The sequence below is a fragment of the Natator depressus genome, chromosome 12, assembly GCF_965152275.1.
Source record: "Natator depressus isolate rNatDep1 chromosome 12, rNatDep2.hap1, whole genome shotgun sequence".
In the NCBI taxonomy this organism is placed as follows: domain Eukaryota; kingdom Metazoa; phylum Chordata; order Testudines; family Cheloniidae; genus Natator; species Natator depressus.
The window spans coordinates 6,677,691-6,799,586 of record NC_134245.1 but is presented as its reverse complement, the minus strand read 5'-3'; the positions used below and the strand labels follow the sequence as shown (position 1 = coordinate 6,799,586).

The 121,896-nt window shown below is 45.1% G+C and overlaps 2 protein-coding genes across 4 annotated transcripts; both read right to left on the bottom strand.

Annotated features, from left to right (window-relative positions):
• Positions 1-2,731: 2,731 nt before the first annotated feature.
• CNGB1 (cyclic nucleotide gated channel subunit beta 1) lies at positions 2,732-72,141 on the bottom strand. 3 transcript variants are annotated; one of them, XR_012641548.1, is made up of 22 exons: positions 71,907-72,141; positions 70,131-70,227; positions 68,606-68,648; positions 65,649-65,927; positions 63,587-63,743; positions 45,079-45,186; positions 39,158-39,315; positions 38,089-38,259; positions 37,225-37,433; positions 36,546-36,596; positions 35,779-35,865; positions 32,849-32,913; positions 31,850-31,972; positions 31,010-31,151; positions 30,460-30,619; positions 28,746-28,843; positions 28,575-28,658; positions 27,131-27,249; positions 24,111-24,257; positions 22,454-22,649; positions 15,431-16,002; positions 2,732-3,240 (listed from the first exon to the last, which is right to left on the bottom strand). XR_012641548.1 is itself a non-coding variant. In XM_074968488.1 (21 exons), the coding sequence occupies exons 4-21, from the start codon at positions 65,878-65,880 to the stop codon at positions 15,796-15,798; spliced, it is 2,514 nt and encodes an 837-aa protein (XP_074824589.1). In that variant the 5' UTR covers positions 65,881-65,927; positions 68,606-68,648; positions 70,131-70,227; positions 71,907-72,141; the 3' UTR covers positions 14,132-15,795. The 3 variants fall into 3 exon arrangements, 2 of the variants coding, with proteins under 2 accessions (XP_074824589.1, XP_074824590.1); XM_074968488.1 differs by lacking the exon at positions 2,732-3,240 and having other exon boundaries at positions 14,132-16,002; XM_074968489.1 differs by lacking the exons at positions 2,732-3,240; positions 31,850-31,972 and having other exon boundaries at positions 14,132-16,002.
• Positions 72,142-77,777: 5,636 nt separating this feature from the next.
• LOC141996465 (cyclic nucleotide-gated channel beta-1-like) lies at positions 77,778-111,176 on the bottom strand. Its single transcript, XM_074968490.1, has 13 exons — positions 111,010-111,176; positions 102,760-102,902; positions 101,989-102,046; positions 101,025-101,094; positions 100,131-100,260; positions 99,965-100,004; positions 96,858-96,945; positions 93,565-93,646; positions 87,184-87,226; positions 85,912-86,065; positions 85,429-85,504; positions 83,257-83,293; positions 77,778-79,518 (listed from the first exon to the last, which is right to left on the bottom strand). The coding sequence occupies exons 2-13, from the start codon at positions 102,892-102,894 to the stop codon at positions 79,502-79,504; spliced, it is 930 nt and encodes a 309-aa protein (XP_074824591.1). The 5' UTR covers positions 102,895-102,902; positions 111,010-111,176; the 3' UTR covers positions 77,778-79,501.
• Between the last annotated feature and the right edge of the window lie 10,720 nt (positions 111,177-121,896).

Here is a 121,896-nt window from a genome sequence, read left to right as displayed (position 1 = left end):
TCCTCAGGTTCCTGCCTGCACTGCTCTGTCCAACGTGTGACAGGTTTGCAGCCTACTGCAAACACAAGTTTACCTCCTTGAGCTCCAGACAGCTACTGACTGTGCTCTGCCCCGCGGCTCTTCTTATATGTGCCCACTGGGCCCTGAATGGCTGATCCTCACAGCCCCTCTCCTATTGGCTGCTTCCTGCACAGCCTCCCTAAGGCTCTATTAACCCCCTTCATGCCAGCGTGGGGCGAACGCCCCATCACAGGGAGATCCACACCTGGAAGACGCTTGTGCATGAAGATTTGCAGAGGCATGTCCTGGCCCTTTGTGTGGAAGAAGGAAAAAAACAAGATAAATGGAAGCTCCACTACAGAAAATCACACAGTCTGAAAACAAAAAGATATGGCTTTTGACTTGCAGGCAGGCCTAGCACTGCAAAGGTATTATATCTTGTAGTGGTCTGTTGATTTTTTAAGGTGTAAAAAGGAAGGCCTGGTTCTCTCCACCTGTGTAACCTCTTTGGCTTCCATGGTGTTATTCCTGATTTACATTGGTGTAAGAGAGAGGAGAATCAGGCCCCATATTTAACCATTGGATTTACCATTTTCAGCCTCCATACCAGGCTTTAAAGAGAATGTAGTGATGTGACAGTGGGCAGTGAAATTTTACCAAAGGGCACTTTTACAGAGGATGCACAATGACTATTAAGCAAACCCCTTAACTGATGGGTTGCTGCCTGATACCAGCGCTGCATTCCCCATTACGTGCAAGATCTTAATTTTTGTTTTAAAACAGGCACTGCCCCACTCATACATCCTTCACTTCTTGTTTCAGAGATTTTGTAGAAAAGAGAAGCATAAGAAAGGTGCATTATGTATGTGTTCCTTTAAGCAATCAGTCAAAATTTTACTGGCAAAACAGGGTGCTATTAATGAAAAATGTCTCATTTGGCTAATGCAATACTGAAGGCCCCTCCCTACAATCAGTTACTTTAGCAGAAGAATGTAGTGAACAGGTTTGGCTACAAATTCCCCTATAATGTAACTTGCATTTTTACCGTATGTAAACCCATTTGCAAGAGAGAAATCTAAACAGACAATGAAGCAGAATAATACAGTCAAGGTTTTAGTTTGCTTTTAAAATATCAGTCTTCCATTTGTGATGGTTAAGATTTTTATAATGCGACTATATATAAAACCTTGTTTTTTGTCTAAGAAAAATGAAAACAACGGCATTACAAAAATAAGTCTTTAAAATATGGATTGCTTGGCATACTCAGTGGTCCCCAAACTTTTCAGGTTGTGCCCCACCTTCCCCTGTCTGTGCCCCCCCGGGAGCCAGGGCTGGGAGCAGGGTCATGGCTCCCAGGGGGGTGGGAGGACGCAGACAGGGGTAGGGGGCTGAGGTTGGGGCTAGGAGTGGGGCCATGGCCACGAACGGAGCTACAGCCGGGCCACGGTTGGGGGCTGAGGCTGGGCGTGGGGCCAGATGTGGGGCTGGAAGCCGGGGTCACAGCTGTGGGTGGGGCCAGAGCAGAGCTGGGGGTGGAGTGGGGCTGGGTAGTGATCCCTCCCCACCCCCGGTGGGGACTGCCTCAGGCCCCACCATGCCCCCTGAACGTTCCTCCGAGGAGGGCGTGCCCTACAGTTTGTGGACCTTTGCTCTAGCTCCTGAAGAGGGCACTGAGGAGCCTGGATGGTACAGGTGGCAGAACCAGGAATAAGAGGCTAGGGAACTAAAATCTCCTAGTCTAATAATTTTCTGCCTACATGCCCCCTTAAATGCCTTGCTTTTGAGGCACTCCTCCCAAACGGAAAATGTTCTGCTGCCAATTGATTTAATTATCCACCTTGGACAGCGCTCTTTAGGACACCTATATATATTATATAGCCCTCCTCGTTTCCGTTGGCCCTAATAACAGAAACAACATTTCTGGTCTTAGTGAAGCCAGCGTAGACCCAACAGATACTATTGGGTTTCCACCACAGATAACTGATATGTTCTCAAACCTTGCTTAAGCTGATTCTGTCCTGCACAATGCCATTGTGCCCGTGTCCATGTGTCCGTTTTTGCCGAGTGTCGTTGCTTCTCACCTGTAAGCAAGCCAAGGCCGGCTCTGATGCTGAGCTGTTCCTCCTAATAGAATTTCCATGCCTGGTGCTAGCAGGACTGCAGAACGATCTTCCTTTGGAGCTGGGATCAGTCCCATGCTTACCACGGCCAGGAGCAATCTCTCTAGCCTGAGTCTTTTTACCTTCCTCCCTCCCTTTTATTCGTCCTTTGACCAGACTGTGCACAGAAAGCCCTACCACAGAGCATAGTGCATACATGGCAGGATAGGACTTGCCAGGTCACGCAGAAGAGCTTTGTAGAGCAGAACTTTTCAGCCAACTACAGCAGAGCAAGACTGGGAGTTAGTAATGGTCCAAGGGGTGGCATTGATCATCACACGACCCCTGTTTGGTTGCATGTAATGCCCACCGGAGTTATGTAAGAAAGGCAGGACTCAGAGAGCAAGCTGGAGTCATGGGGCTGCTGCTTTCTTAGTAACACCAGGGATACTTTAATAGAACTCACACTGGAAAGTTTCTTGGAGGGGCTCCTGAGAGTCCGGAGATGGATACTGAGAGCTTTAGCTGCATCCCTTCCACAGAAGATGTTGAGCACACTCACCAGGGCACCGTGCTGTGTAGCATGGGCAGCACGTGGGCCCCAGCGTGGTTGATCTTCAGAGGAAACTGGAAATCTTTCCCCCCCAGATCATACATTTCTTTTGTCCACACACCAGAGCTGATGAATTAAATCCCTCCGTGATGCTCATTTTCTTGCTTTCCCCGATGACTAAAGCACTCAGCAGACTCGCTCTCTGACAATTGCCCCTAGTAGGGCTCATGCCTTGGCGGCAGTGTTTGCAGGGTCTCTTCATTCAGCAGTACATGTCTGGGTCCCCCAATTGCAACAGCTTTCTCCTTTCCCTGGATTTAGAGACACCCTTCAGAGCTGAGCCAGTCTTGAAGCATTAGTTCCATAGAGTGGGAAGTGCACTCTGCAAACAGAAATAATGTCTTCACTCCTCCCTGGAGGAGATCAGGATAGTCCTCGGGAAGAACCTCTGCTCAGTAGTGAATTAACTGCCAGGAGCTGAAGATTGCCTTGTGCCAGACTTCTCAGCTAATCTGAACAAGTAATGGCTCTGATCCATCCGTGAAAAGGGGTTGACGAAGCAACCCACCGCCTCTCATCCCCATCTGTCTGTGTATTAAGAAAATGAAAGCAGATTAAAAGTCCATCCCCATGAATGCCATTGGTGCAAGTTAAATTGCTGACCTAGTCTATTTATTAACATCTACAAACAGATTCAGCTTCCTCCCACCTTAGACAAACAAATTTATATTGGTTGGATTATTTTTATTGGAGAGGTTGCTCTTTATCTTGGTAATGACTACATGATTACTGTTATTTGAAAATCTCCATTGATAATGATTATTTCAGTAATATGTTTTCTCACCAGTTCAAAGTTTAGTGCCAGGCAGTTCCTTTCCTTTGGTAATGCACACCCATACATCACATAAACAGAGAGTCACCTGGAGACAAGTTTACGTTTACACAGGTGACGGTCCTGGGAGGTGCAACTGAGTGGAAAAATACAGTAGGAAAAATTTTCAGTTCTAGTTACACCATTGTAAATCTCGAGTAACTTGATGGACTTCAAAGAACCTGACTGTTTAAGCAGCAACCCAAAGCTATCCCATCTCCTTCAAGGAAAGGAAATTGTGATGTATGCTACTCTTCCCAGTATGACTGATTACCTTTCAAATTCAAGCTGAAAGACACTTCACAGAAGCCAGTCTGTAAGTATAAAAGGTGCTTAGTTTTGAAAAATAAACACCGATCAAACAAAAAGACTTTTCTGCAAGGTACTTGCCAAAATACACAGATCATATAGGGTTAATTTACAAACGAACAAACAAACAAACAGACCACACCACCCTCACCCTCCAAAAAACCCCAGAAAACCACACAAAGATGATTACTGTCAAGGAAAACACTTTACAAATAAGTCTATGAATGCTAAACAAAAATGACATCGTGACCATGTCAAAGTTACAACTTTAAATGCCAAAAAAATCTGGAAGTGCATAAGTTTGCTAGGTGAACCCTAACACATTCCTATTCCATATTAACCTATGCATGTATCACCTAATAAGTAAAATTTCATGACTAGGTAAGGTTTTAAAATCCAGACCTTAGTATGTAGCGGTAGTGTAGTGGCAATGTGGGTGATTTAATGTTACTTGAGAACCTCTTCCCTTCTGATTGCCTAACTTTAGTGTTTAAGGCCCTGAAACTTTAAAGACTTGTGCAAGTGAATAACTTTATATGTGTGAATAGTCCTATTGGGTTTGTAGGATCAGGGCATAAATTTGAAACCTTAGTATTGCATAATGTGTATTTTTGCATTCTGTTTTCCATTTTTGTCGTTTTTTAAGGGGAGACTAACACTATGTCTGCATTACAACTTGGAATCTAGTTTGTAACCAGCTAGTGGCATGGGTAGCTCTAACTATCGTTCCATCCAGTGGCACTATGCCAGCTTATACCAGCTGAGGATTTGGCTCATAGTTTGTGTCCCACACCATGTAATTAAAACTAATTTAGTAAGCATGATAGATAGCAGTTTTTCACGCTTGCATTATCCTGGTCTGTAACATTTGTCTTCCTGTAAACACTTGGTAGTGCAGTACAGACAGGACCCCTATCTTTGCCTGTGTAACTAGCTTAGATTGTCTTCATTCCTAGATATTTGTAAGGTAGGGCATCCCAGAGTGCATTGCCCCATAAGCTATTGAAGCTGCTCTGTGTGTACATCCTCCAGGACTTCATCTCCCCAGTAGCTGTACTTATAGAAACACAGTTGGTCAATGTTGTAGATTCGGATGTGCAAACATGGTTGTGATGGTACAAATTCCATGGTGTGGAAACAAATGAACAATGTTACTTCATAAATGTGTAACCCTTCTGCCAGGCCAAGTTGATAGCCGCAAGGGCCGGGTTCATTACATAGGGGTTTCCTCTCAACAACGCAATGCAAAACCGGCTCGAGCCCCCACCCAGTGACCTGGGAAAATCTTACACACACCCCTGAGTGCCTCAAAGAGGTAATACTTTCCATCTCGCAAGCACAGAGTCTCGGTGTAGCAGAAAATCTTTAACAACATGAGGTAAACGACATCAGCATTGAAGTGGGAAAACATCACAACTAGGGTTCATAAACCAAACCATGAGCAAAGACCCACCCCAGCAAACTGGGCCGAGCCCTTTCCCTTTGGTTCTTGAGTCCAGCAACCCAAAATCACCCAAAGTCCCAAAAGTCCAACAACCCAAAAGTCTCTGTCCCTCGTCAGTGCAGCCCCAGAGTTCACAGGTTTATCTGCAGAGTCTTTCCTCCCAGCCTGGGTGAAAATGGGGGTGTTAAGGGGCACCTTACGTGGTCCAAGACCGACTGCCCCACCTCTCCGTGGAGTTCTGTTGCAGCCTTCACCACGAGCCACCCCACCAGCCGCTCCGCTCCACCAGCCATCCCATGAGCCGCTCCAGCCGTCCCGCAAACTGCTCCGCTCCACCAGCCGCTCTGCTCCGCCAGTCGTCCTGCAAACTGCTCCGCCAGCCGCTCCGCCAGTCGTCCCACAAACTGCTCTGCTCTGCCAGCTACTCAGCAATATATCTTCAGGCCTCCGCACTACTTCACACAGCACTCAGTGATTTCAGCTCTTAGTAATTTTAGCTCTTTAGTGAGTTCAGCTTGTAGTAGGGGAACCTCAGGGCTGGTGCACCGTTGGCCCCAAGTGAATTCAGCTCAGCAGCCTGTAACTAGACTCCTCATAGAACCAATATTAGCTCTGATATTCCACAGCGGAGAGAGGAGGAGATACAACTGGTGTTTCAGGCCCTCAAAAGTGACCCACACCACCAGGTACAAATTCCTGTCTCCAGCATCTCTCAATTCACTGGGCCCTGGAACCCATGTCCCCTGTCCAGCGAGTGCCACCCAGCCGACAGTGAGTCCCTCTGTCATAAAACAGTTCCACTGTCTTCGATTCACATAATCAGGGTAACAACACTTTATTCTTCCTGCCCCAATAACAGAGAAACTGGGGATCCCACAGCAGCCCAAGTGACCATTTGGGCTGCTGTGGGCTCATGCTAGGCGGGGTGGGTGTGCCTATGCAAACAAGATCAGCCCCTAAAGTTCTTTTCCACAACTCGCCACAGTTCACCACCAGATGTCAGGGTAGAGCTCATCCTGACTCTGCTTACAAATGGTTAAAGTGACCATGCCACAAACCAGTTTAAAATCCTGGTTGTCATTATAGTGTGGATGGGCTGCTAAAACGAAATTCTATAATGATTTTACGGTGCACTTCTATAGTTGTACAAGGTCTCAAGTGTATGCAAGTGTTGCACTCCTCTGAGATAGCAGCACAAAACCACATATGCAACTAACAATGATGTTCTGTGTTTTCGCTACTCCAATAGTTCACAAAACACTAACAAGTGTAATCTTAACTTATTTTTCAGTTGTTTATAATTGCATATTACAAACCCACACACACCAGTGTAACCAGGAAACTATTCCTCAGTGAGAACTAGCCAGATGGGAAGATTCAGCTTTTAGAGTTCAGCTGTTTGAGTTTTCCACGTGCAAAGAAGTTTCTTTTTAGAGCAGAAACAAATATGTTTTTTTCCTGCTTACATAATTCAAAAAAAAACTTAATGGATTTCTCTCAAACCTTCCCAAGAAATTCACCTTTGGACACAGACAAAGCTTTGAAAGTTTCAGCCCAAAATGAGAATGAGTAAATTAAGAACATGTGAGAACAAGGGGTTATGAAGTCTTTATGCATTCTTAACTATAATGGGTGCTATAGACAAATGCTGATCTGGACACATAAACAAACACTCTTTCATAACAGACCCCAACCTGCATGGTGCTCTGGGCTGGATTCAGGCAAGCACTTAAGCATGTGCTTAAATTTAATATCAGTGAGGCTGTTCATGTACTTAAAATTAAGGCAGAGCTTAAGTACTTTGCTAGATCATGGACAGAGTCCAGAATCAGACCATAGAATATCATTTTTCAGGATCAAAGGTAGGCCAGGGTTGCGAAGGAGACAACTGTAATCACAATGTTCGTCCTGCTTTCTTAAAATTATACGGCCAGATAATTGGTGCTTGGCAATTGCAGATCCTAGCTAGAACCCCAGGACACATCCCTGTTGGGCTGCATGCCCTTACAGCACAGTATTGCTGGTCTTGCAATAATTTTTCTTACAGTCCCACTTCATGTAGTCATGTGAATATGTGAGAGTTGTAGCTTTTATTGTTAGAAAGGTAAGTTTCTAGTCCGCGTGGCTGCAGAGAACCCGGAAAGAGTGAACCATGAAGGCTCAGAAACCAGAAGAAAAATGAAAAAAGACTCAAAATGTATTGTTTTTAGAAAACCTTGTGATGGTTAAACCAATCTTCTGATTTTGGAGGGTCAGACTTGATTTTTGAACACTTGGGGCTGGCAATGCTGACCACACTATTCCAATCCCCTTACGATCAGCCATAGTTAAGCTCTGCGGACACTCAGCCCCGTCATTTCATTATAAATAGATACAAATGAGAATTCAGGGCCAATTCTTCAGCTGAGGTTAAAGGAGCACAACACCAACTGTTTGCTGCTTAATTTCTCCTTCCCTTCTACCGGCAAAGTTTCTATAACATTCTTAGACACTGGAGAGATTTATTCCATAACAGGACAGTTTTGTCTACATCCTCACCTAGAAGCAAAATGTTTAGACCACAGGGGAATGGATAAAGAATGGTTAATATAATAGATTTCCACTTCTAGGCCACCCATTGAAATCCTAGCCAGGCTGGTGGTGATCAAAATTTACCATCTGAAAATTGTTTGCTATAGGTGGTGAAATATATATAAAAAGTAGAGATGTAGCCAAAGCTCAGATGTAGATGGAGTTCATGGAGTTCCAATATATACTTGGCTCTGAATCTAAATTTCCCCAAAGTACAGGGCTGGGGATGTTCAGATTCAGTGCCCTATTTCAGCACATCACAGGAATAAGTGTGAGCTGGCAAGTCTGTATCTAGATCCAAACTTTTTAAAGAAAGGAGGAGGCAGGGTGCAGATTCTGCATTCTGTACAAACACATCCCCACTACAAAATATTTTTAGCTCACCTATCAGAGGATACATTTAAAGACTAACAAAAAGAACTAGCAAAAAGAAAAGGAGGACTTGTGGCACCTTAGAGACTAACAAATTTATTAGAGCATAAGCTTTCTTTTGCGTAGAGACTGTCGGGTTTGGCCACTGTACAGAGGACAAAGAAAATAACAGAATGCCACTAGCTGTCACCTTCAGCCCCCAACTAAAACCTCTCCAGCACATCAAAGATCTACAATCTATCCTGAAAAATGATCCCTCACTCTCACAGATCTTGGGAGACAGACCAGTCCTCGCTTACAGACAGCCCCCCAACCTGAAGCAAATACTCTCCAGCAACCACACACCACACAACAAAAACACTAACCCAGGAACCTATCCTTGCAACAAAGCCCAATGCCAACTCTGTCCACATATTTATTCAAGTGACACCATCATAGGACCTAATCACATTAGCCACGCCATCAGGGGCTCGTTCACCTGCACATCTACCAATGTGATATATGCCATCATGTGCCAGCAATGCCCCTCTGCCATGTACATCGGCCAAACTGGACAGTCTCTACGCAAAAGAATAAACGGACACAAATCTGACATCAGGAATCATAACATTCAAAAACCGGTAGGAGAACACTTCGACCTCTCTGGCCACTCAGTAAAAGACTTAAGGGTGGCAATTTTGCAACAGAAAAGCTTCAAAAACGGACTCCAGTGAGAAACTGCTGAGCTTGAATTAATATGCAAACTAAATACCATTAACTTGGGTTTGAATAGAGACTGGGAATGGCTGGGTCAGTACACATATTGAATCTATTTCCCCATGTTAAGTATCCTCACACCTTCTTGTCAACTGTCTAAATGACAATCTTGATTATCGCTACAAAAGTTTTTTTTCTCCTGCTGATAACAGCTCATCTTAATTAATTAGCCTCTTACAGTTTGTATGGCAACTTCCACCTTCTCCATATGTGTATATATATCTTCTTACTATATGTTCCATTCTATGCATCCAATGAAGTGGGCTGTAGCCCACGAAAGCTTATGCTCTAACAAATTTGTTAGTCTCTAAGGTGCCACAAGTCCTCCTGTTCTTTTTGCGGATACAGACTAACATGGCTGCTACTCTGAAACCTGAAAAAAATAACTAGATATTTAGAATATGGGAGAATTCCCCCCATTGAATTATTGTGAATTGAGAAAAAAGGAATAGTGGGTTTACAATATGCTGTAATTTTCAAAACCATGAAGTTCACACTTCTTCTAAAAATTCTCAAATTAAATACACACAATACAAAGAATACATGGGGAAAGTGGTCTGTAGACTGTTCACAGAATTAGTAGCATGTCCTGAGTATTAAGAACTCCAGTCTCCAGGATTAAGGTATTTAATTTCATCCCAAGGTTTATAATTAAATGCCATTTAGGCAGGCTTTCTGCATGTCATGCACTTTCTTTCTAGACCTGAGACTCTAATCCACAAGCCTGCTATTTTGCCTTTACTTTCATTGTAGTCTTACATGCAATTAAACAGAAATAGTTTTAAATTTCAAAAAAACTGTACTTTAAATATAAACAGCAAGACAAAACCTGCCCACTTTTCTAACCACAGGCTGTACCTTAATGTATATCTAACTCATGGTTAAACTGTTCTTTTTGTAACTTGCCTTTTTTCTATCTGGGAAATGTTTTTCATCAGATTTTAAATAACAAATTAAACTAAAAACAATTTTAAATGAAAAAATGTTATTGAACAGAAAAACCTCTAACTGTTAACATTTTTAAAGACATCGGTTAAAAACTATGGATCTCATGTTGTATGCTTGTTTGAATTTTACATTTTAAATTCTACAAGAAATAAACATGGTTATTGATATTTGTGAGAGTGTATGACTTACAAGGCTTTCATGACATTGCACTGCATATTCTGATTAAAAGGTGGCATCAACCGTTAACTTATACAATAGTAAACGAATGAGTTATAATACGTATACTGTAATCATAGTACAGCTACACAAATCAGGTACTTCAGCTTCATACGCTCAATTACCTAAGCCTGCACTATATTATTCCTCTTATAAAATGTTTGTTTGACTTGAAAGAGGGTAAAGTGGTTAATGAAACCTGATTTGGGCATTTACATTATATTGTATTGGGGGGAGGGATAGCTCAGTGGTTTGAGCATTGGCCTGCTAAATACAGGATTGTGAGTTCAATCCTTGGGAGGCGCCATTTGGGATCTGGGGTAAAAATTGGGGACTGGTCCTGCTTTGAGCAGGGGATTGGACTAGATGACCTCCTGAGGTCCTTTCCAACCCTGAGATTCTATGATTCTACATACATAGCTCAGAGCCATTGTTCTCCATTCAAAATCAGATTATCTTTTTCTCTATCCCATTAAAATTAAGTTTAATTCGCAATTGTTATTGTTGCTATCCTTTTTTCTTGAAAAAAGAAAAGGAGTACTTGTGGCACCTTAGAGACTAACCAATTTATTTGAGCATAAGCTTTCGTGAGCTACAGCTCACTTCATCGGATGCATAAAGTGGAAAGTACAGTGAGGAGATTCTATATACACACAGACCATGAAAAAATATACATTGTAAGGAGAGTGATCACTTAAGATGAGCTATTACCAGCAGGAGAGTGGGGTGGGGGGAGAGAAAACCTTTTGAAGTGATAATCAAGGTGGGTCATTTCCAGTACATTTCCAGGAGTTAACAAGAACTTCTGAGGAACAGTGGCGGGGGGGGGGGGGAGAGGAATTGGACACAAATCAGAGGTCAAGAATTATAACATTCATAAACCAGTCAGAGAACACTTCAATCTCTCTGGTCACTCAATTTCTGATCTCAAAGTGACTATCCTTCAACAAAAAAACTTCGAAAACAGACTCCAATGAGAGACTGCTGAATTGGAATTAATTTGCAAATTGGATACAATTAACTTACGCTTGAATAGAGACTGGGAGTAGTTGAGTCATTATACTAAGTGAAACTATTTCCCCTTGTTTATTCCTTCCCTCCTCCCCCCCCCCCCACTGTTCCTCAGACGTTCTTGTTAACTCCTGGAAATGATTGAGTTTTTGTAGTGACCCATCCACTCCCAGTCTTTATTCAGGCCTAATTTGATGGTGTCCAGTTTGCAAATTAATTCCAGTTCTGCGGTTTCTCATTGGAGTCTGTTTCTGAAGTCTTTTTGTTGAAGAATGGCCACTTTTAAGTCTGTTATTGAGTGACCAGGGAGACACAAAGGCACTGGGTATCATAAACACACACAACATCATAAGCAGAGACAATCATCTTTACATGTTCATTTTAACCATCAGCTTTAGCAAAAATAGAAGCAGAAACATGAAACTAGTTGCTTAGTCTCATAGAGACATTCAGACTGTACACTGGAGCTCTGCCAGAAGTGGAAATACAATGGCAGGAAAGAGATGAGAGAAATTTTGGCAGCTATCAGGCAAAATAAAAAAGTTCTCATAGCTTTTAATCTTCTTGCAATTGGTATGGCTGTCCCAAACCATTCCGCCCTGGTCATTTTTGTTTATATCCTCCTGGTATGCATGAATAATATTATTAAGCTCCTCCCCTTAATGGCAGATTGAGCACAAACTTCTTGTTCTGTATTTTCACCCTGACCCTCTGTGGCAGAGAGCTAATTTTTCTTCTCAGCTCCCGTTGGTGTGATAACATCTTTTGAAAGTTCCCGTTTAAAATGCATAGAAATCAGCTCCCATGAGCTGTGAGTCAATGGGGAGCAGCCTCTCCTCCTTTCCCTTGGAAGCTTTGGGGCTGTGAGGAAACACAGGGTCAAGCCAGGGTCAGGAAAGGGGACTGAACTGTGTCTGACAGGATTTCCCCATTCCCCCCCTCAGCGCCTTTCCTTCTGTGGGGGTAAGGGTTGGACATCTAATAGCCTGAAGGAGGGTTGACCTGAAAACTCCCCAGAGGCTGTTAGTTCTGTTAGCCACGCTCACCAGTGCCCCATGCCGGGGATTACAGAACAAAGGGGGAGGGGTAGGAGAAGCCCGCTTGCCCTGTGAAGGTGGGAAGGGGCGAGGACTTTGTTTTGGTGCCTTATTGGCTGCCCACCTAATAACGGTCGAGGCGCAAGCTACTGGGGGACAAGCCTGCCAAAAACAGTCTGAGCACGAGCTCCCCTCAGCTGTGGAATACCGGACGGCTGCCCTGCCGAGCGCAGTCTAGCTTCTGTATAATGCAGAGCTGGCCAGGCTGAAGGCACTTAAAAAAAGGGAGCGACCGCACAGTTCCTAAAAGGTGACATTCCCATTGAAACACGCCTTATGTATTCCATATGATTTTATTAATAAAATCAGTCCCCCCCAAGGAAGGTGCTTGTACAATATTGCCTCAAATTTCATCCTCAGTTTGGCAGCAGGCGGCTCGCTAACTCCCTCCGTGTCAATGCTGGCTGTTTGACTTCTTTAAGTGATTTAGGACCCTTTCCCCCCAGATTAGACATTTTGGCACCATTCCAGATTATCTATCATGTTGATTTCCCCCACGTCCCTAAACAGCGTTATGGTAGGTTAGTGGCATTCTGGACTTGCATGGGTGGCTTGGCTTTGCATTCCCTGCCTTTCACCAGTTCAGCTGAGGCGATACTGCTTTCATGTCCACTTCCTTAAAGATTAAAATAATTTAGGTTTTTAAGGCATATCAGCTCCATTGGCCAATTATTGGGAGTGGACCACATCCACCCTGATTGAATTGGCCCTGTCACCACTGGTTCTCTACTTGTAAGGTAACTCCCTTCTCTTCATGTGTCAGTATATTTATGCTTGTATCTGTAATCTTCACTCTATGCATCTGAAGAAGTGGGGTTTTTTTACCCACAAAAGCATATGCCCAAATAAATTCGTTAGTCTTTAAGGTGCCACTGGACTCCTCGTTGTTTTTACTAAGAAAGCAACACATGAAAACAGCCGTGCTGTGTTTTCCAGATGGAAGATTGAAAAAAAACATAGGAGCCTGATTAATAGGCAAGGACAGTAAAGACAAAAGGGAGAATGAATCCATAATAACTGGCACAGGTGCTGAAATGGTAGAACGCATCTGCTGGAAAGCGGAGGATCGGTTAGGGGTCCTCCCCATCCACAAATGCTAGATTTCAATGCTTTTAAAGTGACATTAAAGAATAAGGAAATATAAAAAACAGGAGTGGGGATAGAATTAAACACTGGCCTGAGCCAACACGTTTACCTTGAAGTCAGTGGGACTACTGAGCATGTTGACTTTCTTTTTAAAACCTATTGTTATACAGGAAATTTGAAGCGCTAAGAGGAATAAAAGCATGCAGTTAAAAACTAGAAGCAGGGAGATGCTATGGGGAAATTGAGCCAAGATTTCACTCAGGGACTTTTTCAGGCTGTTAGCCTCTGATAACAGTGAGTTCAAAAATTAACAGTGGCTGCTATTAAAAATTTGGTGACATTTGAAAGGCACTTTGAAACTTTTACAAAAATCAACCAACAAGTAAAAATAAGAATTCTGGGTGTATTGTCTAGCTAGTTGGCTTTGTGGTAAATTTTACCACGGAATTTCTTGATTTGCACAGAGAAGGTGAGTCTGTCCAGGTGCTCACATGGAATATGGCAAAAAGACTCATAGTTCTATGACAAATTTGTAACATTAGCTTGGGGTTGTTCACGTTGTATATTTAAGTCTGAGAAAGTTGTCCTAAATGCTTGCACATAAAATTTGTCTTGTTGACATATAGCAAATTAATAGACAAAGCTAAACTAAGCAGGAATTTTTAACACATTCTCTGTTCCTGAAATGAAGCCACACATGATGAACAATAATCTAAAAGTTTAATGAAAATGCTTTGGAATATGAAAGCCACTGCAGCAGAAGGCATATTATTCATTTAAACTACCCTTACAAACCATATCAAAATATACCCAGGAATCAAAACGACATTTTCACCTACAATTTTTGCACAGATTTTTTGACTTTTTAAATGTTTATATAGTGAAAAAATACTATACACTACCCACCAAAATGTAGGAAACTAAATAATGTACAAATCTTCATGGGATAAGAAATATTCAGGGAAGTTTCAATACTCTTATCAAAACTCAAGCTTTTACCTTGCAGTGTTAAGAGCAGTGGTGACTTCAGCTTTACTTGTAACATATCTGAGTTCCTTAAACGTGCTGCAGTCTGTAAGAATTCTTAAGAGAAATCAAGATGCTGCTAATCAGCATTGACATGTATTTCTGCCCCCAGAGAAGCCCACATAGCTTCTCCGACGATCATTCTTGGGAGGGAGAAAACTTGTATGCATGATAGTAAATTGTGAAGAAGGTGTAAGGTAAAGGTCAGTAATTTCATATCCAAACTTTCCCTGTAAAGAAGATCTTACAAGTGATAAATGTACAGTGTACACATGCATGTAATTCTTACAGTGGTATCCTACTCATTTAGCAGCATGGCCTTGCCATACATAAGCTTGTGAGGTCTGCACTACTAATTAGCGCATGAGCATTTGTTGAATGAGTGAACTTATATTTTAATACATTTTGGGACTGCCCCATGTAGCAAACACCTTATTTCTTCTTTACGCAAAGAAGAAGGGAAATGTTTCGTGCAACCCAAATGAAATTTCTTGGTTCAGACACTAAACCAAAAGATCAATCACAGTACTTTCTATTGGCTGAGCACTGAACCAAAGAGATGACAAGCACAGTATTACAATAACAAGCATTGTGCAAAGCAGTAGCCTGCTTCCTTAGAGGCAGAGGGTCTGAGATCCAACAAAGGAATTGCAAAGATGATGTTAAAAATGTTGATAAGCCTATGAAACCAAGCTATGTTCATATGGTGACACACACACACACCCCCCATTGAAAGAAATTACACGCTTGTTTGCATATCTCGGAATTTGGAACTTTATCTCGGAATTTGGAACTCGGGAGAAGTTCCAAATTCCGAGATATGCAAACAAGCGTGTAATTTCAGGCTATCAGTTATGCTAATTTTCTTTGCTGTTCTTTAGAACCACATCGGTTTTTCCATCATTTCCGCGTCTTACACAGCATCGCCTATGACAACTTTGCAACAAATGGACAGGAATCTTGGCTTTTCTTCTGTTTGTTTTTAGTAAATTACGAGTCACATTTAGGGGGGAAAACAACTGCAACCTTCAGAAGGGGCTGCACTGATATCTGATAAAAACAGACACTAACCCTTCAGAACTGTAAAAAGCCAGTATTCGTTACTGCAGGGCTCCTTCACTGTAAGGCTGGATTTGGAGGCAAGAGGGTTGGCCGGGTATTTAGTGGGAATGTTTATAAAGGAGTTCAATAAATGTTGGACTTCCAAAGTGCAGAAGCTTTGTACAGTTCTAGGCCCTATGGCAAAGATCCTTATCAACAGCGGTCTTGTGGTCTAAGTACCCAAGAAAGGCAGAGCATATCAAGTTGGCTTAGTGAGCGACGCTACTAGCCATTGCACAGAAATCAGTAGCCAGTAAAAGCTTCTATAGGATGCAGTTGTCTGGCTGAAACTCATGGCAGTGGCTTTCTAAGAAGGACAGGGGGTTGTTTGCTTTTCATTTCTTTTCTTCCTTTTCTGAAACCTCCACAGAAAGAATCTGTTCGTTGCTTTGTGGGGCAGGACTCAAGCGAATAAAGACTGAATTATCTGAAGATTTTGAGAGGATATCCTCCTCATCAGTGTGGTCACTTGATCTGCAGGGTGCTTTAAATGAATGATGGCGAACTGGTAATTTCAGCAGAACTGGAGTGGATTTGGGCTCCTGGAACACAAATAAAACAAAGTAAAAGTGATGAGGCCCTAGCCCATGATTGGGATCCTTAGGCACTACCACAGTATTAGTAATATGAATTAATATGTCTGGCAGAGAGAGAAAGGAGAATTTCAAGCCATTTTACTGAGTCCGAACTCATTATCAAGATTTCATCTCACTATGATGTTTTTCCTTTTGGTATGGGAAGGTGAATTATATGCTCAAGAAACAGCTAGAGATCAAAGACTCACAGACTTTAAGGCCAGAAGGGACCATCGTGATCATCTAGTCTGACCTCCTGCACATTGCAAGCCACAGAACCTCACTCCTGTAATGGACCCATAACCTCTGGCTGAGTTACTGAAATCCTCAAATCAAGATTTAAAGACTTCAAGTTACAGAGAATCCACCATCTTCTCTAGTTCAGACCAGCAAGTGACCCAGGCCCCATGCTGCAGACAGAGGAAGGCGAAAAACCTCAAGGGTCTCTGTCAATCTGACCTGGGGGAAAATTCCTTCCCAACCCCAAATATGGTGACCAGTTAGACTCTGACTTTGTTGGCGAGACCCACCAGTCTGACACCTAGGAAAGAATTCACTGTAGTGACTCAGAGCTCTCCCCACCTAGTGTCCTACCTCCGGCCATTGCAGATATTTGCTACCAGCAGTCACAGATGGGCCACACGGTATTGTAGGCAATCGCATCCTACCATCCCCACCATAAACTTATCAAGCTCAGTCGTGAAACCATTTAGATTTTCTGTCCCCTCTTCTCACTTTGGGGGCCTTCTTCTAGAATGTCACTCCTCAGCCGGTTGGAAACCTTTGTCTAATTTCAAGCCTAAACTCGTTGATGGACAGTTTATATCCATTTGTTCATGTGCCAACATTGGCGCTTAACTTTAAGAACTCCTCTCCCTAGCAGGTGTTTCTCTCTCTGACAGAGAGTGATCATATCTCCCCTCAGCCTTTGTTTGGTTAGGCTAAACGAGCCAAGCTCCTTAAATGTCCTCTTGTAAGGTAGCTTTTCCATTCCTCTGATCATCCTAGTAGCCCTTCTCTACACCTGTTCCAGTTTGAATTCATCCTTCTTAAACATGGGAGACCAGAATTGCGCACAATACTCCAGGGAGGTCTCATCTGTGCCTTGTATAATGGTAATAACACTTCTCTATCTTCACTGGAAATGCCTTGCCTGATGCATCCTTGGATTGCATTAGCCTTTTTCATGGTCACATCACGTTGGTTGCTCCTAGTCATCCTATGATTGACCAATACACCCAGGTCTTTCTTCTCCTCTGTTGCTTACAACTGATATGTCCCCAATTTTTAGCAAAAAAAAAAAAATCTTGTTGTTAATCCCTAAATGCATGACCTTGCACTTTGCACTATTAAATTTCATCCCATTTCTGTTACAAAATAATCTGGATAACCTTGAAAATTGGAGTATGATATTCTGGTCCTCCTCCATATTGGCAATACCTCCAAACTTCGTGTTGTCTTCAAATTATGTTAGCACACTCCCACTTTTTGTACAAGGTCATAATGAAAATGTGAAATAAGATTGGTCCCAAGACTGATCCCTGAGGAACTCCACTAGTAACCTCCCTCCAGCTTGACAGTTCACCTTTCAGTTTGACCCATTGTAGTTTCCCCTTTAACCAGTTCCTTACCCACCTTTCAATTCTCATATTAACCCTCATCTTCTCCAATTTAACTAATAATTTCCCCATGTGGAACTGTATCAAATGCCTTATGGAAATCCAGATAGATGAGCTCTACTTCATTTCATTTGTCTAAAAAAATCAGTTCTCAAAGAAAAAGATCAGGGTGACCTGGCACCTTATGATAAACCTTGTTGTATTTTATCCCAATTACCATTTACCTGTATGTCCATAACGGCTTTTTTTTCTTCTTCAAAATCTTGCATAGAATTGAGGTCAAACTAACAGGCCTGTACTTTCCTGGATCACTTTTTTTCCTTTCTTAACAATAAGTACTATATTAGCAATTTTCCAGCCATAGGGTATGAATTCCGAGTTTACAGATTAATTAAAAATCCTTGATATTGGGCTTGCAATTTTGTGTGCCCATTCCTGTAATATTCTTGGATGGAGGTTATCTGGATCCCCCGATTTGGTCGCATTAAGCTGTTTGGCTTTGACCTTCACCTCAGATGTGGTCATTTCTACTTCCATATCCTTGTTCCCATGAGCCACCCTGCCACTACCCCTAAGCTCCTCATTATCCTTATTAAAAATTAAGGCAAAGTATTTGTTTAGGTGTTGGGCTATGCCTAGATTATCTTTCACCTCCACCCCGTCCTCAGTGCTTAGCTGTCCCACTTCTTTCCTTGTTTTGTTTTTATTTATATAGCTAAGAAACATTTTACTATTGGTTTTTTAAGTTCCTTTGCAAGGTCTAAATTTGCTTGGCTTTTGGCAGTTCTCACTTTTCCCCTACACTTTCTGACCTCCAAGATGTAGCTTTCCTTGCTGATCCATCCCATCTTCCATTCCTTATAGGCTTTCTACTTTCTCTTAATAACCTGTTTGAAGAGCATCTTCATCCAGTTTGGTCTGCCTTCCCTAGGAATTTTTCCCCCTTGCTTGGGATGCAGGCTTCAGAGAGCTTCTGTAACTCTGACAAAGTAATTCCAAGCCTCCACCACATTCAGATCCTTGAGTTCTTCAGTCCAGTCCACTTCCCTAACTACGCCCCTTAATTTTTTAAAAGTTTAACCTTTTGAAATCAAGGACCTTAGTTGCAGATCTATTTTTGTTTATTCTTCCATTTTTAAATGGAATTAGCTCATGATCACTCGAACCAAGACTGTCCTGTACAACCAGTTCTTCTGAGGTCTTCACTACTTACCAATACTAAACCTAAAATGGCCTCACCTCTTGTTGGTTTGGTGACTATTTGGTGAAAAAATCTGTCAGCTATCACATCCAGGAATATCTGGGCCCTATTATTACTCGTAGCCCTTGTCCTCCAATCTACATCTGGAAAATTAAAGTCTCCTATAATCACTCAACTCCCAGTAGTATTTATTTCATTAGAAATATTTTAAAAGTCTCTATCTATATCCAAATCAGACCCTGGGAGTCTCTAGCAGACCCCAAGCACTATCTCAGTCGCACCTCTGATAGCTTTCTTCCCCAAAGTGATTTTGACCCAAACAGATTCCATTTGATCTATACCATGATTTGTAATTTCTTTATATTCTGCCTTGCCATTGATATACAATGCTACTTCAACACCTTTACTTTTATTTCTGTCCTTCCTGAACATCACATACCCTCAATACCTGTACTCCAGCCATGACTACTATTCCACCAGGTTTCCATTATCCCTAGGATATCTCTCGTCACTTCCTGCACCAGTAGTTCTAGTTCCTCCATTTTGTTACCCGGGCTTCTTGCCTTGATCTACAGGCATCTTAATGGTTTCTGCTTGGCTTTGCCCAGATTCCTCGTCTGATTAGGTACAGTCATTCTACTGGCAGTATCGCCAACCTGACTGCTGATGCCAAAATCAATGACACTTTCTCCTACCCTGTTGTTCCTTTCTCCACTGCTGTATCCTCTCTTACTTGATTTTCCTCCCGCTCAATATTAGAATGAGGCTTGGAGATTACATGAGCATCTCTCAAACATTGCCCCCAAATTCCTACTTTAAAGCTCTTTTAATCTGTTGCCAACCTCCATCCCAGATGTCTATTTCCCTCCCTACTCAGGTGGAGTTCATCCCATGAGAACAGTCCTCTGTCCATGAATGCCTCCCAGTGGTCAAACATCCCAAAGCCCTCCTTATCGCACCACTGCTTGACCCATCTGTTGATCATCGTCACCTTGTCTCGCCTTCGTTCTCCTCCTCTAGGGACAGGCAGAATCCCACTGAAGATAACCTGAGCCTCCATTTCTTTAAGCGTCTTCCCCAGCCTGGAATACCCTCCCCATTCATGCATTCTAATGAGACTCTAGAGGTATCATTTGTTCCCACATGAAGGACAATCAGTGGATTCTTTCCTTCTCCCATTAAGATCGTCTTCAGCTTCAGATCCACATCCTGTATCTTAGCTCCCAGCAGACAGCACACCTTCCTGTTCTCTGGATCACCTTTGATGACAGGCCTGTCTGTTCTTCTTAGTAGGGAGTCTGCAGTCATGTAGACCTGCAACTTCCTGGTGTTGGTGCAATTCTCCAGCCTTCCTCTTTCACTTCTTTCTGGCTGCAAATCCTGTTGTCTTTTGTTCTCATTTGCGGTCTTCTATCAGACATCCTCTATTCTCTCGAGGCTTCGAACTCTGGCTATGTCCCATGGACTTTTCCCCTCTTCCTGTAGGACTAGCTGCTCTTCTCTTCTTCCTTGCCCGCCCACCAGGGTCGTCCCTAGCTATTCTGGGGCCCTACGCAGCCCCCCCCATGAGGGGGGGAGGCCTCTGCAGGGGGGAAGCAGGCCCCAGGCCTCCGGGGACGGGGGGGAAGCAGGCTTGGGGGGCAGGGGAGAACCACCCCCCAGCACTCACCGGCAGCACGGCTGGGGCCGGGTCGCTGCACTTCCCACCGCCGGTGAGTGCAGGCCCAGCCCTGCTGCAGAGTCAGGGGTGTGGGGGCGTGGCTGGGGGCAGGGGCCCTGGGGAAGAGTCAGAGCAGGGCTGGAGCAGCACGCAGCTGTGCAGGGCACCAGGAAATTTGGTGCCCCAAATTTCCTGGTGCCCTACGCAGCTGCATACTTTGCGTATGGGTAAGGACGGCCCTGCCTCCCGCCCTCTGTTATGGCCCACCGCACCCCTTTATTGTCCAACTCAGCAAACCTGTTTCTCAGCTCTATTTCTCCTTTGCTAGCCCGTCTTTTCCTCTGCCTTGTTCTTATAGTCATATGCTTACACCGGCCACTTCTTCACCCACCATCTACCCTCCCAGTTCTCCAGTCCAGCTTGCATCTGCAAGTCTCGAGATTTCCCTTCAGCCTCCCCTTGCCTTTCCCCCCCCCCCACCCAATCATCCATTCAAACCCCCTTCAAAACTCAGCCATAGTTTCCACCTGCATCTCCAAATCCTGGATCTTCTCTTTCATCAGATCTGTCCGGCAGCACTTTAAACAAAACACCTGTCAGGTACCCTATCCAGGCTAATGTACCTCTCGCAGGTTTCACCTCATTATAGTGCAAGTTAAGTGTGAAAGCTTTCTTTATACGGTTTAGTCATTGTACTTCAATTCTAATCTGAAATATCCCCAGGATTTATCCTAGTTTATCATGGTACTAGTTTTGCAACAATGTATAACAGTCTACTGGATAAATTGCCAGCTGGATCTCTCTCTCTCTAAAAGCATAGGCCTCTCCAGCTTGCATCAATTAGCTGGAAGCATCAGCAGTCTCAGAAACCTCTTTATGCGGACCAGCTACTGGAGAAGGACAAAGACCTACCTGTGTTAATGGGGGTTATGAATGGAATGCCTTAATTACGGAATTCATTCTCCATTACTATCCAGAATGTGTCGTGTATGTCAGCATCTATATTCTCTGCCGCTTTTAACTATTCTTTAATTATTGTTACAGCATTTAATTATATGAAGCCTTCTTATTCTTTTACGAAGGACACTAGAAAGACATTGCATTGTTCTATGTGTCTTTCTAGATACATATACGGCCCTCTTTACCATAGTACCTTAACACTAAGCAAAGACTTTCAGTTAGGATACTGTCTGTATAATATAGTGGTTATAATACACAGGTATATCTAATTAATAAAATCACAGTCCTTTAGTATATTCATATTAAGGCTTTTACTTTCTTAAATTCAGCAAATCATATGCAGATAGAACCACTATTGAATCCTGGAGCATGACTTCTGCTACAGTTATACATCTACAAAGTTGGACTGATAAGATTTCCCTGTGGATGCTGGATGTCTGACTGTGTACTTGTCTGTCACTTTAACATAATATGGATTGGCTCTATGAATGTTACACAGTAGAGTGATTGTGTGATGTGGATATATGTCCACTGCAGACTAGAATGAGACCTAAATTTTTCACATTATTAGGATCTCCCCAAGTGAAAAGCTAATGTGTTCTCCTACTACATTAGGCCACTGGATTACAATGCCTTCCTGCAAGGGTTTCCTCAATCCATCTAGGACCACTGTTCCATTTATTCCATATTGCTCTCAAACTTAGTCTGACTTCATGTGAAATGAGTTGATTATCTCAGCTGATTTCCTGACGGACACATTTCTGTCCATGATTGCCACCAGTTGGTACCCTTGTAGATAGTCCCAGCAGAAAAATGAAAGAAAGAATGAAGTGTAGATTGTGATTAGCCAGTGGTTCATTGTTGTTCAGCTGAAATATAGACTCTATGCTGTTTCTTGTTAAGTCTCCATCAACAGTGTTGCAAGATGATAGTTTCATTGTGAATGAAAGAACAAAAACTCCAATCCTTTGTTCTTACCTGCATAGCTTGCATTGCTTTCAGCTCTTTCAATTTCCATCTGATATGGGCAAGCTTTCCTTTGCCTCCCATCTTTCCTGCAGCTACCAGGGCAGCTTGAAAGAGTTTAGGTGTCCCAGGTCTTGGAGGAATGATAAGCACATCTTTTGGCATGCCTTTTTCTTCTTTGGGTTTATTGTTATTTTTCAGCATTTTCCTAGAATAAGAAAGAGACTAATTTTGTCCAGAGATATGCAATATTGGATTAATTTTCTAACACAGACAGTTCAAGTTTTGCAGCAGTTAAAGGCACTCTCAAAACATTAGACTTGGTTGCAGAGTAGAGCTGGGAAAATTATGAGACAAAAAATCCCTATGAATATGAAATTCAACAAAGACAAATGTGCGGTGCTACATTTAGGGAAGAAAAACCAAATGCACAAATACAGAATGGGGGGGATAAGTGGCTTGGCAGCAGCACTGCTGAGAAGGATCTGGGAGCTGTGGTGGATCACAACCTCAACATGAGTCAGCAAGGTGATGCTGTTGCAAAAAAATAATAATTAATAATAAAATTTTTTTAAAAAATGCAATTTTGGGTTGCATTAACAGAGACATAGCATGCAAGTCACGGGAGGGGATAATACTGCTCTACTCAGCGCTGGTTAGGCCTCAGCTGGAGTACTGTGTCCAATTTTGGTCACCAATGTATAGAAAGGATGTAGAGAAACTAGAAAGGATCCACAGGTGAGCAACAAAGATAATGAAAGGGATGGAATGCAAGCCATATGAGCTAAGGCGGAAGGAACTGGGTGTGTTTAGTTTGAAAAAGAGGAGATTAAGGGGGGATATGACAGCGGTCTTCAAAAACTTGAAAAGCTGCCATAAAAAAGGATGGAAAAAATTGCTCTCTCGTCATAGAAGGCAGGACAAAAAACTTCAAACTGCAGCATGGCAGATTTAGTTTATATCTCAGGAAAAACTTCCTAACTGTAAGAACAGTAGGACAATGGAACAAACTGCCTAGGGAAGTCCTGGAATCTCCTTCACTGGAGGCTTTCAAAAGGAGGCTGGATAGCCATCTGTCTTGGATGGAAAAGGAGTACTTGTGGCACCTTAGAGACTAACCAATTTATTTGAGCATAAGCTTTCGTGAGCTACAGCTCACTTCATCGGATGCATATTGTGGAAAGTATAGAAGATCTTTTTATACACACAAAGCATGAAAAAATGGGTGTTTACCACTACAAAAGGTTCTCTCTCCCCCCACCCCACTCTCCTGCTGGTAATAGCTTATCTAAAGTGATCACTCTCCTTACAATGTGTATGATAATCAAGGTGGGCCATTTCCAGCACAAATCCAGGGTTTAACAAGAACGTGGGGGGGTAGGAAAAAACAAGGGGAAATAGGTTACCTTGCATAATGACTTAGCCACTTAGCCACTCCCAGTCTCTATTCAAACCTGCTTCGTTTATGAGAACTGATGTAACTGAGGCCCAAAAAGATGTATGTATGTACAGTCTGGTGCGCTTAGCATTGAAAATTTTCCCTTAACACTTTGGGTGTAATTTCTCCAGTGTGCAGCCCCAAAGATCACCTGTTCTTTCAGAGTTTGAAAATTGTACTATATCTGCATGTTTATGAGAAATGACATTTTAGCAACATCCTGTCACTCACCTCGCCTTCTTACGCAGCAGCTTCTGAGATTCTGGATAATGCACCAAAATTTCATTCAAGTCCTTCTTCTCCAAGATGAAAAGGTTAGTAAATCCATGAGCCACAACATTTGCTGTGCGACGATTTCCACCTCCCACTGCCAACAAGCTAATTAAAATACCAAGAGATGTTAAAACTATTGTATGTTGGGCCAATACAGTTTTTAATAATTTAAAATCTGAGCTTTCACACGGTTTGATAGCAGAGTTTGTTGCAGGAGACATGTCGCCACTGTACTTGGAGCTCAACTTTTGCCAACCGTGACATTTTACGCATCTAACATTTTAAGTGTTTTGGTGATACATTGGTATGACAGGTTTCAGAGTAGCAGCCGTGTTAGTCTGTATCCGCAAAAAGAACAGGAGGACTTGTGGCACCTTAGAGACTAACAAATTTATTAGAGCATAAGCTTTCGTGGGCTACAGCCCACTTCATCAGATGCATAGAATGGAACATATAGTAAGAAGAAATATATACACATATGGAGAAGGTGGAAGTCGCCATACAAACTGTGAGAGGCTAATTAGTTAAGATGAGCTATTATCAGCAGGAGAAAAAAAAACTTTTGTAGTGATAATCAAGATGGCCCATTTAGACAGTTGACAAGAAGGTGTGAAGATACTTAACATGGGGAAATAGATTCAATATGTGTAATGACCCAGCCACTCCCAGTCTCTATTCAAACCCAAGTTAATGGGATCTAGTTTGCATATTAATTCAAGCTCAGCAGTTTCTTGTTGGAGTCTGTTTTTGAAGCTTTTCTGTTGCAAAATTGCCACCCTTAAGTCTTTTACTGAGTGGCCAGAAAGGTTGAAGTGTTCTCCTACCGGTTTTTGAATGTTATGATTCCTGATGTCAGATTTGTGTCCATTTATACTTTTGCATAGAGACTGTCCAGTTTGGCCAATGTACATGGCAGAGGGGCATTGCTGGCACATGATGGCATATCTCACATTGGTAGATGTGCAGGTGAACGAGCCCCTGATGGCATTGCTAATGTGATTAGGTCCTATGATGGTGTCACTTGAATAAATATGTGGACAGAGTTGGCATCAGGCTTTGTTAAAAGGACAGGTTCCTGGGTTAGTGTTTTTGTTGTGTGGTTGCTGGTGAGTATTTGCTTCAGGTTGGGGGGCTGTCTGTAAGCGAGGACTGGTCTGTCTCCCAAGATCTGTGAGAATGAGGGATCATTTTTCAGGATAGGTTGTAAATCTTTGATGATGCGCTGGAGAGGTTTTAGTTGAGGGCTGAAGGTGGTGGCTAGTGGTGTTCTGTTATTTTCTTTGTTGGGCCTGTCCTGTAGTAGGTAACTTCTGGGTACTCTTCCGGCTCTGTCAATCTGTTTTTTCACTTCAGCACGTGGGTAGTGTAGTTTTAAGAATGCTTGATAGAGATCTTGCAGGTGTTTGTCCCTGTCTGAGGGATTGGAGCAAATGCGGTTGTATCTTAGAGCTTGGCTGTAGACAATGGATCATGTGGTGTGTCCTGGATGGAAGCTGGAGGCATGTAGGTAAGTATAGCGGTTAGTAGGTTTCCAGTATAGGGTGCTGTTTATGTGACCATCACTTATTAGGACAGTAGTGTCCAGGAAATGGACCGCTTGTGTGGCTAAATGGGCCATCTTGATTGTCACTACAAAAGTTTTTTTCTCCTGCAGATAATCGCTCATCTTAACTAATTAGCCTCTCACAGTTTGTATGGCAACTTCCACCTTCTCTGTATGTATATATATTTCTTCTTACTAGATGTTCCTATATGCTGTAGCCCACGAAAGCTTATGCTCTAATAAATTTGTTAGTCTCCAAGGTGCCACAAGTACTCCTGTTCTTTTTATGGGTATGAAAATCACTACATAAAAATGATTTTATTGTAGTTATTTTATAATATTGTTCTTTAAAACTAGTTTTATAGACAGAAAAGTACCCACTACTAGTGTGTTACAAATCACTACGGCACTCTGGGCTGCTCTGTGCAAGCGTTGGATATTAACAATAGTAGTGACTAGTTTACATGCTACCGTAGAAGCCACCTTGATGTAGGATAACCAGGTCAGCATTTTAGTTCCACCCTTCTTTATTACCACTGCAGAGTACGTAGATCATGGCCAGTAGGGATGTATAGATTTTTTTTTAAACTATAACATTTTGTTTTCATATTTGTATCTCAAGCTCTTGTTTCTGCTTTGGGGTCGGAGGACCTGAACAGCCAGCCTAACTCATTGTTATCGAGAAGAGAACATATTTACAATGAGCTATTTTCACCATGCTTTGATTTCACCCATTCTCACTCACATGGATTCCCTACCTAAAGCCATATCAGCACAGGACAAATGGCCTAGAACAGGAAGCTTGCAATGATTTCTTCTCACTCTGCTGGTATTGGAAAGGGGTGATCCAAGGTGGAATAATCAGTTTTCTCCATTTATCTTCTACTTTTTTGGAAAATCAACAATATAGTTTGAGTGATTTGTTTTTATGCAGGGGGCCCCTCAACATCCTTGTTGCAGGCTTGTGGTATCCCCATTTTTATTTATTTCCAATCATATTGTGGTCAGCCATCTTTTCAGCCGATAAGCACTGCAGAGGATTCGTCAATGCTGTTTAATCAGCCAGGATGGTTGTTGATGACCAATATATGAGTCTCTTTTTCCCTATTTCTCTTCCCCAAGAGAGTTGCCTTTGCAACTGTCACTAGACAACCAGGTCAGTTCATACTGTGTAGACTCACATAGAATGGAGTCAGGGAGACAATGACAGTTCAAAAGTTTAAAATTAAAAAGTGGAATTTGTGTTAACAGATCTCAGTGTTAAATTGTGACCCCTTTTAATTATAGCAGCAAATAGGTCCTAGCAATGGATCCTCCTTTCCAGATCTTATTTCCAAATTTTATTTTTCTCCACCTCTGACTTATTTCCCCAACTTCCTTCTAATCTTAGTCTTGGTCTTTATTCTCCCAATTTCCCATCGATCCTCTCTCTGACCTTATTTCTCCAAACACAGATCCAGCTTTCAGAGTCACAAGCACAGTTTTGCCATCAGGTCCTCCAAGCACCTGCACCTGTCCAGCTTGTATGATGTACATCTCTCGGCCAATTTCCCCCTGAAACAAAGATTAGGGCAACTTGTGGGGTGTGCGCTGGTTATCCTGCTGGAACCCAGAAAGAGGGGAAGAAAGCGTATGGAAAAATGTACAGAGACCCTGATCCAAGCTAAACTATTCAATTACTTCATGAATGTTGTTTTATTCTGTCTCAAATCTTTTCATAGCTTTCCACTTGCTGGTCATAAATGCAGGAGGTTCCAAAACAGGAATAGGGTTTATCTTTTTAAAAACAAAATTCTCCTCAACTCTTTTCCCCCCCCTAAATATTTCCTTTTGTTGTTGTTTTATCCTGCTTATTCTCAATTGTTATTGTCCAATGAGCATGCACAGCTGCTCCCCCCCCCCCCCTGGATTTTTTCCAATTAGTGTTAATGCTGTGCACCTTGAAATCAGCAGAGGTCACTCTTTGCACAGTGTGATCAGTATCACCAACACTAAGTGACACAGAGCACATCTTTGCTTTGAATCTCCCTTGCATAACTTAATCAGTTCCTGGTGTGTTAGCCAAGCCTGGCTCTTCTCATTGTTTCAGGTAGCTCTCAGGAAGTGCAGTAGGGCAGGTAAAACACAGGAGTGGCCAAAAGGGGCTATACTGTTCTGGGAACCGTTGTGGCTCCCGACATAACCTAGAATAGTGGTTCTCAGACTTTTGTACTGGTGACCCCTTTCACATAGCAAGCCTCTGAGTGTGACACCCCTAAATATATTTTAAAAAGTGTTTTTAATTTATTAACACCATTATAAATGCTGGAGGCAAAGTGGGGTTTGGGGGGGGTAGGAGGCTGACAGCTCGCAACCCCGCATGTAATAACCTTGCAACCCCCTGAGGGGTCCCAACCCCCAGTTTGAGAACCCCTGACCTAGAGGCTCCCTTACTTTACAGCAGCCTTGGACAACTGCCTATGGGCTGCTCTACAGCTCAGAATAGCTGGAACACTTTGTACTCTATCCACTCTCACTCTTGTCCACAACATAACTCTTGCTCCAATCCACACGCTCAGTATATACCTACTCAAGAGGCTGCACAGGAGGGTAGTGTGAAGTTGCATAAGCCAGCCCTACGCTACTTCTGCACCGGGGGGAATTCCCCAGGAGGCCTTTCTGATCTCTTTCTGACTCTGTGTGGCTGTAGTGTCAACCACAATATGACACCAAGCTAACCAAGAGATGGTACATCTCCTTGCCAAATGCACTGGCCAACAAAATCCATGTCATTCCACCAATGAGCTTCCATTTCTGGCCCTGCCTCTTCCCCACTCGCATATAGCATCACTTTATTCCAAGTCTCTAAAGAGAATTTATGTAAAGAAAATGCTTGTTACCTTCTTACACACATAATCATTAGGTAAGTAAACAACAGATCGGAGCCTCTTCAACATGTCGAAAATCATCTGCCTGTCACAGCCCTGAACCCAAAAGAGGAAGTGGAATTACTTAATTTGTAGGAGCCTCTCAGGAGTCAGGTAATGTCCAATCGGAGAAGTAGACAGTACCTGAAAGAGCGCCACCTTGCTGACTATGTCATAGTTGACATCAATAGCAATATCCAGCCTCATCTTGTCTGGCAGCTGCCCCATCAGCTCAGATTCGTCTGTTAAAAGGGGAAACAAAATAAAGAACTGACTACTTACAGAAATGTACCTAGCTTTCCAATATGGAGCTCAGTAACAAGTCAGTGCAGATCGTGCTTTTCCACAACAGGATGCGTTAGCAGGAACGGCAGGTTTTTCCTCCACAGACGGCTGTGATTTGGCCAACAATCTCAATTCAGCTAACTTCATCTATAGAGGGGGGAGTTACAATCTTGGAATGTGCTGTTGTGTGATCATGCTAGTTCACTAACAGGCTAGGAATTGGAATCCTGGTACTAGTGTAGTGGACTGTGTAGAAGTATGGGTAAAACAAGGAAGAAATAGAGAAATCAGTGAAATGAGAAAGAAAAAAAAATCCCACAAAATCCTTAGGCTTAGTGCCCCAGTGCTGTGCTGTCCCTGGTGTTGCAAAATGACTGCAGTGACTTTCCAAAACTCAGCAGTGCCCCTTTGGGTTTAATTGGAAAAATCTCAGTGCAATTAACTGTGGAGGAGGGAGATTAGACAGAATGACATCTCTTGCTCTAGACCAGAGGGTCTCACAACAAATTTTTCGGTGGCCTCAGAGTGCGGCCATCAACTCTTGCTGGTGGCCGCTACGACACTTCTTCCTAAAATATTTAGCTTTAGGAAAAAAACAAATAAATATGCACATATACATGTCCAAAGCATAGTAATTTATTCATGTAGGGTTTTTCCAGATTCAGTAATAAACAGAATGGACAGTTGTGTCTATTCTTTATTGGACCTAAAAGAGAAGAGAAACACAAATAAGGTACTTCGCATGTTCTTGTCTTTTGTTGTTGTTTCTTTTGTTTTGGGGGTGTTGTGTTTTTTTTTTTTTTTTAAAAGACTTGTTAGCAAGTAAGTCTGCTTCTGTGAAGAGTGATATTTGTATGTTTGTTACTATCACGTTTCACAGGGGCAGACTTGCTACCTAGCAGGGAGGCAGTGAAAAGTGATATTAACAAACATACAAATATCACTTTTCAAAGCAGACTTATTCAGGCCTGGCAAGCCAGGGGACCAAGCAAGCCTTGGTCGGATGGGGAGGTGGGTAGGGAGGCAGCGGGGGCCTAGGGTGATAGGGTGGATGGGTGAGGGACTGGGGGATGAAGCCTGCCAGGCCCTGTGGCTGTGGGGTCGAGCCTGTGGTTGGAACCTGCCACCACACAGCCGGAGCCCATGTCCAGAGCTTGCCACTGCATGGCCGGAGCCTGCCTCCCCAGCGCTAAAGCCAGAAGTCTGAGCTCCATCACCCCCAGGAAGGTGGGGAACTCACAACAGCTGTCTGCTCCTGCAGCATTTGTTCTTCCAGAGAGGGGCATGGCCCAAACCCTCTGGGCGGCCCCAAGGGAGGAGGTGCTTAGCTCCCCTCCCAATCACTGCCCAGGAGGCAGTGGCCACAAGAGAAGCCCTTGGTGGCCACATGCTTTTGAGAAACGCTGCTCTAGACCATCTGTGCAATTGACACGGATAAGCAGTTCACAAAATGTTGTAAGCTGCCAGCTTACATTGCTGTTCATAATGTTCATAGGCCAAGGTAAAAATATCAGAAAGACATGAACTTAAAGTCTTTATTAAGACAGTAACCCTAAATACAGCTAATTCTTACCTAACATGCCTTGTGAATGCCAAGTGTATTCATACCAGGTTTTGACCCGATTCTGAACGGATTTGGGGATTTTGTAGAAATTCATGTATTTAATGGTACTGTCCATGCAACTCCGATAATAAGTTTGTCCTGCAGTAGCAGCACCAACTACATCTCTCATCTGAGTTGGAGGAGGGAAGAGAACAAAATTAAGGAAATAACTATAAGTAATGATGAATAAACTAAGTATCCAAAAGACTATTAACAACGAGCTTCTTAGACTGAACATACACCGTGTATCACGACAGTGGATTTTTAGCATCTGCGTCCTCGGACTTATAAAACTATGGGCATGCAGCAGGTCAGGAGCCTCTCTATATTAGAGAAACAAACCTTAAAATAATGTAAGAATGAACGCTGATGCTACTGGAATTTTTCAATGTATGTAGATGGAAAGCCCAGGGGGTGCTTTCTGGGAAACAAACATGATTTCAGAGAGGTGACGTTAAAAACAACAAGCACTGTGAACCTGCGTCATACCGAAGGGAAGACAGGTTGATTATTCACTTACTTGGCCGATCATGACAGAGAAAGCAAAGACCCCTGTGAAGTAGTTCAGAAGCTGGAAGAGTATCTCAAACAGAGTTTGAGGGTCAGGCAGTCCTCCAATAGTAATTAGCGTCTTGACAGCCCAATAATAGCAGCGGATATAACTATACAGGGGAAAAAAAAATGAACAACTTTTCATTTTCCGTCGCCGGAAAAGTTAGCACCTGCTTGATACCATTAGAACTGCCCGGGCACAGTCAGCAGGAGACCTCTTGGAAACTATAGCGAGAACAATTATGTGGTGAAAAGGGGAAAACTACGGGGGTGAAAGCCTCTCCTCTCCCTCAAATGAAAACGTGCCTGGAAAACCTACAGAGACAAAGAAGTTTAGGGGACAGCTGGAAAACATGGGGGCACTAGAGCTTCTTGGAGAAAAAGTCTCCAGAACTTCTTTTTCCCAATGGCAAAATATATTTTTCCCCCTAGTCTAGTTCCTCATAATGGCTGGACCATTTTGGTGGAAACATAACATGATAATAATCATCATCATCATCCAGACTGAGGCAGACACATGGCATGTAAAATGTCAACCTCAATGGTTAAAGTTTACCAAAGTTATAAGCAATGGAGTTATAATGGGAAGAGTCAGGCAACTTTAACAACAGGCAGCACAACCAGCCCTGCCTATATAAATCAAATAGCAATGATATTGTACTGGAAATGTTAGGCTTTTGACGAAAAGGTGGACTCGTATGTCAAAAGTATGGTGTTAATTCAGCCTTGGCTGCATCCTGACTGTCTCTATCGCTCCTATTCTGCTGCATTGGCCTATTCCAAAACAGAGGGCATGCATACTAAGTACCTGTTTCCCTCCCCGTTATAGACCCATATGGTAGAACCCAGTCCCTGGTACGATGATGCCCAATAATACAGGCATGAGTTCACGTGTAAGCTGAAGAGTAAATAGGCTGTGGTCCTTATCACTCTGCAAAGAAAAGCAACAATGAAAGAGGAAAGATTACAAGGTACCCGATAATGAAAAACACCTTCAAATCCCCCAAAATACCATCGTTAAAAGTGAAAAATAATTAATAGAAACACAGGGCAAGCACTGATATTTATAGTCCTATTAGAAAGAGAAAAAGGAGTGCTTCGGAACATTTGACTCTAATTATTCCAAAGGATTCCCCACCAGTCACACGGTAAAGCTCTGTACAACTCTTTAAAAATGTAGGGGAAAGTAATATTTTTACCGGCTGCTTTACACTGTTTATCCCCACTACTTCTGCTCCCAGTTGCTTTGGGAACAAAGGGATCATTTCAAATAATGTTGATAGCATTTATCACATGGAGCTGCAACTTGGAAGAGGTTAATGACTAAAGGCTATCATTAACATAGATCATTTTTCTACAGTCATCTTTCATATTGTGGATCTGCGACATATCCTGGAAGCATTGCCATGTGCTACAATGCGAAAGAGAAGAGTTAAGAATGACTGAAAATGAGTCTCTTGCTTCTTGGCTAGGGAGAGCTGAAAAAGTAACATGCTTTGGGATGCGGACGCCCTAAGGTGAGGTTTGATTCCGATGTTATCAACACTTTTAGTGTTGTCAGCCTCCCAGGAGACATTTCCAGTCTCAGGAGAAGTCACTGCGATTGTGGCAGTCAATAATGAGGAGGAAGAATTTTCTCTATGTAGAATGTTCCCCATATGTGATTAAATCATAGTCAAAGAGGAACTATGTTTGGATGGAGATTGCTGCATCTCCACCAAATTGCACCTCTTCCCCCTCCAGTAAAAGAAAAGTCCCAAAAAGATCTTCCTCCAAAAATAAAAATGTATCAGGGGTTTTTCCTCACCTGTAGACATATGCCTTGCTCAGGATAGCTTCAAGCCGGTTATTAAACTCAAAGAAGGCCATGTACTGTTAAAGAGAATGATACAATGTGCATTAGCGTCCCATCAATCACAGCTGGTAACTAGTTTTCAATAGGGCTTGAATGTGAATCCTTTAATTCAGTGGCTCTCAACCTTTCCAGACTACTGTACCCCCATCACGGTGCAGGACTCACCCCTGCGGCACCTCCTGCTGGTCTCTCAGGGAATTAGCTCTTCCAGCCTCCAGAGCGCCCTCTGCAGGCTGGTGTCCCGCTTGCCCCCATGTCCCTCCCAGACCCCCGTGCCCCTTTTACCCAGAGTGCTGCCCCCTAGCAGTACCCCCACAGTCTCTGGGTCTCCCCTCCCCAGGGAAACCCCCACCCACTATCCCCACCTCACCTCAGTCTTTGGCTACTGCCAGTCACCATTGAGCCCCCACACACTGAGGCAGACTGCAGTGTATAAGCAGTGATGAGGTGCCAAAATCTTAACAGGTTCCCTCCTCACCCCACAAGGGGGTCGTTGCCCACCCCCACCCCCCGGGACTCCTGCCCCATCCACCACCCTCCCCTGACTGCCCCCAGAACTGGGCAGGAGGGTCTCGTGGGCCACTGTAGTGGGTGCCCACCCCACCCCTAAGAGCCAGAGGCACCTGCCGGGGGGGCGAGGTGTGGAGTTCCGGAGGTGCTTACCTGGGGCAGCTCCCAGGAAGCATCCGGCAGGTCCCTCTGGCTCCTAGGGACGGGGGAGCGGCTGCTCCCCCCACTGATCACATCAAAAGTGGCGCCTTAGATGCTGACTCCCTGGGTGCTCCGGGGCTGGGGCACCCACGGGGAAAATTTGGTGGGTGCAGACCACCCACCGGCAGCTCCCTGCCCCACGCCCGGCCCCAGCTCACCTCCGCTCTGCCTCCTCCCCTGAACCCACTGCCCTGCTCTGCTTCTCCGCGCCCCCCGCCCCACTCCGGCTTCCCGCAAATCAGCTGTTCGGCAGGAAGCTGGGGAGAACTGAGAAGCAGATGGCGACTTCCCGCTCAGGCCGAGGGTGGCAGAGGTGAGCTGGGGCGGGGAGAGGTTCCCCTGCACCCCCCCCAGGTTACCTGCTGCAGCACGGGTGGCCCCCCCCACCCGAGCTCCCCTCTGTGGGCCTGAGCAGAACAACCAGCTCTAAAAGGGCTTCTGAATGCAACAACCGGTTCTAGCGAACCAGCTCCAGCTCACCACTGTGTATAAGCCACTCATCACAGGCAAGGGGGGTTTGGACCTGCTGCCTCTGCCTACCCATGGGCTGCCCCCTGCAACCCCAGTACCCTTTTTGGCCTTCCACTAGGCCTGCAGCCTGGGGCTTTTCCAATCTGGAGCCTCCCAGCTCCTCTGGCCTTCCCCAGCCCTGCTTCACCTTAGGTAGCCAGGTACTCGCCCCAGCAGCCAGGCCCTTCTCCCTCTAAAGGCAGAGAGAGAGTCTGTGCCTGGCCCACGGGCCTCTTATGTGGGCCAGCTGAGTCCTGACTGGCGCATGGCCACAGCTGAGCCTGCTTCCCCCAATCAGCCCGGGAACTGCTGGCTCCCAGCCACAGCCCTCTCCTGGGCTGTTTTAAGCCCTTTAAGGCCGGAGCAGGTGACCACCCCACTACAGCAGTCTGATCTGTCTTGCCTACCCCCAAGTTTCACCTCACTTAAAAACTACTTGCTTACAAAATATAATAATACAAAAGTGTCACAGCCCCACAAATACTGAAAAATTGCAAAGTTTCTTATTTTTACCATATAATTATAAAATAAATCAATTGGAATATAACTATTGTACTTACATTTCAGTGTGTAGTATAGAGAGCAGTCTAAACAATTCACTGTCTGAATGAAATTTTAGTTTGTACTGACTTCGCTAATGCTTTTATTGTAGCCTGTTGTAAAACTAGGCAAGTGTCTAGATGAGTTGATGTACCTCCTGGAAGACCTCTGTGTATCCCCAGGGGTACGCTTACCCCTAGTTGAGAACTACTTCTTTAACTGAGAAGAACTATGTTTCACCTCCAGGCACCCTCCAAAAAATCTCATTTCCCTTTCAATTGTACTCCTACAGTAGTTCTGTATCAAAAACTACAGAAGGTGGGAGATGAGAGATTCCGATGCTTCTTTTAATTATCACTGATCTTTTTTATTTTATTCAGTATTTTACAATTTTAAGTGTGTTTTAGGGCTGGGGTAAGGCGCTGGATTGACAGCCCTGGAGACTCAAATCTTCCATGAACCTTTCAAATCTTGGCCTTTCTCCTAATCCCAGTCCATTAGGGACCATCCTGAGACTAGTGACTCATTTCACATATGCCACAAAATAGGTGGTAATGACTTTCACTTGCTACTAACGTGGCTTAGATTTGAACTAGTGACTCCATAGCCCACTGAGCTATCTAATCTTCTAGCTGAAAGTAGCTTTCATATGTCCTCAAATTTTTGAAACATTATTGTTCTTTCCTTTAAAACCTTAATTGCTTCAAAATCTCTCACAGGAGAGTTGTTCCCTGCTTACCTCAGATCCCATTACAGCAATGTGGAAAATTTATAATCATATGATATGGAACTCACTCCTGTTGTCATTGGAATCAATGGCAAAACTTCCATTATCTTCAATAGACACAGGATCAGACCCTTAGTATGTGCTCTTACAGTCCCCTCCCCCAAATAAAAGAAATTATGATGCTCCTAATGACAACTAAAATGTATGGCAACTTTTAGTAATTCCTTCAAAAGGACAAACCTCTTCCCCTCCCTGCCCCATGCAATTATACTGTCATCTACAATTAATCTACTTCTGCAGACAGCAAGAGTGCATCAAAAACAGTACAAGATTCTGCCACATTAACTAAAAATGCAGTCCCCTCCCCCCTTGTTTTTCTAACCTCCTGACTTACCTTAAAACAGCGAGGCAACCGCAAGAGAGAATTTACGCCAACTTTGAAGTAAAAGAAATCCAGGGGAAGAAGGCAGAACACGTCCATCTAAAACTCACATGTGAGATCACAACAGAAAACACGGTGGTGAATTGAAATCATCATGGGGCTCTTTTGCTTCTATCAGTACTCAGGAAAGGGTGTTCGGGACCCAACTCTGGCTTCATTTACTAGGAAGCAACTTCCATTGAAATCAATACGGGGATCCAGGGGTGCAGCAGGGTAAGTCAATGGAAATAAAACTCATGTTCTGCACAAATTAGGCACAAACTTCCATAAATTTGTACACATAACAACCGGGGCGCTGGCAAAGCCAACATTGCAACAGGATCTCCACCACCCTTAAATGTGTGCAGCCTGCTGTCTTGCCCACCTCCAACTAGCTCTCCACTTCCTAGCCCTCTCTGAGGAGGCCACTGCTGCCTTTGGCACTGACACATCAAAGTGCGATCCCCAGTTATATATGGCTAGCCCTTGTCCAGACACACACCTAGGGTACGAGGAAAGGCTCCTAGCCTCCTTTCCATTCCTTTCATACCCAGACAGGGCCATCCTAAACCTGGCCTACATCTGTCAAGATAACTATCACACAGATTTTAAAAATTATTCCGGTCCTAATATGCAGAGGTGTGACTAATAACATGAGGATATGGATTTCAAAATATGATTGTAATGTGTCCTTTAAATAATAATACATATGTGTAAAAATCAAACACAGTGTGTCAGACCTTGAAGCGTCGGGATTTCAGGTAGTTCTGTCGCATGGCCTTTTTATCAGTCTAGACGAGAACAGGAAACAGAGGGAAACATCATCACTGGTTGGCGGTGAGGTTTACTGACCTGCACCTGATTGAAAAGGCAGAGAGGAGGCACCTACACGATATCACCAGATACTTCCTTCCTACTATATAGAAGAGGGGCGCAGAAGAGTCCTAATTATGTCGGGAAGGGATTGGGATGGGAAATGACATCTTCCCCCCACCACACTATAGATATTGCCATGACCTCGCCACAGTGAACATGGTGGTTCTTCTGTATAAGGAAAACAGGGAGATGTGGCTTGATAAAAGGAGGGCGGGGGTGTTGAGGAACAGCCTCACTTAGCTGCACATTCTCCTTAGGACACTGAGTAAATTGTAGATCCCAAAGCCTCTTTCCATAGCTTTTCCTCTGCACAGTGAACATTTCATGATGTACTCTGTGGGTAAAAAAATTCACTCAGGGCCAACGAAGTAAATAAGGGAAGAGGTGGGAGAGCTGCCTTTTTGCTATATGTTCTTATCTCCCAACGTTTGCCAAAAAACCTTTCTATGGACTTCAAGAATTACAACAGGAGGTACCCAAAGCAAGCCAAAGTCCCGTCTGAAATTTTGCCTTGTGAGGGAACCGCTACTAGCTGCTACTTACGATTATGTCTCCTCCTTGGACAAACTGCAGGCGGACCTGAAAGACAGTGATGTCCAGAAAGTAGATGAGGTCGCAGAGATAGTCTACAAGTAGCCACCAGTGGAGGTTTTCAGGCATCTGGTATGGAAAGGCCCAGCGTACTGGAATCAGCCAGCAGTTCCAATTCCAGGCCAGAACAACAAAGAACAGCCACAGCACATACATCAAATCTAAGCAGAGGGAAGCACAGGTCAAAATTAGTGAGCAGTTGACAGGGAATAGCCGCATATTGTCCACAGGGGTGACTGTAAGGTGAATGAATTAGGCACTAAAAATTAAAGGGAACAAAACTTACTAAATTCCAAGCACTTTATTTCAGGCTGCCTTTGCTCTGCTTTCAGATAATCCACTTTTTTATTTATTTTTTTTTTTTTGCAACTACACTGAAATAGCTGCTGGCTTTTGGAGAGAGCTGACTCTTAGAAATGAGCCAGGTGGTTAAGAAGAGTGAGTAGCTGGCGGGGAAGGAACTGGGTTTTCAGGAGATTTTCAGAGCAGTCTGACAAGGTCTGTCAGACAAAATGGCCAAAAACCACTGGTGCATTGCTGCCCTCGCCAGCTGTGAGGCAAAAACTGAGGCTAGCTATGATACCTAAAGGCATTTATCACTTCCTTCTGCTCTTCCAAATGAAAAAAATTCAATCATAGACAGGGTCTAAATCATTCCTTTCTTCCTTCCTTGGTGTCCTTACCACTCTCCCAACTCTCCCATTTCTTTCTCCACCTCTCCTCCTTTCTTTCCATTCCATCTCTACTTTTATCTTCCCTTTCTCATAAATGGAGCAGCAGCATTATCTCAACCAATCGGATTTTTCAATTACTTACTGGTGAGAGGGTCTATGCTGCTCGGGAACCGGTACTTTCTCACATGGCTCAAACAGGGGCGGCATCTGAATTTGCAGCACAGCATCTCACAGTAATGTTCCTCCACTTCGGCTTCTGTCTCTTTTCGTTCTGGTGGTGGTACTGGTTCTGGAGAGGTTTTCCTGGAAGGGGCTATGAACATTCATAGAATTATTGAAAGCAGCCCAAACTTCTCTGACGGGCTGAAGTTCTCATGTTTGTCCCTGGTCATTAAACTTTTCTCTTATTAACATAGCCTCTTCCTGAAAGGCCACTCTGCATTCCTAGCTAAGAGCTTTGTTAATGTTCATGACTTTTACATTCTCTTCACAGACCAGCCTCTCTCAAAGACTAAGAAGCAGCTCAGCCTTCATGCCAGCTCACTCCTGTGTCTTTCATAATTATAATATAATACTCTGCACTTATACAGCTGTACATTTCAAAGCACTGTCAAACTATTGGTATATTCATCCTCACAACACTCTGTTGCAGTATGGAAGTATTATTACTCCATTTTACAGATGAAACACCTGAGGAACAAAGAGATTAACCTGAATTGCCCAAGGTCACACAAGTCTGTAGCAGAGTAAAGAACAGAACCCAGCTCTCCTTAATTCCAGCCCTTTGCCTTAAACAGAAGACCATCCTCCCTCTCTTTTTGTTGGGTAATGATTGCTAATTATGCCACGTCATCTGGAGCATCTGTTTTGTTTGTTTGCAATGTGCATTTTTTTGCCTATGGAACGAGACTGAAATTACCAATCATTTCACTGAGGATCTTTCAATAGACTTGAACGCCGCTCTAAGAGGGCTACTCATATTCATTGAACCATCATGTCCATACACGTCTACTCAACAATTCTGTCTCCTTGTATGTACCCTTTATCTATTCTTGGAAGACAGGTAAATTATTAAGTTTCCAGGCTACAAAACCAAATCATCATTTTTATTACTTGCGCTTTACCAAGCCAGTTTCTCCAGCTCAGTAACTTTTGCCTTTTGCTCAGCATTCCCTGTCTACTGAGAGGTCCCAAACCCGGCTGTAACTCACATGCCACAGGGGTCTCATCATCAGAGGTAGTATCTGGGTCAATCAGTTTCTCTTTCACTTTCTCAGTCCTGTCTTTAAAGAGCCTCACCAGCTCCTGCAGCCGGTCATTGATTGTTGAACTGTTCTGGCTTGTTGCTGAACCTACTCGCTTTGGCAAGCTGCAGAAAAACCATTAGAGAATTTACTAATGTAAAATAAAAGAAGAGTGTCAGTTCAAAGCCCTTTTCTTCGCCTGTAGGACCCTTAGTTAGGATTCAACCCTGTCAGTGTTGCTATTGCATAACTGTACACGGTCACGTGTGACCACTAAAGTAAATTCAATCTCATGGATTACAGTCAGAGAATCATAGAAACGTAGAGCTGGAAGGGACCTCGAGAGGTCATTGTCTCCCCATGCTGAGGCAGGATCAAGTGTACCTTTAGACCATCTGTGACAGGTATTTGTCTAACCTCTTCTTAAAATCCTCCACTGATGGGGATTCCACAACCGAAGTAGTGGTAACCCATTCCATTACTTAACTAGAGTAACAGTTGGAAAGTTTTTCCTAAGACCTAAACTAAATCTCCCTTGCTGCAGATTAAGCTGGTTACTTCTTGTAACTACCTTCCATGGACATGGAGAACAATTGACCACCATCCTCTTTGTAACAGCCCTTAAGGTATTTGAAGTCTTATCGGGTCCCCCCTCAGTCTTCTTTTCTCAAGACTAAACATGCCCACATTTTACTCTTTCCTCATAGAATACGGACCCTGGACTTCAGAAAAGCAGACTTTGACTCCCTCAGGGAACTGATGGGCAGGATCCCCTGGGAGAATAACATGAGGGGGAAAGGAGTCCAGGAGAGCTGGCTGTATTTTAAAGAATCCTTATTGAGGTTACAAGGACAAACCATCCCGATGTGTAGAAAGAATAGTAAGTATGGCAGGCGACCAGCTTGGCTTCACAGTGAAATCCTTGCTGATCTTAAACACAAAAAAGAAGCTTACAAGAACTGGAAGATTGGACAAATGACAAGGAAAGAGTATAAAAATATTGCTCAGGCATGCAGGAGTGAAATCATGAAGGCTAAATCACACTTGGAGTTGCAGCTAGCAAGAGATATTAAGAGTAACAAGAAGGGTTTCTTCAGGTGTGTTAGCAACAAGAAGAAAGTCAAGGGAAGTGTGGGCCCCTTACGGAATGAGGGAAGCAACCTAGTGACAGAGGATGTGGAAAAAGCTAATGTACTCAATGCTTTTTTTGCCTCTGTCTTCACGAACAAGGTCAGCTCCCAGACTACTCCACTGGGCAGCACAGCATGGGGAGGAGGTGACCAGCCCTCTGTGGAGAAAGAAGTGGTTCGGGACTATTTAGAAAAGCTGGACAAGCACAAGTCCATGGGGCCGGATGCGCTGCATCCGAGAGTGCTAAAGGAGTTGGCGGATGTGATTGCAGAGCCATTGGCCATTATCTCTGAAAACTCGTGGCGATCGGGGGAAGTCCCGGATGACTGGAAAAAGGCTAAAGTAGTGCCCATCTTTAAAAAAGGGAAGAAGGAGGATCCTGGGAACTACAGGCCAGTCAGCCTCACCTCAGTTCCTGGAAAAATCATGGAGCAGGTCCTCAAGGAATCAATTGTGAAGCACTTAGAGGAGAGGAAAGTGATCAGGAACAGTCAGCATGGATTCACCAAGAGCAAGTCATGCCTGACTAATCTAATTGCCTTCTATGACGAGATAACTGGCTCTGTGGATGAGGGGAAAGCAGTGGACGTGTTATTCCTTGACTTTAGCAAAGCTTTTGACACAGTCTCCCACAGTATTCTTGCCAGCAAGTTAAAGAAGTGTGGGCTGGATGAAGGGACTATAAGGTGGATAGAAAGTTGGCTAGATTGTTGGGCTCAGTGGGTAGTGATCAATAGCTCGATGTCTAGTTGGCAGCCAATATCAAGCAGAGTGCCCCAAGAGTCGGTCCTGGGGCCAGTTTTGTTCAATATCTTCATTAATGATCTGGAGGATGGCGTGGATTGCACCCTCAGCAAGTTTGCAGATGGCACTAAACTGGGAGGAGAGGTAGATACGCTGGAATGTAGGGATAGGATACAGAGGGACCTAGACAAATTAGAGGATTGGGCCAAAAGAAATCTGATGAGGTTCAACAAGGACAAGTGCAGAGTCCTGCACTTAGGACAGAAGAATCCCGTGCACCGCTACAGACTAGGGACCGAAGGGCTCGGCAGCAGTTCTGCAGAAAAGGACCTAGGGGTTACAGTGGACGAGAAGCTGGATATGAGTCAACAGTGTGCCCTTGTTGCCAAGAAGGCCAATGGCATTTTGGGATGTATAAGTAGGAGCATTGCCAGCAGATCGAGGGACGTGATCTTTCCCCTCTATTCGACATTGGTGAGGCCTCATCTGGAGTACTGTGTCCAGTTTTGGGCCCCACACTACAAGAAGGATGTGGAAAAATTGGAAAGTGTCCAGCGGAGGGCAACAAAAATGATTAGGGGACTGGAACACATGACTTATGAGGAGAGGCTGAGGGAACTGGGATTGTTTAGTCTGCAGAAGAGAAGAATGAGGGGGGATTTGATAGCTGCTTTCAACTACCTGAAAGGGCGTTCCAAAGAGGATGGCTCTAGACTGTTCTCAGTGGTGGCAGATGACAGAACAAGGAGTAATGGTCTCAAGTTGCAGTGGGGGAGGTTTAGGTTGGATATTAGGAAAAACTTTTTCACTAGGAGGGTGGTAAAACACTGGAATGCGTTACCTAGGGAGGTGGTGGAATCTCCTTCCTTAGAAGTTTTTAAGGCCCGGCTTGACAAAGCCCTGGCTGGGATGATTTAGTTGGGGTTCGGTCCTGCTTTGAGCAGGGGGTTGGACTAGATGACCTCCTGAGGTCCCTTCCAACCCTGATAGTCTATTATTCTATGATTCTGTGATAGATCACATTTTCTAAATCTTATAACATTTTTGTTGCTCTTCTCTGAACTCTCTCCAGTTTGTCTACATCTTTCTTAAAATGTGGCACAGGCACAAAATTGACCACGGTACTCCAGCTGAGGCCTTACCCGCGTAAAGCACAGTGGAACAATTACCTCTTGTGTCTGACATACAACACGCCTGCTGCTCACCTTTCTTGCAACTGAATCACATTATTGGCTCATATTCAATGTGTGACCCATTATAACCCCTGGATCTTTTTCTGCAGTACCACTGCCGAGCCCGTTATTCCCATGACTGGTAAAAGTTGATGATTCTTTTTAAAAAATCTGATTTTTTAATTTACATTAGATTTTATTTTAATAAAATAGAGGGTCTTTTAAAAAAATAAACCTACTTAAACTTAATTTTGAAATTATGACAACCTATGTTAGCCCTACACTTACTCTAATCTATTGAAATCATTGAAAACATTTTTTTAATTACGCAGTATATGTTTACTGCCAAAGTTTTAAAGAACGTCAAACCACTGAACTGATGGAAGTCACTAGCTAAGCACCTCAAGCCTGGGTTTGTTGAAGTGCTAAACCAGCTTTTGACAGCAGTAGCCTCTTCTGCAGGGGAGAGAGAATATTTTTTTCATTTCCGTTTATTTAACTAGTCTAATTCAATGATAGTTCATTCAAAGTTAAAAACCAATAGGAAGTAGAAAAAAACCAGGAAAGCTTGTTTTCCTCTTCTAGTCTATGAATAAAAACTAGGTGTAAGAGGATGAGATCCACTATTTCTAAAATCTTAAAGGACACAATCAGTTCAATTCACTAACTACTGATAATACTTCCTTTGTTTAATAAATTAGTTTTAAATGCAAAACATGTTTTGATCAACTTTTTTCTTATGTATGCAGCACTGTTAAGGTAGTTTTATTTAACTAGTTAAAAACACCTTTAATATGCTTGGTTTTTTCCATTTTTAATTGCATTCAAATTCCCATCCAAATAGAGCTTCACACATTTCACAAGTGAAAAATTAATCATCTAGTAAATAAGAAATGCATTATTCACCATTTTCTAACATAATAAAAAATGTAAAAAATCAGACCCTGAATAAATGTAAGTTCAGCTATCTCACTGCTTAAATAAATGTATATGGAAATAGTGTATTCTCCTGGTTTGCAAAAAGAAGCACCAAATTTAGTGAAAAGGCTGTATTTACTTGCCAATCAACTTTCTTTTATTGTTACCAACCGATGAGAATCCACCTTTCTTGAGGAACATAACTAAAAAGTACAAATGCAAAACATATTAAAATCTGATATTTAAATCAAGGTTTGCTGCTTGCTGATTTAAATCATATTTAAAATTTGTCAAGAACAAATCATCCCAAAACAACCTGATTTCCTTCTTTGACAGGGTTATTTATTATTTATCACTGTATTATCCCGCCTGCTATATTTTCCACTCCATGCATCTGATGAAGTGGGTTTTAGCCCACAAAAGCTTGTGCCCAAATAAATTTGTTAGTCTCTAAGGTGCCACGAGGATTCCTCATTGTTTTTGCTGATACAGACTAACACGGCTACCACTCAAACCTAGGTGCTTACAGTGTCACAAGCCCATACAGTATGTTTGCTTCAAAGGGGAGACAGTGCTAGAAAAGACTTGGTAATTACTAAGAACACATGCTACTTTCTGCCATCACTCGCCATGCTCTGTCATACCAGGAGAGGGCTTTGGTTGAGAACCACTGGATGGAGCTGTAGGGGAAGCCTGTGGACATGTAGGGGGAAGCCTGTGGACATGTAGGCTGTGAATTCCCCTTTCAGTCTCTCACAGCTTGTCTTGACTAAAAAATTAGGTCAGGTTAAAGTTAGGTTGTGTTAACTAATATGATTGCAAAGTCATGTTTAACCTCAGTGTAGACAGAGACAAGTCATGTTTAGCTGCATGTCAACTGGGTGTTGTTAACGCTAGGGTTCTAATAGGGTTTATTCATGATCAGCTGACACAACAATTTCTGGTTTCAGAGTAGCAGCCGTGTTAGTCTCTATTCGCAAAAAGAAAAGGAGGACTTGTGGCACCCTAGAGACTAACAAATGTATTTGAGCATAAGCTCACTTCATCGGATGTATGAATTTCTGTCTACATGGATTGCTAAATCATGGTTAACATTGTGTTAGTTCAAGTGACTCCTCGAGGTCATGGTCTCGCATGATCCAATTTTTTTAATAAAGACAAGCACTCAATGGGTGAGGTTCCTCTCAAGACTGATGCATTAGTGGAATAGTGTAAAGAAGTCCAAGACTGAGTACACATGATGTAAAATGCTCTCTCATTCCAGAAAGGAGAAAGAGGATGTTTCTGAACAACTAATACAAGTCGGCAGCACTGCATTTCTATAACACTGTTCACATGAAAAAAGCAGCCATCTTCTCTGCAAGCTAAGCCAAATCTTTCAGTGATGTCTACAAATCTGGCAGCACTTGGCAATGGTATATTTTTTTTAAAAAAATCTTCCTTAAATATGAACCTGTATTATAAAATAGAATAGATATTAAATGCAGCTTTTAAATGAGTTCTCAAATCTGTGATTCAAAATTAGATTATCCTTTCACTACTTATACAGTCTATGGTTTTTGATGCAAAAGTTCTAGGCCAGCAAAATCACGGAGAACATTTTTCATCGCGGTGCATGAAGAATAACAGGAACAGTTTCAACTTTGGTAACAGCATATTTCCTAACCCACTGTGCTGAAACATCTTACACCAGTGCTAGATATCCATCCATCTATCCACCTATCCATTTCTCTGTTGTATCTGAGGTATTTCTAAGGTGCCAGTCACCTTTGTATCTATGCACCAAAGGTGCCACAAGTACTCCTTTTCTTTTTGCGAATGCAGACTAACACGGCTGCTACTCTGGCACCAAAATATGAAATTCTAATAACTATACTGATTCATGAATCTGGGCCTCTCATTCTAGCAGTATACCCAACTCACTCTTTTCTCTGTAGGTTGGACCGGCCAGGCGAGGCTCTGACTGGAGACTTAGCTGGGGATGGCACAATTAAATCGTCTATGCTGTCCTCCTGGGAGCGTAGCTTCCTCCTAAAGAAAAATGAGTAAATGGCATCATGAACAAAAACAATCAGAAAGAAAATGTTCTTTGCCCCTCCTCCTCTCTCTCTCTCTCTCTCTCTCTCTCTCACACACACACAAAACACACACACACTCACAAGCCTCCACGAGAGGCTTAAAAAAAGTTAAACTGAATCAGAGTAATTTACAATGTAAAATAACAGAACTGCAGAGAGAGCTTTAGTATTGTTGGCTGTAACTCGGCAACTCGTGGTATAGGATGCCATCAGGTGGTCAAGGGACATCTATTTAGAACACATCACCGGACATCGGCAACACCAGGAGGGGTGAGCTGGAGTGCCATTGAGAAGCAAAGTCGGGAAAGTAACTGAAATACTTCTCTGGGGGATTGTATTTACTGAGGGACAACCAATCCTAAATTCTCAATTACTGAGGGACAATCTACACTTATTGCTATATTTGCTTTCCACAAGCTACTCTTAGTATAACCTTTTATGAGTGCTGTATCTGAATATTTGGATGCTAATATCTAAGCTGTGTCATTACATTTATTAACCTAAATTGGGGATATTGCAGATTATGTACTATATTTATTGTATGACTTTTAAACCAAACTTTGTACTTTTGGATAATTTAAGTATTATACCTAGATGTATAGACACTCTTTCCTTAACCTGTGTATTAGATCATTTTAACGTTAGCTTCAATAATAATTTTTGAATCTGTTCTTGTCTCTTGTATCTCAGTGACAGAATGCTCTTAGCACTTTGGGGCCCAGATTGCTAATGGGGCACTATTTAATATAAATAATAAATAATCAAGGACCAAATGCTGCCCTCAGCTGATTTCAACAGACTTAGAGGTAAAACAAACAATACTCTGTGTTTTGCATGGGTTTTATGCAGCTGATGGTTCTTAACAAAGCTAATTCAACGAATAGAGATCTGAAACCTCACTGCACTGTACTGGACTTAAATTGTAGATACAAGACATTCCAGTGACTTGGTACCAAAACAACTCATGTGAGTCATCGCTGGCCTCCTCATTGTATAAGAATGCCTTGCAGTCAAAAAATGAATTAACATGGGGCTTAGCAAAAGACAAATTTGCACCCATAGAAACTCCAACATATTTTCACTAATTGCGTATGGCCTTTATTATTCAAGCCCACATGTTTACAAGAATGCAAATATTATAAAACAGTACACTGGTCTGCTGAGTCGGTCAAATGTCTTTTTGAAAGTAACAGTCATTCTTTAAGGAAAAGCAAGCATCCTGCTTTGTTGAAAAAGTACAACCCCCTCTTTTCATTTCCTTAAAGACTCTTACCTGACACACTTTAAAATCAACCTTCACATCCACCAGAATATGCAATCTGTCTTTTTGTGTCATGTGAAGTTTGGGGAGAATGCCTCTAAATTTATTTTCAAATTAACACAAATGCCCTTGGGGAGATAAGAAAGAGATATCTGTCCTCTAGAAATGCTGAATGTCTGGGGACTCAGAGAAAAGGCTTTGATAGTCTGCTGTGGCTGCAACTCACCTACTTTCCTGGCAGATGTTACAACCTACCAATGTCAAGTCAAGGAGAGAGCTGGAACATTAACTGTTAAGTAAGCCAGCAGGTTATGCACAAACTGGTAATTACTGTTTGTTTTAAACTGTGAAACACTTGTTTTAACGTCTAAAAACTGCATGAAAACGCCGACTGAATGTAACTAACTTATACAGGGGACACTCAAAATATATAGTTCCCTTATTTTAAAACAAAATACTTAACACTAAAAAAAAAAGAAAGAAAGGAGTTTAAAGTTCAGCTGATTTTAAACACTGGTGGGGGTGGGGTTCTGTGGGAACCTGGGGTATCATGACTAAATACCTTGAAGATATGCATGTGTGTGTAAGTGGGTTGAGGAAGTTAATATTTTTAACTGGCCTCAGTTTCTTAATTGCCTGAGAAAATACTGAATCTCTGTGTGATACTCCCATTAGAACATACAAATGGCATACTGGGTCAGACCACCAATGGTCCACCTAGCCCACTTTCCTGTCTCTGACAGTGGCCAGTGCCAGATGCTTCAGAGAGAATGAACAGAACAGATCAATTTCAAGTGATCCATTCTGTGTCACCCAGTCCCAGCGTCTGGCAGTTGCAGGTTTAAGGAGACCCGGAGCATGGAGTTCCATCCTGGCTAATAGCCATCGATGGACCTATCCCCCATGAACTTATCTAATTCTTTTTTGAACCCAGTTATACTTTTGGCCTTCACAACATAGAATCATAGGACTGGAAGGGACCTCGAGAGGTCCTTTAGTCCAGTCCTCTGCACTCATGGCAGGACTAAGTATTATCTAGACCATCCCTGACCGGTGTTTGTCTAACCTGCTCTTAAAAATCTCCAATGATGGCGATGCCACAACCTCTCTAGGCAATTTATTCCAGTGTTTAACCATAGTATCCCATAGCAAAGAGTCCCATACGATGGCTGTGCACTGTGTAAAGAAGTTCTTCCTTTTGTTTGTTTTAAATCTACTGCCTGTTAATTTCATAAGGTGACCCCTAGTTCTTGTGTTACGTGAAAGAGTAAATAACACTTCCTTATTCGCTACCTCCACACTATTCATGATTTTATAGACTGCTTCATACCCCTCCCCCCCGCAGCTGCAGTGGTCCATATCACTAATCATTTTTGTTGCCTTTCTCTGCAAGACTCTATGAGCTGATTTTGCCCTTAAATACACGATGGCTGCACCTTCAATCGAAGTCAATATGCATTATGGCTCTATAGCGAAGGTCAAACCTGGGCTAGAAAGACTAGATTCAAAGCCCATTAAAATCCACTGATTTAAATGGGCCTTGGAACAGGTCCTCTGTGGCTAAGATGGCATAGCTATTTAATAGGAGTGTGTTTCCATGAAGTAAAAGTTAAGCACGAAAGAGATTAAATAAATAATCAACAATGCAACCTCAGGCACAAATTCCAAAGTCTGTTCCATATATACGAAATTCTGCACGCTTTTCCACTAAATATACTTATTAGTACCTATTTGAGCAATCTAAATAAATGTAGAATATTGTAACTGATTGACTTATAAAGTAGCTTTCACAGTGCTGTTGAACTCAAACCCAGCAGAGCTTTGCAGCCATGAATCTTAAAATAACTAAAGGAAAAGAAGCTTTTAAAACACAGAGTGTGATGCACAGGCAAGAAGATACGTACAAACCACAAGGCACAAATTTGAAGGAACTGAAGTATGAAGGATTTTGAATACAAGCAATAAAAATTTAAATTGCACCTTCAAGTTCACAGGTAGCAAAAGGAATTGCCTAAATAAAGACAGGTTTCAGAGTAGCAGCCATGTTAGTCTGTATTTGCAAAAAGAAAAGGAGTACTTGTGGCACCTTAGAGACTAACCAATTTATTTGAGCATAAGCTGAAGTGAGCTGTAGCTCACGAAAGCTTATGCTCAAATAAATTGGTTAGTCTCTAAGGTGCCACAAGTACTCCTTTTCTTTTTGCCTAAATAAAGACAGCACATGCGAAATGTGAAGTCTTGGGCCGGGGAAAGGGAGGAGTCGTGCATTTTGCAGCGTTCTGAAAAGACTGTCTTGGAAAACCTGACCAGCCAGGGAAACCAATGAAGAAATCAATGCCATGCTTCAGTGGCAATAGAGCAAAAGCATGAACCAGAATGTCAGCAGGGTCAGAGATAATTCTCTGAATTTTGAAAAGACAAAAGAATTAGCAGAACATGATCTAGTGCAAGTGGCAGGGTGAGTGGCCAAAGATCGCCTAGTTCTAGTCTGGTATGCCTAAAAGCTATCAGGTTTGTCCTTGTGGCAGATCCTTTGGCTCATATTGACTGTATACTGGAAAATGATTTTTTTTAAGGTTAGCTTCACTATTGTTTTGTTGCACTATGCTTGGATGCTTATGACACACTTTAATTATATATCGTTTATATTACTGTAGCAACGAAAGCTCTAACCAAGATCAAACAGCTCTGTTGTACTAGGCACCGAATGCTACAAATGGAATGGGGGAGAGTCCCTGCCCTAAACAACTTACAAGCGAAACAGACAAGAAAGACAAAGGAAGTACTATTAGCCCTATTTCATGGATGGGAAACTGAGGCACGGAATGATTTAATGATTTGCTCATATCTATGGCAGCTGGAAACCGAACCCCCTTCTACTGAGTCCCTATCCAGTGCCTTAACCACGAGACCATCTTCCTCTATTAAGTATAAAAATTAGGGCTGTCAATTAATCGCAGTTAACTCACGTGATTAACTCAAAAAAAATTAATCGCAATTTAAAAAATTAATTGCAATTAATCACACTCATAACAATAGAATGCCAATTGAAATTTATTACATATTTTGGATGTTTTTCTATATTGATTTCGATTACAACACAGAATACAAAGTGCACAGTACTCACTTTATATTATTATTTTTTATTACAAATATTTGCACTGTAAAAATGAGAAACAAAAGAAACACTATTTTTCAATTCACCTCATACAAGTACTGTCGTGCAATCTCTTAATCGTGAAAGTGTAACTTACAAATGCAGATTTTTTTTTGGTTACATAACTGCATTCAAAAACAAAACTGTAAAATTTAGAGTCTACAAGTCCACTCAGTCCTACTTCTTATTCTGCCAATCACTAAAACAAACAAGGTTGTTTACGTTGACAGGAGACTACTTCTTATTTACAATGTTACCTGAAAGTGAGAGCAGGCATTCGCATGGCACTTTTGTAGCTGGCGTTGCAAGGTATTTACATGCCAGATATGCTAAACATTTGCATGCCCCTTCACGCTTCGGCCACCATTCCAGAGGACATGCTTCCATGCTGATGATGCTAGTTAAAAAAATAATGCTTCAATTAAATTTGTGACTGTACTCCTTGGAGGGAGAATTGTACATCTCCTGCTCTGTTTTACCCGCATTCTGCTATGTATTTCATGTCCTAGCAGTCTCGGATGATGACCCAGCACATGTTGTTCATTTTAAGAACACTTTCACAGCAGATTTGACAAAACACAAAGAAGGTACCAATGTGAGATTTCTAAAAATAGCTACAGCACTCGACTCAAGGTTTAAGAATCTGAAGTGCCTTCCAAAATCTGAGAGGGACGAGGTGTGGAGCATGCTTTTAGAAATCTTAAAAGAGCAACACTCAGATGCGGAAACTACAGAACCCGAACCACCAAAAGAGAAAATTGACCTTCTGCTGGTGGCATCTGACTCAGATGATGAAAATGAACATGTGTCAGTCCACTCTGCTTTGGATCGTTATCAAGCAGAACCCATCATCGGCATGGACGCATGTCCTCTGGAATGGTGGTTGAAGCCTGAAGGGACATATGCATTTTTACTGCTTCTAGCATGTAAATATCTTGCGATGCCCACTACCAAGAGTGCCATGCAAATGTCTTTTCTCACTATCAGGTGACATTGTAAACAGAAGCAGGCTGCATTAACTCCTGCAAATTGTAACCAACCTGGTTTGTCTGAGTGATTGGCTGACCAAGACGTAGGACTGAGTGGACTTGTAGGCTCTAAAATTTTACATTGTTTTATTTTTGAATGCAGTTATTTTTTGTACATAATTCTACATTTGTAAGTTCAACATTCATGATCAAGAAATTGCACTACAGTACTTGAATGAGGTGAATTGAAAAATAATTTTTTTTGTTTTTTACAGTGCAAATATTTGTAATCACAAATAAATATAAAGTGAGCACGGTCCACTCTGTATTCTGTGTTGTAACTGAAATCAATATATTTGAAAATGTAGTACACTTCTAACAATATTTAAAATAAATGGTATTCTATTGTTGTTTAACAGCGTGATTAATCGCGATTGATTTTTTTAATCGCTTGACAGCCCTAACATAAATAAATATAAAACCTGCAACTGGGACATATGCAGGATCCTGTGACAGAGAAAGAATGAATACAGCTTTATCTGTGTGCTATTTTACACCTTCATGAGAAGCATTTTGGGTTTTTAGAGAGAGCTAGAAGATTGTTCACACTTCGCCTCAAAAGTATTTTTATTAAACTGTGCCAAAGATCAGTGAGATGATTGCCTTTAAGAAGCTGCGTGAGCTGGTTATGAGACAGGCTCAAGCAGAGAGAGGGAGCATCAAAGAATAAGACTTATGATTACTCAAACAGCTCAAATACTCCATGAAGGACGAATTTCACTGATTTTTTTTAATCACTCTCAGACAAAATAAAATTTGCATTGTGCTTGCTCAGTGCATTAATGGACTGTGTTTTAGTGCATCAGCCAATTGGGAACATTGACAATGGCAAGGAAGCAAGGAAAAGAAAAACGTATCAAGATCAGACCCCGGGGATCTAGGTTCTGCCTATCTATCTGTACATCTAGATATTCACACTGGTCTCTTCACCAAAGTATAGGAACTCTTTGGAATCCAAGTTCTGTTCCCAGTTATGCCACATCCTTTCTTTGGGACCTTGAACAAGTCATTTAACTTTGATGTGCCTCAGTTTCCCCTCACATGTAATACGGAGAACAATATTACCATATCTCATAGGGTTGTTATGGAGTTTGATTCATTAATATCTGCAAAGTGCTTTGAAATCCTCTGTTGGAAGGTACTAAACACCTTGAAGGATCTCCCTGTTGGTGAAAACGAGTGGGGAGATTTGGGAACATTTTCATGATTGTTTGTTTGTTTTTCAACCAGTTCTACTTTTATAGCCAATTAGCCACTGGCCAGGATGCATTCATCTTCATCAAAAAATGCTCAATATGCAACGGATATGAATGTTTAATAGCAGCAGCAGTCAACTGCAGGGTCTATGCTAGAAAAGTATTTGTGAACTTTGACGTTCATGACAAAATCACACCAAACAACTGACACTCGTTTCAAGTTCAAACTTCCACTGGTTTACAGAGAATTTTAGTTTTATATGACGGTACACAACTGATTGTGGTCACAAATAAAAGGAATGGTGTGACTCACGGAAAATCTGTATCCGAGACACTTATTTAACAAATTGTGAATCATTCAGCATGATATTATAGATCTAAACCATGTATGACAAGTGTCACTGTATCAAAATGATGTCCCTCTTAGTCATCAGATGACAAAGAAATGAGACAAATGGACGAAGTTCATGGAAAAACAGGCTATTGATCAGTGTGGAAGTTACACCACTTGATTTAAAGGAAAGCAACCAAATAGTTATAAAGTAGCCAGGGACTAGTAAGCAATCTATACTGTTTGATCCAAGACCACTTATCAAGAAGAAAGACATTCTTGTCACTTCCATAAATAATTATGATGAAAAGGACAGTTACCTGTTCTGTAACTGGCGTTCTTCGAGATGTGTTGCTCAGGTGTATTCCACAGTAGGTGACTCCAAGCTATATCTGTTGGAGGTGGGTAGGAGTTTATGAGTTTCCAGGACTCAGCACCACCCTGCCCAACCCAGCGTCATCTCTAGTTTGGGAGACGATCGCATAACGCGACGTAAACATGTGGACTGAGGACCAAGTGGCAGCCCTACATATGTCTTGGATAGGGACATGGGCTACATAGGCCACCGACGAGGCCTGAGCCCTCGTAGAGTCGCCCTGACGATCGGTGGCGGGGAAACCCCTGCCAGATCGTAGCATGTGCGTATGCACGAGGTGATCCAGCGAGAAAGGCGCTGGGTGGAAATGGGTTGCCCCTTCATATGCTCGGCCGAGGCAACGAACAGTTGCGAGGATTTCCGGAAGGGCTTAGTCCGATCTAAATAAAAGACCAGCACCCTACGCACATCGAGAGCATGAAGGCGGCGTTCCTCATTGGAGGAATGGGGCTTAGGACAGAGCACTGGAAGAAAAATGTCCTGCTCCATATGGAAGGCAGAGACCACCTTCGGGAGGAATGTGGGATGTGGGCGAAGCTGGACTATATCCCTGTGGAAGACCGTATATGGGAGTTCCGAGGTCAAGGCCCTGAGCTCCGAGACACGTCGGGCTGATGTGATTGCTACCAGGAATGCTACTTTCCATGAGAGGTAAAACCAGGAATACGTGGCCAGGGCTTCAAAGGGGGGCCCCGTGAAATGGGACAACACCAGCTTTAGGTCCCATTGCCGTATGGGGGATCTATCATATGGGAACGAACAGTCTAGGCCTCTCAGAAAGCGAGAGGTCATAGAGTGGGAAAAGATCGAGTGGCCTTGCACCGATGGGAAGAGCAGGTGAGCGACCTCCGAGTGGAGCGACCACTCGTACTGAGGGGAGAAAATCCTGCTGAGGCAATCGGCTCGCACATTGCAGACACCGCGCAGGTGAAAAGCTCACAGGGAGATATCGTGGGCTATACAGAACTCCCATAAGCACAGGGCTTCCAGACAGAGGGCCGAGGAACGAGTCCCACCTTGTCTGTTGATGTAGTACATCGCCACGGTGTTGTCCGTAAGAACCCTGACCACCTTGCCGCGAAGGTGCATGCTGAAAGCTATGCATGCCAAACGAATCGCCCTGAGTTCCTTGACATTTATGTGGAGGGACAATTCCAAGGCTGACCACCTCCCTTCAGTTTGCATGCTCCCTGTGTGAGCTCCCCAGCCCAAGCCCGATGCATCAAACACCAGGTCTAATGATGGGGTCACCTCCTGAAAGTGAACCCCTTGCAGCATATTGTTCGGGTAAGACCACCATTGCAGGGAGGTAAGTATCGGGGACGGGACCATGAGAACCTTGTCTAGCCTGTCCCGGGCCTGATAGAACTGGGAGGCTAACCAGAGCTGGAGGGGCCTCATACGTAGCCTGGCATGGCGGACTACATATGTGCATGCCGCCATGTGTCCCAGGATCCAAAGGCACGCTCTCGCCGTTGTCACCAGGAACCCCGTGACCGAGGCGATGAGGTCTCGTAGGGCCTCAAACCCGCCCAGCGGGAGAGATGCTGAGGCCCTGGAGGAGTCCAGCAGCGCCCCGATGAACTCTATGCGCTGTACCAGAACTAACGTTGATTTGGTCTCGTTTACCACTAGGCTGAGATCTGCGCATGTGGACCTGAGCAGCTCCACATGGGCCCTTACCTGGGCCCGAGAGTTGCCCTTGAGAAGCCAATCGTCTAGGTATGGGAAGATTTGTACCCCTTGCTGTCTGAGGTAGGCCGCAACCACCGCCATGCACTTTGTGAAAACCTTGGGCACTGTGGAGAGGCCAAAAGGAAGGACTGTAAACTGGTAGTGGTCTAACCCCACTAGGAAGCGGAGGAAGCACTTGTGCCCCTCGAAAATGTGAATGTGAAAGTACGTGTCCTGAAGGTCCAGGGCTGCGTACCGTCCCCCGGGTCCCGGGAGGGGATAACAGAGGCCAGGGACACCATGAGGAACTTGGAACGGACCAGGAAGCGGTTGAGACCCCGTAGGTCCAGGATGGGCCTGAGACCCCCTTTTGCCTTGGGGATCAGGAAATACCGGGAGTAAAAACCCTTTCCCTGGAATTCTACCAGTACTCTTTCCACCCCACCGAGGTGCATTAGCAGTTCCACCTCCTGCCCTAGGAGGTGGGCATGTTCTGGGTCCCCCGAGCCCATAGGCAAGGTGGGGTGGTTGGGCGGGGCTGAGGCGAACTGCAACGTGTAGCCCCTGGAGATGGTGTTGAGGACACATTGGTCTGACATTATATGGGGCCACGTCATGTGGAAGCAGAACACCAGCTTTATTAATGTGGGGGGGTCTCCCCGGCAACTGCCCTGGTACCCCCCGGCATAGTCAAAACCGCCTCTTTCCCTGCTTCTTGCCCTTGAAGGGCCCGGGCTGTGGGGCAGAGCGGGACTGATGCTGAGACCGACGCTTCTGGTCTCTCGGCCTCTTATATGGCGGCTCGTATCTGCTCCGCGCAGGTTGAGCCGATGTTTGCAGCTTGTCCTTAGCCGGAGGCATGTAGAGTCCCAAGGTTTGCAGGGTGGTATGGGAATCCTTCATCCCGTGCAGGCGGACATTCGTCTGATCTGCGAACAATGCTTTTCCGTCAAACGGCAGGTCCTGCATGATGAACTGGGCCTCCGCTGACAGCCCAGACAGGAGGAGCCACGACGCTCTGCGCATGGATATGGCGGAAGCCATCGAACAGGCTGCCGTATCAGCCGCATCAGCTGCTGCTTGGAGGGTTGCTTTGGCTGCCTCCGCCCCTTCCTCCACCAGAGCCTTGAAGTCCTTCCTTTCCTGCTCCGGGAGGAGTGGTTCAAACTTTGGCAGAGACCCCCATAAGTTAAAGTCATATCGGCTCACTAGGGCCTGATGATTGGCCACCCTGAGCTGGAAACTTGACGAGGAATAAACCTTTCTACCAAAGGAGTCCAGTCTCCTGGAGTCTTTGTTTTTGGGGGTGGGTGCGGGCTGGCCCTGTCATTCCTGGTGGTTTACAGATTCCATCACCAGAGAGTTAGGTGCTGGGTGGGAATAGAGGTACTCGTGGTCCTTAGCCGGCACAAAGTTCTTCCTCTCAGCCTTCTTGGAAATAGGGGCTAAGGAAGAGGGAGTTTACCACAAGGTGTTGGAAATGTTGGCTACTCCCTGGTGGAGGGGTAGGGCCACACGGCCCGGTGCTGAAGACGACAGCACATTAAAGAGTGTGTCGGACGGGCCCTCCAGCTCCTCAGCTTGCACCTGGAGGTTGGACGCCACCCGCTTTAACAGGTCTTGATGCGCCTTGAAATCCTCCTGTGGGATAACGGGTGGCGGTGCCACTATGGCGTCATCCAGTGCTGGACAGGGGGCGGCCCAGAGCAGTGGGCCTCTGGCAGTACTGAGGAGTCGACCCCCAGGTCGGAGTCTGGACAAGGGGCTGCCGACTCGTGATTTGTTGACTTGTCCCTCAGCTGAGATGAAGAGGCCGATGGGGCCTGGGACGCCCCGGCCACTGAACGGATTCCCATCTGGGTGGGCATCTGTGGCCACGGTGCCCATTGGCACCACTTCCCCTGCCACGGGGCACCTTGCCACTGTCCAAGTTGGGGCCCTGGAGGTGCCAGCTGGTCCAGCTGAGCCCCGCGACCCAGTGATGAGCGGCTGGGTGCCGAGGCTGAGGTCACCATCGAACGCACAGTCCCATAGGAGCGGCGGGAGCAATGGTGCCTGTGATGCCGTCTTCTGCAGGACCGGGACTTCGACGTCGCGAACCGGTACCAGTCAGAAGTGCTGCTCCGATACTCGCCCCGGGGCCTGGGGCATGAGGTGAATCGCGAGGAGAGTCCTGTGTGCGACGTCTGGCAGATCAGGAACTCGAACGGGAGCATCAACGTCGATGGTGTCAGGACCGGCTGCGGTAGCTGCGACATGAGGAGAAAAGTCTACGGCACCTCTCAAGGTGCCTGCATCTGCTACTACGCGGCATGGAGATTCCCTTGAGACTCCCTCCTGGGCGGCGAACTGGTTAGCCTGACTGGTGTCGAGAGCGGGTGCACGCTGTGAGATGACCGACCACTACGCGTCGAACGAGGCAAGGAGCAGTCCTCGGACTGGGAGCTGCGCCGCGCTGGGGAGGCCTGGTGAGCACCCAGCAGCAGCTGGCCACGGGACCGAGGGCGTCATCGGCGGCGCCCCGGGTACCGGCAAACTCAAAATGTCTCACGTGGCCTGGAGAGCCTCTGGCGTCAATGGCATCCTGACTGCCGGAGATGCACACGCAGACAGTGCCGGGCTGCTCCGCTCATCACGAGTCGGAGGCTTCAGGCCCGGGGGGGATCAAGGGCTGCCCAACGTGGGACCAGCCTCTCCCCTTCCCTTCCCTTGGCGCCGCTGCGAGGCACAGCTCTTCCCCTGCTTCTTGGAGGGGAAGCAGTGCTGGCTGGAGGAGGGGATTTCACTGCGCACCAAAGACGCCGTGCCAGGCGCCGAATCCGCTCGGCATGCCAGAGTTGGGGCCAGCGCCGATTCCATAAGGAGAGCGCGAAGCCTGATCATAGAATCATACAATCATAGAATCATAGAATATCAGGGTTGGAAGGGACCTCAGGATGTCATCTAGTCCAACCCCCTGCTCAAAGCAGGACCAATCCCCAATTAAATCATCCCAGCCAGGGCTTTGTCAAGCCTGACCTTAAAAACTTCTAAGGAAGGAGATTCTACCACCTCCCTAGGTAACGCATTCCAGTGTTTCACCACCCTCCTAGTGAAAAAGTTTTTCCTAATATCCAACCTAAACCTCCCCCCACCGCAACTTGAGACCATTACTCCTTGTCCTGTCATCTTCTACCACGGAGAATAGTCTAGAACCATCCTCTTTGGAACGCCCTTTCAGGTAGTTGAAAGCAGCTATCAAATCCCCCCTCATTCTTCTCTTCTGCAGACTAAACAATCCCAGTTCCCTCAGCCTCTCCTCATAACTCATGTGTTCCAGACCCCTAATCATTTTTGTTGCCCTTCGCTGGACTCTCTCCAATTTATCCACATCCTTCTTGTAGTGTGGGGCCCAAAACTGGACACAGTACTCCAGATGAGGCCTCACCAATGTCCAATAGAGGGGAACGATCACGTCCCTCAATCTGCTGGCTATGCCCCTACTTATACATCCCAAAATGCCATTGGCCTTCTTGGCAACAAGGGCACACTGTTGACTCATATCCAGCTTCTCATCCACTGTCACCCCTAGGTCCTTTTCCACAGAACTGCTGCCTAGCCATTCGGTCCCTAGTCTGTAGCGGTGCATTGGATTCTTCCGTCCTAAGTGCAGGACCCTGCACTTATCCTTTTTGAACCTCATCAGATTTCTTTTGGCCCAATCCTCCTGATGTCCCTCTCCTTCTTAGTCGGCGGCTTGAATGACCTGCAGATCTTGCAGCGCTCACTCACGTGAGTTTCACCCAAGCCGCGAAGACACTCAGCATGCAGCTCACTCCTTGGCATGGAACGGAGACAGGAGCCACACGACTTGAAGCCAGGGGCACGGGGCATACCCCAAGCCCACTCTAACACTAACGAGAGGTACTACTGAGAACACTGGGAAAGGCTGCAGCAGAGCTGGAGCAGAAGTTCTGACTACCTTCACTGGCGGCAAGAAGGAACTGAGGGTGGGGGAGTGTGCAGCTCCCCTTATAGCGCGATATAGAGGTGCCACTCCAGGGGTTGCAGCGGTGCTCCCCCGTACGGGTACTGCTAAGGGAAAAAACTTCCGGCACCGGTGCACGTGGCGATCATGCCCACCTACTGTGGAATACACCTGAGCAATCACTCGAAGATGAACACATAATTCTCCAAGAGACAGCCAGCAACCCAGTGCTAAGATAAACTTCCTCAGGCCTGTAGGCAAATAACTGTTGACACATACAAGACTCCTTCCAATAGAACATCTATTACCCGGCAGAGAAACCAGTGCAGGACTCCTTGGAGACTAAATAAAGAGGCCTGGGAACCTTGAATGAGGACTCAAAAATGTGGTAGCACAACTGAAATATGGTTTTCATCTTTTATGATGCTTTCTTCCCAGGGCATGACCTGCAAATTGTTGAACGCAAAACACTTCTAATAGATTTTCCCTCTATTAAAATGAATTAGATGTATATTTTCCCCTCCAAAAATGGGTGATATTGTGCCTATGAAAGGTTCGAGAGAAGATGATTGACTGCATCTTAGAATCCTAGTATAGGCACAGGACCTCTAGTGGTCATCTTAAGAAAGTTGAACTGAAAAATCACACAAACAAGATATATCACACCCTGCGAGTATACTGTCTGCTCCTTTAATAAATACTCAAATAGCAGGCAGCTTGAAATGCTCCAAACTGTATGCACACTGTGGATTTAAAAGTTATTTTTCTCACATCACTGACAGACACCACTGATAAGGAATGATCATTAGCTAGGCAGTATTTATATGGGATCCACCAATCCAGGACAGTGATCTGTACTGTCTATTCCTCCTCTGTCTACTAGGTGTCAGCATCACAATGAGGTATCTTGCTATAGATGAAAGGGCTATACAGAGAAAATTTAAATGAAGGTTCTAGTGTGCACATGCTAACCAAGACTACTCCAGGACACACAAATATCTAATCTAAATACCTAAAAGCCACCTCTATAAAAACAGATGGGTCTGAGCCAAAACCCAGGATCTGATTATGCCTGAACTTTGTGGAGGTTTAGAATCTGAATGCAATTCTGAAATTTCTGCCTGGCTCCTATCTTTACAATAGTCCAAAACTAAACCACAGATCCTAAAGCTTCTGATTTGGGGATGATTGAACACTGGGTCAAAATATTGCATCTCGGTCCACTTTTAATAACAAGATGCCATATTAAGCCAGCTCAAGAATTCTTAGGAGGAAGGTTCCTTGAATCTGAAATATAAGCACCAGGAATACAGTCCAGGTTTTGCAACAGATTTAAATATATGGAAGTAGCTGGACCTCTCACCTGCAGCATTAGGCCTTGTTTATACTAGTCCCTGTTGCTGACAACAAATGTTAGCAAGGAATATTAATATTCCATGCTGACAATGGATATCAGCAACAGGTGCAGCTAAAAGGGATCTGAATTTGGTTTAAACTGCAATTGTAGCCAACTACAAACCAGGTTCAGCACTGTTTTAGAAACTGATGGCTTCTGAAATGGTATGGGAAGTGCTTTGTCTGTGGCTACACTTGCAGTCAAATCATTTTCAGCATTAGTTCAACACCACTCATTGCTGATGTCCTTACAACAGGTCGTTTCCCTAGCTTAGACAAGAGTTTAGAAACTTCTGAATTGCGTGTCTGCCTCTGTGGTTAATCTCAGTGTTTCCTCTGCTGTGGCACTGCAGCAAGAGGAAAAAGGAAGGAGAACTGTCTGTGTTACTGAAGGGGGTGGGCAGGGAAGAGCCTTCTCTACAGGGTTTTGTTAATGACATAGGAGCTGCACACAGAGAGCCAAAACAGACGTACTGTACAAGACAGTGAGCAACTAAGCAAACCAAAGGCTGACATACTCGCCAGTGGGGCTGTAAAACACATGGCTTTTCTGTCTCAAAAGCCCCTCGTTTTCTTACCCCTCGTTTTCATTTTTCCAAAAGGTGAAACACTCATCTGGGTCAGTGCATTTAACTTGCCACTGACTGCAGCTTTAAAGTCCTTTTTATTAGAGCTCCCTGGAATTAACAAAGGTAGAAACGATTGTCTGCCAACTCTAGAAGCAGCACTGCATAATTCTGACGCCGGTAAAGATGAAATCCTTTCACTCACCAGTCACTCACTCAGCACAGGGGGTTCTATTAATCTGTTTTATTGGGTTTTTTAACCACGTGCTGAGCTTAAGGCTGTTCAGTGTCAGATTAATGTCACCGGCTCTCCAGCTGTGATCACATTGTTACCGGAAAACCTTTAAATAAAATCCCCCTGTGGTGAAACCCAGTGACTTTTTAACAATAGATCTTCTTAATGCTGTCAGCTATTTGCAGTTTGGCATTTCACTTGATACTTCTCAATCTATTTTATTTCCAATTCTGATAAACCTATTCCGTAAACTCAACTACCGTGATTTTTGTTCTTTTGTTGTGGGTGGTCTTAGGGGCCTGGAAAACAAAAGATCCATTAAGATAGGACAAGAATATATTTAAAAGTGATCTGCAAAGGGAAAACGTGTTTTGTTTTTGGTTTATATTGGTCCTATATGATGCAGAAAGACAAGGAATTTCACCTCTTTAAAGAAAAAAGAAGTTTTTTTCTGCTGCTTTTTAGGTTAGAAATATGAGGGCTGGTTTTGGTGGAGCATCCTTTGGGAGACTGGAAATCTGGGGTTGGGGTAGTTACCTTCCAGCAGACTGAGATCTGGGCTGCAGTTCTCCCAGCCCTCAGGAAAGGAGGCAGGGGGTGTTGAGTCATAGACTGTCTCAATGAAGGGCTGAGAAAGTTGCATCTTAACTCTCAGCCTCTTGTGATGTTCTGTCCCACTCCGATCCTCCAGCAAACAAGGAAGTGAAGACTGCTGCAACAATCCATTTGGTTCCCAATGCGCAGGCAAATATCCCTATTTGTATGCCCCAGTGGAGCTACGCCAGTTTTCACCTGCTGAGGATCTGGCCCTGATGTATCTGGAGCCCTCGGATCTATTCATTGTGAACAATTTATTAGGGCTTGTCTTCACGTACAGTGCTCCAGCGGGGCAGCTGAGCCCCTGTAGTGCTTTAGTGAAGACACTACTCCGCCGCTGGGAGAGCTTCTCCTGATGGTGTAGTTTCTCCACCTCCCTGAGAGGTGGCAGCTCTGTCGAAGGGGAGACGCTCTCCTGTTGACATAGCGCTGTCTGCATGGGGGTAGGTCAGTATAACTACACCGCTCAGGGGTGTAGATCTTTCACACCCCGAGGGACGTAGTTATACCGAAATGGGTCTGAAGTGTAGACCTGGACTCAGATTTCATACTTCTTTTTGTCCACGGATCATCCAACAACAGATCTGGCATTTTATAAATGCAGGCATCATTAGTAATTTTGGAACAAATAGTCTTGACGGACATCTGGGGTTCAAGCTGTGTGACTGGTCAACTCAATTTCTGTTCCCTGATGAGAGGCCAGCAAGCAATAGCATCCTAGTTCTTCCTGACAGTGGTGGTGAGGCTCACAGCCCCCCTCCCGGCCGGCAATCTTCTGACATCATGCCAGCAGGAGCCTTCATGACCATACACATGCCCCTGTGTCAAGTGTAGAGGAGGTTCCACAAGGGAGTTGCACCTGGTGCTATTCCACCCTCCTCAAGATCTGTCCATGGCATCAGCATGTTGCTGTAGGTCCTGAGGCTGGAACATGTTCAAAAGAAGTCCAGGCAAAGGATTTCTCTCTGTTCTGCTTCTCGCTATTACTCATGTTGATGTTGTAGTTATTTAGGGCTTGTCTACAAGGGGAACTTTTACTGGCATAGCTATACTGGTATCATTATACTGGTATAATTCCGCAGGTGGACACACTTCCTCTGGAATGAGAGTGCCTTTTTCTGGTTTGGCCTAAACCACTTCCAAAGTGACATAAATTTCCCCATGTAGACAAGCCCTTAGTTAGTTTCTGTGATTCTAAAACACACCCGTTGTCTCTCCCTACCTCTGAACACTCTCATTCCAAACACATGGATCCAGGGAGAGGCTGGGTGAGTCCTCGCCGTCCAAACATGCTCAAACACTCAACAATGCATTTGTTTCCCAGTGCGCAGGCAAATATCCCTATTTGTATGCCCCACGCGCATTTGTGCAGAGGGAACCCAGACACGATGTTCATAGAAAAGCAGACAAAAAGATTTGGAACGGGTCAGACTGAATCACGTCAGACACTGACAAGTTCGCAAATCATTTTTTCCACTCTTTGCCCAGCTCCAGTCTCGAATAAAAAAAACAAGATTACGCAGGGCCTTGAAGAGCAGCCAGGAGAACAGGGAAGGGTTCCTCATGCCCCAGAACCACCGGCAGTACTGCTGACCTCGAATCCTTCTTCCGTCCACATTCCCCCCCTTCCCTGTGGCCCTTTGGAGGACAGCCCCAGTCCTTCCCACACTAGCAAGTTGACAGGAGGGACCCCCTCCTGCACATCTCCTCGTCACTACAGGAGGCCCTGATCCTGAGGATCTACAGAGATTCTCAGGACTGGAGCTCCCATTTTGCAGACCATATGAGACCAGAAGCATCAGGACACAAGATGGTGGGTGATGAGAGTGGTTAGCAGGAGGCTCGGTGACCAGCAGACTAAAGGGGCATTTCCCCCAGACCTCCTAAGGTCTACTGGTTTGGTTGTCCCAACTTGTGGACCTGCTACAGTTTGCAGGAACAGAAAACATTGCAACCATTTTAAAAAAAAAATCTAAGGAAATTCATCTCCAAAAATCCTTGTTCTGGTGAAGTTAAAGCTTCAGGCACACAGCACAGATTTGAGTACTCAAAATGCAGAATTAAGTTTGCACTTTTCAAACTAGGCACCAAAACTATCCTAACTTTTCCAGTCGCCCATCATCTCTTTTTTGGCACATAGTTTCACAGTGGTGCACCACTGAACATTGGTTTTCTAATCTGTTTCCTACCACCTTCCTCTCTGATGCTAAGTGACCTACTTTGTCACTGACTGACCTTTGCTCTCCTCAGGTAAGCGCTCTAATTTCACAGTCTAGATCATATGACGTTTGTATATGGAGACCCCCCTCCAGCTCCGTGTCAAACGGTAGCTGGAAAATAGACCGCTACACTGAAACCTCCTTAACAAAGATTTTTGTCTTGGTATCTGTAGCCGCCTGCAATCTCCCAAGCGTGGAACAACAGGTGCCACATTTGTGGGCAGACTTGAAGAGAATGGCTTCAAGACAACCCTAGGTAACTGTTAAAGGTCTGCTTGTCAGGGTATGATGTTCCCTAGAGCTAAAGCCGGGCAGAACCCAAAGCATTTGAGGCATTTTCCAGAACCATACCTCTTCGGAGCCACAGGCACGCCTGGTACCGTGAGAGTGTGGGAATTATTCCGGGAGGGCGGGGACAGACGGAGGTCGTGTTTTTGCACCCCTGCAGAGCTGCTTTCGGCGTCGACATCCTTGATGTTTACAGTGGGATATCTACTGGATGATGGCTCTTGGAGAGAAAAAACACAAAAGGAATCAGAAAAGGAAAAGGGCTACATTAAGGGGCAAAAATCTCTCTGGAATCACTTGGGACCAGTGTTTTTGCTCAAAGTCAAAATTAGTCAAACCGTTGCCACTGACGTCAATCTAAGCTGTCTCCGGGCCTTATATATTTCTGTATATCGAAAGCACATATCGTACCATTCAGCTTGGAAAGAAACTGACAAAATCACAAAATTCAAAGTTAAAGTCCATCCGGAAAGGGGGGGAAACCAAGCCAGATGCTCAGTTGGTATAAATCAGCATGTCTTAATTGACTTCAGTCACCTACATCAGCTGAAGATCTGGCTCATTAAGCACCACAACATGAGATGATCAAGATGCTTCTCTTGTGCTCTCATAGCTTGAGACTGCTGTTGTCTTGTAAATATCCTGAACAGATTGCAGTTGTATGGGGGAAAATATGGTGAAGTGACTCATATTATCAACATCAAAAGCTGCCAGCTAGCTATCCCTAAGTAAAATCCCTCAACTCCTACATACACACATCCATAAAGTTTCCTAAGGGGTATTACATCAGAATTACGTTGTTAGAGTTCCGATCCGTACTGTTGATTTCAAATTGCGTGACTGCCTGCTTTTACACAAAATAAGACATTATTTAAATAATAACTTGAAGGTTCTCGCATCAATCCAGCAGGAATCTCAAAACAACCAGCCACACACGTTACAGTTAGGAGCACATCCAGCACCCGGTCCCACTCTGCATGCCAGGCCTTCACCTGCCAAAACAGCCGTGGCTCTTCTCAGCACTGGGGACTCGGAAGCAGGATGGGACCTGAGTTCATCAGCAGGATGGGGGAGCTTGCGGCTCCCTCGAGAGCTCCTGGAAGTGGGACAGACCCAAGGCTCATCAGTCATGCTAAGACCCTTTTTCTTGTTTGGGGAGTGGCCAGTGGCCATTTGTATGTGTCTCAGAGGGGGCAACCCTCTCCTCATCCGGATATCTAAAATCACAGCCAGCAAGTCCTTGCCAATTTTATTTACAAAAGGTGAAAATTCAGCCTCGTGTGTAGAGGGCCATGCACCACTTATGCTCAGTGTGTGGCTTTCTGCCCAAGGATGATTGTCACCCAAAAAGCACCGGAGAGAGAGTCACATACACAAACAAACCCATTCAAACCTTTACATTGTTTACCAGAGAAGATATTCAGCTAGAAGAGACAAGGCAAGCAAAACACAAGAAATGTCACACAACACACACTACTGAGCCTTAAAAGGCCATTAAGAGGCAGGTTCTGCCACCCGTACTCATGCAGAGAGGTGAGTGTCAATGTCATTCTATCACATCTGCCAAAAGTAGATCCATTCGTTTCTGTGGGGCTATTTGTGAAGGATGCTAATGTTTGACATCAGAATGGCAGAACCTGGCGCTTTCGTTGTGAAACAGAGCCACAAAAGCAAGGTTAACGCTTATGGACTAAACTGCTTATAGCAAGAGTCCCCCTTCCCATTCTTTTGTTCTCGCTGAGCGTGTATGTGGGTGTGTTAGCGACAGAAAGTGTATGCGTATTGGAGATTTAATCCTTTAACTGTGGATTTGCTTTTGAGCAGTGAGAAAGGGAGTGGTGGGTTTTTGTTGTGAGGGGTTTTTGTTGTTGTTGTTTTGGTGGGGGGTTTTTTTGCAACCCAAACATTTTTTAACGTTCCTTGTTGGGCGAACTTGACAATACAGTAATTATAATTCAGTGACATTAACACAAAATTATTCCATTATAAAAATAACATGTGTCACTATGTTGCAATATGGAACATGGGTTTTTTTAAAAACAAGAGCACCCGAAAGGACACACACAGATGAAAGCCCATGCCCAAAGCCGTGCAAGCACATCAGAAAAGCCATCCTCTATACTACCTAAAGGATGAGAAGGGGACCATTCCTCATTCAAAAAACTGGGGTTCACCACACCAGACTTTTGCTTTTTGGAGATGAGGACTGGGATGTGGGAGGCGGTGGAGAATCGGTAGCTGGGAACATTGGGTAGCTGCTCTACTGTGCCTTGGAAGGAAGGGGAGGAGCTCCTGCGGTCAAGCGGCTGGTCATGCACCAGGTGATCTAACTCAACGTCTCTGGTTTGCTTGGACATGCTGCTAGGAGCCTAGGCGCTTCAAGCAAAGGACAGGGCGTCTGAAGCTGCAACAAGAAACACAGAATCAGGTGAGACAGTGTTGTGTTATTTCCAGATGAGCGGTTTCTTTACAAGAGAAATACAGCTTTGGTGATGATTTTTGTTTTAGTGCTCACAAGGGCGAAAACTAACAGCACTGGTTAGAGTCAGGAACGGAGCTGGCAAGTGCCATACAGGCTTCCCTTACACATGTAACACCGGCGGGCGGGGTCGAACCTGGGACCTCTGGAGCTAAATGCATGAGCCTCGACGGCATGAGCTAAAAGACATTTGCCTCTTAGCTAAGGCTGTAGCGCAGACTCCTTCATCTCTCTCTCTAAGTGGTCTCAGCACTGCTAGAGATGACAGAACACCACACCCAGGAGGTGTGTGGGTTACACACAACTTTACTAACGGGCCTCCGTCCTGATTTTCAGCGCCCGGTGTTATTTCGCTACTGAGTCTCATCTAAACAGAGACTGACAGTCATGACAAAATTGCAACGGCAAATGTCCGCTGAGGAACTAGACTGTCACCATCAAATACATCTCCTGTCTGAGCCAAGCAATGGTCTCGAGACGGGAAAGGGCAATTAACCCTTTCCACTGCTTCACTTCCTCTCCCTGCTCAAAGCCCACTGTTTTCACTTTAAGGCCTTTCCAGATCTAACGTCTCTCATTCATCAATTGCCCAGATTACAAAACAAGCAGTCTCCATAGCACAAGTCCTAGTGGAATATGAATTGGGTCAGTCTGAAGGGCAGACATTCATGATCCCTATTCCCATGCAGCTGAAATGAATCTGTATTACAGATAAGTAGGGACCCAAAGATTAAAAGAAGCATTAAGGGTCAAATGTTCCAAAACGTCTATACATTCTAAGTGTCTCTATTTTTGGCAGCCCACCTCAAGACTCCCAGGGGCCTGCTGCTACCATTGGCTACAGCAGCAGAAGGGGGTACTCAGCACTTTGAAAATCACACCCTAGGTGCTTCAAAGCGGACACCCAAAAACTGAGGCACCTGGAATTAATGAACACTTTTGAAAACTTTGTTTGGAACATACACTCTTTTCTCTCTCCATGCTCTTGTTGCGCTGGCAGGAAAATGCTGGAGAGAGAAGGCTCCAACCCTGGTCTTGGACACAAAGCATTTTCTGTGAGGTTGGGCTGTGACTCGCATCATTCTATTTGTCTTCTGCTGGAATCCAGTGTTGTGAACCGGAGTACCATCACAGCCCAGACCAGAACGCTGATCTCACTTTTCTGTTCTGTGGTCTTTTCATACAATGTGCAGTGGCCATCTACAATCATCTGCCAACACAATGCTCTTCTGCTCTCCCACCAGGCAAAAGAGCGTCGGGGAATAATGGGCAATGATGAAACCAGGCACCAGGCTCTAAGAATTATCCACATGGTATTTTATTTTAAAAGGAACTGTAAATCACTACAAATATAGAGCCATATTCTCCACTGCACTGAGTTTCCACAGGACTGGAGGCATCACAGAACTGGTTACAGATCACTGATTCTCTGACCAGCCTCAGGGCAGGATAGAGCAGCGTGGGGGCTGCTCTAATCCGCATCCTCTGGCAACAGTGCTCAAAGGACTGTCTGCCAGGAGCGTAAGAGCACAGTACACGTTAGTCATGCCTGTTTCCTGTCTCAGCCTGTCCCTGATACAACCCCTGTGCCAGGGTATCTGCAGGCGCTATTCCAGCTCCGCTCCCAGTGAAGATGCCCCTGTGCTGTTGGAATCCTTAGCAGGGGAGACAAGGCCAAATTCCCTCCCATATGTGCTGCCAGAGCAATGCAAAGGGGACTAAGTGGAGCAGAGAATCTAGCCCATAATTCATGTCCTGGCTAATTGCTACTGGTTTGAATTCAGATTGCTGTTGCTTTTGTGTTGAAGGAGGGTTTAGGAGAATTATTTTGAGACTATCCTTGGGGGAAATTGCACTTAAATGCAGATGCCTATGAAGCTCTTAATGCAAGGCTTCTGTGAACTTATGCAGTACATCGGGGCTTATGAACTTCAGTCAGAGAAAAGACACGCCCCTGCTGAACGGCAGTGTTGCTGCTGAATTGTAATGTTCTATCCAATGCAGTTGCAAGAATGCACACTCGGCAGTTTAAAAAAAAATTCTCAAAAAAGTAATAGGGCAATGGATCAAATCCTCCCTCAGGTAACGCCACTGAACTCAGCGGGGTGATGCCAGGAATTACCTTGGCCCACTGAGTCTTACAAACCAAGTCCCACTCTAATTTTTGTTACCAAAACATTACCTCCTAAGATGTTAAATTAAAATGCATTTTATGTAGCCAGTTATTTTCCAGATTAAAAAACAAGGTAGCTGAGAAAAAGCCTTTTTACTTCTCCGTGTCTCCTTCAGCTGAAGGAGAAATTCTTATTTCACAGCATGGCTTACTTAATCAGCAAGATTAAGTGCTGCGTAACTACCGGCCTCTCATATCTGGGCATAACTGACAACAACATCGCTGCTGTATTGATCTTATAGGATACTTTCCTATAAGCTAGTAAAAGACCGCAGAAAGCAGGCCCCTCGCACAGAAGAATCACTTGTTTGTTTCTATCGAATAAGAATTCAAAAGAGTGAGTATATATGTGGGGTTTTTTCTCATCAGACATTTCATTGCCACTTTCTGGTTACAATAATTCCATGCCATTCTGCATTATACACTGTACCTTCAGCTTCCGTTCTGGCAGCTCCAGCTTTCTCCTCTTCCACCTTCACAAAACAAACAGACAGACAGCGCTAAAGGCAAACATCCCATTCCATTACAAAAAGCGAAACAGAAAAACAATCCTTTCTACGCAAGGGTTGGATTTCAATGCAGTTTTAGTAGCAAACTGAAAGTTCTTATTTCTAGACTATGTTAACAAGTTCCCCTGTATCTGGTGGGGGGGGGGGACAGAGGTGGTCTGTAGATCAACGTATCAGCTGTAAGCTCCTTTTATCCGGTTCACTCATTTTAGAGCAAAGACTCTTCTTGGAGGTTGTGGTATTTTCCTTTTCAATTTTTTTTTAAACACTGTCTGCTATACTATATACTACTGTATACTATAAATACTGTAGGGAAAGACTAATACAATAAGATGAGCATAAAGTATACACTGGCAGTCTACAGCATCCAGAACACAGCACTGTGCATAAAACGCTATCCTTTAATGATGCTACGGGGCTGGGGTGCTTGGGGTGTGGGGTGCTAGAGGTGCTTGGGGTGTGGCCGCACCCCTGGCTTGAAGTCGTTTCAATCGCATGCAGGGTTTAGAGTTTAGTTCAGTGGCTCTCACCACCCCCACTATACAAATTGTTCCAGCACTCCTGAATGATGAACTTTTTTTTTTGAGTGGGGCAAGGTGGAGAGCCTCCAGTGTTTTATAAGGAGAAACATTCTATTTATCTGAATTCAGCACCCAGACAGTGTCTCTCTCCCAGATCTGTAGTTTTCAAACTTTTTATTTTCACTGTGTCTAGCTGCCATACTGTTAGCATCCATTAATAAAGTAACTAAATAGGTCACAATCCTGAATCCCCAGCTTTACGTTGGTATTTCGTGTACTCACTGTCCTCTGGGTCTTCTGCGTCCAACTTTCTAACTTTACTGCTGAGCTGCTCTATCTAAAGCAATTGAAACTCACTCAACTTCTAGGGCTTTCTAGATTTTCTTTCCCAAAGCAAGTTCAAGATTGCAGGGGAGTGGGTCAGCGCTATCATTGTTCCTTGCTCTGTGAACGTGTATTTATATTTCTTCTATTGTTCCAAAACCAAACCCTAAATATGTACCCGGAGGCAAATCCTGCCGACGAAGGTCCTGAACACAGCGGAATTGGTATGGGCTCCGCTCCACAGAAAAGGGGCAGGAGGACCTTGCAAGAGCTTTACACCCTTTGCGCATCTCAGGGCACAACTCCATAGGGAAAGCTACCTTTCCCTGGACAAAGAGGGAGTGGTTGTGGCAGGGATTGGAGCAAGGATGGAGGAGGAGCAGAGTCAGTGGCTCTAACAGACAATTTCTGCAATAGTGGCTCAACTGCTTCAGCTACTTATCCCACAGCCTGCAGAAAAGAACTGCCAGAGTCTGCCCCTGAGCAGAAACCAAAGCATTATGTCTCCACAGGCATCATCCTTCAACCTGCAAGTACTTGCTGTGTTTCTGGAGAGGATGGTTAGCAACCTGAACTGCAAGAATTAGAAGCATTCTTGTACCTGTAGCAAAGGGCCTTTGGGAGCAGCCCCCTGGTCTTCTTCTAGCTGCTCAAAACCCGGGCCAGCGGCTGCCCAGGCACACTCATCCAGCTCACCACTGTAAGCAACACAAGGAAAGTGAGGCAGGGGTCTACAGAATGCAGATGAAAAGCAGCGAAATAAGAACAGGATTTCTTCCAGCCATTTCCGAGCCTGGGCACATGACGGACAAGAGACATCCGGGGAGTGGAAATGTCTCCAATGAAAAGGTCTCTTGAGTGTCAGGTTGCAAGACCATTGCTTCATAGGCTATCTACTAAAGCCCATTTGCAGATTAATGAGAACACACAACTATACCAGAGACGTAGGCAGGGGGCTGAAGGGAGAGAGTCTTAACAACTGTTGTTACTAGAAGAGACCATGGTCCATTTAGCCATTTGCAAAGCCAGCTCTAAAGAAAATAGATATTGATTACTCCAAATTTTAGACAAAAGCACCTTTTTCATGGCACTAACTAGAAATAGACAAATATCAATGAAACGTGATGTAGGTGATGAAAGTTTTAACGAGTGTGTGAGAAGAGACTTTCTTATAATGTTGGAAACAATATTAAGCGGGAAGCCAAGTGAAAATAACATAAAACATACAACTCATTTGTAGGAAAATAAACTCATCTTGCTGTGCTCAATACATTTCTAATTTAAATGAGAGCCATCAAAAAACAGCAGAGAGCCTGACTTTCCAACAGGAGCCCCTGTATACTCCATTGAAACCCCTCATTTCCACATCTACATTATCAATGTAACACATAATGCTCATTTACGGTTCCCAGATTGCCAACTTTAGTGTCCAAATACTGATTCTGTCCATCCTACTCCGCCATCCGTATTTAACAAATCGGGCCCACGAGATCAGTGCTATCAGTTTAATGTGACTAATTAAGTTTAATTGAAAAAAAATCATCAGCTTGGTGATCAACTTCTCTTAATGCTCCAATAGCTCTAACCAAAAATCACCCCCAAATCAATGTGTTGATTGCGATGGTCGTGGCTTTTTGTTTCGTTTGTTTGTTTTTTGTTTTGGGGGGGGGTTTGGTGATGGAAAATGGGGATAATTAAGAAATTAAATAAGAAAATAGCTACCTACGTGACAATTGCAATGCCCACATTATCCCATATTAGGTAGGCCCTTCACTATGAGGCTGTATAATAAAAAGAGTGACTCTTTCATCTGCATCTAGTTGTTGTTTCACAGAATTTTTGGTTTCATTTTGATTTAATAAAAACTGTTCAAAATCCCATCTCAAATCTTTGGATTTTATCCCAGCAGCACACTCAGCCTCTCTCTTTTCCAGTAAAAACCCAAATACACTGAAAGTAGAACAATTGCAATCAAAACTGAAATATACATTTTGCTAATAGCCAGTAATAAAGGATTTCACTTGCAACGAAGCTTTGGTCAATACATTACAGCAGCCGTTTCTGAAAACCAGGTTTTGATAAAATAATAAGCAAACACTGTAACGTTTAAACATTGAACAATGGTGCATTTTCAGTTTCCAGGTGAAAATGGAGGCGTTCCAGTTTTTTAACTAAAAGGCAGAGTATAGTATCGCAGGAGTAGTAGTATACTAGATAATAAAACTCCAAATGTTTGCACCATGTGAAACCAGAACAAACCACTCAGCTAAGCAAAGAAGCTTTCTAATGGATCCTTAGCCCAATGTAACCATCTATAAAGGTTGCGGAGACGTCAACCATTTCCTACAACAGAAAAATGATTTAAAAATTCACCTACTTGTATTAAATTGCATTTGTGGATCTAACACATAATCCCATCTTTAAATCCAGCTCCATAATATTCATAATAATCCTGAATGCATTTTATTAACATATATGTTTTTAAATGATCTGGAACTACTTCGAGACCAAGATTTTTGATTCTGTCTCTCGCTTTTGATGTCTGCAGATTAGCGGCAAATCCTATTTCCTGTAAATCGGCTCGAGTTGCTGTGCAGAGAGTGCCACAGAACCCCTGTGGGAGGGGGCAACAGTTTAGGGACCAAAGGGCTGCAATTGCCAGGAGAAGCTGAGCAGTTGCTAAGGAGGAGAACATGTCGCTAGGAGACACTTGCTGGTTACTAGGTACCACACGTCATCAGCAAGCCTTTGAATAAGCCAAGTTAGCTAAAGCATCCTTTCCAGGCTGCACTTTAGCAATGATCTCTGAAAACAGTTCTGTCTCCTACACAGAGACATAGAAATATAAGACTGGAAGAGCCCTCGAGAGGTCAGCCAGTCCAGTCCCCGGCACTCATCGCAGGACTAAGCATTATCTAGTCCATCCCTGACAGGTGTTTGTCCAGGAAGGCTGTGGAATCTCCATCACTGTAGACTTTTAAGAACAGGTTAGACAATTTGTTCCAGTGCTTAACCACCCTGACAGTTCGGAAGATATGCACATATCTTGCAAACAGCATTTCAATTGCCATCAGAAAGGACACTAGAAGATGTGGAACATTTGACCAGAACTCCCATCACATTCAAATTCAGCCTAAGGCGTGGTCTGCTTTTGCAAACCTGCAGTGGTTCGTGTGAATTCTGTTTGTGGCTCTAAACTTTGTGACACATCCAGATATACAAAATGTTTCTCTCTCTCTGCAAATATTTGTAGGCAGCTGCTTGTCGGTGCTTTTCAAGTTCAAAGTGGGCTCCGCGGGAGAAGTCACCTGCAGCACATCATGTCGATATTTTCCTACATGGCCTCTCGCCTCCTCTGGCTCTAGCAAAACAGTTAACCCATGCAAAGAGCACGGACCCACCCAAACTGAATCTTGCCTGTGGGTTTGCAGTGAGATTCATCTTAGGACAAAACCAAGTTTGAACCCAAACCTTTTAAACTCCATGGCCTGCAAATGCACATGAATGGATTCTGATATAAAATCATAAATCCATGTTGAGCCAAACTGGAAAGAATTCACACAACTCTGAAGAGCACTTACCCTGCAATCTTTGTTTCTTCCTCCTCATTACCTTTCTGGGAACATGATAAGTGCAACCTTGGAAAAGGAAAGGTTTCTTGTATTAAATATTCATTGTCTTGCACATATTTTGAGCTTAGGTGGGAATTTGAAATCTTTAGACTATAAATATATAGCCACTTCTGCCTACAAAACTCTTCAATAATCTTCAGGTCCCCTTGGGGCAGGGGCGAGGGAATGTACCTGCTCAATACCACAAAAGAAATATCTGGAGGAGAGGGATTTGGGGAGATTGGCCATGCCTTGTTTCACAGGCCTTCATCATTTGTGGGTTCTTAGTGGGGTGGGGAAGTGAATACAGAATATCTACAGAGTAATGGAGTAAAAATGTTATAAAACAGAGAAATTCAGTCTTGGACACTAAAAATTCTACTTGCTCTGCAGGAAGAGTGTCTTTTTATAAGACAGGTTTCAAGTACTCCTTTTCTTTTTATAAGACCCCATTGTTAGTGGAATTCACCCTCCAGGGCAGGAAATCCGCTGCTGGCCATGTGGAATGTTAGGTTTCCAGGACTGTACATTAGAAAAAAACCGTGTAACATATTTTCATAACAAATCCATAAATACATTTTCAGCCTGGTGGAAGGACGCATCACTAAGCAGCAAAAAGTGAATGAATGGAACTCTGGGCTCACTTTACGTTAGCACCGTCATTTATTGCAAGGCAAGCTAATCAGTGAGACGCAATGGGATCCCCAGCTCCAGAACTGCAGAGCAGCAATATCGATCAGGGACTGTGCCCAGCCGGTTAAATTCACACATAGAATTCAGGGTCTCATCTCTGAGCTAGCAGTAAAGACAATGTTTAAACATGGTTCTAGGACCATAGGAATTGTTATACCAGATCAGTTTCTCCACCACTGTCTCTCTCCCATCTATGGTCTTATTTACACTACAGTGCGGACTGTGTTAACCAGGACTCATTGGGGGGTTTTACACCTTCCTCTCAAGCACCTGTTACTGGCTACTGTCAGCAAGACAGTGGACTCGGTGGCTCATCGGTCAGAGTTCGTTCAGGGCGGGGATGCATTCAGCGCACTGTTAAAGGGGATCCCAGCTCCCATTCTGGCATGCACTCTCCAGAGGAGTGCGGACTGAGTTAGCCAGCAGGCCTCTGAAGAGATACAGAGACTCCCATCCCCCAAAAAGCAAGCTGCTGAACGACCTCGCTGAATCATGTTTTAGCCACTTGTTTGAAGGCAATGTAGAAAAGTTAACCCCTCTTCTGTATGTGTGTGTGGCTATGCTGACATCTGTTGGCCAGCCAGGCTCACAGCTCAGTGCTTTGAGCATTGGCCTGCTAAGCCCAGGGTTGTGAGTTCAATCCTTGAGGGGGCCATTTAGGGTTCTGGGGCAAAATTGGGGATTGGTCCTGCTTTGAACAGGGGGTTGGACTAGATGACCTCCTTAGGTCCCTTCCAACTCTGATATTCTATAAATCCCAACTTCTCTTCCCTGTGGATAGCCTAGTGTGGTACTTCTTGATATCCCAAGAAATATATTCCAGGCCCAGTTTCTTATTCAAAGTGACCAATTTTCTATGGCTATGCAGGGCCATGTATCACATGTGCTGCTCCTTCCTTTCCTAGCTTCATCCAGATTTCCTTCTCCAGGCCCCCGACATTACTATGTTAGCTTGATGTACAGAATGAGATTAAACCAGCAGGATTCCACCAACAGCCTCTGATTTTGCTTTTCCTTCGTGAAACCTCCCTTGCCCCATAGGATAAGAAAAAAACTACCCTTTCTCCCTCTTCCTCCATTAGAGGATGCAGAGTCTGCCTGATTCCATGAAGCTGCAGCATTAAATCACACTACGTAGAAGGATGGATTTCCTTTGATTCTTGTGCAATACGGGCTATAATTTGAAATAATTACAGATGTATTTATTCTTGGAAATTCCTTTTCCATGTACTGAATCTCTAGCCACATGGGGCTACTTCCCACTAGGATTTTCTACTCTTGCAATGATGTTTTCCTGAAAACCTGAAATTCAGCACTTGCAAATACTTACAATTTTCTCACCACCTGCAAATGCTGTTATTGAACTCAGAGATGCTTTCACAGTACACTGCAGCCTCTATGGAAGCGTTTTAGGCTGGCCTATACTATTGACTATCTTTCGGATGCCCAGCACACTGAAGACGGTAGGTGATTGAATTCTAACAATCCAGTCTTTCCAGCAGAGGTTTCAAATCTGTAAGCTGGCGTCTCCCACAAGACTGAGGAAAAGATCAGGTACATAAATCTTTAGTTACGCTATAGCATAAGGGTCTGATGCTGCTCCCACTGAAATCAATGACAAAACTGCCAATGACTTCAATGATACAAGATCAGACCTCACACGACAGGTTTTTTTTGGAAGAGATTAGATGAATTATATGGAGAAGGGGCCAAGAATTCCCAGTTTTAACAGTAATTATTGTTTTAAACAAGCCTTTTGGAAGGGATCTAAACCCTCAAGCTTCAGGGCATAAGCCAACCTCTAACTATTAGAGGTTAGGAAGAAACTTTCCCCGGGGTAGGTTATCTCATAACTGCCTACTACAGGGTTTGTTGCACCTTCTTCTGAAGCAGCTACTATTGGACCCTGTCAGAGGCAGGATGCCAGACTTGCTGAACCACTGGTCTGATCCCATCTGGCATTTCCTATGATACAAATCCCAGTGAAATCCAAAGGAAAGTCAATTACTTGTTTTAGTAAGTTTTGAAGGTTTGCAGTGCTTATCACTTCTGTAGTCTTGTGTAAATTACCATCTGCCAACTAACTCACCCAATATATTGTATGGCTACAATGAAAGAACAGACACATATGGATGATATTCAACCTTCACAACACTCAACAGTGGAGTACTTCGTTCTTTATAATACAACAGCCCCTTCCAATATCAACCTTCTCTTCCTACCTCTTTTCTTCTTCCTGAATTTCCTCTCTCCGTGAGTGGCTAGGAGGAGCATACACTGTAAATTCGGCCTCGTTGTCCCAGTGCATCACTTCTTCTCTGGCTTCGTTATCCCAGTTAGTATCTACCTCTTCCATCACAAGATCCACCTGCCCCTCGGGGAGGATACAGACTGAAATGGGAATGGTGGAGGAAGTGGTGAAGTGAAGGTAGCCGGTTTTATAAGCATCTATCCACACCATATTTTTACATGTGGAATGTAGAACTGTATAAATATCAGTAAACAGAGAAGTATTCAAATATGCCAGAACTCAGGAAATGTAGCTCAGGATTTGAATCATTTTCAGTCCTACTGGAGCTGTGATAGACATTACTTTTGTGCAGTTTTCCCTAAGGAAGAAGTTCAGGGGTTCCATAATGGGTGTGGATAGGCCAAAATAAGAATCAGTCCTGCCTATGAAAAATGGCTTTCTCTGTACTCATAAGCCAGGGTCAGGTCTTCAACGGGTGTAAATTGGTACAGATCTGTTGACTTTGTTGGAGCGAGACTGATTTGCACCAGTTGAGGATCTGGCCCATTTATCTCTGGGCCATGATCTGATCGTTCTTGCAAAAATATGCAATGGTGGGGAAAGACCCATAGATTCATAGATTCATAGATATTTAGGTCAGAAGGGACCATTATGATCATCTAGTCTGACCTCCTGCACAACGCAGGCCACAGAATGTCACCCACCACTCCTGCGAAAAACCCAGAGAGCTCTTGGTCACTTGCACTCTACAGCAACCAGAATCCCCTCCTTATACATGCTGGGTGAAATTCACCCCAGTGGAGGGACATGGCCCCCTTCCCTTCCACTCTGGTTTACAGGCTGGGGCTGGGGCTTGTGGGATCACACCCTGCGCTCCTACAACACTTGCCTGGTTCAAGTCCTAGTCCAGTACCTCCAGACTCCTTCTGCCTGCCTGTGTTCTCAGCAAGCAGAATGCCTCCAGGAAGTGTTTCTGGGCCAGTGCACCTCCATGTGTAACCCTTCTGCTGCAGTGCCTGCTGAAGTCAGAGTTATCCCCAAGTTTGAATTAACCCTGCCCTATGGCATTATACACTGCACACAGGAACTATCCTCCACATCCTAGTCATTTGCCAACACTGCAGGGAAATAATACTAGACAATCTAATGGTCCCTTCTGGCCATACGTTCTATCAATCTATATGTCATGTCATGCCGTGCGTCCAGAAAGGCCAGCAGGCCAACTTCCTGAGAAAAGCTCAGAGTACAGATCTGATCCAAAGCCCAGTGCAGTCAATGAGATTCTTTCCATTATCTTCAGCAAGCATTGGGTCAGGCCCCGCTGTCCATTCATATCTTAGATGCATGCGAGAAAATGAAGAAGAGGAGATAACGCTACCCAGACCATTTAGTACACAGGCAGGTAATTATGGGGTCTCACTAACAACTCGATTCAACAACTCTTGGCCACAAAACACATGGAGCCTATGATGAGTTTAATAAGAAAGTATGCATCAAATTAAAAAATACAGAAAGATAGAAAAAGGACAGTTATGATCCATTTTTATTCCATCACATGTGCACTCAGTAATACACTACAGGACATCATGCTAACACCACACATTTCACTTTGTCTTTATCTAATTTTTTTACAGAAATACAATTATGAAAACACAAAGAAGAAGAAAGACACTTTTCTACTAATCTCGGCTCTTGTTTTTAGAGTATATGAAAACAGGGCAACACAGAGCACTCAGCTACCAGATGGGCACATTATAAAAACACAGCTAGGATATATTATTTTGGTTGTGTGGACAGTAACTCCTTGTTAAGGCTGCCTATCTTGTAAAGGAAACTAGTGGGGAACAACAGGTTGGCATGAAAAGGAGGCATCCGATGGTTTTTGACAGGCCAGCCCAGAATGCGTTGTGGGGGCATACTGGAGATTTTCATACAATGGCCCCTCTTGGAATAATTTCATTGCCAGAGAGTCACCCTGACATTTTTCAACACACTAGATCTGAAAAGTGACATTGTCTAGGGAAAAGTCAGCTATTACTCAGGCTGAATTAAGTTCACCCTTGTGAAGAGGGCCAGCACCAGGCCTAAGACAAAAGAATCCCATGCACGGCTACAGGCTGGGGACCAACTGGCTAAGCAGCAGTTCTCTAGAAAAGGACCTGGGGATTACAGTGGAAGAGAAGCTGGATATGAGTGTGCCCTCGTTGCCAAGAAGGCTAACGGCATATTGGGCTGCATTAGTAGGAGCGTTGCCAGCAGATCGAGGGAAGTGATTATTCCCCTCTATTCAGCACTGGGGAGGCCACATCTGGAGTATTGCATCTAGTTTGGGGCCCCCCACTACAGAAAGGATGTGGACAAATTGGAGAGAGACCCGCGGAGGGCAACAAAAATTATTAGGGGGTGGGGCACATGACTTACGAGGAGAGGCTGAGGGAACTGGGCTTGTTTAGTCTGCAGAAGACAAGAGTGAGGGGGGATTTGATAGAAGCCTTCAACCACCTGAAGGGGGGCTCCAAAGAAGATGGAGCTCAGCTGTTCTCAGTGGTGGCAGATGACAGAACAAGGAGCGAGGGTCTCCAGTTACAGTGCAGGAGGTCTAGGTTGGATATTAGGAAACACTATTTCACTAAGAGGGTGGTGAAGCCGTGGAATGCATTACCTAGGGAGGTGGTGGAATCTCCATCCTTTGAGGTTTTTAAGGTCTGGCTTGACGAAGCCCTGGCTGGGATGATTTAGTTGGGGTTGGTCCTGCTTTGAACAGGGGGTTGGACTAGATGACCTCCTGAGGTTTCTTCCAACCCCAATCTTCTATGATTCTATGTGCCATGAATTTTACCTGATAACATTTGCTATTCTGGGTCAGACCCCACCACCCCCACATGCTAAAAGCAGAACAGCCCTGTAGTGGAAGAGAGAGAATACAAGTCTCCAGTGAGAAGTTAAAAGCAATTATTGATTCAAGCTAAGTCTTTGTAAAAGAGAACTCAATTGAAAGAAGTGAGCAAGTTGCAGCTGGCGTTCTCAGGGTGAAATATTTGGTATGTCGTGGCTTTTAAAAACATTTTATGGTTTCAGAAGTGACGGGAAGAGGGAAAAATAAGAAGCTCTCTTTTTGGAAGGGTGCATGAGGGATATATTTCAGTGCTCACATGCAGTATTTGTACAGCCTCACGGCCATTACTCCCAGCCACGTTCTGAAGCGCCCACAGCTCCACCTCTGAGTTTCACAGATACCAAGTGAAAACTGTAAAAGAATGAGTATTGGAGGTGATCAGAGTCAGATTGTCTCTAGGAGCAGAAAAGGAAAGGAAGAACCTCCTCTCCCCTTCATCAAAGAGGCAGTCAGTCACATGTCTAAATCCTGTGATGGAGGCGGTTCTCCAAGGTCTTCATTTTCCATTTGTTTCAGAGGCCCTAAGCCCCTTCCCCCCCTGAAACAAAAGGAGAAGAAGGATTACATTAATAAAGGTGCTGGCTGTTTGGATTGGGAGCAGATCAGTCATTCTATCCAGTCACTGCCTGCATTTGTCGCATAAAACGATTTAAAATGCCACAACACACCAAATCAGAGATTTCACTTAAACCAGTTGTAGTAAGAAGAGGGCCTGAAACATAAGGCCTTATATTAGATGCCTGGTATGAGGCCTGAGGCCTGGGCTAAGGTATTTAAAATCTTGCTGATATGAAGCAAAGTTAAGTTGTGAGCAAGAGGCAGGCCCTGCTCACAGAATTCGGCAAGCATAGGGTTGATATTGCAAAAACATATGTTCCTAAGAGGTGCTAGGCACAAAACACTCATGCAAGCACATTCCAGAAAGGTGGTACCAGAACACCCCAATAAACACATTCCCCAAAGATAACAGGAACATGCTGACCCATCTTAAGGATAAGGTCAGGATGACCGCATGATGAATAGAGGTGTTTTGATTGCACCTACAGGTACGAGGCAATGGGTGGTGCCCTAATACGTTAGAGGTTGGCACCCTAATATGTCAAGGATGATACGTAACTTTTGTATTGCTGTAAAAAGATGCACCTCAGAGGAAGTGTCTTTGTCTGGCCTAGGGGATAGTGGAAAGTCCCACCACTAACTGACCCAGTCCATTGTCACGGGCATACATGTGTTAGTGTACCTGTAACCACTGAGCAAGGGCATTAGCACCGTGCTTCATCAGCAATGAACCTGACCAAGTGTCTTCGCTACGAACCAAGTCTGTGAATGTATTGGGTGGTTCGCTTAAGGTCTGCTGTGGCAGCTGTCTGCGCAGAGCTGGGACAGCACACAGGAGAACACCCAGGAGAACACGCACGCAGCCAAACATCTGACAACACCAGTCATGCATGGAGGGTGAAATTCTACCCTATGCACACAGCTAGCACAGGGCTGCTACTCCACTTAAATTCCACTTAAAATAGGGCTTCAGAGGGACTTAAGTGGAGTATCAGCCTTGTGAAATTCACCCTGAAAGTAAGTGTGACAGGTTCGGTCACAGAGACCCCCTTGGAACTGTCACCTGATGTGCTGAGATTACCTCTGAGCCTGTTTTCTCTGCCAGTTTGGGACTTCAGATCCCTGTCTTGTTGAGCCTGACATGCTAGCCAGCTGCAACACAGACCCAGGGTCTGAACCAAGCCCCCAAAGCTGCAGACTTAACTGAAAACAGCTCAGCAAGTACTCCTGTCTCCAGCATCCAGACACCCAGCTCCCAATGGGATCCAAACCCCAAACAAATCTGTTTTACTCTGTATAAAGCTTATACAGGGTAAACTCATAAATTGTCTGCCCTCTATAACACTGATAGAGAGATATGCACAGCTGTTTGCTCCCCCAAGTATTAATCACTTACTCTGGGTCAAATAATAAACAAAAGTGATTTTATTAAGTATAAAAAGTAGGATTTAAGTGGTTCCAAGTAATAACAGATGGAACAAAGTAAGTTACCAAGTAAAATAAAACAAAACACGCCAGTCTAAGCCTAATACATTAAGAAACTGAATACAGGTAAATCTCACCCATAGAGATGTTCCAATAAGCTTCTTTCACAGACTAGACTCCTTCCTAGTCTGGGCCCAATCCTTTCCCCTGGTACAATCCTTGTTAGTTCCCAGATCAGGTGGTAACTAGGGGATTTCTCATGACTGGCAGCCCCCTTTGTTCTGTTCCACCCCCTTTTATAGCTTTGGCACAAGGCGGGAATCCTTTGTCTCTCTCTGGGTTCCCTTCTAAATGGAAAAGCACCAGGTTTAAGATGGATTCCAGTATCATGTGACATGTTCACATGTCCTGTGAGACTTCATTACCCACTCGCTGACACACATGTATACCGAAAGGCTTACAAGGAAACAGAGCCATCTACAGTCAATTGTTCGAGTCAATGGGAGCCATCAAGATACTAAACCACCATTAATGGCCCACACGTTGCATAATTACAATAGGACCTCAGAGTTATGCTTCATATTCCTAGTTTCAGATACAAGAATGATACATTCATACAAATAGGATGAACACACTCAGTAGATTATAAGCTTTGTGATTGTCAAGGCTGAATCCCCACTCTGGCACCTCAAGTGCAGGAAGTGGGGGCCTGCAAGGATTTTAAAAATTAATACTGGCCACTCTAGGATTGTATTAAACTCTCAAGGTTATAGCTTCTTTCTTACCTTGGCTTGGTAAACACTGCCACCACCCAAATGCAAAAAAACCCCTTGGAACCCAGGAAGGAGCACTTGGCTATTCCTCCCTGTGGGGTATCCTCAAGCCCTTTCACCTCCTGGTCAGTTGTGCAGTGCATCTTTGAAACCTGCCCATCCAACTCCCCAAAGAGCCAGAGAAGAATTCTCAAGTAATTCAAGCAGATGACATCATTCAACCTTGAATGCTTTTATTTTAATGATTTTATGTCCTGTTTCAGGAAAGCCTAGAATAGAGATTTCTATAAAAGCCCACAAAGAAAAACACTCTCAGGAGTCCCGCAAAATCCTCTGATGTTTAAGTGAAGTCGAGATGATGATAGCTATATATTCCACCTAACAAATACATCCTGCTACTACTTGCATACCCTGTTTCACTTGCTGAATATAAGAGCCACAAAAGTCATACATTCCAACACTAAATTGGGCAGAAAAATCCAGATTTCGTGGAGGGGAGGGGAGGGGACCCAACTCCTGCCTTATTACTCCAAATTCCCAATTTGGGGAAACATCCCAACACATTGCATGGAAGCGAGTTTAAAAAAAACAAAACAACCAAACTGTCAATGATGACAACTAATCAACTATGACAAAAGTGTCGCATTTTCCTGTATGCCGGCCTTCAGTGTTGCCATGTAACATATAGCTTACATTATCACACAACATCATAGCATGGTTTCATAATGCAGGATGAGCTGTACTTAGCCAAGGTAGAGATCATCTCATTTTTTAACTGCAAAGTTGTGCTGTGCTATTCAATGGTGGGAGAGGGTAGTAGCTGGGGCAAAGTGCCTTGCCTGTCTGTCTCACCAGGGGCCCAAATGTGTCACCTGTTGCAAGAGTTACTTTCGCCATACCCGTGCAGAGGGATTTTCCTTCTAGACCCCTCAAGCCCCAAGGACATGCCGTAGAGCATCAGGTCTAGGCTCACATGTTAACGTAAAGAGGAAGCTTTGGAGGGGTTTAGAATGTATATTTGTTCCAAATTCCAACCACCTCCAAAGGTCGGCAAAATGTCCTCTGGCATTGCCCAAGGGTGCACCTCAAAGTGGCTCATATAAATTCTGCTTAAAGATCGTCTGACAGTGACAGACTCACTCCCCAGTTTGGGATGTTCTTCATATTTGGAGAATTTACCCCCAGAATAGGACTGCCTTTCACACCGAGATCCAGACCAAAGAAAAGGCTCTGAGAATCAAACAAGCATCCCAAATCTACTCTGCACAGATTGAAATTTACCACGAATGTACTGCAGGTCAAAACCATCTCAAAAATGCAACATTGACATTTTAACAATATTGTTCCCCCAGCTTCTCTAAACACTTTCAGAACCTCTGCAGCGTGGAACCCACCCCAGACCTACCCGGGGATGTCTCTATACCGAAGCTGCAGCCCCTCTTTCTGAATCAGGTTTTATCAATAAAGGCCAATAATACTTGTCAACTGAAACTGTGTAACGAGAGGAATTGGTTACTTACTCTCTTCCACTGGGCACAAGGTTCCAACTTCTGCAGCCTATGAAGAAAAAAGGAAACAGTAAAATATTAATTATTGTTAACTATTTTTGACTATAGCCTCTCTCTTGCTTTCTCTCTCGGTGTTAACACTCTTCCCCTCTGGCAATTCAGTAGATGGCAGCCTTCTCCTTTGAGTCAAACCCAAACCAGTACCCCAGCAAGTGATGCTGTGCTGTTAAAAGCCTTTTGCATGAAATATAAAAAAAAGGTCCTATCTGTGGCTGTTAAAAATACCATTGCACTTTTTGTAAGACTGTCAGGGTCAACCCCAGCGTCCTGGCCAAATGTGTCCATTCTACCTATCTAAATTCCCCAGGCAATTTCCATTAGATACAGTATTTTTCTCTCTCCTCGTTAAACTTCTCTATACTACCAGCTGTGTGCTGTTAAACAGCTGTTGTCTCACCCCAAAGGTGACTGCATTTCAATGTCGGGCAAAGTGAGTTATTCCGATACTTGACAAGAGAGGGCCAAATTCTTCTCTCAGTGAGGTTGCTGTGGAGCAACTGAAAGTCCTTGGCCCACAGTTTGTACATTTTATTATTACGGCTTGCTCACTGCTTGGTCTGGGCAAGATTGCTAAGTATTGGCACAGATAGCTTAACCACACAGGTTTTGCTGCAGTCCCCAGGGCTAGTCCCTTAACAGGTCTTCCTCCTCTAAGGCAGAGGACAGCCAGCATTGCCAGATTTAGATCAATGACTACAGCACCGTTCTTAAAAATCAGCCCAATTTATCAAGGCAAACAATGCTGCATGGGGATCTCTTTTAAGGCACTAAGGGCTAAGCAAAAAACGTGGGATGGCTCTTCCCCGGCTGACTGAGAGGTCTGGCTGGGGAGGGTAAGGGGGTCAGAGCAATGACAGAAGCATGAAATCTTTCGTCCGCTCTGCTCAGATCCAGGCACAGAACATCAGGTGGCAGCCTCTAGCTTTCTTGGACCAAAATGGAAAACAAATATTAGGCCAAATGCTGCTCACGGTTACACCAGCGTGTACTATGGTTCCACGTGCCCTCTGCACTGGCATCAGAGCTGCTGGGATGTCCAGGAGAGTACAGGCTGAACCAGCAGGAGCTGTGTTCCCTGGAGCTCTGGGAGATATTGTCCCTCTAAACTCACACAATGGTGAGCATAACGCAGCCCGAAGGGTATCCTGGAGGATTTGGGTTTTGTGCAACTTTGTTGTACAATGTATTTAAATATTAACAAAAATAGCATGAAGCCCTGCACGGCACATCTGAGCTGGAGAGCAAGGGGTGCTACAGGAAACCTGGGAAATACCTGTGGGGAACCTCCCAGAACAGACTGAACATGTGGCCCTTTCACAGCAAGTCAGTAGAACAGAGGAGAGCCCCGCTGAACATGTCGGAGCTCGGAAAGAGGACGTGGGGTGGGGATTACTAGATGTCGCAAAGTACGGATGAGCGATGCTGTGCTGACCAGCCCATGGCTTATATCTAACGGAATCCAATCAATCGGAGTATGAAAAATGGGTTGGGTCTGGTTTTTTTAACCCGGTCACTGCCACTGGAACATCCATGGCTACTTGGCTTGCTTGGAGGAAGAACTTCCAGGGCTGGCCTGGTTGGTTCTTTGGTTCTGAAGTAATGAAAGGAGGAACTTCATTTTCAGTCCCTGTAAGTTCTTCCTTACTTTATATTTGAGCTTCATTGATTTCAGTGGGAGCAGGATCAGACCTTTCAAGTGTTGGTGATATGGGAACATGAGAGGAACTGTCAGACCAGCTCAGAGCATTGGTCTAGCTAATTCAGCAACTTTCCTTCCGCAGAGACCAACACCTGAGGTTTTAGAGGAAGGAAGGGAAAACCGAGCTATCATACACAGTTTGGAAACACTGCGCATGGGGGTGTGGGAATATTTCCTCCTGATCCCTGCAGGTGACCATGGTGTGAAATGTCACACTGCACATCAGAATGTTGCTAGTGGTGATAGAATTAGCCTAACTTCTACGACATCCTACCACAGTATTTGACCTCCATGGGTATTGATGCGACTTTGTGCAGAAGAGACCCCACCTGGCCAGCCCAATGTTAACACATCATCATGGGAGAGCCCCACCCATCCCCAATCATTAGTTTAGTCTCTTTATCATCCCCACCGTAACCACGTACCTGAGCATCTTGCTTCACTCTGGCCAGAGGCTGTGGAATCACCTTCTCCATTCCCTGAACAAACCACTCGAACACCCTGCCAGTCAGAAACTCCTGTTAAACTCCTGTTACAGCCCTTGCTTTCTTCATCGGGGGGGTTTGCATGCAGCTTGAGCCAGGGCAGACTTAGCACCACAAAGGGCCCGCAATGCAAGAAGCGAATTTACCCTATATCTGTGTCCACCCTCTGCATATTGCTCTGCACCAATTAATTCAATCAATCAACCAGTGATAAGGTGCCAGAGGTGGCTAGACGCACTCGGCATGTTCTTGGGTTCCCGCCATTAGAATGAAAGTTCCACCAGGCAAACACGGGGGGATGCACACGGGGCAGCAATGGAAAGGGCCAGCGGATCAAAGTGTTCGGGAACCCAAATACCTAAGACACCAAGGACCGTCCCAAGGCGACAGTGGAACATTTCAGAAGGATTCAGGCTGCACTACCTGCCACCGTCGCCCCCCAGCGTCTGAGGAAAGAGAGATGTGCCGAGTCCCACCAGGCTGTCTGTAGATGCCCGCTGTGAGGTTCCCGATACGCTGTGACTTGCTTGAGAGCTTCCCTTTAGTGCTGTCCTGGTCTTACTCACTTTCCTTTCTGCTTGGGATTGTTCACAGCGAGAAAGAAGCGACATCGTGAGTTTCATTGTAAACAGTGAAGGCCTTTAAGGCTTAAGCCATGTAGGTGAAATCCACCCTTGTGCAGAAGGCCAGACCCAATGAACATCACTGGAGCCACATCCGTCTACCGCAGCTCAGCACCCAGCCCCAGGTCAGAACGAGGTCCATTTTGAGGGCATAAGTGGGATTTAGATATTGCACCCACAGCGTGTGCCAGCCCCGCTGCACAGGGGAGAGCTTCATGCTGTAGGACTTGTAAGAGCGGCCACCTGCTCGTTGATTTGTATTGTAGTGGCACCTGGGGCCCAAATCATGGATCAGGGCCCTGCTGTGCTAGCCACTGGACAAACCCAGGACTTAAAGGCAGTCGCTGTGCTGAAGCGCTTACAATCTGACAACCAAAACACAGTATCAGCACCGCTCTCCGTCACGTAGCTGCCTCATCCCAAATGATCACCAGCATTTTGAACTCTAAACCCTGTTAAAACCATCAGCAGCAGGAGAAGAACGGACGGAGGGGAAGCTTCATTCTGTATTTTCAGTCATTGGTCTCTGAAACTAACCAGCACCACATGGTTTGGTTTGTGCTCAAAAATGAATACAGCACAGAGTCTAAATGGCATCAACATTTTAAAGCGCACAAGGGGAAGTTTCAGAAGGTGAAATGAAAACTGAGGTTCTGTGGAGCACTAAGGGATAAGACTCGGCCCTTTAATCTAGTTTTATAAACATTTATAGCAAAGAATGCCCCAGATACCTTCGCTCTGCTGCCAACGTATCAGTACAGGATTTCTTCGAGAACTAGGAAGATTACTAACTCCGTGTGCCAGTACAAATTTCCCATGAGTGCTCGGATGCGTACTGGCCTAGGATTGCCATATGCACCCGGTTTTGACAGCAGCAGTCCCTAGCCAGCACAAGTACAAGTAATCTACTTCCTTTCACTGCCTGCAACTCCAAGGCTATGAAAGCAGGATACCGAGGGAAACCAGTGCAGTAAGATCTTGGAAAGAGACTTGGCTATAGCAGACTATGAAGTTTCCATTCCTGAAACTTCTACAGTCGGGCACCCCATTCACCCCAGCAAAAATCACTCACCTTCTCTTACGGCTGCCTCTTCAGATTTCCCCTCCTTTACATCCTGTCATACAAACACATATGGAATACACTGACATGCCGACGTCTGAATTAAAGTGACAATGCAGCTAATCGCAACACCTCTGCCTCCCATCTGCGTTCGTTTTCGCATGCCTTGGCCTGACAGCAGAGATGCCCGGCAGAAAAACAGTAACCAGCATTTATAAAATTAACAGAAATGAAGGAGTGATTTCCTTGGCTCCTGCTACTTCCCAGGCAAATGTACAACTCTGGTTTATCTGACAGCTCAGTTCTACTTTGCCATGTTACCCTTCCCAGTATCAATACCCCTCTGGGGGAAATAAAAGTTGGCAAAACGTATCTCCACTATCTTTTTTTGTTAATTCGTTTTAAATTTTAAAAAGCAGCCCCTGAAGACTGTAACACCCTGCAGATCCCAAGGAGCAATCAAAACGAAACTTTCTGCGTACTTGAGAGCTAAGCTTAGACTTCATGGTCCTGTCTACACTAGGGGAATTGGTGGTAGCACCAGTAGGAATATTTCAGTCAAGATTCATAGGGCCGATTCTGATCTCACATAGGGTTTATACCCATGTAATTCATTTCATGTAATGATTTCAGTGGAGCGATTCAGGTTTTACACCCATGTAATGATTTCAGGGGAGTGATTCCTACATACACTCATGTAACTGAAAGCAGAATCAGGCTGTCACCTACTGGGGTATAAAATAAAACGTTGTTTGTTTTCTTTTCTAGATGCTCTCAATAGAAGATCATCAGGTTTCCCTCCCGAGGGGTTTGTGTCTAGATAGAGCGAGCACAGGGAAATCAGAAGCACGCTTTTCCCTTTGATCTTTCACTGACCTGACCTAAAGGGCAGTGCTTCTTGCTCACTTTTAAGTTAACATACCCTGCTTGGGCTAAAGATGCTTCCGCAAGAGAATCCTGCCTGTCAATAGAAATCTGTTTATTTTTGATCCTCAAGCTTGTGTGTATGCTGAAAATAATTTTTTCTCCTCTCCTGTCAGGTCAATGTTTGGTCCTGGATCGGCTGGGCAGGCATAAAAACAAGCAGGAAAATACCCCCAGTTGGATCAGATAAAGTATCAAAGAAAAATGGGTTCATTTTCTTCGCAAGAGATCTCTTCTTGAGGTACAACTCCATTCAGAATTAGCCCAGATGATTTCCACTGCTTGGGTATTTAAGAATATCATTACAGGCATTATTACTGGAAAGTCAGAACTACAACTGTCACTGACCTTAACTGACCGCAGATTACCCAAGAACAAAGTGGTTTGCAGGACAGTGTGTCCCTGTACAAACCACACTGTATCACCACACTTAAGTCTTCTGCTGCCTTTAGCTTGCTGGGGATTGTTTAACTCCGAATGTCCCAACCTTCATCACTATGGGTCAGATGCTAGGTGCTCTTTTAATGCAGAGTTTTACTGTTTAATTTGTAAAACTGGAAAACAAGTAGGGGTGGAGGAAAATTTCCATATGGAATGGTCTTCACTAGAAAATTAAGTCATGTCAAACCATGCCCTTGAGGAGTTGTGCCAACAAACAGAATGTTAAACACCGTTAAGTAGTCCAGGTTACAGGAATCACGATACTTAACATTGTGAGTAACACCTGCTAGAACCAAGGGCTAACCACAACCAGCTGACACAATGTTAAACACAACTTGTTTCTGTCTGCACGGACTCAAAATTGTTTTACTATCGTGTTAGTTAACATGCTTCCTCAAGCTCATGTTCTTATATGACCTAATTTTCTAGTGAGGACCAGCCCATAAACAGCCGTAACAACGTTTACAGTGTCTGAGCCGTTAAAAAGTCAACGTATGTGTATTAAGCCCCATAGATGCCTCATGGAAACCAGTATGTATGAGACAATCCTGCTGTTGCGTCTTGTGTTTACTGTATTTACCTTCTCATTTTTCATTTCTAGAGACGGGTGGAATGGGAATCTTTATTTTAAGAGCTCATCCTTCACCCGACGTATAGGGCACTCCAGGCAAGGCGAATAATATGCTTGCTCCAGCAATTCTGAAAATTAGCAAAATGGAGGCTGGAGTGACACGGGGAGTTGCTAATGGAGATTTTCACCCCTAGTTCACGAGTTCACATATGGACCAAATCAATAGTAACTGGAAGCCAGGATCACCTGAAAGCTGTCTGGAGGCTCATACGAAATGGGCTGGGGGGCTCCGTCTAGTGCTAGGGGAAAAGTGTCCATATCACAGGTGGTACTAACTGGCCCCTTTATTGTCCGCAGCATTGTTATAGCCTTGATGGTGACTATGACTGGAGGGGTGTTAATGGGCCACTTCACCGTGAGTGGTCCCTTGAAATGTGTTCATAGAATCATAGAATATCAGGGTTGGAAGGGAGCTCAGGAGGTCATCTAGTCCAACCCCCTGCTCAAAGCAGAACCAATCCCCAACTAAATCATCCCAGCCAGGGCTATGTCAAGACTGACCTTAAAAACCTCTAAGGAGATTCCACCACCTCCCTAGGTAACGCATTCCAGTGCTTCACCATCCTCCTAGTGAAAAAGGTTTTCCTAATATCCAACCTAAACCTCCCCCACTGCAACTGGAGACCTTTACTCCTTGTTCTATCATCTGCCACCACTGAGAACAGTCTAGATCCATCCTCTTTGGAACCCCCTTTGAGGTAGTTGAAAGCAGCTATCAAATCCCCCCTCATTCTTCTCTTCCGCAGACTAAACAATCCCAGTTCCCTCAGCCTCTCCTCATAAGTCATGTGCTCCAGCCCCCTAATCATTTTTGTTGCCCTCCTCTGGACTCTTTCCAATTTTTCCACATCCTTCTTGTAGTGTTAACTCCTTGTGCTAAACAATCTGTTCCACCTTGTATTTAGCTGTGAAGCTCTGAGTACGTTTCCCAGATCTGAAGAAGAGCTCTGTGTAAGCTCGAAAGCAGAATTTGGTCCAATAAAAGATATTCCCTCTTCCACCTTGTCTCTCCAATGCCCCCTTTTTTGACAGTTTCAACAGAAAGATCACAGACTGAATGAGCTCCAAAGACTGAATTGCCCTCTCTCCCCTAGAAGCAGTCCCTTGGCTTCAGGATTGGAGACGTGCATATCTGCTACTTATGTTGCACTGTTCTGGAGACAAGCAGAGGACTCCAGTCTCCAGTGCTGTTAAATGGAGATTTTGCACAGAAGGCCAGAAGGGGCCACTAAGATCCTCTTGTCTGAGCTCCTGCAGAATACAGACCAGAAAATTCCATCCAGCCATTCCGGCAGTACAGGGAATTGCACTGCCTTATTGCTAAGTGAACGCTGTTGAGCCCAATAACTTGTAGCCAAGCTGCAGCATCTTTCAGAATAAGACCCAGTCTGGATTTAAGGGCTCCAAGCAATGGTGCATTGTGCCACATACCATGTCTAGCAGTCCCAATGGTTAATTACCCCCTCTGTTAAAAAGTTGTATCACTCATAGAATCATAGAATAATAGATAGATTAGCAAAGCTTTTGACATGGTCTCCCACAGTATTCTTGCCAGCAAGTTAAAGAAGTGTGGGCTGGATGAATGGACTATAAGGTGGACAGAAAGCTGGCTAGATTGTCGGGCTCAACGGGTAGTGATCAATGGCTCCATGTCTAGTTGGCAGCCGGTATCAAGCGGAGTGCCTCAAGGGTCGGTCCTGGAGCCGGTTTTGCTCAATATCTTCATTAATGATCTGGAGGATGGTGTGGATTGCACCCTCAGCAAGTTTGCAGGTGACACTAAACTGGGAGGAGAGGTAGATACGCTGGAGGGTAGGGATAGGATACAGAGGGCTCTAGACAAATTGGAGGATTGGGCCAAAAGAAATCTGATGAGGTTCAACAAGGACAAGTGCAGAGTCCTGCACTTAGGATGGAAGAATCCCATGCACCGCTACAGACTAGGGACCGAATGGCTCGGCAGCAGTTCTGCAGAAAAGGACCTAGGGGTTACAGTGGATGAGAAGCTGGATATGAGTCAACAGTGTGCCCTTGTTGCCAAGAAGGCCAATGGCATTTTGGGATGTATAAGTAGGGGCATTGCCAGCAGATCGAGGGACGTGATCGTTCCCCTCTATTCGACATTGGTGAGGCCTCATCTGGAGTACTGTGTCCAGTTTTGGGCCCCACACTACAAGAAGGATGTGGAAAAATTGGAAAGCGTCCAGCGGAGGGCAACAAAAATGATTAGGCGTCTGGAACACATGACTTATGAGGAGAGGCTGAGGAAACTGGGATTGTTTAGTCTGCGGAAGAGAAGAATGAGGGGGGATTTGATAGCTGCTTTCAACTACCTGAAAGAGGGTTCCAAAGAGGATGGATCTAGACTGTTCTCAGTGGTAGCAGATGACAGAACAAGGAGTAATGGTCTCAAGTTGCAGTGGGGGAGGTTTAGGTTGGATATTAGGAAAAAAATTTTCACTAGGAGGGTGGTGAAGCACTGGAATGCGTTACCTAGGGAGGTGGTGGAATCTCCTTCCTTTGAGGTTTTTAAGATCAGGCTTGACAAAGCCCTGGCTGGGATGAATTTGCTGGGATTGGTCCTGCTTTAAGCAGGGGGTTGGACTAGATGACCTCCTGAGCTCCCTTCCAACCCTGATATTCTATGATTCTATGATGCTATGATTTCCAGTTTGAATTTTTCTAACTTCATTTCCAGCCAGTGGATCTGGCTATTCTTTTGCCTACTAATTCAAAGGTCCCCCTAATATCAGATGGCTTTTCCCCATGTAGCTACTTACAAACCGAAATCGAGACGCTTCTTAACCTTCTTTTTGAAAACTAACTAGCTTGAACTCCATAAGTGTCCACTTGCAAGGCATGTTTCCCAGACCTCACTTTTCAGTAGCATGAAACTAAGGTAACGATTTAGAAAAAGATGGGTCAATAAGTAACAACCCCTCTAGAAAGCCGCTTTCCCCAAATTGCAAAATCATGGTTTTAAGAAAGAGTCACCGTGGGAAAACTGAGGGTGGAGTGTGCTTGAGATCGAGAGGATACCATCACTCCTGAAGGTCAGAGGACTTGTGTATGTGTCTGTGTGTGCATGGGCTACCACGCACGGAATACAGCATCTCTTGATGACACAGTTGTCTGGCAGAGCGATACAGGGAGCTGTCCCATGCTACAAGTTGAGCAGTTCCTGTTATCCCAATGTCTTAAAACAACAAAGAAGGAGTGGGGGGTCTCAAGAAAATTATTTTAAGTAACTTTACAAATTCTGGAGACCGTACAAAGAAGTTACTAAACTGATCAAAATATCAACATTAACGGCCTAGCAGATAGAGCACACGACTGGGAAGCAGGAGCCTGCATGCTATTTCTGGCTCTGCCACTGGCCTGCCGGGTGACCTTGGTCAACTCACTTCATCTATCAGTGCTTCAGTTTCCCCATACGCAAAACGGGGGTAATGATACTGACCTTCTTTGTAAAGTGCTTTGAGATCTTCTGATGTGACGTGCTAGGTATTATTGTCGTCATTAGCAGGGGTCTTTCTATGACAACATAGGCTGATGCTTGAGCCTATTCAGCAGAGGACCCCAAACTGTGGGGCATGCTCCCCCACCCAAGCCGCAACCCTGCTCCTGGCCCAGCTCCGAGGGAGGCAGGGGGGCACGAACAGGGGTAAAGGGGGGGCGCGACCCTCAAAAGTTTGGGGACCACTGCTGGGGTCTGGAGAACAGGAGGCTATATGGATCATATTGTCTTATTATAGTGCATAAGTACCCAAAAAGGATCACACAGGCTGGAATAAAGATCTATTTGAACTAAGTAGTTACAGGAGAAATCGACAATGCTGGCATTCTTTTCTTCTGAGGTTGATCTGTGTTTGGAATTCTCCATAGGCGCTGGTAGATTCCACCTTGTGGGGATTCCAGAAAAAATAACAACAGCAGCCAGATGAGTGCATGGAGCAGATGCTTAACACGGATTTCTGCTCCCCTGGGGAGTTTTGCCTGCATCAAATCTGGCACAGGGAAGCAATTTTCCCCACGGCCATATGGCCAGGGCCTTCCTTGCTTGTCACTGAGCATAGAATGTTCATTAAGATCAGGTGGGCAAACTCCTGTAATTACAAGGGGCCTCAGACAATGGTAATCCCTAGTCCTTCCATCTTCCTCCTCTGTGTTTCAGTAATCTCAGACAAGGAGGGGGCTAGTGACCATCCTGCAGGGACCTGTGGGGAAGAAGGGGTGAGGGAAGCCATTGCGTGTGTGTATGTGTGTGTGTACACCTGTAAGCCTATGGAAAAGTGGGGCTCGTCATTACACATTGGGATGTGTGCGCTCATGACGTGTATTGGTGTTTCTCTTGTGCTGCCGTGACTACGTCTCTTCTTTGTCTTTGCTGCACTCACCTCAAGCTTGTTCATGTTTTCCGGCTGCGGGATCATTTTCCCAAATCCCTGCACCAGCCAGCTAATCACCCTGCTGCCAGTCCTGCAGAGAGAGATCACCCACTGTTAGGACAGTTCTCCTTCTACCCTCACTAGAGCTGGAGCAGATCCATTCCCCTCTCCTCTCCTGCTCTCTCCTCCGGGCCCTGGAAGATTGCTCTCGACCGCGAAGGGCCAAGCAGCCTCGGCTGCTGTGGAAAGCCCAAACAATCAGGTTTTTTGCAGAGGCTGGGGAAAAGACAGAATCTCTCCCCCCTCCCCTCTCAAACCCAGAGTTGGGGCACAGAAGAGAGACCCGAAGCATCTCCACAAGGCACTCTCCTCCCGGTGGTACTGCCATCTGCCAACCTCTATATCCCTTCTCTGTGGGTGTTTTGGCCAGCAGATCTCCATAGTTCACAGGACCAATGGTCATACCAATAGTCAGCCATGGTTCACCCCCAAATCACCCCCTTTTCCTGCACGGCTACATGGATTCATAGAGTTTAAGGCGAGAAGGGGCCATTAGATCATTCTGCACATCAGAGGCGAGAGAATTTCACCCCATTAACAGAGGCAGTCACTGTGCAGCAATTCTTTGCAGCAGGCAGAGAGAACCCCAGAGCCACCCTTGGCACGATTAGATCATCTGGTCAGACCTCCCCACACCAGAACTCAGCTGGTCCATTGCTTTCCAGGCCACATATCCCCAAGCAAAGGGCCCTAAATCCCTATCAGTGTTATACACGTATAGAGACTAGCTGGGGATCAATATAACAACAGAGCCTTAAGTGCAGATTTATACATAGAGGAAGAGTGAAATTGGCATGACAGACAGAAGGGTGAATGAGGCTCAGATGAATTACCTGAGACAGGGTAGAGCTCAGAGGGGGAAGAAGGCAGAATTCTCACACTAGTCTACCAATAAATCCCAACCAGAGCCATCAGAAATACTAGTGACAGGCAAGCCGACTTTGTAAAATAAGCCCCATCAAAAGACCTCATGCAAAATCAAAACGTCCAAGCCTTTCCCTGCAATTCGCACACGTGCACTCAGCTTCATCATCGTCTGCATCTCTGTGCTTCCCAAATTTGAGTTAGACTAGAAGGGGAAGTCCCAAAACACTATGCAAAAACCTGTTCTCATAAAATTTCCAATCCAGTTCTGCAGAGCCAAGTGTGCGGGAGTTTGGTTGCGATTTAGAAAAGCGTCTTTAAGCGTGGAGAGAGTGTTGTCCAGTGTAGCCTGACTGATTATTGCAATTATAAAATTGCTTATTGGGGTGCAACATGCACTTGTCACAAACAGCAGGTTCTTTATTCAGGTGGCTACTTAGCGTTAATTAAAAAGATGAAACTGGTGAAGCACCCAGCAACGCGATGAGATTTAGCTAATATAGACAACTATTGAAATCACAGAAAAATTTATATACATAAGTATATGAATCAGATAACTACAGTGAAGTGTTTCCTACATTGTTCATACATACAGGCTTGCATTATGCATACTTACAACCTTTGGAGACATTAGAAACAAAGCTAGGAGGACCAGTCAGTGGAGCACATCAGAGTGTTGGTACTGATTTAGTTTACAGCATCTCGAGAATCCAATGTACCCAGAATTTAGGGAACTAAGTTACGTCTTTTATACCCATTCTTTATGTAACCATTGAGAAACAGAACCCTTTTTGATGCTCTTCTGTGACTATAATAAAGTTAACACCTGCCTATTATCCATATGTGATAATCTGGGTGTCCATAATTATACTTCCGATCACTGACCTAAGCAATATGAGTCAATCCATTTCTTAATAGACCATCTGCATCACTGTGGTTTAACTGCCTAGTTACTACGGTACAAGACATTGCAGAAAATCCCCCAAACTTCCTCTTACTTGGGCAACTTGCGGTGTACCTGTGCTTCTGTGGTCACTCGTTTGCTACATCTAATAAGAAGGTATCATTCATGACCTAGGGTTCAGTCCTCAGACCTGCATTAACTTCACTTAAAATTCAGCCTGTGGCTGACTAAAATCAAGCTTTTTACACCGGGCCTTTTTATTCTAACAAAGCCTAGGAACCCAGTTACGTGTGCTCTCCTGCTTGCAGTTACCGCTTCAATACTGCTTCCATTATTATTTCTATGAGCAGACATAGTAGACAGATTATATTTTACCCAACCCTATAAACCCTCCAAAATTAGATCAGGGGTCCACACCAGGGAATCAGACAGTTCTACCCCCAGCCCTGCTACTGACAGATCTTGAACAAAGGTTGTGTGATCTGAGCAAATCACTAAACTTCTCTGCGCTGCCAAATTAAACTCACCGGGAGCAGGAAGGATCAGAAGTGCGATGGGCTGTCATCTGCTAAGTAGCCTGAGGGACTTGGGTGCCCTCCTGTTGAATGGGGCTTAAGTGCCTCGCTGCCTTAGGTGTCTCTGGGGACATCTGAGCCATACTTTTTAATGAAAATATATGGGCCGTGTGGGGCACCCGTCTCTCCCTCTCTGCTAATCAAACTAAAGAGAAATATTGGGCATTGCTTTTGCCTCCTCCAGGATGAGACTGTTATTGGTTCTCCAGTGGCACCCTGCCTGTCCCGGGCTCTGTACTTTACTTGTACCTCATTGCATTCACTGAGCAAAATGCAGAGCTACATCAATCGTGCAGCCCAGGACCAGCAGTGTAAGAAAAGAATTACACTGTCCGCGATGAAGTATATCAGGCAGAAGGCCACGGCGAGTCACAGGAGCCGGAGGCAAGACACCACGACAAGATTTTAAGGACAAATGGATTTTTAAACAAATCTGCATCACCACTCTGGAGACAGACTCCCTGTGGCAACCATGATCCCAGCATTGCCCTACAGAGATTCCCCTGTTATGGGATGTGAAGAGAAATCCAGGCTCTGTATTTGTTCAATCCTGGGCACTCAAGCCAATATGGAAGGCCCACCTTCCCTTAGAGCAAGAGGTAAAGACACGGGCAGTTTTCAGTTCAATGAATAAAAAGGGTAGATTTTTTTCCACACACCGTCTCCATTAACCTTCAGAGCAACGCGCTATCCCAATCTCCCCAGCAGCACGGCAGTCATGAGCATTTTAAACCCAATCTGGCTGCTAGTCAAGAGGGAAGGTGGCAAACCCGCTTGGGGTGGCTATCAGATTAGAGTTTCAATGGATAAACTCATGTGCTTGAAATAAAAAAGGAAAGTGACTAAATGGACAGGTGCTACCATGCTACACAGCTTTCGGGAGGCTTAAGGGAACTTACCCTTTTTCTGAGGCATTATTATCTGAGCTGGAATGCAACTCGCTATGATCCTGAAGCTCATCCTCATCTGGAGCGAGGGTTGTTATCTCTTGAGGGGGAAAGTAATAAAAAGACAGCATCAGGACAGTTAACCAGCTCTGCTGAAACAAACAATGGGGACAATGCAAAAGACAAGATTGCAAAGGGCCCTGGTAGGTTTTAGCCACAGCTGATTAACCCACAACCACCCCATCAGTCATTGGGTTTTCTCTGCAGGTGGTGTTGGGGACCTGTGATGTACAGGAGATCAGACCCTTCTGACCCAAAACTCTGCAGAAAAGGACCTAGGGGTTACGGTGGATGAGAAGCTGGATATGAGTCAACAGTGTGCCCTTGTTGCCAAGAAGGCCAATGGCATTTTGGGATGCATAAGTAGGAGCATTGCCAGCAGATCGAGGGACGTGATCGTTCCCCTCTATTCGACATTGGTGAGGCCTCATCTGGAGTACTGTGTCCAGTTTTGGGCCCCACACTACAAGAAGGATGTGGAAAAATTGGAAAGAGTCCAGCGGAGGGCAACAAAAATGATTAGGGGACTGGAACACATGACTTATGAGGAGAGGCTGAGGGTGTTGGATCATATTAAAGAAGTTCTGTATTAAAATCACAAATGAGTTTGATTCCCCATAGTTTAAATTCCAGGGTATTACTAATTAAGAGGTCTCTTGGGTTTTGGTACTGTTTCTCTCCCTCTATGTGTGAAACTTGCAAGCTGCTAATTGTGTTAGTACATTCTAAGACAGAGTCTGTTCTCAAAGCAATTCACAGAGACTCAAAGCAATACTCTAACAACAGAAACAGCACCCAGAGACTCCCCGCCCTTTTGTTGTATTAACAATTGTGATTAAAATAGAGATAGAGGATGTATGTGGACGGATGCTTGGTGTGGATAACAACTGAATGATCAGGGAGGTGCCAGCCTAAGAATCCAGTGTCCATCGGCTGAAGAAGGCGTCAAGTGGAAATAACCAGAGGACCCCCGGAGGGCAGACTGGAATCCACCCAACAGCCTCAAGAATGGGAGAACCAAAGAACAAGATAACTTCTTGGAGCCGTCAGGAATGTGCTATCTGCTGATTGATTCAGCAACAGCATGATGAAGCAATTCCCATAGACTGGCATAGGAAGAAATTCCTATAAAAATAGACTCTTAAAAAGTGAGAACTTTGGGGTCTGATTCTGCAAACCAACTTCCAGGAGCATCAGATGAGCATCTGACAAGGCCCTGCTCCCTCCTCATGTCCAGGCCACCTGGCCAGTGGCTTGGCATGAGCAACTCTAAGGCTGGTAACTATGATGACAACCTTGCAGAACCTCTGTGTGTGTGTGTGTGTGTGTGTGTGTGTGTGTGAATGTGTGAATAAATATGAGATTGAATGGAATGTTATAGCTATAACTAACTGCTTACTATGATAACAACCTTGCAGAACCTGTGTGTGTGTGTGTGTGTGTTTGTATGAATGAATGAGTGAATAAAGATGAGATTGAATGGAATGTTACAGCTGTAACTAACTGCTTACTATGATTCTTTCTGTATTCACAATAAATGTGGTATTTTGCCTTTTTCCCTTTAATAAGATCCTGCTGGTTTTTAATTTATTGGTACAACAAGGGAACTGGGATTGTTTAGTCTGCAGAAGAGAAGAATGAGGGGGGATTTGATAGCTGCTTTCAACTACCTGAAAGGGGGTTCCAAAGAGGATGGATCTAGACTGTTCTCAGTGGTAGCAGATGACAGAACAAGGAGTAATGGTCTCAAGATGCAGTGGGGGAAGTTTAGGTTGGATATTAGGAAAAACTTTTTCACTAGGAGGGTGGTGAAACACTGGAATGCGTTACCTAGGGAGGTGGTAGAATCTCCTTCCTTAGAAGTTTTTAAGGTCAGGCTTGCCAAAGCCCTGGCTGGGATGATTTAATTGGGGATCGGTCCTGCTTTGAGCAGGGGGTTGGACTAGATGACCTCCTGAGGTCCCTTCCAACCCTGATATTCTATGATTCTATGAACCCAGCATTGCTCAGAGCTCAGACCTGGCATCACTCCCAATGGGCTGGTTTAATGAACAATACAAGCTGACTGGGGAGAATGGACACTTTAAAGGACTGTACAGCCTGGATCTTCCCAGCGGCTAGTATTTATTATTTGTATTACTGTAGCATCTAGGAGTCCTTGTCAGAGATCAGGACCGCATGGTGCGAGGCACTGTACAAACAGAACAGAAAGACAGTCCCTGCCCCCAAATTGTCACTTCAGGTCTGCTCCCAGTTGCCGCAAGACTGGTTTTACAATCTGTGTGAACAGGAACCAAGACGGGGCATCAAGCACCGAGAGGCCTCCCAGAAGAATGGGGAATGCTCTCCCAGTCCCATAGCTTATCGGGAGAGACTGGGCAGCGGTTTTACTTTCCCAGCCAGGCTTGCTGCTGAAGGAGATCAGGCTATGAGTTACTGGTGCTTATGACCATCCCTGCAGCTCTCATTACTGTAGAGCTCAGTATCAGGCATATTTCCAGGGAGCTGAGCACTGTCCGTTACAGTCTCTCTCTCTCACACACACAGGCACCCTGACAGCTTGGGATCATCTCTCGGTGCTGCTTGGAGTCCCAGTTCCAGAGGAGTCACACATGGGGTGGGCAAGACAATGATCATAGATATACTGGAGCACGCTGAGGATACAGTATAATCCGTCCAAGCCCCTAAAGAGCAGCAGGTGACATGCTCCCTCCTGAGCGTGGCCAACCTGCAGGATGGGTGAGTTGCTGCAGTTCATTGTGAGCCTATGATGACAGAAGAGGATATTTCACTGTTTTTGCAGCTGCATCCACCTTTAAGCAGAGTGGCCAAGTGTATAAAGCAGTGGACTAAGACTCGGGAGATGTTAGTTCTATCCTGGCTCTGCCACTAGCTCAAAGGGTGACCTTGGGCCAGTCACCTCCCTGCTCTGTGTCTCAGTTTCCCCATCTGTAAAACACGGATAATGCTCTTGAACTCCTTTGTACAGTTCTTTGAGCTCTACTGATGAAAAGTGCTATATAAAAGCTAAGATATTCTATCATTATTAAAAATTTTACCTAGTAGGTCGTCATCTTCCTTTATGCTCTGGACTTCAGTCTGAAGGGAACACACAAAACCATGATTAAAGCCGCTGGCTAACACACTGCTCACAATAGGGGAACTATGGCATGAAACTCAAATGCCGTTACTCAGTGTTCCCATTGATCTGGTTCTGGTACGTACCTGATCAGGGTAGTCCAAACTGTTCTCGAAGCTCTTTCCAGCGGTCTGCAGCATCCCTGGTTTGTGGGCTGGCTGAGGGACTACCTTTCCCAGCTCCTGAGACAGCCATGAAAGTACACCCCTCCCAGCACTGCAAGAGAATGGACAGGCTAGGGTCTGCCAACCTAATCAAACCACAGGAGACGGTTTATCTCAGACGCTTTCCCTTGTGGAGATTCCCCCACAGTGACCCAACAAAGAAGTCACTCCCTCCTCCATGGAGCAGATCACAGGATCCTCTAGAAACCCTGTGGAAGCTGTAGGCAATCAGGGCCAGTCACTGAGAGTTCTTCTCCAGCAATGTGTCCCCATCAGTCCCTCTCCAACTCCCAGCCAGCCCAAAGGAGCCATGCCACCAGAGACTCCCCCAAGGCCCAGAGACCCTAGCCTTAAAAGGGAGATCCCCAGGGCAGAGGGGACTCTGAGCAAAAGATAATGCCACCTCAGGCTGTGTCACCTTTCCTTAGTAAGTTCCACAGAGCTGGACAGATGATAATGCTCCATTGGCCCTCCCCCTAGCCTGCCCATTCTTCCTGAACGTGCCCTTTCTCCACTCCTTGCCCACAAGAGGACCTCCGTGGAGGGGACTGTGTGAGACCAGGGAGATGCCATGGAGGCAACCAAGCTCCTTTTGGTATGTAATTGGGGAGATCAGGGTGCAGAGGGTTCCTTCTCCACACAGATCCCCGCCCCCCAGAGCCGGATGTCTAGCAGCTATCTAAAGCCCTGCTTCTTATCTGAAGTCAGAATTCATATTTGTTAAAAGTCCTCTCTCAGCTGGTATTTCCAACCCTAACTCCTCACTGCCACAAGTATGAGAGAGAAAGAGACAGTGCGAGAAAAAGAGGAAGACACCTTTCAGCTGAAGACACTGATGATGGGCCTGGCTCCTGGGCTGTGATGAATGTCACTTTCTTCCCTGCCCCTAAATGAAAGCAAAAAATAAAGAAATAAAAAAACACTTGGTAGAAGGCCCACTGGTGGCCTAACTAGCTATATCTTCTTAGCACAAGCCAGACCGTTTGCTTTCAAGAAATGCATTTTTAAATACCCTTTCGAGTCACCATCTCTTTGGGTTTTCGTGGTGTGCAGAGATGCCAGATTCTGTCAGGTAACACCAGTGGTGATGTGCAGCCCGGTCTCATGCACCCTGGCAAAGCTCTGCGCATGCAGATCTGTGCTGACGTCGGCCCAGGCTCCCACAGGACCAGGCCCCTGCCTGGCGATGTTGCGACAGCACTGCGAGTGCCAGGGGGGAGCGAGCACGCTGTCGTACACCTCTGCATCTGAGGCACCCTGGGCCAGGAGAATCCCTTCAACCTTCACAGAATTCATATACATGAGTGAAAGTTGCGGGTCAAGGTGGTGACCGGCTACCAGAGACACCGCCTGGAGGGTGTGGTGTGGACTAGAGGCGTGGGCTGAAAGGCTGAGTGTATCTGGGCAGTGGTGAGCAATGTACGTGTAAGAGTGACTTCTGGCTGAGAAATCCTAGTACAACTATAGTGGCATGACATGGAGGAAGCTCTGTTTTAGAGCTGGTGCCTCCTGGGCAAGTCTCAGGTGAGCTGCCGTAAAGGGAGCAAACACTGAGTCCTGCCGTGGGACCATGATGGCTGCTTAGTAGACTCTGCTACGTGGTAAAACCCTCTCCGAATGTCTGGCTTCCAGCAGGGGAGAGAGATGAGTAGCCAGTAGCTGACCCCGGAGCCGTTCCCAAGCTGGCTGAGTGGCCACGCTCTGGATACCTACCATAAGCTCTTGCTATTTTCATTTATGAAGTTTAGATTTTGCAGGAACGTTGTTTTCAGGAACTCACCCTCTATCTGACCGCAGTTGGAAGATTTTCCTGGACATGTGGAGTTTCCTTTTGGCAGCTTTTAGGGATTAAAACATTAAAGGAAAGATTTCAGGTGAAAAGTTACGTCACAACATCCATCCCTGTACTCCTAAATCGACCTGAGCTTATCAAACCCCAATTAACATCTAAATGACTTCATCCTCTATGCTCCTTTTCTACAGTTCCCACAGTCTGGACAATGAATATAGACTGGTCCCATTTCACCTTTGTTTACAGATGGATCCATATACTGCATTTGGAACCATTTCGGCATGTAAGTTAATGGGCGCGAGCGTCTGCCCATGCAGTTCCAGCTGGAGAATCAGGACCTTTGTTTCTAGTCAGTTTCGCTGCCTGGTTCTCATGAACTAACACAAAGGTGCAGCAGTTTCAGACAGTGCCTGGGAAACTGCTCGTGAAAACAAGAGAATGAAAGCTCGAGCTAGAGCTGTGTATTGTGCAGCTGGCATGCGCTGTGCAAGCCTCACTCACCCTGTTGGCCAAGAGACGTCTTTTCTCACCCGCATTCCCCTGCCTCGGCCAGTCTCCAGGAAGAGTCTCGTCGACAGCGTCAGTTTGGTTGCGGATTGGGATTGCTGTAGTTTGACAACTAACCCGCCCTCTATCTAACAGGTGAGCGGATGTGTAGCGGGATGCGCGCACATCGCACTCTTCGTGCCCCTTGTACACCCAGCCTCGCAGTGGCCAGCCCCTGAGCTCCCCCATCTCCCCTGGCTGCTCCCCGCTCACCTGCTCTGCCCCTCCAGGCCTGCGTGCGACAGTTATCACCCTGGGTTCTGCATTTTTGTCTCCGTTCTCCACTAGGGGTGGCTGGTGAGGGGCCCCAGGAGGGTGAGGCACCACTCTCTCGATCCAGCCAAGCATCCTGTCGCCTGCAGAGAAGAAATTTGTATCTTTACTTCTTTCTAGAAAGGCCCATTGGTGAAGACATGAAACTGCCAGGAGAGCTAGTGGGAGACACAGCACGGGTTGAAATGTCAGCAGGAGGCCGATAACAGCCAGCTCTGCATCTCCTTAATGTCAGCTCCATCCCCAATCTGTCTGACTGCCTCTCTAAAACCTGCACCTGGAGAAGAGCAGCTGGATGAAGCTGAAGACTGAAGCGATGCTAGTGGGAAGGGAGGAGTGACTTGATGAGCTCTCGTCCTCCATAATAATCCCTTCCAGAAAAGGCATTTGCCCTCCGATTGTGAAATCAGCTCACAGCCTTGGGGTCCCACTAGGCCCTGCACTGTCCTTGGACACGCAAGTAGCTACAGCAGCAAGAAATGCTCACTACCAGCTGTGATGTCCAAGTGAATGCACCTCATCCTATCAAATGCAGCCCCGGCCTCATCTAAGCTAGTCTATTGCAATTCCTTCTATCCAGGAAGGAAGCCCATGCCCCGAGGAAGCCCCAGCTTGGTTCAGAACACAGCAACCCACCCGCGTAGCAACACAGGTCACTGGAAACACAACACCCTCTTATGCCACCCTCTGTACCGGCTCCCCATTGAACACAGAAACCAATTCAAGGCAGCTGTCCTGATTTCCAGAGCCCTGCATGGTATTGGTCCTGGTCACCTGTGAGATCCACAATCCTTCTGCAACTGTGACCTCCCCTGATAGCTGCATTTCACTGGAGCAATGAAACTGTCTAGCAAGGGGTGTAATCTCATGAACAAAGGAGACAGAACCTTCCCAGGAACTAGAGCAAGAATGGGGCGTATGCTGCCGGAGGATATAAGACAAGAATTATCCTCACCACATTCAGAGCTAAATGCAAAAACTTCATCTAGGCTTTCCACAGTAATACCCTCAGTCTCACAGATTCGTTAATAAAAAACACCCAACCCCTCTAAGCCTGCTTCTGGCTGGCAGAGAAGGAAGAGAAAGAGCAGGTCATCTTTTAATTTAAAAGAGGTGTTCGAGTGCTCTGGTATGAACGTAATATAAATGACCATGTCCAATGCTTCCCTTTAGCTACTCCCTTTAGCACTCTACAGCTGCGTCCTGCTTATCTGAAAACAGTCCAGTGATGATTAACCAGTTCTCATCCCAGATCCGGCCTTGTCTTACTTCCACATTAACTATTACACCAAATACCTGGTTAGTATTCGCCTTTTTATGGACTGAAGCCCAATAGCTATTAAGCATGTTTTCCCTCAATTCTTGCCTTGTTCTAAGACCCTCGCCCACCTTCTCTTCAGGATTTGGGGGTCTATATGGCTGCGCAGAGTCCCCATGAATCGTTGTCTGTACTTTGCTTCCTTTATCTTAAGCAGAAGACTTTCAAGATTTGTATCTCCTAGCGCCATATGTGTCCAAACTGCACAGTATAAACATGTCCTCTATGCATCATCCCCTCCCCATACGGATCTGATAAGGAAAAAAGGGCCATTTTTACACAGCCAGTCTTCTGACCACAGCCTCCTCTGTAACTCTGCCCCCCTTACCTATTGTGTTTGTCAAACCATTCCTGTGACTTTCAGGCATTTTAACATAGATGAAGCTCATAGATTCATAGATATTTAGGTCAGAAGGGACCATTATGATCACCTAGTCTGACCTCCTGCACAACGCAGGCCACAGAATCTCACCCACCCACTCCTACGAAAAACCTCTCACCTATGTCTGAGCTATTGAAGTCCTCAAATCATAGTTTAAAGACTTCAAGGTGCAGAGAATCCTCCAGCAAATGACCCGTGCCCCATGCTGCAGAGGAAGGGGAAAAACCCCCAGGGCCTCTTCCAATCTGCCCTGGAGGAAAATTCCTTCCCAACCCCAAATATGGCAATCAGCTAAACCCGAGCATGTGAGCAAGATTCACGAGCCAGACACCCAGGAAAGAATTCTCTGTAGTAACTCTGATCCCACCCCATCTAACATCCCAACACAGGCCATTGGGCCTATTTACCCTTAATAGTTAAAGATCAATTAATTGCCAAAATCATGTTATCCCATTATACCATCTCCTCCATAAATTTATCGAGCTTAATCTTGAAGCCAGATAGGTCTTTTGCCCCCACTGCTTCCCTTGGAAGGCTGTTTCAGAACTTCACTCCTCTGATGGTTAGAAACCTTCTTCTAATTTCAAGTCTAAACTTCCTGATGGCCAGTTTATATCCATTTGTTCTTGTGTCAACACTGGTACTAAGCATAACCACACGCCCATGCAAGACCCGTGGAGTGAACAGGAAGGGATAGAAGTCCGATTGCATGAACCACAGCTGTGATTCAGTTAATAGACTGTCTGAAGCGGTAGAGTTAACACAAAAGAGTTATGCAGGTATAACTCATTCTAGAATAGAGTTAGGTTGCTTCTAATGAGGATTAATTAAAGCAGGATAATACGCCAGGTACATTGAAAAAAGAAATTGTGTGTATGGATGCAAGGCAATTTATGGAGGAAAAACTAAAGTTATACCAAAAAACTTTCTAGTGTAGACAAGGCCTGACCAATGAGTCCTCACAGAACTCCTGTGATGAAGGTAACTGCTACAGTCTCCATTTTATGGATGGGGAAAGTGAGGCAGAGAGATGAAGTGTAACTGCACCTTAAGACTGCCACTCAAATCTGCACTGTGTTAGAGCTTGCATCTCATATATGTAAGTGTGACATTACATTCTTCATAGGAATATTGGTATGACATGAATATGGCATAACTAAAATATGCTTTATGCAAGATGGGTCATGTGAGGTATCATTGGAAAGGTTATGATTTACTGGATATGATTATCCTATTTGTATGCATGTATCATTTCTGTATCTGAAGTTAGAAATATTGACTATTTCTATTGACTATTGACTACATTCCTTGAGTAGGAAATAATTACAACTGTGTTTTCACCTGAGGAACGCCCACCAGATAGTATGCAAACAGCCGGGACGGGCCATTAGGAAGACCAATAGGACTTTGAGGATACTAATCTCCCTCCTTCCTGAGAAGCTTCCTGGGATGCTACTTTGACACTGCAAGGCCATGTGATCAAGTCACCTGGTATGCGATTCCATCTTGATCTGGTATTTTTCCACTGGAAGGAAACAAAAGATTCCCGCCATCTGTAAATCCTATTTAAGGCTGGGGAGTGAGTTAATCTGGGCTCTTCTCCACTGACTCCCCGCCCAAGAAGGAAGACTGCTGAAAACATCTGAAGAAACAAAGGAACTAAGCTGGGGGGAAGCAGAGGCTGAGCCTAGGTGAGAAAGGTCAGCCTGTAGAAGGAATCCCTGGAGATTTAAGCTGCAAACAGTGCAGTTTACCTTCAAGAAACTGCAATGTGCTTGAAACATTTATGGTGAGAAATCATTATTTGTAGCCAATATTCCTTAGTGTATGAAGCTTAGTTTGCGTGTTTTGTTTTATTTGCTCAGTAATCTGCTTTGTTCTATTTGCTATTCCTTACAATCACTTAAAATGTACCGTTTGTAGTTAACAAACCTGTTTTTTGTTTATTCCAAAACCCAGTTTGTGCAATTCATAACTGGGGGTGGAGGGGGGTTGGGCATATCTTCCTCCACACTGAGGAGGGAGCGAATTTCATGAGCTTACAGTATATAAATCTCTATACAGCCCAAGACAATATAATTTTGGGTTTACACTCCGGAGGGTGTGTGCACCAAAGTGCTGGGCAATTCCCTGAGCTGAGTCCTCCCCAACAGAGCTGATTGCACACTCAGTGTGACTCTACAGATGGGTGTGTCCCTACCTGTGTGTGTGCTGGAAGGGGCCTTGAGAGCCTGCCACAGCAGCATGGAGTAAGGGGAACCCAGGCTGGTGGGACAGGCAGGCTCAGTGGGACCCCAGAAGAGGGGGTCCAACCCATCACAGTAAGATCAACCACTAAGGCTGAATCAGAGCCTAAAAGAGGAAGCAAATGAACTGCAACTCCAAGACACTGCCCGATCAACTACAAAGTTGAAAGAGAAATAGGAATATTCTGCACTAACACCACTGTTATGCGAGGTTGTAAAAGGACTTTACAAAAATCAATTACAACTCTCCTCACCTGGTGCAGTAGGTTAGTAGCATTGTTTCTATTTTACAGAGGGGAGAACTTGCCCACGGTCACCCACTGGAAACAGAAACCGGAAGTCTTAATGCCCAGCCCCTGCTCTAACCACTAGATAGCACTGTGGACCTAAATCCATCTACAGGACAAACTGGTTCTAAAACTTAAGCAATGCATGGATTTGAGTTTCTCTGGCTGCTCCAAAACTTAAAAAACAATGTAGCTATTGTATAGCTTTCAAAGAAATATTTTAGGTTTGGGCTGATAAAGTGTAAGCCAAGTTTCAGCAGCGCACAAAGTAAACCAGGACGTAAGACATGAAATGTCGGTTTAAAAATACAATAGCGTGTCTTCTAATGGAAACGCTGATGGAAAAGTGACTAGATCCTTGTGGCATGAATATGCTCCTGGAGCCGTAAATCTGAATTGATGCAAACAGTCAGAACCAGAGGAACTTGCTTTGCTACAGCTGTGGCCTGACTGCAGACAGATGTGATCGTCTCAAATAAGTGGGTCCCTTTGCAGCTGTGTTCTTTGCCCATACACACATGCTCGGCACCCAGATACCTGTGCTCACACAGCTGAGCCCTACTTCCACACACATGGACCCTGCACTGATTCATGTATACCCAACTACCGTGCAGCTGTACCTTTTGCTCGTTCATACATCCCCTCCTCCCCAATCCCTGTGCCCATGCAGCTATCCCATATTCCCAAATGCCTGCAAGTCAATTCCTGTGTCCTGCAGTTCTGGAGCATCACAAAAAGGCGGAATCTGGGAGCAAATTCTATTCCTGCTCCAAATGGCAGCTCTCTGTCGCATTTTACCTGTTTGCAAAAGAATTAGTTCAGGTCGTCTGCATTGATTTACGGGCATCTCAGGAAACCATGGCACTCACTCTTCAAAGCATCTACTTCTCATTAGGCCGCAGGTGGCATCCATGAAGGTAAGAGATAGCAAGTACTTCTTGGGCTATTTGGAGCTCCTTAATCCACACATACCCAGCAGGAAGCAAGAGACAAGTTTATCCCATGCACAGCCAAAGCCCTCTGTCTGCAACATGTTCTAAACTCATCCTGCTCCCTGGAAACAACTCAGGGGTTGGAAGCTCACCCTACCCCTTCACTTAGAACAACAGCTTTTCTGTGCTCAGAAATCTTTGGATCCCTACTCAACAGACACCCATATTGAGGCACCTGATGAGCACTGACCTGATTGCCACAGGTATAAATGCATGTGGGGTGCAAAAAAGCACATTTGATTGCACACCGAATTTGTGCGTGCGACTCTTGCCTCCCACCAAAAGTGCATGCACAGATTGGGCATTTTTTCACTATAAATGACACTTTGCTATTATTGGTTACGTGGTAGCCACGTGTTCAGTGCTGCACAAAATACAGAACATGTCTCTGCCCAAAGAGCTTTGAATCTAAAAGAGTTTAGACAAAGACAGACCCAGAGAACAGCAATCACTTCATGGGATGGTTTCTTCTGGAGAAACCATTGGGTGAGCAGGATAGTAGAGAGAACACACAACAGGGTTGTGTGACCTACTGGTTTTAGCACCAGGAGTTTAGGGTCATCACATCCCTCACAAGTGGCAAAGTCAAGAGAAAGTTATGCAACTCCCTCCAAAATGAGTGTGGATAAAATCTTCCAGGGCTAGAAGTGAATGCTGGTTCCCACAGGAAGCTTGAAATCTCTCTTCCCATCAAGGTCATGAGATGGTAGAACGTAACCGCCTCATCCCTGGTGCAGGAATGAATATTGCACCGAGCCGTTGATTTTTCAGGGGGTGGAAGATCTGTGTGTAGGGCAGGATTTGCACAACAGGAAGAAAGATGGAAACATTTCCCTGTCAAGTCGCTTTAACAAAATATGGCAGCTCCTTGAAGTTGCTCTTTGGAATGTCAGAGTTAGACCCGTCAGAGACAGATTGGTGGGCAGAGTGCTGGTGAGATGGTCAAATGTGCAGGATAAACTGCAGATAAATTATCATTGTTTTGCAATTTATCATATATATTATTATTATTTATTATTAATTATTATCACTGATGCCAAGCCCCAGAGCGTGCTAGGTGCTGTCTGGATATACAGAAGCACTCCCTGCTATGTAGAACAGCAGCGTTGAGAAGACAATGGTACAATGCAGAGGTGGGTTAAACATTCGTGGGTCTCATAAGAAGTTGGTTTTCAGGAGAAGTAGGAATCACAAGAGGCCGATGATTTGCCCGTGCAAGTAACCATTGGCATGGCAACTGTACAAATTGCATGGGCAAATGAGGTGCACAATCATGCACACATTTTTGCACACTCAGTTACACACACATGCATTGTTAAAAATAAGAGACATGGTGTCTGCTCGCCTCTCTCTCCACGCACACACAGACACAGTAGCTGAGTATCGCCATTCCATACCACTGACCAGGTTTTGTACACAATTCACACCCGGCGAGCTCATCTTGGGACACTGCACATGGTCCTATTGGTTGAGCTGAGAATGCCAGTGGAGGGACATTGGGAGCGTTCCACAAGAATCGCAGCAACAAATGAGCACCTCTCTTTCACTGTACCTGCTCAGACTCCAGCCACCTGCTAGCTCTCTCTCTGGTTTCTAACCTATTGCCTTCCTTCCTTTGAATACAACAGGGTCCTGGAACAGGCAGGAGGCACAGAAATTATTAGCAACTTGAAATAATCCAAGAACAATTTTAAAGTTCCCTAGAGTGGAACTGAATTTGTGTAACTCAGTTAGTTACTGGTTAAGCACAAGTGACCAAGCTTCACTCTCTGCTACGTGCATCACCTACCTGCTGTTAGGTTCCAGAGTAGCAGCCGTGTTAGTCTGTATTCGCAGAAAGAAAAGGAGGACTTGTGGCACCTTAGAGACTAACCAATTTATTTGAGCATAAGCTTTAGTGAGCTACAGCTCACTTCAACAGATGTTCTCATAGTCACCTAATTACACGTCTGCCCCACTATCCCACACCCGCTCCCTGTATCCTTCCATTGTCCCTTGCACCTTGGCCTCATTACAGATCAAACAGCTCCAGGACCTGTTCAAAACTGCCATGATGCACAGTCTATCATCTTCCTCACATCTTTAGCAGCAGATCAGAGCTCTCCTTCCTCCTCTACATCCCTGCCGTTATTCTGCCTTCAGTCACTGCTCGCTCTTCTCTCTCATTAGTGATCTGAACTCTCCACCCTTACTCACCTTTTTATGATACTCCTCACTGTGTCTAGTGAAAGAACCCAATTCCTTTCTTAGCAGAGACAGGGCCAGGGCTGCAAAATTCAAATTAGGATCCACACTTTCCCAAAGTTTGGGGGTGTTTGGATTCAAGATGTTGGTTTGGGTCCCTCTACTTCCTCCCCTCCATTAGCTAAATTGAACAGGGAGGGGGCTGGCATGCAATCTCTGAGAGTTTGGGAGGCCACAGAAGTTTCAGCTACCCCATCCTTCTCAGACCCCATCTCCATATCCCTGTCCCCCTGACACCCTTTGTGGGTTCTCCTAGTGGCCCAGTAGGTGGTTTCTGCCTTTCACCCCCTGGTTCTTCCTGATACCCAACGGCGAAGTGCCAACCAGGATCCCAGCAGCTGCGGATTTACGGGCAAAGGATCTCTAAATCATTCCCAATATGGGGCTGCTCACCTGGGCTACTGTCCAAAACACTCAGCTGGTCACATTTCGAAATTTAAACAGGCAGGCCATCACCCCTACTGCCTGGTCCCTCTCCACGCAAATAAATCCCCAGCAATCCCCCTCCTGCTTTCCCTTCACCCACAACCTCAAAGACAGAATTTCAACATCAAAACCAAAACCAGAGGGTTGGATTCAGCCTGTGGCTTTGGCCTTACAGCCAGCTCCACAGGCTACAAACCCCCAGAGCTGTTGTCCTGTCACTTCTACTACACATCAGCCTCTCTGTCCATTTCATCTTCTTCCATGCTCACTCCAGCCTCCCGGTAACAGGACTTACCACAAGGTGTAGTCTGGAGGAATGCAGAGGTCCTGATTTCTCCTGGGTCATAGGAATTCTCTCCCCAAAAATGATTGAGAGGAAATGAATCTAAGGAAAGGAGTTTGTTTCCTTCTCTGTTTACCTTGTCATCTATTGTAGCAGCTAGTGAGAGAGCCTGTTACTGTTACTCCGAGTCACTGTAATCCTGGCAGGGGATTAGCAAAGCACACTGTATGAAAACGGGGATTAATGGGGTAGAGTTGTATTACAATCCAGAGGCACAAGACTGTCCCATAACTCAGACACACCAAAGTGCGTGACTATTCCGGACCGCAGAGGGTGTGTAATGATGCCCCACATAGCTGACCAAGAGTACAGTGTGATCTCTATTCACACCACTTTCCGCAAGACATGGATCTCTGCTTCTTGGCATGGCAGTCTCTGGGCACTTGGGAATCTGCAGATTCCTCTTAGTACTTGTCGCAGCTGGAGACATTAACGCGATAAAGCACCGAATAGACCCCAAAATTCAGGGATCTAGGGCTGCCCCAAAACTCAGGTACAGAAAACTACGGAGCTGTCCCAAATGATAGCGACTGCAGGTTTATCATAATACTGTAGTACAGGGGTATGTCCTGAAACTGATGCAAGATTGCATCCCAGCACGGAGGTGCTGGACTATAAGGCTGTCTCCTCAACCAGGAGTCTGAAGGTGGGGGGACTGTAAATATATGGGGCACAGGAAAGAAGATCTGTCTAAAAGCCGAAGGGTAGGATGATGCTAGGCTCTGCCCTAGCTCAAGATTTAAGAACACAGAGGTCTGCCCCTCCTCCCAAGGCTCCATCCCCACTGTCACATGGGGGGCGGGGGGAGCAAGTCTGATGGTCGGCAGAGGATGTCATTGAACTAATCCTGCCTTTGCTGAGGATGCCAACTGCAGGCTGATCCATTTACTGCTGACCCTGTGAGGCTAACAGGATTTCCAGGTGTCCCTAATCCCTCCCTCGCTGTTTTTACGTGCTTCTTCTGGAGAGCAGGGGGCACTGAGTGAGGGCGCAGAATCCTCCCGTCCATGGCTGGATTGCCCAAACAGACAATCCATGCCAAGCACAACCCACTTTCTGCACTCCTCTTGCTGTCAGCGGGAAGTGAGTGGGTGCATTCCGGGTAAGCCTGTATCGGCACTGACTGGCAGAGTGAAAGGCAGGTGGATTGTGGGAGCTGTAAATGCAACAGACAGTGGAAGTGGGATGCTCAGCCTATCTTGGATTAAATTTTCCCATGATGCAATAGAATCCAGGCCACTTTCCAAGAGTGCAGCTGTAACCCCTGTGGCTTGTGCTGCAATATTTGACATTAAAGTCTAAAGAAAGGCAGAGAAACAGGTGGGGAGGAGACATGGACTTTTGTTTGAATCCTCTGCTCAGCAGCTGAGCTAGAAAGGCCTAGAATCACCCACAAGAAGGGTCTGGGAGTTACTAGGTATCCTTGGTAGCTGTTTCTGAAGCTGTATAGAAAGTTTCCATTAAGGGCAAGCAGGCTTGCAGGCCATACACATATTAACAATCTGACAGTTGAGCCACTCAGTGGGGGAAAAGTTATAAGTACAGGCAATAAAGACAGTCCTGTGGATTCAGTGGCTGATCAATGCAGGACCAAGAGATATTTCTGCTGTGAGAGCTGAATCCCAACCCTGTACCACTTTGGATAGAGGTTTCCTAGCTCACCAGGAGCGGAGGAGACCAATGACCTATTAACCCAGTGCCTGGAATGCTGCTAGCTGGAAAGTGCCTCAGACTGCTGACAAGATTTGGGAGTGTCTGGACAGGAGCAGCGATACTGCATCTTCTCAAACTCAGAAGAACCCCAGGGGCATACACTACATATTGTGGCCACAGTATAGAGACGGAGAAGTCATCACTGAAAGATGAGAGGGGAATGTGTTCATACATGGGTGCTAAAGTACTGAAAGTAAATGGCATGTTAAAATCTGACACTGAAATATACCCGGCAGCAGAGTGGTAAGATTTCGCATAAGGCACGCCAGCAGATTTACTATCTAATAGCTTTTGTTTAAGAGCTTTTCATAAGCATTCCAAATGCTCTTTGCAATATTTTTCCATGTGTTAAATGTTTGTGTACTAAGAATTGTGGGGTACTCTGTTTGAACTGGGGGCTGTAATTAATTCCCACATTCAGGGCCTTGCATACAAGAGCTCTGAGGCTTAACTCTGTTAAATGCTTTCCAAAAAGACAGAACCCTGGTCTGTGCTTCCAGAGCTGAGGTGCAGGAAAGGCAAGTGGAATAGAGTGGTACGTAATATAATCCCCAGCATGCATTGCTCCCCCCCCCAAAAAAAAAGTGATGATCCCCCCCATATCATGCCACTCTTACTTCTGTGCTGCTGCTGGGGGCCGCGCTGCCTCCAGAGCTGGGCACCTGGCCATCAGTCGCTGCTCTCCAGCCACCCAGCTCTGGCTCGGGCTGTCAGCCCCAGGCATGGCTCATAGCCAGAGCCCTGGTATGCATGGGGGCTGACAGCTTGTGACCCCCTCCATAATGACCTGGAGGTCACAGCCCCTAGTCTGAGAACCCCTGAGTGTGGCCTTCTATATAACACAGGCCAGAGAACTTCCCCAAAATCATTGGGGAACTCACGGAAGCTACTAGATCGCATGCCCTGATTCTCATGGGTGACTTTAATTTTCCTGATATCTGCTGGGAGAGCAATACAGCAGTGCATAGACAATCCAGGAAGTTTTTGGAAAGCGTAGGGGACAATTTCCTGGCGCAAGTGCTAGGGGAGCCAACTAGGGGGGGCGCTTTTCTTGACCTGCTGCTCACAAACCGGGTAGAATTAGTGGGGGAAGCAAAAGTGGATGGGAATCTGGGAGGCAGTGACCATGAGTTGGTTGAGTTCAGGATCCTGACGCAGGGAAGAAAGGTAAGCAGCAGGATACGGATCCTGGACTTCAGGAAAGCAGACTTCGACTCCCTCAGGGAACGGATGGCCAGGATCCCCTGGGGGACTAACATGAAGGGGAAGGGAGTCCAGGAGAGCTGGCTGTATTTCAAGGAATCCCTGTTGAGGTTACAGGGACAAACCATCCCGATGAGTCGAAAGAATAGTAAATATGGCAGGCGACCAGCTTGGCTTAATGGTGAAATCCTAGCGGATCTTAAACATAAAAAAGAAGCTTACAAGAAGTGGAAGGTTGGACATATGACCAGGGAAGAGTATAAAAATATTGCTCGGGCATGTAGGAAAGATATCAGGAGGGCCAAATCGCACCTGGAGCTGCAGCTAGCAAGAGATGTCAAGAGTAACAAGAAGGGTTTCTTCAGGTATGTTGGCAACAAGAAGAAAGCCAAGGAAAGTGTGGGCCCCTTACTGAATGAGGGAGGCAACCTAGTGACAGAGGATGTGGAAAAAGCTAATGTACTCAATGCTTTTTTTGCCTCTGTTTTCACTAACAAGGTCAGCTCCCAGACTGCTGCGCTGGGCATCACAGAATGGGGAAGAGATGGCCAGCCCTCTGTGGAGATAGAGGTGGTTAGGGACTATTTAGAAAAGCTGGACGTGCACAAGTCCATGGGGCCGGACGAGTTACATCCGAGAGTGCTGAAGGAATTGGCGGCTGTGATTGCAGAGCCCTTGGCCATTATCTTTGAAAACTCGTGGCGAACGGGGGAAGTCCCGGATGACTGGAAAAAGGCTAACGTAGTGCCAATCTTTAAAAAAGGGAAGAAGGAGGATCCTGGGAACTACAGGCCAGTCAGCCTCACCTCAGTCCCTGGAAAAATCATGGAGCAGGTCCTCAAAGAATCAATCCTGAAGCACTTACATGAGAGGAAAGTGATCAGGAACAGTCAGCATGGATTCACCAAGGGAAGGTCATGCCTGACTAATCTAATCGCCTTTTATGATGAGATTACTGGTTCTGTGGATGAAGGGAAAGCAGTGGATGTATTGTTTCTTGACTTTAGCAAAGCTTTTGACACGGTCTCCCACAGTATTCTTGTCAGCAAGTTAAGGAAGTATGGGCTGGATGAATGCACTATAAGGTGGGTAGAAAGCTGGCTAGATTGTCGGGCTCAACGGGTAGTGATCAATGGCTCCATGTCTAGTTGGCAGCCGGTGTCAAGTGGAGTGCCCCAGGGGTCGGTCCTGGGGCCGGTTTTGTTCAATATCTTCGTAAATGATCTGGAGGATGGTGTGGATTGCACTCTCAGCAAATTTGCAGACGATACTAAACTGGGAGGAGTGGTAGATACGCTGGAGGGGAGGGATAGGATACAGAAGGACCTAGACAAATTAGAGGATTGGGCCAAAAGAAATCTGATGAGGTTCAATAAGGATAAGTGCAGGGTCCTGCACTTAGGATGGAAGAATCCAATGCACCGCTACAGACTAGGGACCGAATGGCTAGGCAGCAGTTCTGCGGAAAAGGGCCTAGGGGTGACAGTGGACGAGAAGCTGGATATGAGTCAACAGTGTGCCCTTGTTGCCAAGAAGGCCAATGGCATTTTGGGATGTATAAGTAGGGGCATAGCGAGCAGATCGAGGGACGTGATCGTTCCCCTCTATTCGACACTGGTGAGGCCTCATCTGGAGTACTGTGTCCAGTTTTGGGCCCCACACTACAAGAAGGATGTGGATAAATTGGAGAGAGTCCAGCGAAGGGCAACAAAAATGATTAGGGGTCTAGAGCACATGACTTATGAAGAGAGGCTGAGGGAGCTGGGATTGTTTAGTCTGCGGAAGAGAAGAATGAGGGGGGATTTGATAGCTGCTTTCAACTACCTGAAAGGGGGTTCCAAAGAGGATGGCTCTAGACTGTTCTCAATGGTAGCAGATGACAGAACGAGGAGTAATGGTCTCAAGTTGCAATGGGGAGGTTTAGATTGGATATTAGGAAAAACTTTTTCACTAAGAGGGTGGTGAAACACTGGAATGCGTTACCTAGGGAGGTGGTAGAATCTCCTTCCTTAGAGGTTTTTAAGGTCAGGCTTGACAAAGCCCTGGCTGGGATGATTTAACTGGGAATTGGTCCTGCTTCGAGCAGGGGGTTGGACTAGATGACCTTCTGGGGTCCCTTCCAACCCTGATATTCTATGATTCTATGATTCTATGATTCCTCTGTGATCTGGAGCAATTTTTTTTTAGAAAAACATCTCATCTTGATTTGAAACATATCAGTTATGGAGAATCCACCACAACCTTTGGGAAGCTGTCCCAATAGTTCCCTACCCGCACTGTAAAACCATACACCTTATTTCCCGTCTGAATTTGTCTAGCTTCAACTAAGCGAGTGAGCCTAAGGCCATGTCTGTACTCCAGGGACCACTGCAGCTAAGCTATGTCATCATAACTACACTGGCTTAGCCCCAGAGCGTAAGCACAGCCCACAGCGATGGGAGGGGCTTTTCCTTTGCTGTAGGAACACCACCCTCCGGAGCGGTCATAGCTAGGTTGACAGAAGCATTATTCCATTGATGCAGCTACGCCCACACCAGGGGCGAGGTCGACATAGGTATGGCATTCAGGGTGTGGATTCGTCAGACCCCTTCCCACCGTAGTTATGTCAACCTGCATTTTAAGTGGCAACCAGGCCTAAGTCTGCACCTCTGAGAGTCAGGCCTTGACTACCCTTACAGATGTACAGCGCTGTGAGTTAAACCCGCCTTCGTACAGCTGAGTAGGGAAAGCGCTGCAGTCTGTCCACACGGCCAGCTGCCAGCGCACTGTGGTGGCCACATTGGCAGCAGCATTAGGAGAGGTGCATTGTGGGCAGCTATCCCAGCATTCAAGTGGCTGCAGCATGCTTTTCAAATGGGGGGTGGGGTGGAGTGTGACAGGGAGTGTAGGGGGAGAGAGGTGGGTTTTGGGGGGCTGAGAGTGTGTCAGCGCGCTGTCTTGTAAATACAGACACCCCCCCCTTCCCGTCTCTCTCTCACTCACTGAAAGCAAACGGCAGGTGTTTCTTTTTTTCCTCATAGACGAGATAAGCAGCCGCTCGCCGAAATGGACCCCAGCCCTGCTCCCCCCCGCGCTGCCTCTCTCTTCAAGCAAACATTAGCTGTCGGCACTCCAACGGCGCCCCCCGCCTGCCTCTCACTCATTCAAAGCCAACAGTAGCTGTGTCGTAAATATAAAGGGAAGGGTAAACACCTTTAAAATCCCTCCTGGCCAGAGGAAAAGCCCTTTCACCTGTAAAGGGTTAAGAAGCTAGGATAACCTCGCTGGCACCTGACCACAATGACCAATGAGGAGACAAGATACTTTCAAAGCTGGAGCGGGAGAGGAACAAAGGGTTCTGTCTGTCTGTGTGATGCTTTTGCCGGGAACAGATCAGAAATGCAAGCCTTCCAACTCCTGTTAAGTTAGTAATTAATCTAGCTAGAAAATGCATTAGATTTTCTTTTGTTTAATGGCTGGTAAAATAAGCTGTGCAGGAGGGAATGTATATTCCTGTTTTTGTGTCTTTTTGTAACTTAAGGTTTTGCCGAGAGGGATTCTCTATGTTTTGAATCTGATTACCCTGTAAGGTATTTCCCATCCTGATTTTACAGAGGTGATTCTTTTACTTTTTCTTCAGTTAAAATTCTTCTTTTAAGAACCTGATTGCTTTTTCATTGTTCTTAAGATCCAAGGGTTTGGGTCTGTATTCACCTATGCAAATTGGTGAGGCTTTTTATCAAGCCTTCCCCAGGAAAGGGGGCGTAGGGTTTGGGAGGATTTTGGGGGGAAAGACGTTTTCAAGCAGGCTCTTTCCCTGTTATATTTTTGTTAGATGCTTGGTGGTGGCAGGAATAAAGGCCAAGGGCAAAAGGTAAAATAGTTTGTACTTTGGGGAAGTTTTAACCTAAGCTGGTAAAAATAAGTTTAGGGGGTTTTTCATGCAGGTCCCCACATCTGTACCCTAGAGGTCAGAGTGGGGAAGGAACCTTGACAAGGTGTGTTTGTTTTTTTGATAAGCAGCTCCCCGAAACGGAGCTTTGAAACAGCACTGCCACATCTGGAGTTCACAACCAAACAAGAGAGGACGCTTCAGCTGAAAGGCTTATGGGGAGTTTCCGGAAGCCAATCCGTGCGTAATAACGTTACTCTCCGTTTACGCTGGAGCGTCTCCGCCAATGCACCACAGCTGTTAATCCCCTTGGGGAGGTGGAGTACCAGGAGCGCTCCAGCCAGGGAGTCCAAGCGCTCTACGTGCCTTGCCAGTGTGGACTGGGAGTAAGGTAGAGCGCTCTGGGAGGCTTTATTGCGGTATAACGTGCAAGTGTAGCCTCAGGTCACTTTTCCTTAGGAGGCTGGACTTGCCAATGTGTCTTTGACACACCCTTCTCCAACACCTACAAACATGTCCCACCACACTGCTGGAACCTCAAGCACCCAACAAAGATGCAATTACACTCCCTTCTATTCAGAGGCTGCCATGAACATAAGATTGGCTATGCTGGGTCAGAGCAATGGTCCATCTAGCCCAGCATCCTGTCTCTGACAGCGGCCAGGTGCTTCAGAGGGAATGAACAGAAGAGGGAAATTATTGAGTGGTCCATCCCCTGTTGTCAGTTCCAGCTTCTAGCAGCCAGATGTTTAGGAACACCCAGATCATGGGCTTGCATCCCTGACCATCTTGGCTAGTAGCCATTGCTGGACCCGTCCTCCATGAATGTAGCTAACTCTTTTTTGAACCCAGTTATACTTTTGGCCTTCACAACATCCCCTGGCAATGAGTTCCACAGGTTGCATTGTGTTTAGAAGTACTTCTTTTTTGTTTGTTTGTCTGTTTTAAACCTGTTGCCTGCTAATTTCATTGCATGACCCCTGCTTCTTGTGTTATGCGAAGAGGTAAATAACACGTCCCTGTTCACTGTCTCCACCCCAGTCATGATTTTATAGACCTCTGTCATCTCCCCCCTTCGTCATCTAATTTCCAGACTGAACAGTCCAAGTCTTATTAATCTCTCTTCATCTAGAAACTGCTCCATCCCCTTAGTCATTTTGGTCGCCCTTCCTTGGACCTTTCCCAATTCTAATCTATCTTTTTTGAGACAGGGCGACCAAACTTGCACCCAGTATTCAAGGTGTGGGCGTACCATGGATTTATATAGCGGCATTACGATATTTTTTGTCTTATTATCTATCCCTTTCCTAATGGTTCCTGATTCTGTTAGTTTTTTGACTGCCGCTGCACACTGAGTGGATGTTTTCAGAGAACTATCCACGATGACTCCAAGATCTCTTTCTTGAGTGGTAACAGCTCATTTAGACCCCATCATTTTGTATGTAGAGTTGGGTTTATGTTTTGCAATGTGTGCTACTTTGCATTTATCAGCATTGAATATCATCTGCCATTTTCTTCTCTGGCACTAGAGCAGAAGGCAACCAGGCTGACCCAGCTCTTCCCCTCTCTCTGCTCCCCTTGCCAGCTAGCAGCCGGCATGGAGTGAGAAGGAGGCACCAGAGCCCCCTCGGTGCCCACTGGCAGGGAGGGGAGAAGCTAATGGGAACAGGGTGGGCAGAGGTTTGAATGCAATGCCACAAGGGTCAGGACCATTGGGGCATTGTTCGGATGGAGGATCCTAGAGCAGAGGGGTGGCTGGGGTAGGTGAGAAAGTTGGGGGAGAGCTTCCCTATTGTATCCTGTGTACAGCTGCTCCCTAGGCTCCAGGGTGTCCCTTCCCAAAATCTGCTCCCTCCCCCAGATGCCTACAGACTCCCTGTTTATCCCTGGTTCTCCCCACACACACTCCCCTCCCACCTGCACCCACCCCTTGAGGGGACGGAGTTAGTGACCGATTCTCATCAGGGGAAATGCCTCACATGGAGCTGCACAAAGCTGATCAGCTTCGGGTGCCTGAGTTTGGATGTGAGGGGCTAACTTCAGGCTGCAGAGTTTGAAAGTGCTGGCCACGGCCTTCTGCTGCGTGGCTGGGTGCTGTTCGCACTGCGGGCCTGGCTGTTCTGAGCACAACGGATGCCCTTTAGACACCCACCTAGCTGAGCGCACAGAGGCCCCTTTCAAAATTAGCTACTCCTAAAAGTGAGCATTTACCTTCATAGAATCCTAGAATATCAGGATTGGAAGGGACCTCAGGAGGTCATCTAATCCAACCCCCTGCTCAAAGCAGGACCAATCCCCAACCAAATCATCCCAGCCAGGGCTTTGGCAAGCCTGACCTTAAAAACTTCTAAGGAAGGAGATTCCACCACCTCCCTAGGTAACGCATTCCAGTGCTTCACCATCCTCCTAGTGAAAAAGTTTTTCCTAATATCCAACCTAAACCTCCCCCACTGCAACTTGAGACCATTACTCCTTGTTCAGTCATCAGCTACCACTGAGTACAGTCTAGATCCATCCTCTTTGGAACCCCCTTTGAGGTAGTTGAAAGCAGCTATCAAATCCCCCCTCATTCTTCTCTTCCGCAGACTAAACAATCCCAGTTCCCTCAGCCTCTCCTCATAACTCATGTGTTCCAGTCCCCTAATCATTTTTGTTGCCCTCCGCTGGACACTTTCCAGTTTTTCCACATCCTTCTTGTAGTGTGGGGCCCAAAACTGGACACAGTACTCCAGATGAGGCCTCACCAATGTCCAATAGAAGGGAACGATCACGTCCCTTGCTCTGCTGGCAATGCCCCTCCTTATACAGCCCAAAATGCCATTGGACTTCTTGGCAACAAGGGCACACTGTTGACTCATATCCAGCTTCTCATCCATTGTAACCCCTAGGTCCTTTTCTGCAGAACTGCTGCCGAGCCATTCGGTCCCTAGTCTGTAGCGGTGCATGGGATTCTTCCGTCCTAAGTGCAGGACTCTGCACTTGTCCTTGTTGAACCTCATCAGATTTCTTTTGGCCCAATCCTCTAATTTGTCTAGGGCCCTCTGTATCCTATCCCTACCCTCCAGCGTATCTACCTCTCCTCCCAGTTTAGTGTCATCTGCAAACTTGCTGAGGGTGCAATCCACACCATCCTCCAGATCATTTATGAAGATATTGAACAAAACCGGCCCCAGGACCGACCCTTGGGGCACTCCGCTAGATACCGGCTGCCAACTAGACATGGAGCCATTGATCACTACCCGTTGAGCCCAACAATCTAGCCAACTTTCTGTCCACCTTATAGTCCATTCATCCAGCCCATACTACTTTAACTTGCTGGCAAGAATACTGTGGGAGACCGTGTCAAAAGCTTTGCTAAAGTCAAGGAACAACACGTCCACTGCTTTCCCCTCATCCACAGAGCCAGTTGTCTCATCATAGAAGGTAGGGGTGTCAGATCCTTCAATTCAGTGGGGTGGCGCCAACTTACGTCATCTCGGGATCTGGCACATTGACGTACTTTCTAGGGCTGTCAAGCGATTAAAAAAATTAATCTCGATTAATTGTGTGATTAATCGCGTTGTTAAACAATCATGGAATACCATTTATTTAAATATTTTGGGTGTTTTCTACATTCTCAAATATATTGATTTCAATTACAACACAGAATACAAGTGCTCACTTTATATTTATTTTTATTAGAAATATTTGCACTGTAAAAAACAAAAGAAATGGTATTTTTCAATTCACCTCATACAAGTACTGTACTGCAATCTCTTTATCATGAAAGTTGAACTTACAAATGTAGAATTATGTACAAAAAAAACTGCATTCAAAAATAAAACAATGTAAAACTTTAGAGCCTACAAGTCCACTCAGTCCTACTTCAGCCAATAGCTCAGACAACCAAATTTGGGTACAATTTACAGGAGATAATACTGCCTGCTTCTTGTTTACAATGTCATCTGAAAGTGAGAACAGGCGTTTGCATGGCACTGTTGTAGCCAACGTCGCAAGATAATACGTGCCAGATGGGCTAAAGATTCATATGTCCCTTCATGCCTCAACCACCA

Bases quoted from the DNA above. Each gene is read 5' to 3' on its own strand.
- CNGB1 (XM_074968488.1), bottom strand. From the start codon at position 65,880: ATGTCCAAGCAAACCAGAGACGTTGAGTTAGATCACCTGGTGCATGAC. The intron at 31,973-32,848 runs GTGAGGAAAAAC...TTTTCTTTGCAG, and splicing joins AGCAAGGCATATGTCTACAG to AGTGATAAGGACCACAGCCT. The intron at 22,650-24,110 runs GTGAGTGACAGG...TTCTTATTCTAG, and splicing joins CTGCTGCGTAAGAAGGCGAG to GAAAATGCTGAAAAATAACA.
- LOC141996465 (XM_074968490.1), bottom strand. From the start codon at position 102,894: ATGCTTGGCTGGATCGAGAGAGTGGTGCCTCACCCTCCTGGGGCCCCT. The intron at 101,095-101,988 runs GTGAGTTCCTGA...GCTTTCATTTAG, and splicing joins CAACTGCGGTCAGATAGAGG to GGGCAGGGAAGAAAGTGACA. The intron at 83,294-85,428 runs GTACGTGGTTAC...TTTTCTTCATAG, and splicing joins GAGTGAAGCAAGATGCTCAG to GCTGCAGAAGTTGGAACCTT.